The sequence below is a fragment of the Homo sapiens genome, chromosome 18, assembly GCF_000001405.40.
Source record: "Homo sapiens chromosome 18, GRCh38.p14 Primary Assembly".
In the NCBI taxonomy this organism is placed as follows: Eukaryota; Metazoa; Chordata; class Mammalia; order Primates; family Hominidae; genus Homo; species Homo sapiens.
In genome coordinates, this window is record NC_000018.10 from 75,368,241 (window position 1) to 75,512,419 (window position 144,179).

Genomic DNA, 144,179 nt, shown 5'->3' on the forward strand with positions numbered 1-144,179 from the left:
ACAGTTTTGTCTTCCTGGGTTGTTGAAACAGCCACACACCTCAGGTCAACAATATGCGGTGACTTAGCCCTGATCAGAAAGGTTTCTGTCATGAGTTGAATTGCGTCTCCCCCAAGTTTATATATGTTGATGTCCTAACCCCCACTACCTCAGAATGTGCCTTTATTTGGAGACATGATCTTTGTAGAGGTAATCAAGTTAAAATGAGGTCATCAGGGTGGGCCCTAATTTAATGTGACTGGTGTCCTTATAAAAAGGGGAAATTTGCAGACAGACAGAGACAGAGAGAATGCCAGGGGAAAATGAAGGCAGAGATCTGAGTGATGCTTGTATGAGCCAAGGAGTGCCAGCGACTACCAGCAATCACCAGCACCACTGCAGCCACCTTGATCTTAGACTTAGCCCCGTCTCCAGGACTGCGAACCAATCCATTTCTGCTGCTGAAGCCACCCAGTTGGTGGAACACTGTTATGGCAGTTCCAGGAGACTCACAACAGTTCTGTGGGGGCTTCAAAGAGGACATGCCAATGCCCTGTGTGGGAGGGGCTCCAACATCAGCTCAAGCCTGTGTGCCTGAGGCAGATCTTCTGTACAGACGATTCACTGAACCTTTGCTTAAATACCTCTTACAACAGGGAACGCTGCCTCACAAGTCAGCCCATTCCTTTCTCAGGCAGTCTAATGATTGGGAAGTTCTTTCTTCCTTTACCAAAATCTGCTTCCTGATGTCACGGTCCTGTCCCCGAAAAGCCCAGTAGGATCACTTCCTCTTCCCCTTGGCCACCCTTCGGACCTGGGAAATAGCAATCAGTCCCCTCCCATCTTCATCTGACCAAGCACCCAGAGTTCCAGAAATCAATACCATGCAGGGAAATCCACCGAACACTGGTTGTTGGCCATGTGGTGCCGTGCAGGCACCTCCACCGCCCTGCGTTCCCATCGCTGTTGTTGAGACCCGCGGTCATGACATCCAAGGGCGGCTCCCAGAGCCCAGGCACTGGCTGCTCTTCTGAGGCTTGTCAGGCGGGTGGTGCTAGCCTTGGTTGGTGGATCTACAGTGCACACCACGGCCTTGGTCTTCACCGAGGCAGATCTGGAAGAGGTCTTAGAGAGATGTTGGAGTCCCGGAAGGAAGCTTCCTCTCAGATAACAGACTTTCCCTGTGGGGAGCGTGGTTTTAGCTTCACTGGGCTAAACACTGGGAGTGGTAGAGAGCTGTCCTCTCCTGTTCCTAGGGGAACCTGCTTACACAGAGATGGCCATGAGCACTGTTTGTCCTGGACACCTTCAGACCAAAAAGCTGATGCAATGCTGCTCTTCATTCAAGCGTGTAAATACAGTTAGTTGCCACTCAGGATCAGAGCATCTTTCTCTTGCTATTTGCCGATATTGCTAAGGCTTTGTCCCCGTGCTGAATCACACTGAAGGTTAATTTGGCTTCATAGAAAATAAACTACATGGCCTGAGAAGGATTTATTGAGTGTCTGCAGCTGGGGAGCTGTTCTGGAAACTCACATGTCCTGAAAAGCGGGGCATTTGGTCTTGTCACTCCCTTCTCTCCCCCTGCTCTCTGTCCCTATCCCCCTCAAACTTCTCCAGACCCCAATCCTTTGATAGAAAGGTCTTGTTGAAAGACTCAGACAGAACCAGCCCACTTCCATGGGGACCAGCATCTCCGAGTCCCTGCCAATAAGCTAGTGGCACCTAGTTTCACTGAAGTTGTGGATGAGACTGTTTTGTGATGCTTTGCCCTGCGTGTGTGTGGCTGTCTTTCATGAAGTCCTGGTACGTTTTTTGTCCACTCTTGGCTATGGGTTCCAGACATCAGTTTTGTAGATAAGAATTTCTCTGGACAGCCAGTGACATCACATGTCCTGTCTTCCGACCACTCATGAAACAGGACTCTCATTCCTTATGGTCCATCCCATGAGAAGCTCAGACACACACACACCACTGGGGGAAATATCACTGGGAATGGTGCTTGTAGCCATAGGCGAAATAATTGGTAGAATTAGAACTACTACACATTTACAACTGCAAATGTCTGTCTGGGCAGACATAGCCAAAAGCAGTGCTCCCGACCAAACTTTTGTATGACGAAAACAATTCTCCTATATGAGGTCATGGATAGTCTTTTTTTTTTTTTTTTTTTTTTTTTTGAGACAGGGTCTGGCTCTGTTGCTCAGGCTGGAGTGCAGTGGCAAGGTCATGGCTCACTGTAGCCTCGACCTCCCAGGCTCAAGCAATCCTCCCACCTCAGCCTGCTGATAGCTGGGAGCACGGATGCACACCACCACGCCTGGTGACTTTTTGCATTTTTTTTTGTAGAGAGCGATCCACCCACCTGGGCCTCCCAAAGTGCTGGGATTATAGGCGCGAGCCATGGCACCTGGCCATGGGTAGTCTTAAAATTGATAAAATGATGTCTTCGATCAATGTCTTCTTGTGGCATCAGTGGCTTAACTCCTGTGGAGGCCCTGGAACGCGGCATCTGTAAGCCGCAGGGAGCTGGCAGCCGTCCTGAGTGCTCTTCCCGGTTGCCTCCATGGTGCATTTTCTCCTCTGGGCCCCTGCCCCTGCGAGTCTCACTCCCACTCACTGCACCATGCCTGGAGAGCCTCAGCAGCCATCAGGCGAGGCTCTCTGCTGTCCCCACTTCCTGCTCCAGTTCGTCCTATACATAGCTGGCAGGATAATCTTCCAAGAATGCTATTTTCATCAAGCTACTCCCCTGCGTGGAGCCCACAATAGCTCTGCATCATCCTTCTTCAGCCCACTTCCATTCTTCTTTGACCTTGCTTCCCCGACCCAGAAGCCCCCTCCTCTCTGACCTCCTGCAACCCTCTCCTGCCTCCTGCTGGGTCTTACCGGCTCCTGCCATTGCACCTCTGTGGAGGGAATGACCTCAACCCCAATTTTCCATTTGCCTTCTCTTCCTAGTTTGCAGTCTCGCCTCTAGCTAAGATTTCTAATTTCCAACAAGCCCAGCGGAGCCAATCCCATGACACACTGAGCTCCCTTTGACTCTGCGATCTGTGTTGTGATGCAGATGTGGTTTGCTTCCCAAATTCCAACATGAAAAACTCCATACTTTTCCTTTTTTTATTTGACAGAACGGCTGTGATGGGTACTTCAGCATAATGCTTGGGAATCTAGGCTGGAGTCTGACAGACCTGAGTTCAATATTGATTCTGCTATGTACTGCCTATGTGACCTTGAGCAGGTCACCTCATCTGTCTGAGCTTCGGTTTCCTCATCTGTGGGATGGGAATGGTAATAGTAATGAAGCCTGCTTCTTAGGTTGTTCCTGCAAGGGTCAAATGATATGATAGACATACAGCACCCAACAAGTGCTCAATAAAATGAGCTTTTCTGTTCTTGCAGTGTGTGCTCCAGGCACTCAATACATGCTCATTAGAACCTGGCACCTTCACGCATGCACTAGGAGACAGCAGGAAGGATGCCAGCATTTAATTCTCCATAATACTTCAAGTATTGCTTTCTTTAAGCTGGGCTCCCACGTGATGCCTTAGAAACTTCTTGTATATCCTGGTCTCTTGCTAAGGACATTTCCCCCACCTGGGCTCTGCCTCCATACTACTTTTTCCATGTTGAGTGTGGGCTTCCCACCTTGTCCAGGTTCCTCTATATTAAGACTGAGTGTTACAGCAGCTGCACTTTTTAAGGATGGAGAGTGTCTCACTCCTCTTCACAACTTCAGCACGAGCCACAGTGTCTGGTGTGCAATCCATGTTGATGGATAAATTTTGGATAAATTAGCATCACCCATAAATGAACACTGGAGTTGGTGACCTCATAGGTCACTGAGCTCCCGTCCTGGGAAGACTTAAGTAGAAGCTGTGTATCCAATGGCCACCTCTCAGGGAGGTTGTGAGACAGGCTTCCTGCAGAAGTGAGGTCATGGGTACCCATGGGGGAGGCCGCCACGTGTCTCCTGACGGCTGCTTTAAGGTGGGATGACTCTAAGATCCCACGAATAAAGCAGTCCATGTGACATGACTGTGGGGCGTCAGTTGCCTCAGTTTTCTCATTTTGAAAAATGAGGTATTTCCTTGTGGAGCTGCTTTGAGGGTAAATGGAAATGATACAAGTGAAGCAGCAAGCAAGTGTCTGGCAAGTAGAAATGCAAAGAAGGTTCACTGCACAAGAGCATGAATGTATCCCACCAGCTCTCCACTACATCATTTGACTTATGTATCTCATGGGTGCCCACACTCAACAACTTCACCAGGGGTTTATCACTCCCAAGCTCCGTTCTCCTCCCAATTTATTTATTGCAACCATCCCCACTTCATCTCCTTTGCTGTGCATGGGCCTAGATAAGGTCCCTTCTATTTCAATAAATTATTAAGGCTTCCCCACTTCCTATTGCTCCCTCTCACCCAAGTTCTGCCAGAGAGACCCTTCTAAAATGTGGTTAGATCACAAGATCAGTAGACATCCCTATTTTTATTCTGAAGTGGACAACTGCTACCACTTACTAGGGCTTGTTTTAGTTTATTTTTGATTTTTGATGGGTGATTTACATGCGTGCTCATTGGATTTAAAACAGCTCACTTCCCTTATTTTCTCCATAAGGAATATTCTGAACTGAGGGGTTCCATGATTCCATCTCACCAGTGGGCTATATCTATTGGAAATCTGCCTGCTGAAGAGGGTAACTTGGCGGTGTTGCCTGTGTATCAGTTAGCTGTGCTGCATAACAAACTATCCCTAAACTAGTGACTTTAAACAACAATATGTTGTTTAGCTCACGATTCTATGGGTCAGCAATGTGGGCTGTACTCAAGTGGGCAGATCCCCTGGTCTCAACTGTGCTCACTCAGGCATCTCCAGCAGGTGAGCCCAGGCCTGCTCAGGTGGTGGCTAGGCCACAGGTTCCAGAAGCGTGACGGCATTCCAGGCCTCAGGAGCTTGGGCCTTGAGCTGGCCTGCTGCCACCTCTGCTACATTCTATGGGTCAATCCAAGTCACTGGCCAGCCCAGATTCAAGGGGTGGGGAAAGACTTCACCTCATGATATGAAGAGCTTCAAAGTCACACTGCAAAGGAACATAGGAAATGGAAGGAAGACAATTTGCAAAGAATTTCCCATACCCTGATCCACTGCACACTCCCGCCCCCTCACGAGTGAGAAGCTCTTGTGGGAGATGAACGGGGAGGAGAAGACAACTTCTGCCCTTGAAGAAATGACAAACCACAGTTTCCAGCATGAGAAGGGCTATCAGTCTGGTGTGGAAGAGACCACCCTCTCATTGTGAGCTATCAGGGGTACGATTTGTTACCTACATATGTGTTTATCCATGTTCTTCTGTGTTAGGGCTTTTCTAACTTTTTTCAAAGGGTGGCATAGTAAATATTTCAGAGTCTTTGCTGCCTACCCACCTCCAGCATTGTGGCATGAAATGTGTCACCAAATGGACGTGTTCCAATAACACATTTTGCAAAAACAGCCGGTGGGCTGCACTGGCTCTCAGGTCATAGTTTTCTGACTCCCTGATCAATTTCAAATCTATGTCTATCTTTTAGTTTTCTTTCTAGAGGGGCTGTATGCTAGGGCTCTTATGGCAAAAAACTAGGTGTCAGTTGTTATTTTTCTTGTTGTTGAAGAGCCTCTTTCCTGGTGTTTCCAGACTCTGCAGTGATGAGGGAGCCACAGATCCACCTCTCTGAGCTCATGTGCATTTCAAGGCCTGCTTCCATGTCGTGAATGTGCATGACTCTTGAGGCCAACACTGCTGTCTGTCTCCTAAACACTGATGTGGCATCTCCTGAAAATGAGCTTTGGGCCACACTCGATTTCCTGAAATATCATCACAAAGATTATTACAAATAAAATAATTTGGGAGCATCATTATATTATATCATATTCTTGCTAAAATGTGAGATCGCCTTCCTGGGCTCCAGGCTGGAAGGAACAGTAGAGTATTATTAAAGAGTTAGCTATGACAAGTGGATAAAAAGCAAAACCGAATGCAGAAGTCTGCTATTTAATGTAGTGCGCGCCGGCGTTTACCCAGCTCTGTGTCTGTCATGCACGGCTCTTTTCTGAGAATGGCACAGACTGTTCTGCATTTGGTTTCTAGAATCAGCAAATTACATTGGCAGAACAAAGCTGTCATATTTGGTGGTATTTTGTTACATCCATTATTTCACTTAAGTTTAAACATCTCTTTGCAAAATCAGATCCTACTTTAAAAAATTGCCGTGTTTTGCAACATTAAACAAAATGACAAGCTAGAAAAAAAGTTGATTAGTAAGCAATGCATTGAGGAAAACTCTCCTTTAGGTTCAGAAATGCAGACTTAAGTCAACAAATGCAGTCACCTTTCTTATAAACAAGAATGTGGTTTGGAACTTGCAAAAATTTCCAATTAAGTTACGCTCAGTGAAACCACAGAGTCTGGACCACTGGCCCTTGGTAGCTGGGCAGAGGCTAAGTGGGGCTTGTTGCTACTGACACAAAGAAGCCTTGGCTCAGCCAGCACACTTAGCACCTTGTCAGCCCCGTCACCAGCACATGCCGATTGGTCTCGCCCATGGAGACCAAACCACCTGCCAATGGACTGAGTGCTCTCCTGTACCGTCCTCTTGTTTGGCTTCATGTAGACACAACTTATGTCTAAAGCCACCTTCTGATAAAGGAAAGATAATGCAGATATAGTCTATGTCTTAATCAGGGTTCTCCAGAGAAATAGAACCAATAGGATGAGATACACAGATAATGGGAATTTGCTCCAGTTGTTATGGAAGCTGAGAAGTCCCATAACCTGCCATCTGCAAGCTAGAGACCCAGAAAGCCTGGTGGTGTAATTCAGTTCAAGTATGAAGGCCTGAGAACCAGGAGTGCCGATGTCCGAGGGCAGGAAAAGAGGGAGGTCCCAGCTCAAGCAGAGAGAACACATTTTCTCTCCTTCCACCTCTTTGTTCTAAACAGACCCTCAATGCCCACCCACACTGGGGAGAGTGATCTCCACTCAGTCCACTGACACAAATGCCAATTTCTTCCCAAAACACCCTCACAGACACACCCAGAAATCATGTTTTACCAGTTATCTGGGCATATCTTAGCCCAGTCAAGTTGAAACTTAAAATTAACCATCACAGTCCAAATCTTTCTTTTCCCTATTTTTATAAACAAAGCATAGAGAGCAGAAGCACACTTTACAAATACATGTGCGACTGCCATGAAATTGCACAAATAGTCACAGCTCGTGGTTGCACCTGTCTGCATCTTGGGTGTCCTCTGGCTGCGGGGGAGAAAGTTTGTTTCCCACAAATGTCTGCGGTCCAGATCCTGCCTGTGCCATCCTCCAAGTATTCAGTGCTCTATTCTTGGATTCTACTTCTCCCTACATTCCTCCATGGTTCCCAGTCTTGGAGCCTGCTAATGGGGTCTGGCAAGTGTCTGCACACTTCACCTCACCGAGGCACCTGCATCTTCCGTCTCTCTTTACCAAGCCAGATGTCAGGTTGGGTGGATTTCTTTCCCACTTACCTTCTGACCTCTTCCTAAATAAGCACTTCCTGCTAGGCCTCATGCAGCCAGTTGGTACGGTGCTGAGCAAGACCCCAAGGCCCTGGAATGTGAAGCCCCTGTACCAGGGGAAACTCTCCTTTAGGTTCAGAAATAAAGACTTAAGTCCACACCTGGCACAGGCAGGTGTGGAGAAGGCACTGGCTTTACCTGGATGAGCCTGGGAAATCATGGTGGTGATGGAATTTCAAATGTGTTTAAAGAAGGGCAGAGACTGATGAATAATGTTTATTCATTCTCAAGGGAGCAGATGCATTTAGAGCCATCATTTAAAACAGGGATCATCGAGCTTATTCTATAAAGAGGCAGACAGTACATGTTTTAGGATTTTTGGACCACACAGTCTCTGTCACAATGACTCAGCTTTGCCATTGTAGCGTGCAAACAGCCACAAACCATATGCAAACAAAGAGGGTGTGGTTGTATGCCAATAAAACTTTATTTACAAAAGCAGGAGGACAGTGGAGTTGGCTTGCAGACAGTCATTTGCAGAGCCCTGATTTAAAGAGTAAAATGTCAGAAAGAAGGGATCTTTAAGGGATCTTTAAGTTGATGTGTTTGTGATTGGAGCAGAGTAGGCTTGTTGCGGGGGTAGGTGACAGGTAAGAGGCAAATGTGAATGTGAGATTTATGGACTTAATTATATAGAGATGGCAAGGCACTTGGAGTTCCTTGGAGGGGTTGGGATGGACAAATCACAGGCAGAGAAAACAATGTGTTACATTTTCTACTTTTAGGACATTGGTATATTATATTCTAAATTGTTAATTCCTTGGGGAGGAGGAAATAAAAGGAAACCTACAAGTGATTATTGGTTTTAACTGTGCTCCTAGTGAGGTGGACTTTGTCATCTCATTTTATACAAAAGAAAGTTAAGGGTCTGAGAGGTGGAATAAGTTGTCCATGGGGACTTTCCTAAATTCATATTCTCTCCTCTCAAGCACACGTCCCTGGTTGGTTCTTTTTGAATTCTTTGTGGCACCTGGCAGAGCTCTCACTTGTCCTGAGTGACAAATAACTGTTCTGGCCAATCTTCCCTCTCTCTGCTGCTGAATCTCATGGGGAGCCTGCTCACCCTCCCCTGCCCTCTGTGTGTTTGAAGGCTGCATCTCCTGGGCTGAGGGTTCGGTGGCCATTGGCTAGGTCTGGCCCTTTCGGGGCATGGGTGAGAGGCGGGGGAGTCAGAGGGAGAGGCCTGGGTGTGCTTTCCCCTTTGCCTGGGGAGCTGGGTCTTCTCTGGGTCTTCTCTGTGGGTGATCTTGTTCTGGCCTTCCTTTGTCCCTCCAGCCTCCAGCTGTTGTGACTTTCTGCTCTTACAAATGTACAGGCTGCCTTAATGTTCCCTATTTGGCTCTTAAGCAACTCCATTACCTACCTGGCTGCTTCTCTGCATTTAACTCCTGGTTGGACCATGCCTGATGCAGAGTCTGTTATTTTAAAGCTTCACTTATTTGTAAATATATTACTTCTTTCAGGTACTATTTTTTTTTTGTAGGCTAAAACTTTGAACCAAAGGAACAAATGTAACAGACCATGTCTGTTCTGTTTTCAGATAAGCCTATGGAGCAGATGTATTCCAGGAAAAACACCTCTCAGCCCTGGCCCCAGCAGCTTCATCCTGGTCATTTGGGTGCCCAAGTATTCCACTCATAAACCACACTGACCTTTCAAATACCACAGGACCGTGCACTTGGCATCTCACATGACAATTCACATGACCGTGAATTGACTGTGGTCTTCTTAGTGAATTAAAAGTATTTTTTAAAAAAGCCCAATTTCTTGCTAAGGATTAAAAACTCTAAGGCTATTGTTAAAAAAGAGACTACATAAATAATATTGTTTTGAAAAGTAATTATTCTGCTTCTGATTTTAGCTCTCATTTTGCCTATGTGCAGCAGGAGAGAAGTTTCTAGATCATCATTAAAACAACAAAACAGTATCTAGATCTTCTTTCCCTTGTTTTACCTTTTAATTTCCATAAATTGGAAAACAAAATTCCAATTTAAGAAGAAACGTGACTTAAAACGTCCAAAATGTGTAAAATAGTTCATTCTAGCCCTTCTGTAAATTCTTACAACTTGGAGTCCAAAGAGAAGCAGCGATACTATGGCCCTGTAATTATTGAGCCCGGGGGACAGCCTGTCCTTCCTTGCATTCGAGTTCACTTCAGCTGCAATAATACAGACAATGAATGTAGCCCTGGCCAACTCTTTCATTTTAATGAAATCCACACTTCTGGTATAAAAATGAAAAAGCAAGACTCAAAGATACTCAGAATCATCATATTTTTCCTAAAGGCAACTATGTCGCTGTGTCCTGCATGTGGACTTGTGCTGTGTGCACATGCTTATGTGGGCGTGCTAGCGCGTGCGCACTCGTGTGCAGCTGTGTGTGTGCCTGTTTATTCCTAATTGAATGGTGGGATGTTACCATTAGTTTGCTGTTTGCAGACAAAATAAAACCCAGCAGAGACCAGTTAAACTTTGAGATTCTTGCGGCTTACCAAACTCAGACTTGCAGCGAAGAGAATAAGAGACAGAGAGAGAAAAGGATGAAAGTGGGAGAAAGAAAAAAGCCTGGTGGTTGGGGGGAGGGATTGTGTTTTTTTCTTTTCCTGAGAAAGTGAATAATGTCATCGTTGATTTAATTAGCAAATTCTAGATGTGCTGACAAAGGAGATTTTCTTGGGCGATGCACTGGGTTGTGTCAGTGCTGTAAATGAATAGGCAGAGCCGAGTTCCTGGTAATCACAGATGAACAACACAACTCGCCAAACCTCAAACAGTGCATAAATCAATTTGCTGGGAATTAACCACTCGCTTCAAAATTAGGGGTTACTTGACAGGGTTTCAGTGATTAGGTTGTCAGGGACCTGTATTTCTAGCTGGGATTTATCTATCATTGATATGAGCGTATCTCCCCCTGAGCTGCAGACTGACTTGCATCGCCAGCTCGCAGGCCGAGCTCAGAGGGTGGGGGCCCTGCCTTCCGGGGAGCAGACGGCCCTCTGGAGGTCACCCGGGCAGAGAGGAGAGGGAAGATGTGCTGGCTCTTCACACTCCTCCTAATGCCTCTCATATTAGCCGGAGAATTGTGAATGAGGGAATGTGTCTTAGAATCCTTCTGACATCACATGACCCCTTTGATAGCATAAAGAGCTTAACAATTTGTTAAACGAGATGCCTAAAAGTGTACAATTGCCCAGAGAAATTAGTGAAAAGCAATAAGGCACCGCAAGGTCACTGAGCTCAGGGAGCTGGATCCACGGTGTCGTCAGGGTGCAGCGCTCTGGGCCTCTGACTTCAAGCTGGGACCAGCTGCCCCTGCTGAGGGCCTCAGCAAGGGGCCTTCCACTCTGGGGCAGGCGGAAGAGGAAAAGGCTGTGATGATCCACCTCCTCAGGCCAGACTGAACATGAATTGGGGAAGGGGCACGCCTTCGGGCCAGGTTTCTTATCTCACACGTTTCCTTTATTGGCCAGCCCTTCACTGACCATTACTAGGTGCACTCCTGCCCACTTAGAAGTGTACACTCCCGCTTGACAGCTCCTTGCTCCCTAAGAACAATCCAGGCGTTCTATTAAGTTTAACCTGTAAGGACCACAGTTTATTAGGCTGGGCCCAAGGACATTAACCCTGCAACACTGTCAAACAACATGGAAATACAGGTCCCCGGTCCCATCACCATAATTTGATAGCAGCAATGCCCAAATCATTAGCCACATTCCCAGAAATCTCTTACCATCCCTTCTCTTTTCCTCTATTTCTTTTCCCTAATTACCTTTTTCTTTCATTATTTCCCAAGTCGGCAAAGCTTAACTTGGGCTCCCTCTTCTTGTTTGGGATTTCTGGAAGGGGGTTTGCTTGCATCTACCCTTGTGATTCATGCATCCTCTTCTCACACTCACCCCTGGCACTCTTGGAAAGCAATGATGTGCCTTTCTCTTCATTTAGATGACCTTCAGCACCTCAAAATCACAGCATCTCCAAGCATCCCTACCCAATTCTTGGGTGCCCAATCCAAGAGTGTCAAGGTCAACTTAAATAGAATGGGTTTGCTTTACTGGGAGGTAAAATAAAATGTTCCTCTTTCAATTACTAGAAAATGCCATTGGATTCAACTGTAGCAGTTTTGGTGTTTCCTTCCTGTAACAGCTCTCCTGCTAATCATGTTTCTTTCTCATATCGCTTCCTGTTCGCTTACAGCCCATTAATTGATCATTAAAGTCCTCCTCAATTTCATTGAGTACCCAACTTCCCTATTTTGGTGTCCTCACAAGGCAAATGTTTACAAGATTGTTATTTTTCTTCTTCACTTAAAAAATGAAACTGACCCATCAATTTCTGTGAATCTTTCTGCCACCCTCCCTAAAATCCACTTTACTTTAGCCATGTCTATGGTCTACTAGGGCAAATATTCAAAAACCTCTAAGCTACTTAAAAACTAAAACCAACTTTATTGATGTACAATTTACATTCCATCAAATAGTTACCTGTTTTCACTGTACAGCCCAATGAATTATAGGAAATTTACATAATTGTGCGACCATCACCATAATCTAACTTTAGAACATTTCCATCAAACCCCACAAAGAAACTCCATGCTCATTAGTAGTCATTCCCCCCTTTGGCTACCCAGCCCTAGCCAACCACTGCTGTAATTCCTGTCTTAATTGGTTTGCCTATTCTGGACGTTTCAAGTAAACAGAATCAAATAATTTGTGGTTTTATGTGTCTGGCTTGTTTCACCTAACAATGTTTTTTGAGGTATATCTGCGTTGTAGCTTGTATCAGTACTTCATTCTTTTCCATGGCTGAATAGTATTCCATTGTATGGATATAGCACATTTTATTTATCCGTTACCAGTTGATGGCCTTTTAGGTTGTTTCCACTTTCAGCCCTAATTTTACCCAGGTGCCGGACTACTTGAATAAGTCCATTATTATAAATCCTTCTTTCTCTGTTACAGGCCATACAGCTTGTCTATTTCCAGGAAGCCCGGAGGTCCTCAAGCACATATGTATTTAAAACCTCCTCTTTCCGGTCCTCATTTCCTTCAGATCATCCTCCTAATGCCTCTCCAGCTTGTGGTCTGTAATTAATTAAGTCAACCAAATAATGTATTTTGTATAAAAAAGCCAGGAGATAAAACTGATTGCTTGATTTAAAATTGGTCAAAGAGATGAACAAAAATAATTAACGCAACCCATCCCTGGACAGCACAACCCTAAAATCACTTCTGCTCCCTGATTTGTACATCTTTGCTCACTGACCATCTGGACCTTTCTCTTAAATGCTGACTGCAAATGTCTCTCTAATATAGCAAGCTGCTGAAATCTTTAGCCAAGGATCTTCCCGCTAATTCTGAGCATGTGATGTTATTGAAGACTGGCCTCTGCTCTGCCTCTGACACCAAGTCCCCATCTGGGTTCCAAGGAAGGCTGCTCTGTTTGCTTGCATCTAGTTTGAGTTCATTAGGATCTGAATATTTTTGCACTAAAAGAAATAAAACATATTTTGGAGTAGTTAGAGCATCTTGGAGAGTTGAATTTTGGGAACATGTTTGTGCCTTCTCACTTCCCATAATCAGGAAGTTGCTGGAACCAACGATGTTAACGTGTAGCTTTGAGACATGAGTCCTGCCAAAACTCCTCCGTGTGAACTGCTGCCTTCCACGTCCAACCGACATGGCTTTCCTCTCTCCAGGTTTCCTTCTGGATCACCAGGTCACTCCCTGTCAATGTCCTCAAGAGCCAACCTAGAGGATTATCTGTCCTTCAGGAGGAAATCAGGCCAGGAGCAGTAACTGAAGATGGGAGCTTTGTTTGTTGTCTGTTTTCTGTGATTACACCAGGGTCACAAAAGTCACAATGGTGAACTCTGCACAAGAAGGGCTATGGTTTATCCCTGCCTCAGCTCTCGCTGGGCCTCTGCTCGAGAGCTCGCTGCCCCAAAGATCAGCCCCAAGATGGGGTCTGTTTCTTTCCATTGATGAATCTCTTCTCAATGTAGCCATTCATGACAAAAATGGCTACAGGAACAGAAATGGCTCCAAATGAAGCCATTCTCATGACAAAGACGGTAATGAGGACCAAAAAACGGCACAAAATCAATTTATTCTCATGACAACCTTAAGATTGTAATGAGGACAAGAAAAACAGTCTGAAATTTATCAATTCTTGTGACAACCTTGAGACAGTAACGAAAGCGGCAAATGGTATGAAATTGGCCCACTCTCTTGACAAACAGTGAAACAAAACCGGAAAATAGCACCACATTTACCTACCCTATAGACAGCCCAGCGACTGGAACAAGAAGAGAAAAGATTACAAGATTAACCCATTCCTGTCAAAAATAATCTTGAAAGGGTAGCCTCCCACATGTCCTTTAACAATGACCGCATCTAGGTAGAGTTACATGTTAACTCCAGACTTTGCTGTGAGATGGAATTCTTGTTCGCTTGGATTCCCAGTTGACAGTCACGTTTCTTTAGGATCTGTGAAAATTAACTTGTACTGATATTACGGGCTAGGCAATGCGACAGTCACTCTAGATCAGCTTTTATTTGATGGTCTTAAAGTGCTCTCTCAGTCTGGACTTATTAAAAGGATAACGCATAAGGCATATAAGCATTGCAACAGTGATATGGACAATCATTCTAGAAATACCCACGAAAGTGACAAGTGAAAGGGACGGGGAATGGAGGCAACTTTCCGAGTCAGTGGAACAGTTGCTGCTGCATATTCCATAGAAAAATGGAGTTTTGGGGTGTGTGTTACTGAACCAGTATCTGTTCCTCAACCTCAATTTAGCTTTCTCATGCATGTAGGAACTCACAGATATTCTCAAAGAAGACATTGGAGAAGAAGAGCTCCTCAGCAGAGTGAGCATTCACTACAACACAGCTTAATGATTTGGGATCACCTGGTTGCTAGTTAATAATCCAGATACGTGATTTAGTAGGTCTGGAAGTGGAGAATACCAGGAATATACACATTTAAAAAAGAAAATGTCATTTTTGAGCATGCTGAAGTTGGAGAAGCATCAATTTATTGTGTGCAAAGGTACTGGTTTGCAGAAGCTGGATTTATGATTCCTAATCAAAGACTTCACTCACTAATTCCTTCCTGCTAAAACTGCTAAGTTCCATCCTTGACATCACTGATGAGTAAGTAGCAGAGGGCCAAGTTTTAATGTCAATTCAAGTGCCAGTCAGCTTTTCCAGGGCTTATAATAATTATTGATGAGTGATTGAATGACAGAGATTGGAAGTAATGGCTTGCTTTGCTTGGCTGGCAAGTACAGAGATAATAAAGAGACGGAAGTCTCTCCTGTCTGACTGCTGGTTTTCATTACATGAAATGTGAAGTGGTCAAGTCTTTTTCTTTGTCTATCTGCCTATTTACTGTTCCAATTGATTTGGTAGGTGTTGAGTGATAAGGAAGGAGAATATTTTTTGTTCCCTGAGAGTAGATCAATTTCTTCATTATTGCATTCCTTAAACAATTGGATGCTAACTTGAGTTCTAACATTTTTTGTCTACTACAGTTTCTACATTTTCTCCCCTCTCTTTTGTTGGTGGTGGGCTTCTAGTGTTTTTTGCAGAGCTCAAGGGGTTGGATGTGAATTGTAAGGTTTTGGCAAAGGCTCTGTGTCCAGCGTCTCATCTTTCCTCTGTTTTGGAATGAGTCCGGTAATGACTGCACCAACGTGTCACTGTTGTTTCCCCAGGCACTCTCTCTGGAGACCTCTCTCAGTGGGATCAGTGGCCTTGATGATCTGAATATTTTCGGTCAAGTTCAAGGTCAGGACATTGAACGGATAAAGAGGAATATATGAGGATTGCTTGCAGGTTAACGTGAATTTTGTCATATGACAAGTTTGTACAATTCTGTATTTTATTTTAACAATTCTAGGTGGCCCAAGAGCCAGGAAATTGGATACAATGTTGGGGATTTTCAGATCAATGTCAGTAGACGTGCAAGTTGCTAAAGTGTGTTTAAGGTGGTAGAGGAGGCAGCTTTCAAGTAGGTAACCTCAATTTAGGTTCCAACAAAGTCATGAGGCTAATAGTCTGGTTGAGCTGGGAGGGGTTGAGTGATAGGTAAGGACAGAGTTTCTTCTTGTTGGTCAATGCTGGGCAGGGGGGAGAGAGAGAGAGAGAGAGAGAGAGAGAGAGAGAGAGAGAGAGAGAGAGAGAGAGGCAGGGCGTGAAAGAAAAAGAGAGGAAAGAGAGAGCGACACAGAAATATCATAAATTGAAGACGATAATTAAGTCACTTTTTGTTGTTCTCTTTTTTAGTCTAAATTATCTCAAGTGTCTTTTAACCTTTGTTCAAGGAATCTAACTTCTTCTTCATCATTTTTGTCACTCTTTTCTGCATTCTCTCCAGGTTTCCCCATAAGTTCAGAAGTGTTATCTCATTTCTTTCCACAGCATACCCATGAGGTAACTAGGGTCATTGCTAAGCTCAAATTTACAGATTGGATGAAAGTAAGGCTCATGGTGAGTAGATGATTTACTCAAGGTCAAACTGCATGGAGGTGTCAGGGCCAGAATTAGACTGAGTCCCCAGGTTCTGCTCCGTGGACCACGTCTCTCCTGGTCCTTTCTCTTGAGACGCATAACAATTACTCAACTTCAAAACTCCTTCTAAAGGACTTCCCGTTTGTTTCATTCAGAATTTTACTTCTAGAAAATAAATACAAATGTAAAAAGTGCTTTAGTGTGGCTGCATGCTTCTGTTTCTTTTTCACACACTTATTTAGGCTGTACTTACACACAGCCTCACTTTTACACATGCACAAATGCTTTGTAACTCATGTCAGTCAAACAAATGATTAATTATAAAATTAGTAAATACTTCCTGATGAGTTTTGACGGCCATGCAATTTTTTTCACATTGGTTTGTGGGTGTTTAGGAAGTTCTAGAAAAGATACCAAGCCGGAGGTGGTGAGAGATTATGTCCAGTTTTAGACCTGAACCCAGTCCAGGCTAGGAGAAGGTGCTGTTTCATTTCCATATTGGATTGTACCTCCCTCCAAAATTCTTCCTTAAAGACTGCCAATCCAGGAGAAGTGTCAATGCAGACAATAACCAGAAAATTGTCCAGATTTTTTTCCTGTAATGAGATGTTGCTGTCTTGGAAACTGCATGGCAGGTAGCGAATTGTCATGTCTGCCTCCCATGGGATTTACAGCAGTGATATGTTGTCAAAATGGGCTTTGCTAAAGCTAAGTGCCCATGTCCAATATAATCCCTTCTACACAGGTGATACTCAATGAACTGTTAAGAAATCTTTAGTTTACATTCGTCTATTGTATTGGAATGGGCAGAAGCCACACACTTTGTAGGTGTTTGAGTGATTCTTTGCCTGTTCTTTCTTTGACTAGTTAATGAATTCACTCGGAGAAGGGAGTCCTCCTGTTTCACCCATCATCACATCCCTGTGCTCAGTATCATGCACTGAACATAGTAGAGTCTCAATTAATATTTGCTCAATGGGTTAAATGAGTGAAACATTGAATGAGCCTACTCTCATCTTTTCCAGATTTTGAGAGTAAGGAAAACCTGATCTTGTCACATCTCTGCCTAAAATTCTTCAAAGAGGAGAAGAGGAAAAGAGTTGCTACCCTGCATCAGGTCATGCTCTACAAGATGGGCCACCATAACTGAGTGACACCTGGGTAAGGATGTAATGATGCAGTGAGAGGAGAAGAGGAGGGTTCAGTCAAAGGCTCACAACAGTGATGTTGCAGCAGGATATTGCAGTGAACCTTGAAGGCTGATGGGGCAGAGGAGCTCCAAGTATATTTTGAGATGAGACAACCTTGTTGAAACATGCCCATATGCCTACTTGGAAGGAAGCAATGGTCACTTAGTGGTATGGTTCTTGATATCTTTTTGGAAGAATTATGACATATTCAAAACAACTTATGACTTTTTTTAAAGGAATAGAATTGGGGAACATTACCAATTCCAGCTGCATAAATAATAAATAAACAAAGATCCCAATGTCAAATTTCAGAAGCCCACACTTTGTGAATGCAACGATAAATTTTCAGAACCTCCTGCAATAAACAATCGCATTTATTCACCAGGGATTGAATGTTAAGTTGTCCCCTTCACTTGGTGACAAATGAGATTCCTGAGTGTGTGGGGCCACGTTGCATTTACCCAAGTGAAATAAAAGAAGGATGAGCAAGATAAGAAAATCATTTTACAGTCTCCTGTTATTAAAGTCAGCATTTCCCAGCCTGGGTGATCCAGCCTTTGAAAAAGTGTTCATGCTTAACCTCAGTACCACAGGGTCATGTGGAAGACCCCAGCTGGCTCACAAAAACCCCTGGAGGAAGAGAGTGGCTGCAGGTGGAGGGGTGGAGGCATGTGCCCCCATCTCCCAGGATAGGGCTTTTCTCTCCTCTCTCCTGCTCCTCTTTCTAGGAATGAATGATGCCAGAAAACTCCATTATTCCTTAAGCAAAAACTCTCTCCAGCACTAAGAGTAGAGAAACAAAGGTGTAACATTTAGACTTTGCATAGATTCCTGTGTTTGTTTTGAATGGCAGTTCCTGGGTCCATGGGTCAGGGTACGGTATTTATCCCCTTGTCTCAATTTCTGTGATTGAAAATGGGATTGATAAATTTCCTTCTTAGCTCAAAGGGGACATTATACACATTAATGAGTAGAACAGGCTTAAATCTTCTTTATGTTCTATGGACAACTATGCAAATAAACAGAGTTTTTCTTTTTGTTTTTTTTTTCCTTTGGATTTCAGCCATATTTCTTCTTAAGGAAAATAAAAATCCATTGTTAAAATCACCGTTGCTCTAGATGCCTACTGCTAATGTGCTTCTGGAGGAACAGTTTTCAAATGAGAAGTAACAGGAGCCGCTCTGATTGAAACAAACTGGTGTTGATTGCAGATCAGCCATCTGTAAAGGAGGCCACCTCGGGAAGGGTGTGAACTAATGAAAAGATGGGCCTGATTTGGGAGCGTGATGGGCTTTGTGCCACCGGCCTCTGTGAGTGGCATGAGATTATAGCAGTGCGAGGAGAGGTAGATTGAGAATAAGTAACTTGTGTCTTAAAGATTAAATGGCAAATTTGCTATTAAATGTGAAAGACATAAAATGGAATTATTGCTTTGAGGACGTTAGCTGTGGCCATACCCACTCGCAGAGAGCGTGACGACCTGTCCTCCTGTCAACAACGCACCCATCCCAGCATGCCGATTACAGGCCTGGAGAACAGAGTGGTGAACCCTGGGAGTGGCCCACACAGCACCTTCTTCGCAAGGCACTTCCTATGGCCTCCCTTCCTCCAGTGACCTTCCAGACTGGTGAATGTTATTGATGAAGTCATTACGTAGCCCAGAAAGCCAGTCGATAATTCCCAGGGATGTTGGTGATCAGAGGGTGGCCTGGGAGAGGACAATGAGAGGCTTCCACTGACTGCTGACCTGGAGAAGTGGTCCTGGAGTTCCAGGAGCCCAGGCTTGTGTGATTATAACAAAGGCAGAACCAGAGGTGAATTTTAACAATGCACCCAATTGCCAGGGCATTTGGAGTCAGTGAAGCAGGATCCCAGAAACTGACCGGCACAGTGGAAGGCGTTCACGCTGCACCTCAGTGCCTGGGAGTAGGCACCCCACAAATACTCCTTGAAAAAATAAAACTTCGATATGTGGTCAAATGTAGGGTCTGTATTGCCCTGCCTGGCTCTAGATACAACTTCTTCTTCTTACGTAGTCTGTTTGCATGCACCAGCTATAAATAAACATTTTCCTTGGTCCCCATGCCCTGTATTTGAGACTGTGAATGTTTGAACTTTTTGTCTGACTTATGTTTCTGATATCTGGTAATTTTCTCTGAAGTTAGAAAACCTAAAGAACAAAATTCTAAATTCTCTATTTCTCTGGTTCTACTTTCAGCTCGATCCAGATGTAAACTCTAGTTGTTGGCTTGTGCTACATTGCTCATTGCCATAAGTCAAAGGATGGCTTATGCCATGGCCATGGGGTTCCCCACAGATTGTCAAAAAGTCCCAAGGCTTTTTGGGGTGAGACTTGGACAGCCTGGTTTCTCTGTCTACCCTTCCAGCCACGATGGGGTTTGCATCCTTCCCTTCTGGTGTAATTGCTGCCTGCAGCCCACCTTGCTCAGACCTCACTGTCTTTATGGGGCTGTTGGAAGCTTAGCCTATTTGCACTGATTCCAGCCCACAGGAAACTCCTGCTTAGCATATTGGAGTTCTGTTGGTTTACTAGGAAATATTGATGAATGGGTGAATGAATGAATGAATATGAGAACCAGTAGCAGTCCCTTACGACCTGTCCTGGATCAGTCTTAAATCCCTCTTGGCACCAGAATTCTGCACTCAGGAAAGCTGTATGTGACTGCAGGGAATGGGGAAGGAGCTGCTAGATCTTTCAATCATCCCCGTGCTTGCGTGAGCACGTTGACCAGCAGACAGGCGATGGGCTATGCGGTGTGGCACTTTATTGTGTAAAGGCTTATGTTCTGCTATATTGCATCATTTTATATGCTTATGTGACTTAAGATTATAGGGCACAATGAATGAAATGAAACACAAGTAGTGAAATAAAGTAGACAACACTATCTTTTAGATTGGATATGCGCCATTAATTCCATTCCTTTTTTTTTCTTTAAAATTGGCCTGTGTGAATTTACTACACATGAACTCAGAGGGCTAAAGCCACTGGCTTGTGGCACTTGTGTAGTGTGCTGGCTGCTTCCTCGAAATTCCCTTCCCTGCTAAAGCATGGCCTGGATCTGCCACCATGCCCTGCAGCATTGGGTTGGAGAGTCTCTTGACATGGCCTGGTGGCAATGCCAAATAATATGATAGTTTTGTGATGATGATAATGTCAACAGGGATCAGAGTGAGAGAACCAAGCTCATTTTCACTTTTGACCCAAGAAGGACTCATTCCCAGATTTTCAAATGTGAAAAGCTCATGCACTAATTAGCACTGTCTCTTGCCCTCAGCATCAATTTTGAAAGTCACCAGTTCAAACTGAACACCAGAAACTTGGCAATATAATCCAAAGGATATCCAAACAGATTTTAAATTAATCAGCTTATGAATCTAATTTGCTAGCTATAATAAGACTTTATATTTACATGGCACTTTTTTTCTGTTATTATTCTTACAGCTAATAATGCTGGAATAAATATTGATTAAATACAGTTCAGCATACAATGGACTTGCTATCTTACTAATCCTCAAAACGTTTCTTTTAGAAGGCCACTACGTGTGCTTGGGCTCACACCTTCTCTATCCACCAGTGCCCCTTGCACCACGTGAGAAAACTCTTACCTTCCAAAGACTAGATCTGCTGCCATATCCCCAAGTTTCCTCCTTTGGGTGTTGGTCTGGAGCTGCTCTGAAGATCCTCTTTTACATCACTCTTTTTTGGGTTCCACGATGTCTTTGCTGCCCTATCCCATCACAGGCCTTTATGAGTCACCACGTTTATGTGTGTCCCATGCTGTCTTTGCCATACACCCTGACTTCTGTCTTGACTTTGTCCCGGGTCCCGATGGCATCCCACCTTTTTGCTGGGATGCCAGTCCAGTTTGGAGTCTACCTCCAGGATTTCCGTCTGTCCTGTAGTTGCAGGTGCTGAGACCTTGGATAAGGTGCTCATCATCTATGGCCCCTGGAGAGTCTGGTGGCCCCTCTCTCTTAATCCATGGCCCAAAGGGAGCCAAACGCTGGACTAATGATCCTCCTTCTACTCGGAGTGTTTTTTTGCGGTGGCAATTCTTACAGAGTGATTTGTGGTGGTTGGTGAGAGATAAGTCCCCTCTCTACATCTTGCATTATCTGGCACATGGTAGACACTCAATACATATTTGCTAAGTGATGAATTCGCCAGTAACTGAAGGGGAAATGGTGCATATTAAATATTGCATTCATTCATTCATCATTCTTTCAGCATGTTTATTGAGTATCTACTACATCTTAACCACTGTTCTAGGCAATGATCCCTGCTCTGAAGGCGACTACCTTCAAGGGAGGGGAAACAGACACTGTAAACAGAGTAACTCAGTGTATTAAGCACATAGGAGAAGGTGATAAATATAATGAAAAAGCAAAGGTGAACAGGGTCAGGTGAATGGGCTGTGCCAGGAAGAGTAGAGGGCTTGTTGCCATGTTGTAAAGAATGTCTCGGTGGGGAAGTGGCCTTTGACCAACACAGGAAGGAGGAGTGCTGAGGAGACACCTGAGGAAAGGACTGTCCAGGCAGGGCAGGTAGACAAGAGCCCCGGAGGTGGCTTACCTGAGCTCCTGGGCCAGGGTGTGGAAAGGTAATGGAGCTGGAGGGGAGGCTGGGGAGGTGATGAGGCTGCATCATGGGAAATGAAGGACCCCGTGAGCTGCCACAAGGACTCCAGCTCTCCTTCTCAGTGAGGCCCAGAGTCTCTGAAGGTTTGGGCAGAACAGTGATGTGACTTGACTGTAGGGGCCGAGTGGGTGCTGGGAGAGCTGGTGGAGGCCTCTGTGACAATGCAGGGGAGGGAGGAGACAGGCTGCAGCCAGGCTGGCAGTCATGGAGTACAGGTTAAAGGCTCTGAGAAGTTCTGCAATAAAGAGTCCTGCTTAACCTTATCTCAATGCTTTCCACTCATTTGGGCACAAATCCCTGTGTTTTGCATAATGCCCTCTGATGCCCCATGGCTCTTGTGTTCTGCGGAACACAGTTTGGGAAACGCTGCTCTAGAGATATGTGTGTGCCACGTGCTGGGGGTCATCCACAGCCTCCTCTGTCTCTGGAAATAGGTGTCAGGCTCCATGTCTGTTCCTGAGGCCTGCTGTTGGCTTGAGAGATGCTCTCTTGTGGAAAGGCCCTAGGTCTGAGCAGAACTGGGTTTGAACCTTAAGCAAGTAGCTTCTGCTCTCAAGGCTCCTGCTACCCAACTTTCTAACGATTACAAGAACAGCAACAACAATGGTAAAGTCTGCTTAGACCACTGTTGGGAGTGTATTTAAAGCACTTTGCCTTCGTCTGGTGGATAGGAAGACCTCAGATGCTATCATAGTTACTGCCATTGTTTCAGATGCCATTCTGCCTGCTGAAATCTCAGAACCCTGCTCTCTGTGGGATTCCTTATCAACGTGCCCTGCTCACAGTCCAGGGACCCTGTTCTTGGGTGTGGGCCCTTCTGGCCTGCTCCATAGCAGAGAGTGACTGTGTCTTCATTGCCCAGTTATTGGTGGTCCCACCCTCTGCAAGCAGCATGCACCTTCACCCCCACAGCTGGGATGGCACCCTGGGTACCTGCTCCAGACCCACAGGGGAGCCCAGTTCTGAGTGGACCCCATCCCCTGACCTGGCCTGCGCTCAGCTAAGTGCCCAAACATGACAGAAATAATGTTGTATGTCAACTAAATCAAGTATGACTTACAAGTGACCTTTGCATTGAGAACGCCAGACTCCCAGCCACTCCTCCTTCCTCGGGGGCATGGAGTCCAGCTTCCTTCCACAGCACTCACTTTCTTCTCTGGCTAAGTTGGGGGCTTAGAAGCACACAGGGTCTTAGTTTTCACTGGGGTTATTGATGGACCGGAATACTTTCCTGAGCACATAATTTAGTGTGATTTGAGTTTCGTGCTGGATTTCCTGGACGTCACTGCAGCTACCGTGCCAAGAGCCCTCCCTTCCTGTGGCAAAATCACCATAGACAAGGCCCGCAATGTTCCTACCCGGGGCCGCAAAGGGGGCTGTTGCAAGAGGATGAGGAAGAAGGAAAAATGTCTTCTGCAGCTGGGTGGCTCACGGAATTGCCCATCCTCTCTGATTCCAATTGTAGAGCTGTTTGGGGTCGCTTTGAAAGCGAAGCTCTTGAATCACGGCTTGTGTACACCTCTCAGGTAGGGTGTTGCATTTATGCGTTCAGCTGTTTGTCTTCTGGGACTCTGCTTGTTATTCCATAAAACCCATTGTCAGTCAACAGCCATCAATCACACAAACTTCACGCACACCACGGATCTGTCAGGAAATCAAAAGGCTGTTAGGGTTGTTGTGATTACCCATTCATGAGCCATTTTGACTGGAAATTTCACAGACCTTCCCTCTTGCTACAAAGAAGGGGGAAGTTTAAATCAATCATTTAAACAATTTGCCAGTGAGGTCTATTTTTGCCACTGAAAACCCCTTTCCCATCCTGTTGCCTGCCCTTTGGCTTCAGCAGTTTTTTGCCTTTTGTGCAGACAGGCTGCATCCGGTTACCACCGGGTTTGTTTCCAGAGGTGGAGGATCCACAGCGATGCCTTCATGTCATTTAGTGTCGTGAGTGTGAGGACAGGACCTCCTCCCATTCACCCTGGGTCCTCCTGTTCCTGCTCTGGATTCACATCTCAGAGAAAGAGGGAGGAAGGCGTTCGGAGGGGAAGCAGGAGAGCAGGGCAGCCTGGGATGATTCCTGTTCCTGAAAGGGAAAAGTCCCTGGCTTTCCAGGTTGGCATTTGCTGGTGGCTCCAGCTCTTTCATGGCGGTATGCCTTGGAGTTTGCCTCTGAACAGGAGGGTCGCTGTGGGCTGGGCTCCCTCGCAGTGCGGGCAGGCGTCTTTCCTTCATCTGTCTCCCTGCTTGTCCCCACGTGCCTTGCCATCACTGATAAATGAACTGTGGTCCAGCTGATAACCACTTTGTGTGTCGTTCTTTCTTGTCTTTGCAGCAAGCATGCTCACAGAAATCCTGGGACTGCCACATCGAGCCTTCTGCGTTCAGGCTGACAAACGTCCCTGGGTTGGAGGAGCTGACTGGCTGGCGCTGCCTTGTGACCATGTGCCATGCTGCCATACCCAAGGGGGCACAGGCGAGGCAGCCAGGTGCACAAGAGTTGTGATGCCATGTCAGACACTAAAAACGCAACCATTTCCCAACCATGAGACTTCCTGGCAACTTGTCCAGCTCACCTTGGCCTGGATCTTCTCCTCACAGAGGAGATCATGTAGAGAGAAAGAACATCTAAATAAATGCAAGCCCATTAGCCAACCAACTGACCGATGGGCCCGGCTTTCCAAACAACCATGGGCAACAATAAGATTAGAAAACAAAATATTGTTAGATCAAATGAGCTCAGAAAGAACTGAGGGTCTGACTGCATGAGATAGTTAAGAACTTTGGGAGGCCCCTGTGTCAACCACTGGCTTCCAATAACTCCACATGAATGTAAGACTCCCAGCGTCAAGGGAGGGATGCTCCCCCTGTGCAGCTGTATCCTAGCAATGCTCTCCCTCTCATGGCTGCACGGATATTGATGATAATGAAGCATGCTGCACACAGGTGTGCTGTGCTCGTATCTGCTGCCCCTGGACAGCTGCTGTGGTTACGTGATATCTCAACCAGTGTGGCAGGTGAAGGCACGCACCCTTCCCTGGAGTGACAATGGCACCCTCCTTGCCCTTCCCCCAGCGTGGTCCCCCCTAGACCTCCCCTGACTACTGCAGCCGTTCCTGCTGAGCGCCGAGCATGCCTGCAGCTCTGCAGTGGCCATGTGTCCACCGGGGGCTCCGGCCTGCCATCCCATCCAACAATGACTCTCCAGGTGGGGGGAGAGGGCACCAAGGGCACTGCCGCAAATCCTGCGTCCTTGATATCATCTTGACCTACTGAGATGCTACTGCTGTTAGCCAGCTCCAGGATGCAACCCCTAGATACTTGCATGTATTTTAAACCAGAAAAAAAAATCAGTTGGAAGGTGACAGCTTCCAGAATCTGGATCTTATGCAGTCACACCTGGAAGGAAGGAGGTCTGAGGCCCATTGGACTGCATTTGCCTGCAATCTGTGGCTAGTACTTAAAGGAAGGGGCCAGAACTAGGGTTGGAATGTGGAACATTTGAGGTCGCTCTTCACCCTGGTGATCTTTGCCAATCAACAGAGGCTTTGAGTAAGCAATCAGCCCAAAAGCAATTCAGAAGGGAGGCAACTTAAACAAATAAAATAAATAAATTCAAAAGGCAAAGCAGCTAAATATGAGAAGAAAACAGCGTCGGCTAATGGTGGGGATTTATGAGCATGAGCTGTGGTTTGAATCTTATACGGGGTTATAAATAAAGATGCTGATGAAAAGCAGAAGTCCTTCCCTATGTCCACATCCGTGGTGTTCCTAAATACTTATCTCTGGAATCTGCTGGAATGTCTAAAGCTGCTAGTCACATGGACCTGGCTCAAAGTCATGATTAGCAGATGTCCCGTGAGCCACCTTTGCTAGTGTGAGGACAAGTTCAAATAGCACCAGGGCCTTCTCTCTCTCTCTCTCTCTCTCTCTCTCATTCTCTCTCTCTCTCTCTCTCTCTCAGAAATATTTGGACTAGAAATGGTTTGGGTCTTGGTGCTATTAACTGCATAATGCAATGTAACACAGGCTCTAATTGCTCACATCTGATATTCCATTTAGATACAACAATAGAAATGTCAAGTTTACCTGTGATAAAGAAACAGAAATGTCATTAGTAGATTTCCAAATAATTTGTCCCTGTGATTTTTAGCAATAAATAACACAGACCTCTCTGTTGCAAAAACTGGCATCCTGCTTACCTGTTTTCTTCTCTTTTGTCAATTGTTTTATTTGGGCATTCTCGTCCAGTGAATAAATTCATCAGCCACTATTTTTGGGCTTCTGTATTGAAAAGCTCATTATTTCAGAGGAAGTGCATTGTGAATTAAAAAAAAAACTCAGTTATTATAATTAAATAGCTGGTGGTGAGAGGCCCTCTTAATGTGCGTGAGAAATTTGTAGGAAGGAAAGATAAATACTCTCTCCTTCCCTGCATCAAAATAGGAAGATGTTACTTAAAGAATCACGCTGAAGATTAATTTTCAGAGTGGATTGTGGGTAAAGCAGGTAGTGTCACATATAAAGATTGTTGCAGTGTGACCAAGGTGATTGTGTACTAATGGTTTCATGTAGAGATTCTTTGAGGAAGTCAACTACTGAGCAAACCTGAACTGGGGTGTGAGAGTGAGTTGGCACCTGTTGATTGCTTGGGTCAATTTGGCCAACCTGACTGCACGGGGAGCTTCCCTTCCCTGACTTTCCACATGAGTGTTAGCTGGCTCTTCTGAAGAACAGCATCTTCTACAGGAAAGGAGCAGAGGTGCGCTGGGGGCCAAACCCTCTCGAATATTTGAGCAGGTTCTCAAAATCCATTTGTGGAAGCAGTAAGAATGATCAAGGAGTTTAATGAATCTTTAATCGGTCCAAGAGAATTTGTGATGGGGCAAGATGAGATTTCCTGCCCTTCTAAATTGTGTTCAATCATCCTGGGAAGAACCTTCTAAATCATGTATAGATCACAAACTTTTCTTATTTAAAAATGAGTGGAGCAAAACCCCTCTCACTCAGGAGACAGCAATGCCTCTCAAACTTTCACGTGCTCATCAATTACATGACTAGTGGGTCCGGGGTTTCGTGTTTCAACCAACTCCCAGGCGATGCTACTGGTGCTGATCTGCAGACCACCTCTGAGTAGCAAGGTCTTAGAGGAAATGCAGGTTTGTTACCTTGGACAGCACACCTTGAAGGAGGCTGCTGCCACGTGACCTGGGGAGCCTTGCCCTTGCAGAGCTGAGATTTCACAAAGAATTCATTTGCTTGCTTTCCCTAAAGCAAAATTTCAGAATTTGCTGCCTGAAAAGTCAATACTTCTGAATGCTTAAAATAGTCGAAAAAAAAAAATCTTAATTGGCCGGGCACTGAGGCTCATGCCTGTAATCCCAGCACTTTGGGAGGCTGAGGCAGGCAGATCACTTGAGGTCAGGAGTTCTAGACCAGCCTGGGCAACATGGCAACTGTCTCTACTAAAAATGCAAAAATTAGCCAGATGTGGTGGCGTGCGCCTGTAATCTCAGCTACTCAGGAGGCTGAGGCAGGAGTCCCTTGAACCTGGGAGGCGGAGGCTGCAGTGAGTGGAGAGTGCGCCATTGCACTCCAGCCTGGGTGACAGAGCGAGACTCCATCTTGGAAAAAAAAAATCTTAATTAGCGAAACCCCCTTTAAATAAGTCCTACTTACGCTGTTTATTTAGATAGAAAATCCATTTTGCATAGATAATGCCAATGTAAACTCTATCCCAACCCAAAACAAACCTTTTAAAAAATCTGTGTTTTTAAAAGATACCATCTGCCATAGAGTGAAGTTTAAGATCACACTTGAGTATTCTGTGTTCCTGTCACCGATCTTTAGTTCCTGAAAGAGCAAACCCTTTCAGAGAGGACACATCCACCTCAGCAGTAATTGCCCTGGAGGGGCCTGAGGATAAGACATTTCTCAACCAACGCAGAAGGCTCTCCCCTCTACTCATGCAAGTCGTAAAGTGCAGGAGAAGAGGAATGTATTCTACTTGCACAGTAAAAGGAATGTTTTTCTTCTTGGGTGAGTAGGTTCTGTATTTCCAAGGTTGTTTTAACTGAAATGTCTCATGGTACTCTATTGGCATTTTCAAATACTGTATTTATTTTTGAATAAAAAAGGGGGAAAAACTAAAATTATTTCTTTGGATGACTTTATCCCTCCATCAGCTACCAAAATACTTGTAAACACACTTCGAGTCAGTTATTCTTGGACTACTCTGTCTTCATTGTACATTACGTATTGGTGTATTGAACTGAAACCAGTGAAGGTATTCTAGTGAGGAAAGATGTGATCAGTGATTCAGGTTGGACAAAAGGCCAAGTTCACTTCTCTTAACTCCCTCTTCCTTTGTTACTAGTAGGAAGTCTGGAAAGTACACAGAAATAACTACATTAGAGTATATGGGAATGAAAACTTTTCTCAATATTTTGTGCTCCATAAACATTAAAACCAGTGATGGATGCTACTAATCATCTGACCACCTATTTGTCTACTCAAGTGAAAAGTTCATCTAAGTAGTTTGTGCGACCCTCACTCAGCGCATGTGTGTGTGTCAAAAAATCTCCCTCTGTTTCAAAAGTAAACAATTTCTTGAGCATTTGACCAAGGTAGATTTATTTGGAAGCTGTTAGATATGAAAAGATGCCTTCAGCAGTAATTTAAGTATCTACTATATCTTGAGAATGATATTGGGTGTTTCTTAGGATATAGTAGATACTCAATAAATTCCTACTGAATATATCTTTTCATATCTAATAAGAGGACATGGGCCCATGAAATCATTTCCTAAATAACAAATCCTTCAGGGCATGAAATCTAGTGAGTGGGACAGACAAGTAAACAACTAGCTATATGAAAGGAAAGAATCAAGAAGATGCTGTAATAGAAATGGAGGCAATGTGCTGGGGGTGAGAGGAAGAGACGGAATGCCAATAGTAATAATAACAATACTGGAGAAAGCTTTGAAGAAGGAACCAGGGGACAAGAATTTTGTAAAAACATACTGTATATAAATTGTGAGCAGATTGCTAGCAGGAGTTGGACCTATAATGGAAGATCAAGGGCCTCAAATTCTGGGTTAGACAGTCTGGACTTTATTCTATAGGCAAATGGGAGCCATTGATGTTGGTTGAGAAGGAGAGTGCCTTCCTTTGTGTCCCATGACAAATGGGAAGTCAGCAGCAAAGCAAAAATTACATACTTATTGTCAGCCTCAAACTGCTATTTCAGCTACTTTTTGTCAGTAAAAGGAAGAAGTGTTGGCCTAGATATTAGTGCATCAATTCCAAGTACACTTCGTTATATTTTCTTTCACAGCAAAATACTTGTGGGAAATCATTACAGCAGAACGAAGCTCATTGGGAATGGACACAGATATTGGGACAATTCTTGCTGCACTAGTCTCTTCCTAGATTCTTCAGCCAGTGTGGCAGGAATTGTTCATTATTATTTTTTTAAACAATTTAAACTTACAGAAAAGTTGCAGGAATAGTATGAACAACATCCCTGGACCCATTTCTCAGAAACTCCTTCCAAATTTACCAACTGTCTCACTGATGTCCAATGGACCCAGGCCAGGGTCCCAGGCTGCACCCAGCCATCCTGTCTCTCTAGTTTCTTGCAATCTGTAATGGTTTCCTCAACATTCATGACTTTGATACTTTGGAAGGGGATAGGCCAACTATTTTTGTAGATTGTCCGTCAGTTTGGATGTGTCTGATGTTTCCGTAGAAGCAGCCCCAGGCTGTGCACCTTTGGCCGGAATGTCAGGGAAGGGGGTGCTCTGTCCTTCTCAGTGCATCCTCTCAGGTGGACAGGCTGCAGCCTTGTCCCACTGCTGGTGAAGTCACCTTTGCCAAGTTCCTCCACTGAAAAGTCACTTTGTCTTCCTCAAAAAATTGTCAAGTGTTTTGTGGGGAGATGCTTTGAGAGCATGTGAAAGCTTTTCTTTGACCAACTTCCACATTCCGGTTTTAGCATCCATAATGGTTCTCACCTGAATTAATTATCATTGCGATGGCTGCCAAATGGCAATTTAAAAATTACATCATTATTACTACATTTATTAGTTGGTTTTTCATTACTAGGAAGAGATTTACCTTCTCCCCATTTATGCATTCATGTATTTATATCCTTATGAACACCATGATTACTATTTAATCCACTGGGTTACAGTCTGCTTACTACTGTTATTTATTTTGGCTCTCAAATCGTCCCAGACTTGGCCAAGTAGTAACACCTTCAGGCTTACTGCTACGTCTTTTTGACATGTCCTTATCATTCTTTGGGCAATTTATTTCCTTCTTCGACAAAAATCGATTCTAAGCTCATCTTATGTTTTCCTACTCTGGTTTGATATTAGCCATTGCTTCAAGGAATCTTTGTTGTTTTAGTGGAAAGTCAAATTTAGAAACCAAGAACTGGGTGGCAGATGTACTCATTGGTACTTGTAGTATTGCTGCTCAGACCTTTAAGGCTAGAAAATGTCTGTCTATAAGTATGAATAAATATGCATATGTACAATATAGATGTATACATACATTTATATTTCTTCTTATATCTACCTATCCATCCATCCACCTGCCCCCTTCCTTCCTCTCTCTCTCTCTTCATCCACCATTGGTCTGTCTATCTATCTATCTATCTATCTATCTATCTATCTATCTATCTATCTATCATCTTCCTATCTATCATGAATGTACATCAATAACTCTAATTTGAATCTCACAACACAGGTCTCTTACAGCTTTCTCCCTTTTCACGTCTGTACCTTCTTTCTCCAACAGTCAGAACACAGGCTCCTATGATGTTTACACACACATGAAACGTTGACATCTGTACTTATTCTCCTGCATGGGGCCAGACTCCCACCCTGTCTACTGCTTCTTCACCCACCTGCCATTCTCCCAGGGGGCATCCACTGCTGCTGGCCACTGCCTTCCACCTCCTGAGCCAGAAAGGCTCTTGTCTGAAAGTAAAGGAAGAGAGAGGTGAGAGTAGACAGAGAGAGAGAAGAAAAGAAGAAAGTCAAGGAGGTAGGTGTCCTGAGAAGTTTTAATCTCAATAGCCCCCATTTTCCAAATTAGTAATCAAGGTAAGTGAAAATAGCCTCTTTTATGCTACTGTTATTTCTCTCTACTGTGGAAGAATCACCTGTCTTATGACAGGTGCTGAAATATTTAATTTCTAAAAGAAGGTTCTTAATAGAAAGGTAGCCAGTGCTAAGCATAGTTGGTTTATTTGCGTCTGTGCCTGCGAGTGCCTGTGTGTGCCTTGAAAAATGGAAGCAGTAGGTGTTTAGACACCACAGCATCACTCTTCATGGTACATACTTCTTTAAATCCAGATTAAATATACAATTTGAAGCCTGACCTTTCTGAGTAATTAAAGATTTCTACTTTATGGTTTTTATAGACATGGTACAGTAGAGGCAAGATGAAGCCCTTTCATGATTAAGGTAGAGAATGCGTGGAGCTTTCTTGCTGCCTGGATTTTAAAGGGGCAAACCCTGGGTAGAATTCCATTCCATCCCTTTTGCTGCTGCTGCTGCTGCAGTGATGGTTTTGGTGTCCATGGTCAGAGTGGACCCAGTACTCTCTCCTGCTTACAGGAAGGAGACCACAGAAAGGAGCCCTGAGCAGTGGCTGGATTATAGAGTAAGTGGGAAATAAAGATGATTTGAGGCTCATGCATGGCATCTTGTAATGCACATGAGGATGGAGCAAGGTGCCAGGAGGGGTGGGGGTAAGATGGAGTCGTCCTTTCCTGGTGGGCACGCTACTGCCCTGACGTGCTTTCCAAAGCTCACTGCCTCCTTGTCTCAGGATAAGTACGATAGGAGATGGCCTTCTCACTTTACCTTTTGGAAAATGCCTGGGACTCAAGGCATAGCAACCTCACTGGGGAGAGGACACACGTCGAATGCTGCCTACAGAGCTAGACTGGGTAAGTGTGGGTGAACGTGGCCCCAGCCACCTGTATTTCTTGCTCTGTAGCTTAGTTTCTGCATCAGTAAAATCCAAAGGTTGGATGAGACCATTGTGAGGGCCTGCCTAGCTTTGACATTCTAGGATTTTAGGTGCTGATGTGGATTCATGCTAATCAGTAGATTCCATCCAGGAGGAGGACTTTGAAAGGGGAGAGATGCAGGTTTACCTCTAAGGTGGAGAGGGAGACGTTGGGAGTGAGCCAGCAGTGATTGTGTGTGTTGAGGTTGCACAAGCATCGACAGCCCCAATTCCTTCAACCCAGTTCTGTTCATCACAAGCCCACCTGCCCTTGTCAGACACAGGCCACAATGATTTTCCTAGAAATATGGTGCTGTGCCTGTGCTTCCTGCCTGGGAAACCTGCCATGGTTGCTGCTACCCCCCTTTGGCAGCAACTCCTCAATGCAGAGCCACCAGGGTGCCCTCCACCTGCCACAGCTGTCCTGACAGCTGTCACTCTGGAGGAGGGGCAGCGAGGATATCCCAGCTGCACAAAGCAGCATTTGAGCAGGTCAAGGTCTGCTCTTGGTGTACCACTTTGGGCTTCTTTTGCTCTTGCCCTATCGGGGGCTGCTCTTCTCCTCCCCCATGTAGTGTTCAAATGTTTCTTCACCTCTTCCGCACCAAACGAACACAACTCTCTTAGGCCTAGAAATCAGTGGGTTGTCCAATAGTGTGAGGCGGGGGTCGATGTGTTCCCTCCAGTGTATGTATCTCCCTTTCACATCTGGCTGTGGAGTGCAAGGTGAAGCAGTTTTTAAGGAACTAATATCACTGCCTGTACACTTACAAGGAATCCTTATGCTGACAGGAGGCATCTTTTAGGGACAGGGTGGCCCTGGCGGTCTTTGGAGAGACATGGGGACTATGTACCTAACTTTATTCCAGGGTCAGTGGAGGTTTGTAGGGCGCAATGTCCAGGATGCTCTAAAGAAACCACCAAGGCCTCAGTGGTTGAAACTCCCAAGGGCCCCTATGACTCAGGTGGCCACGTGATTCTAGAATTCCTTTAACTGGGGATATCTTCCTCTTGGTGTTCGTGAAAGGAGGACATCATATTCGAGGACCTCAGGTACCAAAGCTGGGGCATAAGGCGGATGATTTAAAGCTGGCATCTGTCAGATCAAAACCTATGATTGCAGTATTTATAATGACAAGGGCCACACTTGGAAAGGAAGCTGTGCACATGCTGGGGGAGACAAGCTCCACCACACTCAGCAACTCACAAAGTGCACCCAAGCCTAATGAACCCATGAGCTCAGACTATGATCTTCATTTTGTATTTCGAATGGCTCTGTTTGAAGGTGAAGCTTAGTAACTCATCTTTCACAAACTACTGTTCTTCATAAGCTCAGCATTTCTTTGATGTGAGGATGAATGTACACTTTATCTTGATATTGCCTCCAAATCTCTTTTCTAGAACAGTCATTTAGGAAACAAGATTTGGTATCTAATAGAAAAATACAGGTTGTAAATGAAGTAAATAAGAGATAGATAATTTAGGACATAGTTGATCTGCATATAAACTGAAAGAAAAATGCTGAATCAAATGGCAGTTTGTCATAGTTTTGTTTTAAATTAAAATCATGTTCTCGAAAAGAGAGATGGTCAAGACTCCTGGGGTCCCATCTTGGGCTAAGTTGAGTTTCTACAGTTTCTCAAACTCCATTGTAGCATCTCAAGAACTTTTCACACTGCAAGGGATTGCCCTCAAGTCTCTCATGCTTGAATACATTGATCCCTTTTCTGTTGGTGACCCTATTTGGTAGCATATTATTTTAAATATCTATTGCTATTAACATCAACTAATAGTTAATTACAAGAGAATTCCTATGGAAGTGCATAAGAGAGTCGTATGAATGCCAAATGAGTACATTAATAATTGGTGTTATCACAATGAATACAAAATGATTTCATAATGACTGGGAAGGTAACATCTAATAAAAAAGGACTGCTTTTACTTTTATTCACTTGTCTCGATTTAAAACTCATTCTTGGCCTCCATTCAGAAACCTGAGAGCTTTTCCCTGAAGGTTTCTCAGGAATCTATATGTCCTCAATCAAAGCCTAAACAGTGTTACTCATCATCAAGTTAAACTTGAGGGTAAATGTCACTTGATTTCTCTTTACAAAGGGCCCTAGAAACACTAGCTTATTGTCTTTGGTGAATTCAGTTTGTTTATTTATTCATCCAATCAGCCTGTAAATATTCATTGAACATCTATGATGCCCCTGGCATTGTGCTAGGTACAAGGACTGCAAAGAGAATAAGAGAGAACTCTTGTCATTGAGAAAAGTCAAATGGAAGGTGATATGCAAAAATATAATTACAATGATATGTTTCATGTGCTATAATAAAGAGAAAGGGTGAAGTGTTGGGAGAGGAGAGAAGTAGCTATTACACTGTCAGGGGTTTTGTGGGAGGTATCACAGAGAAGGAGACCTCTGAACTGGTCTTTAGTGCCCGGGTAGGATATTGGTAAGTTGATAATGGGTTGAGAGACAGGTCATTTCTAGTAGAAATCTCAGCAGAAGCAGAAATAGAGAGGCATGAAATTATACAGCCACGCAACAGCCAAAGTCCTGAAACGTAAAGGTAATGGGGAAATGTGGAAAGCATCCAGAGAAAAATGAGGTGTTACATACTGGGGAACAATGATCCGAATGGCAGCTGACTGTTCATTAGAAGCAAGGAGACTAGAAGACAATAGAATGACTTCTTAACATGTGTAGAAAAAAAATCTGTTAACCAGAATGGTATATCTAGCAAAGGTACCTGTCAAGATGAAGTTGAAATGAAGATATTTCAGATAAACGAAAACTAAGAGAATTTGCTATCAACAGATTTGCATTACAAGGAAGATCATTCTTTATGCTGAAGTAAATGACACCAGATGAGAACTCAGATTTTCAGGAAGGAAGGAAGAGTGTAAGAAATGGTAAGTGTGGGTAAAAATATATGGAATGCATATTTAAGATATGTACATGTACATATATGTAAACATATATGCTATATATACACATTTCTTAATTTCTGTACGGCATATGGTATTTAAAGCAAAAATTCTACCATTATATTGTGGTACTTATAATACGGACAGATGGATATTTGTGGAAACAATAGCACAAAGGATGAATACGGCAATAAATGTAATTATATTGCTGTGAGCTTCCAATGTTTTACTTGCAGCAATACAATATTACCTATAATTAGATGGTGATAAGTTAAAGGTGCACTTGTAATCCCTACAGCAACCTCTAAAAAATAATGCAAGAAGTATAGCTAAAATGCCCATGGAAAGATTAAAGTGCAATACTAAAAATATTTTATTAACCCGACACAAAGCAGAGAAGGAAGAGCAGAGGCACCAAAGAGATGGACAATAGAAATAATAAGACGGGCAAAATGGTGCCTCTATGCTTAACCGTATGAATGGGGTGGTGAGTCTTCTCACTGTTACTATTTCTGAATTGCTTCATTATCCCCTAAATGTCTTCCCAGTCCTTTACTCACCTTTGTAACCAATTCCTTGCATTAAATTTCCTGTGTTTTAAATAGTAGAGAGGTTTAATTTTTTTCTGTTTTGATCCTCACTGATATATATCAAATGCTAAGGGATTGTTTAACTGAATAATGCTGTGATTAGAAAATGGTACCTCATGCAGCCAGTAAAACTGACGTAGGACAATATAAAATGATCTGAAAAAGCATCCTGGGAACACTATAGCTAACAAAACTGTATGCTTGTTTGACAGTAACTTCTAGTATTTACCTACATATTAATATTAGTTAATTCTGAAGATTATGAGAAATTTTTGCTCTCATCTTTGCAATTTCTATGTATTGTTTTTTTTGTTGAAAATGAATTATGTTTGCAGTTAGAAAAATGAAATAAAAAGAAGAAATGGTATGGATTGTCATCTAAGGCAATTGTAGTAGGGGTGAAAGAGAAAAGGTGAGGGTTGTGAGACATTTCCAAAGTAGAATTAAGGTGACTTGTGATCAACTGATCACAAAGACAGAGCACCATGGAATTAAGGGAAATTCAAAGCCTGGAAACAGGATGACACATTCTCAGAGAGGAGGAGGAACAGGTGCCCGAAAAGCAATGTCAAGTTTTGGTTCACGCTAGCTCCAAACTCAGTGCAGGACTCCAGAGGCAGCCAGACCTAAGGTTCTGCCACTTTGAAATGATGTCGGAACCAGAGACACAGATTTCAAAGTTATTAACATCTCAAAATAGTAATTAAAGCCAAAAGAATTAATGTGTTAACACAGGGAAAGGATGTGGCTTCAGAACAAAAGACCAGAAGAACCCCTTTATTTCATGGTAAAACGTCAAGATTTGAGGAGTGGGTGGAGGAGGAGAATCCATCCCCAAGAGATCGAAGTGAAATATTCAGAAAAACTGGAAGAAAGTCAGGAGATACTGATATCCTGGAAGCTAAGGGAAAAATGTTTCAAGAAGTAAGGGATTGTTAGCAATATCAAATGCTATAAAGAGATTGTTTAGTGTGCATATCCTTGGATTTGGCAACTAGGGAATTACTGATTATTTAGTAGAGAGCTATCTCAGCAGTGGTGTGAGCAGAAATTGATTTGTGATAGGGGCAAATGGGTTTCCATTTCTTTGCATACAGTTTTCTCTCTACAAGTGAGAGATAAAGATGGTCCTTATCCTGAGAGAGAGTTGGAGAAGAGAAGTCGTTTTATGATTTGGGGCACTTATGTTTTATTTTTAAGAAGAGTTTTGAGCATGTTTACAGATGGGAGAGAAGAAGACAAATTAAACGGAAAGATTAAAGATATATGTGTGTGTCTATGTATGTGCATGTGTGGGGAAAGGTTGTGGGGAGAGAGACTGAAAGAGTCAAAAGTAGCCTGGTCAGATTTGGAGAAGTACAGGAGTATCTTTTTCTCTAACAGAAGTGCAAAGATAGACTGGGTGGGCATAGATAAATTCTAGAAACTCATTATCTGATAGTCTGTATTACTTTGTGGAAAGTGGGTAGCTTCTACTAAGAATGATAGGTAGTGTGAGGTAGGATTTAGAAAGTGTCTTTGAAGGGCCATCAAATTTGGAGCTTATAAAAGGGAGATGATCCCAATTAGCCAAGTTTTGTGGCTTTTCTCAAATCATCAGGATCATAGCTAGATGCTTCCAGTATTACCTTTTTTTTTTTTTTTTTTTTTTTTTTTAGCGTCATAAACTGTCAGGACCTTAACAGGAAGGCGTGTGCCCTTGTATTCTCTTTAGTTGTCTCAGTTTTGCCTTCCTGGTGGGTGATTCAGAGTCACACACGGTAGGTAAGGTGTAGAGGTGGAGGGTTGGGGGTAAAGGAGGAGTGACAGCTTGTGAGGGGAATGATCTTGGTTGGGCCAGCTATTGGTCATACTAGCCTTGGAAATTCCACCCTTTTTACTCACCCACTTGTTATTTCTTCATCTACTCACCAAATATTTGTTGAGAACCTTGGTTTTAGGCACTAGAAATAAAATTCTGAGCATAAGTGGCAAAGTCGCTATTCTTGTGAAGTTTAAAATCTCATGGGGGAAGACAGACAAGCATCAAATAACCTCCAAGTACAGACCAACAGCGACATCAGCTACCTGCTGTGAAGGGGAAGGCCAGGTGCTATGTGGGTGGCACACGGCCTGTTTTGAGCCTTCAAAAAGAAGTGCTCGGATGTTGCCCAGGGCACAGCATCTTTTGGAGTTGCCCGGCTGTGTGTGGATGAAGGAAGGCCTCTGAGGACCTTAGTGGAGGCCCCCATGGCCCCCGGTGATTTTCAGATGACAAGTCTTTCATGTGTTAGGGCACATCCCCAAATCTGCAGAGCATTGAGCCCTTCTGCTCATTCGGCTGCTGGGAAGGCCAGCCTGAACCCTGCATGGTTGATTTTTTTTTTTTGAACACTGGGCAGCTGATTTATACTTTCACCCTTTGGCTGTTTCTGTGAAGGAGGAGTTTTAAACATATCCCCAGAATGGCCTCGTGGGCACACCATGGTTTCCTCCAAGAACACTCAGAGGGGTAGGAAAGGCAGAGGTGGGAAACGTACGCAGGCCGTGAACAGAAAAGGCAGAATATTCATTCCCAAGTTCGGTCTAAAGCCCATGGTTGACAACTTTCAAGAGATCTCACACTGTATGTTGTGCTGTTTTTGAAATGGGACTGAGAAGACTGAAAAGCAATCCTACAAAATGTTACCCGTGTTTATCTCAAGGGTGGGATCATCAGGTAGTTTCAGTTTCGTTGTTCTTCTTAATTTCTTGCAAATACTCTATTTTCGTGTACTACTGTGGCAAATAGAAGATAAACAGCAAACGTGATCTTTTCCAAGTGGCGTCTGTTTGGGAGCAGACATACCCTGAGGAGATGTTTCCCTGCCGGTAGCTTCTTTGAGGCGAGTTACTGTGAATCTCAACCGCGAAGCCCAGCTCAGGGTGTGGCGACAGCAGCCTCCCTCGGTGAGAGCAGCGGGCGGCAGGGATGGAGAAGGCGCCTGTGTCAAGAGATCCGAGGGGCTTCAGGGAACATTCGAGGGAGAAGGTCGTGAGGCTCAGCCCTGCACACTCTGAAGCCTCCACGTGTGTCAGGTGGGGGCGTGGGGTGGGGCAGGCCTTCCAAAATGACACTTTTGTTTTCAATTAAACATTATCTGCACTGTCCATGGGGCAGAGCTGTGATGTCCAGTGTGTGGATGGGGCTTGACTGTGAGGGCCTCAGACACCAAGCCCGCAGATTCCTGAAAAAGCTCCGGTTCAAAATTACCAAAGCCTTCCGGGTCAGGCTGTGGAAGTCAGTCAGGCTCCGGAAGCCAAGTTCCGGAAGTCAGTAAGGCCTCGGAAGTCAAGTCCTGGAAGTTGGGCTTGCAATCATTAGGTGGAGATATTGTTTGTTCTGTGCTCAGGTTTGTCATCCTCCTTAAATTCAAAGGAGATAGAAGCTGCAAATACTTGTCAGAGTTTAGGTGTGATCGGAAAGGAATTTTAAGAAACGTTTATTATGTTTCAGACAGCAGCAGCCTCCCTCATGATGCGGGAAGGCAATGTGGGAGGGAAACCCTCTGGGGGCCTGATTCAGCTTGGCAAGTGTAAGAGAGCACCCGATGAACTTCCCGTAGGTATCCAGAAAAGAGCAGACCCAAATCCAGACAGAATCTTCTTTTCATGTTGGTGGATGGGGGTGGGGAGGAGTAGGCACATGCGTCCAGTCATAGGCATTCCAGAGATTAAAAATGCAGGAGCAGAGGAGGAAAATTGGAGAGATTTTAAACATCAGGAAATGTCTGCATGGGCTATTATATAGTCTTTGGAGGAGGTGGAGAGAGTCCCCGCGCGACCCCTTCGCTGCTACAAGCCAGCCTCATCGTAAAGGGACTTGAGAGCAGCCAAGGGGAGGAGTATTTACAGGTCCCGCATTGGTTCAGAGGCGGAGGCGAGCAGGATGCGGCTTTCTTTCTGGGCTTTGCGTTTCACAGTGAGGATTTTAACACTAATCCTGGTAAAGCCTGCATATCAGCGGGGAGTCAGGGTAAAACAATCGAAAATGTGGTCCTTCCCATTGAATAACCTGTGACCTTACAGCAATTGAACTATTGGCTGCCATCACTGCAAGTTAATAACCTATTTTATAGAACGGAGCCTACAGACTGTTTGAAATGGCTGTTTTTTTTTTCTTTCTTTCTTTCTTTTTTTTTTTTTTTGAACAACATTCCTGCAGAATTCCCTGGAGTGAGACTCAGGACAATATTAAATCCAATGAATCACGCAGCTTTCAGGAGGGCAGGGCAGCACGCTGCAGAGCAGCACTGAATGATGGCTTGGCCTGGCGTCCCTGGTGGCAGCAGTGGCCGCACCAGGCACCGTGTTCTCATTCAACAAAGACTCAGGTTAGTGAGCGAGATGCCTGTACCAAATCTCCCTTCCCTCTTTTTCAAGTTTCTGGATGTTGTGTAATTCTTTTTTGCAGCATTCAGTTCTGCAAGGAGCCTAGTGAATGCTTCCATCAGTGGACTATGAAAGGCATCTGGACAAGCAGTTGCCTCATGGTCTGTACACAATTCATTAATTTGAAAATTACTCCCGGTGACTGTACCTTGCTCTCAGGTCAGACTCAACTAACTCCAGGGAGTCTCATGGTCGGGGCAGGGTACACAGGCCTGGATGGGTTTACTTTGACTGTGCTGTGCTTGCCTGGGCCTGATCAACACCTACCCTCCAGCCCCTGGGGAATTCTGCTCTGCTCCTTACCACTTATTGGCTTGCTCGTGTGAGGGCCTTAAAGGCCATGCTCCCAAAAGTGGGCCTTGAAGACTGGGCTGGCCAAGGGGCCTGGTGCTCCAGAAATTTACCAGAGCACTCAGTTCCATCTACCTCCTTTGGAGTGGTAAGTTGCTCATAGGACTTATGATTGTGCTCATAGGATGTAGTTAGAATGTCTAGTATGTCTGCCCAACTGGATAAGGACCCTGGGGGAAGGAACAGAAGATTTGAGGCCGTGATGCTCCCAGGATAGTTCAAACACAGGCAAGTCCAGCGGCATTGTCGCGGATTTGTTAGAATTGCACAATCTCTGGCCTCACCCAGACCTATGAATCAGAATCTGCATTTAACTAGGTCTGAGAAGTGCTGCTTTTTAAAACTCATCTAAAGTTGGGCAGAGTTAAGCATCCCTGCCCCTGATTTGTAGTGTGTGGCTGCAGTGGGAGCATCCTTGCCTCGCCCTAGTTTGCCGACTTCCTATGGAGGGGATACGGCCTACACAGCCCATTTCTCAAATGCCCATTTCTCCAAACACTCTCCCAGCTGTGACTCATTTGTGTGTCAGGTCTTCGAGTGATGACTCAATACTGAGAAACCCCTTCATGAAGTGTGTCCTTGTGGTCTGATGATGCCACATGCAGTGCTGATGGGACTGATTCATCAGTGATGTGGGGAGATTAATCCCACTCAACCCTTTGTGGGAAGCACTCAAGCTGGCTTCACAGAGCTTTATGTTGACAGAGCTGAGTCTCTCCTCTCCAAATGCCTGTTGGGAAGTACAGGTAGTGCAGATGCAGCCTGGGCGTGTCCTCTGAGTGGGACTAGATCCTTCATGGGAGGACTGAGGGATGTGAACCTGGGGCCTCGATTGTCATCACTGTCACTGCTTCTGAGTGCTTCCTTTTCAGTGTACCCAGGATTCATCTCCTAGTCTGGCAGTGAAGGAGCCTGCCATGTTTTGGTTTGATGCCTTGCCACCCCTGCATGTGTGAAGAGAAGAACACTATAGTGACAAATGAGATGAAAAATGGCTTCCAAGAACTTAATTCAAAGAATTGTAACAGGTCCCCTTCCATAAGCTGGTTTCTTTGTGAACACCATCCATTCATTGTTGACCTCACTGGGTTCACGTGTGATGCAGCGCAATGGGATCTGGACATGAATGTGGGAGATGAAAGACAAAGACAGACTGTTCCATCGGTGACAAGAACTCTGTGTGTGTGTGTGTGTGTGTATGTGTGTAAGAATAGTCTCCATTATAGTATTTTTCTCTGCGACACACAGATGGAGGCTGTGGTGTAAGAGTTACACCTCTGTCATTCCTCCACTTTGTTCCGGGGAGCCCAGCCATCTGCACTCAGGTCCTCAGGTGGATTTGCCCTTTGGTCGTCAGGCTGCACTGTGAGTTCTGAATCCCTGGCTCCCCAGCCGGACTCTTCAGTGCACAGCTGCCACAGGCAACCTGGACGAATCCAGCCAGGCGGATAGAGCAGGGCTCACCTCGTCAAGGACTTTGCAGCCGCCTTAACTTTGAGTCTCCTTGCTTCTGTCAGGAGGTGCCACAACCTTAGACGTAGCTCTTGTTGGTGTTAATTATTTCCTTTTCATTTCCAGCTGGCACAGAGCTTTAGCACCTTAAGTTGCTCAATTTGATCTCTGCACTCAGGAACAAGGTAATTAAGTCAGCCACAATATAAGAAAACTCATCTGCCTCGACTTGTTGCCCGTCTTCAGACAGTGCTCCATCCTAAATCATTTGATAATGTAAGAGGCTTGGTGCAGTTTTCTACTTGACTGAGGGTTAGTTCATTAGGTCACAATCAGTAATTGATTCTCAGTGTGTCTCTGCTGGTTTTATTACAGTAATGAGGACTGTCGGTTTTTTCATCTCCTCTAATATGTTACCCAAACCATCAGCTTCTCAGTTTGGTGTCAGGATGACTTTGACAGGTTGTTAGCAACTATATGATATACAGAACATCACAGAAATATCTCAAACTGTGTTGCTGTATACCACACAGAGCCTTAGGTGGTCCCGAAATAAGTGAAAGCACTTGCAAGGAAAAAGTTACAGCAGCAATTGAAAATATGACTACAGGCTTGATGTCCTAATGAAGAAGTTCTTTGCACTGCTGGATCTGTTTCGACACGCAGGGCAGATTTCGCAGGGTTGGGTGGCATCTGCAGCTCTCCTCCGGAATATTCCTGAACAGAAAAAGGAAGAGTGCCCCTCAAGAACAAAGCAGACATTATCATTGCAAAAAGTTACACGTTCTTCATTCTCTCTGTGGAGCTCCTTTTAAAAAGTGAGCAATAATCTGCTATCTCTAAGCAATCTGATTTCCTCTTAATTTCTTTTCATCTTGAGCAGGGGAAATCCATGGTATGAAGGCCATGAGAGAGAAACGTAGTGTCATTTATTCTGCTTCTGCTGTGTTCCTGGATGACTTCAAACGTAGAAAGCTGCAAGAGACAAAAGGGGGAAAAAGCATTTTATTTTTTTGATAGATATAATCAAAATATTACAATAAAATTGACCATTTGTTTTTATCTAATGAACACATTTTAAAATTTAATTTTTCCCCCCAAGATTTTGGAGTGTTTTGAGGCTGAGGATTATACTCACCGGAGCAAGTACTGTTTGATGGTAACAGGAATTTTGAGTTCAGAATAGCTAGGAACCCTGGAATAATTCTCTGAGAATGAAACACCAAAGGCCACAAAGACAGTAATGTAGGATGCACTGGCTTCTCAAAGCCCTTACTAGCCTTGTATAAAGGATGATAGATAGAAGTCGAGTATATGCGAACTCTGAAATAAACTCTCTTTCTGAACCTTTTCAAAAAGAAGCAGCACCAAAATAGTAGACCAGTCATAATGTTCCCCTAAAAACCAGAAGCCATGAGACCATTGGGCAAAGAACAAAGAGCTCAGGGGTTTGGCCTGACGGCCTCAAGAATGTGTTTTGTTACATGGTGGACACGGCTAACCGTTTTGCTGTCTAACTCACGAATGATGATCCTTGGAAGATGAGACTGTGAGATGTGTCCAAAGTTAGATTCACATGCATTGAGAAAAACATTTCTCCTACCCTGAGATTGCAGAGGAGGGACAGAGGCCTGGAGACAGCTCAGGGGTGGCTTTGCCTCACTGACATTGTGGGTGACATCGTTAGCCAGCTCCAGCACGCTGGCATGGCATCCAGAACTGCCACTTTAGCCCATGTTTGCAGCCTGATATTATGAAAATCTTTCATCAACACTAAAAATAATATTTAGCAAGCCTCATCGATCCTTCTTTAAATAAAGCACCTATTTTAGGTGGAGGTTAGCAATTTTATTCATAGGATTAATTTCATCCTACAAACTGCTGTGCAATGTCTGACAAAAGATCTTTTTATAAATTCAACGTTGGAAAATAAGTCATAATCCCATCTGCTCCCTTCATTTCTCCCTGCTCTATAGAAGGCATGCAGCAATACAAGGTCTCCTGCAGGCCGAGACAGGTAGAACAGATATTAATAAATCACCAGCAAATATATAGATGAAGGTGACAGTGGCTATAAGAAATCAAATCATTACACTTGTTCTGCTGCTACACACTGAGGGACTAGTTCTTGGCATAGAACATGGACCCCAGAATATCTAAACTTCCAAATGTCCCCCAAGGCTTCCTGAGCTTCCAGGATCAACACTGTTCTGACCTCTGGCCTTCAACAGATGAAGCCCAAATTCTCCAAGAGAGGGCAAGTACATGTGAAAACAAACAAGGTTTAGATTCTCAATCTCTGTATTCTGAGTTTTCACAATAGTTGAGTGTGGGCAACTTTGTTAAAAATAAAGAAAGAAGGAAAGAAAGGAACGAAGAAAATACGGTGAATTTAAAGCAGACGCTTAAATAAAACAATCAATTGCTATATAAAACCTGAGTTGAGCAAGATTTCTATTTGCCAGTCCTTAATTAGGTTTTGAAAGAAAGGGAATCCCTCCACCAAGTACTAAGAATATTTTGCTGCCTGCTGCTTTTTCTGGCAGAATCTTCCTGGTTTGTGGAAAGAGTGCTATTCTGACATTGGATGCTGCTGAGAATCGGGCAACAGTCTTAGTGAGGTGACCATCATCTGAGGAGGTATGAGGTTTGGAAGCATCACGGGGCCCTGGGCACATAGGCTCCCATGTTGCTCTGACATGAAACATTGACCAAATGTCTTGGCCTCCCTGTGCCTTGAGTCACAGTAAAGCTAGTCTCCTGACGATAGTGATGAGTATTGTATGTGGGTACCAGAGGCCAGGCTCTGAGTGCTGAGTCTCAGGAAGACTCCCTATAGGTTTACAGAACCCCCACTCCTAGTAAAATACTTGATCGAACACACTTGCTGGATTTCTGTGATCAGTATCCGTTTTTCTTTCTCCTTCCTCCTCCCCCAGTCTCATTGCTGTTCGTTGTACCTTGAATTTCCCCTTGCCTGTATTTTCATTCAAATCCGAACTCTTATTTGAATCCAATGCAGTCTCACCTTTGGGTCTATATATAGCCTCTTGTCTATGAACTTTTGGTACAAATGCATCGTCTCCTCTTCTTGGACTTCCTGTGTTCTGATTATGAGACACTCAAAAACATGCTGGCAGTCGCTGAGGTCCAGGCTCCAGGCCTCCACGCTGATGCTCCTGGGCCCCCCTACCTGAGTGTTCCTTGGGCATCCTAAGGATGCTTCCTGAAGAAAGTCTAAGGTGGAATCCAACAGTCCCTCTCCCAGAGATTCTTTCTTTACTCCCCATTTGAGCCTCCAGAGCCCTAGCCCATGCCAGATGTTCAGCTGCCAAGCTTTCTGTCTCCGCACTAAACCCAGTCCATCTCCAGGCTTTACTATTGTGAATTCTAAATGTCTTTGATTTTGTCTGCTTTTATTTTCTCCTGATCACCCCCTGTGAAATTACCTACCTGAACCAGTGGTCTCTGGCTTGTATCTGGAGAAGACACGTAACTATCATCCTGCCTCTAATCTTGCCTCCTTCGGTAACCTCCCATTTTGCTGCTGAACTCTTCTTTCCAGAGCAGAGATCCAATGTCTGTACTTAAACCCTTTAATGATTCCCATTGCTCTTAGGATATTAGTATAAAACAGGACACATAAGGCCATTCGTGGTCTGGTATGATCTGCTTCCCTCCAAATCAATTTCTCAGCATCCCCTGCCTCTCTTCTCCACTTCCCCCACCTTGCAATTTTCATTCCAGCCAGACCGAACAGGTTCTATGACCCAGTCTCTAGAATATGACTGGTCCCTCTTGTCTCAGAATCTCTGTATAAGGGCCATCCTTGCTTGACTTAGGATGTCTTCCTTCTTGTAAGTCTCATGAGTGCAAACACCTTGTCTACTTCAACACGTGATCTGCATTGCTTAGAACAGGGATGAATAAATTGTAGACACCTCAAATATGTTTAATAAATTAATCAAATAAATGACATATAGGCATTCAAATGAGTGCTGTGCCCTTCATAGTATTTATCTTAGAAAACAATAGCAAAAACAAAAGAAACAAAGAACAACTATTTATTTTGCAAAGAAACAAACTCCTGATTTGTACTTGCTTAGGATGATGATGCCTAGGAGTCTCTCTCTCTCTGTCTCACACACACACACACACACACATACACACACACACACACACACACATACACACACACACACACACAGTCATTATCTAGCATGGCTATCCATGTTGTTTCCCAAGATGAGTTCCAAGTTACTATTGATTGTAGACATAAAATTTATTATCAAAGGATAAAAATAAATTTTTTTTGTCCCCAAGGAAATGTAAAGAATGTGGCTTGGTTGCAAAAAGTGTTTTCATGTAAATGCAAAGTTACTCCTCTATTTATTGTGCACTTACTACATGCCAAGTACTGTGCTAGGGACTGGAATTGCACTAAAGAATAAAAAATAACTCCTGCTCCATTGACTGCTGAAAAGATGCCTCGACATGCCTGCCGGCTTCCTACTTAAGAGGAACCCACTCCACATATCAGAGGAGGAAGGAAGAGGGAGGAGCACTGGGGGAAGGGAAAGATGGGTCAAGGAGAAGAGAGCCCTGCATTACCTCTGGGGCCCAGGGGCTTTCTGGAGAACTACAGTGGCTAAGGAGAATGTATTCAGTTGCCTTCGCTGTGGTAGGAATGGAAAATCTCCTCCAGCTCATCCGCATCATCCAAACCCTCAGCTGTCACTAAGAATGGAGGATGTTTCTTATTGTTGTTTTGTGTCTGTTTTTGAAGAGAGAATAAGAGGATCCGGGAGAGTGGGCATTTGGCAAACACAAACCTGGTGGTCTGATGCTTCACCCTGGGTGGTTTTGGACCCTTTGAACGTACCACATAATTGGCTTTGGTATTTTGCGTACCCCGCTCAGGGATGAGTGACACCAGCAAAAAAGAGGGGGAAAGTTCATCTTGGTTTTTGAATTCTGAGAGCATAGAATTCAGAGAACACAAAATATTCAGTTTATAAAATGTGTTTGTAAGAATGGCTGACAATTAACAGTCATGCACCCAATCCTGACAAGATCAAGATTCCCTGGGACTTTCAGATAGGGAAAGAGGAGTGCACAAATACTCCCTCTTCTGTTAGTGGGTCCCTAATGGAAGAGACACTGAGCTCTGTCATCCTTCTGCTGCACCATGAACACCTCATACAGAGCTAACAAAAACACCAGAAAGGATTGGAGAATCTGGGCATACTTTCCCAGGTAAGTCTCCATGGAAGCACCAAGCGCCCACAGTGACAGTGGATATAGGGATCTCAAGGCAGAGGGGACTTAACAGCTGCCCAGAGCTTCCCATAGCCAAGCGGTGATCAGCAGTGGCAGAACAATTCTCTGTGTTCTCTGTATGGAGATGGGTGAGAGCTTGCAGAGCAGGAGTGGGGCTGAAGGGTCCCTGCTCCAGCGACTGGCTCCCCAGCCAGAGGGAGAGGTCTCTGCTGCTGGGAGTCTCTGCTGATGTCAGAATGGATGACCCCGACGTGTGACAACATCTGCGGTCCTGGGGAAGATGAGCATTCTGACTTGCCTGGGAGTGTGCTCCCATCACCAGGCGGAACTAGCATGTGAGATGATAGTGAAGCTCTTAGCTGCACACAAAACAAACGTCCTTACTCAGAGATCACCACCACTAACAACTCTGAGGGTCCTTTTCTTCCATGGACACACACAGACTCAACTAAAGTTATATAGGATGTATCTAATCATCCATCAATCATCTGCTTATTCATCTATAGTATCTATCATTTGTCTACAACTTTATTCACTTGAGGTAGCAAAGACATCTTTTCATCTATGTACAGCTCTGTCTCATTCACTTTAGTAGCTACATAATATTCAGCTTAATGGTGGCATTACAATTTATTTAACCATTCCCCTATTGATGGAAATTTGGTTGTTTACAGATTTTAATGAGAGGATGGCATTCCATTTTATGAACTTATCATAATTCATGAAAGCATCTCTTACTGGCAGATATTACGCTGCAGGCAATGTTTACTGTTACAGTACTCAGTCAAAATCCCTGTACATATACCTTTATAATGTTTTTATTTTATTTTTTGTTAGATCCGTAAAAGTGAAATGGCATGGCCAAAGGGTATGCAAATATATTTTATTAGATAATTCCAAATTGCCCCCAAAATGTTTGTAGCAGTTGGTTGTTCCTGCCAACAATTATGAAGCTGCCTAGTTTTTCACAGCCTCGACAGCAATCAATGTTAACAATATATGACATGTTGACAATCAGATTTGGCAAAAACTATTTTGTTGTTATTCACTTCCTTATTCCTTTAATCAATACCGTGGTTGAGCATCTTTTCACAGATTTATTTGCCGTGTGTACTTCTTTTTTGCCTATAAGTATTCTTTATCCCTTTAGGGTATTGTCTGTCATTTTCTTCCAATGAGTTGGATTTCTCTGAATATGGGATATTAATAGTCAGTTGTAAATGTTTTCCCTCCCTTGTTTGTCACTTACGTTTTAATTTTGTTTAGTCTGGTTTTTATTGGGAAAAAGTTTATAAAATTTGGTAAGTCCCTTCTTTCCTTTTGTTTACTCTCACTGCAAGGCTACAGAAATGTTCCTCCATCTTTTCTTCCAGTATTCTTTGGATTTTATTTTTACATTTAGGTCTTTGATTCAACATACATGTATTTTTGTTGATAATATAAGGTAGGGATCTTCATCTTACTTTTTCCAAATGCATAGTCAGTTGTTCTCATTCAACATATTTAAAAAACCATACTTTTTGCTAATTTTAAATGCTGATTTTATCATAGATTAGAGACCCTTGTGTACTTAACTTGGTGTCTGGTGTCTGTGCTGCTTTTTTTGTTCCATTGGTGGATTTGTCTGGTGCCGAACTCTTACTTATATTTTCATCATCCTTGCTGTAAGTTGGGAGGCTTTTCAACCCCTGGAGTTCCTGGGAGGTAGAAACGACATGTTGGTTCTTCTGTTCCACAGAGGACAGAGCACACTGCTGAACACAGAGCTTCCTTTAGGAGAAAATTTGGATTTTCGCACATTCAGGAAGAAATTATTAAACTAAGTAGCTAAAACCCAAGGTAATAAAATCCCTGTTAATGGGCAGGAAGGCCTCCCCAGAACTTAAATTCTTCCTGGTGCTCCTCGTGTGCATTTGCATGCGGACAGCATCCTCCCCGGGCAGGAGAAGCACCTCTGGGAGAGCCTCAGTTTACCTTCCAGCTTCCAGGGTGCATGGCCTTTCCAGTTGCCATCTCAAGCAAGGGAGCACCTGCCTCAGGAAGGGCAGCTCCCGCTAAATCTTCAGATGTTAAAGGGCAGTGGGAGACGTCACATTCTCCCAGCAAGAGAGTAGAGAGAACGGGTAGGTGTAAATCTCAGGCAGCTGACTGTTGGAATCCATAAGGCCTACCTTGTAAATAATTCACTTCGGTGCAGAAAATCTGCATATGAGCATGAAATGTCATTTATAACTCATGGGATATTGGCTTGGCTGGGAACAACTTTCCAGCCAACTCATTAAGTGCTGCTAAGGAAGAGAGAATATAGCTGATGTAGAATAAACTCCCTATAGTAAGCCTGTGACTGTACAGACTAGTTAGCAGTATTCAAACTGAAAATAAAACTCAAGACTATGCCTGCGTAATCACTCAACCCTCCGTAAGCTCAACGGCTCTCTAGGGTTAGCTTGGCTCTACCTCATTTCCCAAGGTGCTTCCAGGCCTGCCCTTCACTGAAACCCAGAGCAGACCAGGAGAAATGTTGGCCGCAGTGCTTTCTCGTGAAGTGATGCGTACTTACTGGCTGCAAAGAGAATATATAATGTTCCAATTAAGAACTTATCGCCCTGAAATTCTGGAATCTCACATAGATGACTTGTGGAGAAACAAGATGGTCTTTGTAATGAGCTCCTTTTCTCTCTTTATTAAATATTGATTGACTATGGAAGAAATTCAATTTCCAAATAGAGTTTAAGTCTTATTCCTAGGGTATTTGGTAGTAAGCTTTTTATTTTTTTGTTTGCTTGTTTCAGTTTTGATGTGAGGACTGTGAACATCTCCAGAACAGGAGACATTTGGAAGAGCTTGTGCCCACTGGTATCTGAAACTTGGCTGCTCATGTGAGTGGGTGCTTTATTTTTATTTTTATTTTTCCGAGTGAGGCTGGGTATGTTGAAAACACAAAAAGCCTACAGTGGGAGAAAGAAGGAGTTTTTTACCTGTTGAAGGAAAAATAAAATTAATATGCCTTCCAGTTTAAATATAAGCCTCTGAAAACGTTTCCAGCCAATTGTACACTTATCTGTTGGTACACAGAGACCTTAACTAAGCACAACTGGAATCACTCTAGAAATAAACTCAAAGAAGGGCTGAGATTTCTTGGCCTTCTTCCCAAGAGAGTTATTTACTAAAAGACCAGGAGGGATTCATTATGAAATGGTTTACCTATTAGAAGGTCCCATGTCACTGGCTCTCAGAGGCGATTAGAGATTTGCAGGCTCTCACTGACGAAATGCTCATCCTGTCTCAAGGAGCGACCTCAGATAGAAGGAGGTCGCTGCAGTATACATGGCTCACTCTGTCTATCTATGTGGCCCCGTGCTCTATCACGGATGGATATTAATTTCATCTGGCCTAATTTCCTTTTTACAAAGTAATTTGATAGCTACCCAGCATGTGCACTCTCCTAGGTGGCTACAGATTGATTGCTTGATGAATGTTCTAGTTTTTTTTTAACTGCTAAGGTTATCGTTTACTCACTTTCAAAATATGTAGTATTTTTTTTTAACTGCTAAGGTTATCGTTTACCTACTTTCGAAATATGCTGTTGGCCCTTTTCCAGTCTTCAGAAACCCCTTGTATCCTGCTATGATTCCTCAGCAACACCATCACATGGAAAAGAACCAACAATGTGAAGAAACGAATATGGTGTTCATTTTCAAACTGAAAAAGGAAATAATTACAGTTACTATTTACAGTGTCTGGCTTTTCAAGCTTCATGCTACAAGCAGCTAACTCTTTGTCAAACAATTAATTTTGTTTAAAATAAATAAGTTTATATATTTAAGGTCGTGTTTCAGAAGTAAAACCAGAACTGTGGTTTTTATTGAGTTATAAAATTAGTTGGGGAAAAGATAATGCATGTAAAACAACTCTTGAGATCTGCCGTGTAGAATTTTAAGTATCAGTGTAAATTAAAAGCAGATTCACAGAGAGTTCTATGAAACCGAGTTCCCTATTAAGTTGAGGGTGCCAGACTGGATCATTTCTCAGGTTTCTCACGGCTTTTAAATACAATAAGTAAAAGCCCAGTGAGTTATCAAACAGATCTGTGACCAGTATGACTTTAGTGTTCCAGTGTGATTTGAGCATATACATCACTGACTGATTTTTTTTTTAGTGGTCAAAAATACAATTGACAATGTGCCAACAAAATTTTTCTCAAATCATGCCATATATCATTGGTTTAGCAGAGGTTACAATTCATAGCAATAAGTTTTGTGCCTTTTATTCTGAATTTCACAGTCTTTTAAGAAAGCATCTTGACTGATAATTGGCTGAAAGACCATAAACAAAATCAATGAAAATTAACATCAATGAAAATAAATCTAGTCAAGGTGGTGGCCATTGGAATAACAGGAGCCCTGAAGTTAAGTTTTATTTAGCATTCTTCTTCTTTCTCAGAAAGAAAAACAATAAACACATAGCAAATTAAATATGTGATCCCAAAACCAACTATATCCAAAAATTCTTGGCTAAAAACTTGTAGATATACTTTCAAGAAGTGGAAAAATGGAAGAAAATGATTTCCTTAAGCTAACAAATGAGAAAATTGTTAATATGGGGCCTTATCCTTTCTGTGGCTGGTGGCTCTCTCTGGTTGCAGATTGTGTGCACAGGGAAGGACAATGCCTCTTTCGTGTTATGAGGGGGCATGAGCCACCGTGGGAAGGAGAGAACTCAGTATTACCTGCTGTTAACTAGATGAAGCAAAAGTTGTTTTAATTAGGTTGGTTCTCCCAGCTCCCTTCCCCCAATCCCAGCATCCATCTACTGGTAAAATAGGGCTAGGCACCATTGAAGAATGTAGGATGGAGCTTCCCATAAGCTGAAAGTAGTTAAGCTTAGGGTCAGGGATCCACTGATGATGGGAGAAACTGGACTCGCCTTGCTGCTGGAGTATTGCAGTGAGAGAGAGCAGGTACTTAGCCACCCTTCTGTTTCAAAGCTGGAGCTACTTGGGTTGTATCATGTTTGAATTTTAATAGTTTACCAGCTAATAGGCCTCTAGCCTTGAAGAATTCAAGAAGGAAAAGGAGAAAGGTGGGACTTCTTAATGCTGCTAAAGTCTCTATTCCAGTTATAAAGAGGTGGAATTGGTGGATTTAATTATTGTTGAAATATATGTCGTTGCATCTTCACTACAAAATCAGGGTCTCTGTCTCTCTTTTTTTAAATTTAAAGTGGTCTTCAACATGCAACAATCATTAGAGAGCTACTCTGTGCATCATTTGGAGACAGTAAGGATTTTTAAATAATTAGGTTTGAATAAAATATACTTAGATCTGTACTGCTTGATTAAATGATGTTTTAATGTTGCAAAAGGGCCATCAGGAGGCATTTGCTTGAGTGGAAACCTGGGTGCTTCCTCACTGGGCTGAGGAGTAAGTGATTAAAGAAAGTCACTGGAGCATTGGGTCTCAATTCTTCCTTTACTGCTATGCTTGTCCTACGTTTGAAGCCAAGGAGTTGCTTGGGTATGTTATCTGGGCATTAACACAATAAAACCAAGTTGGAGATGATGGAGCAGAAAGAAATATTGGGAGCTTTCCTGGGCCCTTTTTCCAGGATCCTCCAGTTTTAGGATCCTCGGGCCCTGTCTGGAGATCCACTGACCTGGGGATCCACAGGTATTTGTGATATTCCACAAATGCCACCACTGCCAGTAGTGAGAGAGTAGTACTTCCACAGGAAAACTAGAAGCCAATGAGCCATTCTTAACGGGAATCCTAAGAGCATGAACAATATTCTTCTCCTAATTAGGATTTCATAACGTGTGAAGTGCATGGAGGCACCTGGACTTCTCTAGAGTCTGAATTTGGACATTATTTTGTTCTATTTGGGTTGATCGCGAAGCAGTTTTCCTGTAAATGTGACTAACTTAAGTAAAACAAATACAAAACAAAAACCAGCTTTAGGTCCCATGAGGAACTTCCAGAAATATCTAAAGTCTGTAGTCACTAAAGAACAAGTATAATTCCTAATGGCAATGCTTCCTACAGCATTCTGTGTAAACGTTGAACCCCAAGATATTAACAGGTTATTTTTAAGAAAGGAGGTTTTATTAATTTGGGAAACACTTGATAAAACAAAGTGCACAGGGACAGTATTTTGGGGGCAGTGAAACAAAATCCATTCCCCTCTATGATTCTGAGCTGCAGGCTCTCCTGTGGCTCCCACCGTGAGATATGGGTCTGGCTGGCAGGACCTCTGCTGTGGCCACAAGTCGGGAGTGGAGGGAGCTGAGGAGGTGGTGTGTGCAAGGTCTCTGTGGTCAGGGAGGGTCAGAAAAAATGGAAGATCTCATCCTAGTGTTTCTCTCACGTGGAGCTCTGTGGGGTCAGGGTGGGGAACATGACAGGAATATCAAAATAGTGTAAGATACCCAAGAACTTTGGGACTAGATGCCCAACTTCCATGTGTAGCTTGGGGAAGGCTGCAGGCCTGTAGGAGAAGCCTTTGTTCAGCTCAGCTCCATGTCCAGAAGAAAGTAAAATTGTGAGAGGAGTGGAACTGTTTCACATTTTTACAAACCTCTGTAATGCCCAGCTTAATAGAAGGCAACTGGGTTTTCTTATCTGCTTCTGCACTGAGTCTTTCGAAATACCTAACCTCATTCAGGCTCTGGAAAACCCCATTGCACATAATACTAATGTCTTAGTATTATCATGCAAGTAATTTTGAGCTTTTGGATCCCTGAAAACACCTCAGGGACTCCCGGACTACACTTTGAGAACCAATATGACGTGATTGGGGTTGAGACAAAGAGACAACATAGCCTTCACAAGTGGACAGCCAGAGTTCGGACTCCTTGGGGAACCGGCTTGACCCCCAGTAGTCCAGCCAAAGCCGCCCACCCAGCAGGGCCACTGGCCCAGAATTCAGCATAAAAACTGTGTAAGAGAGGCCAGTGGGCATTCACAGGATGCTGTGGGAGGCTGCGACCCCTTATTCCTGAGACAGGGGCGCACCATGGAGAGGGATATGGGGAAGCAGGGATATAGGAATTTGACTCAATGGGCACCTCAAAGATTGTGTCATCTGAGTCACTGAACGTCTTTCGCAGGGCTTTGCATCAACTGAACATTTAACCCCCAGTTTTTTTTTTTAATCAAAAGAAACTGAGCTGGCACACTTTAAAAAACAGACTGACTGTTCTTCAAAATATTAAATAGGGTTATCATACAACATAGCAGTTCTGGTCATAGAGATATACCCAAGAGAAGTAAAAACATATGTCCACACAAAAACTTGTATGCAAGTGTTCAGAGCAGCATGACTCATAATAGTCAAAATGTGGAAATGATCCAAATGTTCATCAAGTGATGAATGGATATACTAAATTTGATAAATCCGTAGAGTGGAATATTAGTCAGCCACAAAAAGGAGTGAAGGTAGACACATGCTGCAACAAAGATGAACTGGAAAACATTATACTTAGTGAGAGCCAGTCACAAAAGACCACATGTTGGATGATTCAATTTATCTGAAATGTCCAGAATAGGTAAAGCCATAGAAACAGGATGTGGTTGTCAGGGTCTCTAAGAATGGGGAGGAAGGAGTGACTGCTGATGGTCATGAGATTTCTTTATGGGGTTATAAAAATATTCTAAAATTAGTTATGGTAAAAGTTTCACAATTCTGTGAGTATATTAAAAACCACTGAATTGGACACTTAAGGCTACATTTTATAGTAAGTAAATTATATCTCTACATGTTATTTAGAAACACTTTGTCCTTAATTTATCATAATAGGACTTGAGAATTCAGTAAAAGACTTGAGTTCTCACTAATTGAGCTCAATAAGTTTCACTGTGAGATCAGATCAGTTATGAAAATTAAAATTCTGTATTAAAAATAATTCTACACTTTTCTTGCAAATCCCCTGCCCCAAATTCATCAATCTTTTTTCCTACAGGACTTCCCAGAGGTTTTACACATATGTCATTATGTCTGGTGAGGGTTCAAGGTTGAAGTGTTTCCCAAAACAGCTGCTCCTTGCACCTCTGCAATCTCAGAGCATTTTGTGTGGCTCTCTTAGTGTCCTAGAGAAATCAGTTAGAGAGGTTGTCCTTTTAACTTTAAGAGTAAAAAGAGGCTTTACTGATTTATATGGAAGGAGAAAAACCTTGGAAACAGAGTTAGGAGATAAATGTGTTTCTATAGAACAGAAACATTTAATTTAAAGGGACCTGAAGAGGAAGGCAGCCCCAGTGACCCTTCCTGGGGTGAGAGCTGTGCCAGGTGTGATCACACCACACCCCTCATCTTTCCAGCCAGGCCGTGAGGCCAGCGGGATGTCCCATGTAGCACAAAGAGATTTGGAGAAGTCACTTTGCTTATGGGAAAACAGCGAGAAGGTGATGGGATGGGGCTCTGGCCTCAGGGATGTCTCATGGTTCCCGTGCCCTTTTCTTTAAACTTCACAATCAGAAAATATGGAGCCAATAGCACTGACTCAAGCCCATTTCAGGAAAGAGCAGTGAATTAATAAATTACTTGTGCTGTGTCCACCTCTGTTTTGATTGGCTGGAGTATTTCTACTGTGATAAGTGAAATTTACCCATCACCTGTAAATTTCAAGTGTACAAGAGACATAAAAGTCCAAATTTTTTTTTTACTAATGGCCTTAATGAGCAAAGACACGGTCATTTTAGTGACACGTTTTTGGAATGGAGGCAGAACACAGTCAGTTTGTTAGTTGTTGTCTATAACTGTTTTATCCTTTAGTTTTCAAATCTACCACTCAGATTGAACTGTTCGTTGCAATGCATTGCTTCAAGAATGTTTGACCATTTTGTCTCTTCTTCATTCAACAATACAAAGAAGAAGACCACCCATAGTTGTAATCTGACACTTCTAGCTATTCAGTTATGACTTCTCTGAATGTACAGATATCATTTCTGCTCAACCAAGATAAGCCATGTTACAGTATTGATCCACTGACACTTAAAAATAAGTAGCAAATACAATCAACAAGATTCTTATTTAGTGACTACATTTTATTACGGGTGTCCACGTCAGGACGAAAAATGGAATATTTACTTTTCCTTCCTTGACCTGAAACTTTATGAATCATTTTATGATTGCACATACAAGTAGAAGCAATATTATATAGAAATCTGATGAATAATATATAGTTTATGTAATTAACTCAGAGGAGGGAGGATTTCTTTCCATTATTAAGGGGGTATGTTTAGGATACAGCACTTGGGAGTTTCACACTAATAATGTCCTTGCATGGGGTGGAGGATCACTCTTCCTTCAATTGATAGGACTGTTGAAATCCCTGAAAACTTTGGAAGCATCCCAGTGCACTTGCTATCCTGTCTGCCTGATGCCTGTATCACTCCAAGTCCTGTGCATAGTAATGGATTTTTAAAATCATTGTGACAAGGGATGAAGTGCATGTCCCTTGTCCTAGAGCCCATATCACATTGTAGTAGATGTCTCATAGTGACAACACCCCTGCCTCCCCAATCTCAGCAGTTTGTAACAATGAACACTTCTTTCTTATTTAAAATGTCTCACTAATGTGACACTGTGTGTCTTCTCATTCCCAGACTCAGGCTAAGGAGCAGAGATCTGGGAGAACAGGCCCTTTTCATGGAAGATGAGAAGTACAAGGGGAAGAACCAAAGCACACAATTGCTTTTAAAGCTTCTGCTCAGATGTGCTGCACATCACACTCCTCACGCTGTTGTGGGCAAAGCAAGCCACAGGCCAAGCCTGGTAGTGGATCAGCTCCCTCAAGTCTCATGGCGATGGGCGAGTGTATCTGCTGTTACTGAGAAAAGAGAGGGGTAAATAGTTGTGACAGATGATACAAATGTGCACACCTCAGCTGACACAACTCCAGTGGAACAGGCTGTCTGTTGTACTGGAACCAATGTGAGCTTTTGGATTTTCGTCGTCTGTGCATGAGAGAGATTCCACTGGACACCAAGCTTATCCACAGCCTCCATCCAGAGATATCTGGATTTAATGAACACCCAGTCACTGCCTGCAAACAGGAGATACTGAGTTTCCAGTACATAAGAACTCCTAGATGCATGAATACCTAAGAAGAAATTAAATGTGAAGATCTGATCAGAAACATAGTGGAACCAGTGAACACTGGCCAAAAGAAAAAAAAAGTCCCATTCCACTGCCTGGACAATAGCAGGAAGGAATTCCTTATAGTTTCATGCCCTGTATTGGCTTTAGAGTCATTAATGAACAGTATCTATGTCGTATGATCCATGAAGTAGTGAGAATTGTTCACACCTGAAACCATTTTCCTACTGGCTACAGAAACGTTACCATCATATGATTTATTATTAAGTGTTGTTTTCCTTGTCAACATTTTGTGGTTTAACAGCCCACCTAAGTGTGAATCAGTTATCAACTGGCTTTCTTATTGAAAAGACAGACGAGGCTGCATGAAAATGCTTAGCACATGGGTAGGAAGCAGTGGATGAAAATAGCAGAAGTGGGACCCAGAAGATGAACTCTTTTACATTTGATTATTCAGATTATATGTAAGTTCCCATCCTGCTGAAATCTCTTCAGCAGCAAGTTAACCTCCAACCTAAGAAAGATGGAAGAAATCAAGAGTTGAAGATGGAGGGGACAGGGACAGTCTCTGTATCTGTGTGCTCCCTGAGGTGGGGGCCCCTGCCTCTCCCATCTTTGCACTCCTCATGCCTACTGTGTACCTGGTGCAGACCAGCTGCCCTGAAATGTTTGAGGTGCTGTGTTACCATTGCCTCTTTTGATTGCCCACCGAGTGCCTCCTGAGTCATGCACCCCATCACAGCCCTCACGCAAGGCCTGGAGACAAACCCAGCACACACCGGCCTAGTATTAATTCATAACCATCATCATGTACCTAAGATTCTACCTACCTGGATGTTGATTGATGAAATTTATAAAGTATTAGAAGGACTTCAAATCGACTTACAACTATCACATATGAAATGCACAAAACCAGCTTTTAAAGCCTTCTATAATTTGTTTAAGACTGAAGAACTTTAAGACCATTACTTTTATTTATTTATTTGTTTGTTTGTTTGTTTGTTTGTTTGTTTTTTGAGGGACAGAGTCTCGCTCTGTCACCCAGCCTGGAGTGCAGTGGCACAATCTCGGCTCACTGCAAGCTCTGCCTCCCGGGTTCACACCATTCTCCTGCCTCAGCCTCCCAAGTAGCTGGGACTACAAGTGCCCGCCACCACGACTGGCTAATTTTTTGTATTTCTAGTAGAGATGGGGTTTCACTGTGTTAGCCAGGATAGTATCAATCTCCTGACCTTGTGATCTCCTCGCCTCGGCCTCCCAAAGTGCTGAGATTACAGGCATGAGCCACTGCACCCGGCCCTAGACCATTACTTTTAAAATGTAAAAAAAAAAAAAAAAAAAAAAAAAAAAAAAAAAAAAAAATGGAAAAAGGAAAAGGAAATAAAGAAGCAGCAGTGGGGATCAAGACAGAGGAAGGAGATGCTACCTGCCTGCTCCCATCCATCTCCTCTTCACAGTCAGAAACACTAAGAGGAACCCTGTGCTACAGGAGAAGACATTCCAGAAATTTTGTCTTAGGACTTTAACCTTTCCGATATATGACTGGGTCATAAACTTCCTTTTCAGAAGCTATTGATCACCCCATCACCTCTGCAAATGGGGTGTCTATAAATGCCATCTGTTGCCTGCACATTGGCTACTGGTTCATGAATGGTTAAATTTGTTGCAACTTTTGCTTCTGTCCTGTAATGAAGGAAAAGAAACTTTCTTCTAGGAGTGCAGTATCAAATTTGTCTGGGTAGGTTGAGTTTGTAGGTGTTGCAGGTGCACCTAGGCTTAAAGCATTTGGAGGTATCCTTGCATCTGTGTTAAGAGGCTCTCTCTGTAGGGGAGAGATCATTGACTCATTGGCCTGTATACTGATGTAATGTCAAGGGGAGGGCCCAGTACCTTTTCTGAAAGGGGCAGCTCTTCCTCAGATTGGGAATTGGAATTGGGAGGTTGTCTTGGCCAGAACTGAGAAAGAAAGAGCTCTGGATTGACGTCTCATCTTAAACTTCGTAGAATCTGGATTTGAGAGACAGAGCACTCACAGGAGATTGGGGCAAAAGAGTGCTTTGTAGGACCATACCTGTGCAGTGATACGTCTCTCTCATAACCCAAAGTTAAAGACCCATAAACTCACTGTGGTAAGTGCTTTCTTCTGCAGCAAATTCCCCTTGAATATCCGTCCCATTCCTGCAGAGTCTTGTTTAAATGTTCCCAGCTGTGCTATAGGGAATCGGGGAGGAGCTGTGGACACATACTGGTCCATGTGGGGGCTGCGGCGGTGACCAGTGAGAGGTCTCCTTGATGACAGCGACTCTGAGGACACAGAGCTGGTGCTATAAGACCTGGTAACTAAGTTCCCAAGGAGCTTTTCTCTTCTTTGCCAACCTTGAAGATCTGGGTATTATTTTATGAAGCTGGATGGAATCTTCCCACATGTAGAGTTCTCAGGTCCAGGTATTATTTTATGAAGTCGGATGGAATCTTCCCGCACATGGAGTTCTGAGGTTTCTCAGGTTGCTCTCTGGCTCAGTGATGCTGTGTGAGAATGTTCAACCATATCTCCACAGCACAAGCTTTGGATCTGATGTCAAGAAGCTTTTGTGAATATTAAAAATGAACCGCATCTCCCTGAATCAAAATAAATACTACTATATGCACTTCAATGGAAATAAAATCTGGGATTCTTTTTGGGCCCTAAGCAAAATGTAGAAATTCATTTTCCCATCAGACTTTTCAGTAACTTTCTTTTAACCTAATGAGACACTCCACAGGAGACTAACATTTCTTTCGCTGAATTCCAAGTGTAGGTTTCCTGGGTTGTCCATTTAATTGTTAAAGTGAGAGAGATTCTGCTGGAAGACAAGCACCATGGAACAGCAGGAGGAAAGCTGAATGGAGGTTACTTGGGAGCTACCCCAGGAAGAAGCGCTGTGCAGACCATCATCGCAGGGTGGAGAGTAGCCATGAGACGTGTGTGGTGGCCTCTGGATGCTGCTGTGCTGCCTCATGGGAATTTTCACAGATCTTCCACTGTTTGTAAATGGTGCCCAATGAGCGGAAAATTAAGTGGTACTTAACACACACACGTTCACCAAATACTTGCAGCGTTATCCCCATAGTGTGGATGGCTTTTGACAAGGTGCCTGATGAAGAGAGATGCACATAGTTGTGAGTCCCAGCCTACAGAAGCTCATGATGGGTGCTCCACAGTGTTGGTGTTGAGTAAAAATGCCCAGGACAGTATGCACTGTGCTTGACGCACAGTATGACTAAGAAAATACCTGTTATTATGTGAACAGTGACCATATGCACAGCATACAAATCAGTAGCCCAGTGCTGTTCTGATGGTCTTGTCCTGAGTGGTTTTTCCCATCTAGTTGGAGACAAGACTCATTCTCTAGAAAGAAGAGCAAAAAATGGTGGGTCCCACCAAGGCCATGGACAAGGGAAAGGCAGAAACGTGCAGAGGGAGCAGAGACAGAGGAGGCTTGAGACCTGTGTGGAGGGACAGGAAGGGAGCTCGGAAGCCCGTTTTGTAGCAGATCCCAAATTGTGAAAGTTGATAGTTGTGGAGCACACATATGCAGAGTAACATCTAGAATTCTCAGAGTTGGTGATTTAAAGAAAAGAGAAAAAAAAAACACTGACTAAAAATTAATCTTCAATTTCCCACAGGCCTTAAACTTCCAGCTGCTAAAAGACAGTGGGGTGTAGGGGGTGGAAAGAGACCTCATCTAGGAGGGACAGCTTGGTCTATGACAGTTGAGACAGGTGCCAAGGAGGGACGAAGTTGCTCTCTGCCAACTAGACTTAGGGGAAAAAACAACCATAATCATGTTTATTTTCATGATAAGCATATGCAAATCAGGCCACTACAATCTGTAAACATGGTAATTCCTCTTTATGGATAAGTTCAACTTAAAAGTTGTGAACAAGAGCAAAAGGATATAGTTTTCTAGTTTTCTAATGAGCTCAGAGTTTATGCCCAGTTATAGTTGAGCTCTGGAATGGTTTTTCTAGCTCTTCCTGTCCTTCTGTAGTTCTGGTAGAGAACCTATGAGGACCAGAAACAGAGCAAAGGCGGTTTAAATCCTGGCTGAACCGATTGCCCTCCACATGACCTAGGACAATTGACCCAACCTTTGTAGGCCTCAGTTTCCTTTCCTACAAAATAGGCAGGATAACCAGGAGGTCAAAGTGAAGTGACAAGATGTGAACCTGCTCTGTAAGATAATAAGCACTATTTGCTGGGAAGGGATTGCGGCTTCTTAGCTGTCCTTTAAGTGTGGTTGTCTGTGGATTAAGGAAGGAAAACTGGGTGTTAATTCTAAACAGCCCTCTGAATCAACTGGGGCTGAAGACCTGGGTGAGGGTAATCTATAGTCTGTGGATGTTAGGTGGTTAACTTCAAATAATTAGGAACAACACTGAAATATTTGACCATATCTAGTGCATCTGCTGAAAATTCTTTTTGAAAACTTAAACCCTGTAGTAGATTAAACCAGCCTTGGGCTACAGCCTGAAGCATGTGCCAATGAACCGTAGGCCTGCTAAGACCAGGAGAAGTACCAGGTGATAGAAAACAAAATGAATTTGGTGAATCTTACCTTCCCCACCCCTCCCTCCTTTTCCTCCCTTCCCTCATTTGAGGTTTAGATGTCCTGTTTCCTATAAACTCTCACATGCCCTGGTTTTTGACTAACGCATTTGTGATTAGACGAGGACATGGATAACTAATGAGAAGCCTCGTCACCCACGCAGCAGAGGAGCAGTGGAGAGATCACTCCTGAGTGTGCGTGCTGTGCTTAGCATAGCAGTGCGGCTCATAACCGTATGGGGGTGTTTAACAATGCCACTTGGTGATTTTTATGATGTCATGCCACAGTCTTCTTATGTCAGTTGGGCTCCTCCCACACCTATTATGAGGCATGAGAATGAAAGATCCCGCAGTTTATGGGCTGAGTCACAGTAGATGATTTGTAGGATTAAGATTAATCAGTGGCCTCTGATTAGAGTCTTAGTTAAATGAATCTGCTCCCTCCATGGGTCTTCGGTATTTAGAGACTTGGTCCAGGTTATCCTGTTAACCCGCTTTATTAGAGAATCTTATTGCTTTTTTTATGGGATTGTGAGAGCCCAAAGGTTTTTACTTTCAGCTGCTGCTGCTATTTTGCCCCTAAAAATAGAGAGTAAGCCATATTTTTTTTCTTTGGAAGAAAATGTTTTCTTTAAACTGTCATAGAAAAGGAGACTTTTCAAGCACATAGAAGTTATCTCAACTTTGGACTTGTGAAGAGAGCTGTCTGCATACACCGCATCTGGAATGAATAGGCACGATTCCTTCCCTCTGAGGGGTCTGCGGTGTCCCAGTCAGTGCAGAGGAGTTCAGGACACCGGTTCGATGCCTCTGAAGGAACAGCCATCATCATCCCTGGAAACATAGATTGTTGGTTGGTAGAGCTTATTGCTAAATTTGAAGAGTGTGCATCAGACACTAAAGCTGGTCCTTTCGTGAAGTGGGGTTTGGAGGCTGCACATTGCCAGAAAGAACCTGGCTTGCATCCCTTCCCTCTTCGTCACTCCCTGGCTTTTGGAGCCTCTTCATTAGGCTTGCTTGTGAAGTGTGTCCCTGTGCTCGGGTTCTCTTTCTGGATCTCAGTCCCCCTCAGATTGTCTGGTCCTTACTGTGATCTTCACACCTGACTCCGTTTTCTGAGTCCTGCTACCTAGTTCCAGCTCCAAGTCTCAAGTTCCCATGCAGGCCTCAGGCACACACAGACACATGTTCACTTTTGGGAAGATTCCACCCTGCCTCTGTGGCAGCTGTGCTGTGAGGCCGTTGAGAAGCCATGCACTATGTCAGCAGCGTTCTTTTCCCCCAGACTCTCAGACCCTGTGTGCCCCTCTCTGCACCGTGACCCTGTTTGTGGGACCCCGCTTTGGCTGTTTTGTCTCTTTGTTCTCTTCTCTTCCTCTTGAAAAGTGGACTCCCCTGGAGCTGTTCTTGACTGTTGTGTGATGTTGTCTACATTCCCTTTTGTGTTTTATTCACTAACTTCAAATTCCTGATCATCTGCCTGCAGACCACGCATAGAGCTTCTCCTAGTCAGCCTCACTGGCATCCCCAAACACTCCATTTGCCTGGCCAACCTCCAGCTCCACCTTTCTGTGATTTCCCTGCTCCTGTGAATGGTATCACCAGCCATCTAGTTAGCCGCTGCCATTGTCAGCCATCCCCTTCCTCCCACCCCTGGTGGTTCTGGCTTCACGTACCCTTCCCACCCCTCTTTAATATCTCAGAGTTCTGCGCTAATCTGGACCCTCATGCTGCTGGAGGGTACGCATGGCTGCACTGGTCACTCAGCGGCCCAGCTATCTCCATAGAATGGCCTAATGCCCATGTCTAAATCATGTTACTCTCATGCTCAGCCAATCCTCAGACCTTCAAGGGGTGCTCACAGGTTGCAAAAGGAAGCCCAAACATTTCAAAGTATTGGCCATGCCCCATATTCCCCGTCCTAATCTACTTGTAGCTGCACCAAACCCTTCACCTTATACAGCCTCCCTCTGGTCCTGGGGACTGTCTCTTAATGTTGCCCCTTTTGTGTCCTTTGCTTGTGTGAGTTCTTCTCTCTGGGACACTCAACTCTTCTGACCAAATCCCAGTTCAAACACAGTCTCCTTCAGGAAGCCTTTCTTGGTCTCTGAAGAGATCCTTCTTTCCCTGGGCTTCCCCAGCCCACCCGCTAAGTTGAGTATCCTAGAGGCACTTGCCCCGGCCTCTAGCTGCCCAGGAGTGATTTGTGTTCTTAGAAGCCTCATCTTCCTTTCAACTCTAAGTCCATTGAGTCAAGAACCTTGTCTTCTTAATGTATGTATCTTTCATTTACTGTATGAACTTGCTTTACTATGGTAAGCCCTGACAAATGATTGATTTCATCTTGTTGGAAGAAAGACGGCCTGGCTTCCATGAGGGGAGTTTTATATGTCTTACGTACTCTGCAAAAATCCTTATTGAGAGTTTTCTCCTATTTTAAATCAGACTCCAATTTGTGGATTAAAATTAGGTGACATGAAAGAATTTACAAAACATGATTCTTCTTTGGTCGTAATTTTTTGAGTGATATTTTTTCTTAATTCCATGTATATCTATCTCTTTTGTTGTTTTAAGACCTTGAACTGGGGCAAGCCCTTGATAGTTTCTTTAAGGAAGAAAAGAGAAACACATAAATTTGAAAATTCTAGTAGCTAAAATACTTCAAAAGTTAAGCTAATAGAATTAGCTCAAGAGAAATTATAATAACCTATATAATAACCTATATAGTCTCCAGTTAAGCATAATTTGCATAATCCCAGAATGGAATATGTCTGAACTTTCAGGAAAAAACTAATAAGATCAGCATTTATTGTTTTATTTTTTATTGCTTCTGAAAAATTGTATTGGTATTGCTTTGTGTGAATAGGTCTCCAGGAGTAAATTATGATCAAAATTCAAAGCCATCATAAATTAAATGTGTTTTTTTTCCTGCTTTGGTATACAAGACTTTCCATTAAGCTAGACTCATATAATATACCTTGGATATGTTCAAGAAAGCCCTGTAAATTATGGTAAGTATTTAAAATGGTAAGTAGACATTGGAAAAGGCCACATTAGGATTAATGAATGAAGGGGTTGATACTGAAAATGCACTTGTAAATAAATAACATAAAAAGTAAAGATGACACATTGTTAGGTGAGAGTTACAAGTAGAGTATGACACTAAATTGCAGGGTGGCAACAGCATGTTCATGGAACTTCAGTTTCTTTGTAGGAGCGTTTCTAATTTCTGTCTAGCAAAATCTTCCCAGTTTCATCCAGTCTGAGTTCCATCCTGCGGCTCTTCCTGTGCCTTCCTTTCAGATATGAGAAGTGCCTGAGATTTCCTTCCTTAGCAGTCAATCCCCTTCCTGCCAGCATTTGGAGGACTATTCACCCAACAGTAGGGGACCGATAGAAGGTGGAGCTGGCTTTGTCATAGAGATTGCATTTTCTCTCAGCAGCCCAGGACTAAATGATCTGGGGAAGGAGGAGGACACGGGAATCATGTTACTTGTGACAAAATGGAAGCACTAAGCAAGAAATGCACACACAGGCCGGGGTGCACTTTAAATACATGCGCTCATCTGCCTCCAGGAAGGTGTGGGGCAGTGAACCGCGCTTTGAGGAAAACATAAAAAGAGGACAGTGCATATTTGGACTGTTATTTAAAAATTTGTGTGGCTTTGACAGAATAGAGTGGAGACACTTGGAAAAGTATCTCGGGTATATTTAAAGTTTTGGCACAAAGTTCAGTTAACACTCTCCTTAGGCATATAGACTTGCAGCTATATAAACTCAGCTTTCCTAAATTATCTATACATATATATGAATATGCATATGTTATATGATGAGAGAGATTTCCTTCTGAGATGTTCATTTTTTCTAACACCCAAGTTTGCATAGCCCCAATTATGTGATTTGCAATACCTGTTAGATTTCCCATTTGCTAAAGAAGATGACTTCAGCTTGAACCACTAGAAATATGCTTTTAGAATTTATGCAGAGATGCTTCACTCAGGTAAGTGGTAAGAAGAAATTCAAGAATAAAGGCTGGATTCTATATCATAGAAAGAATAATAATGTGGATGGAAAGTTTACAGTGTCATGTAAAATACTGACAGGAAGCCTGAAGCCCTAAGAAACCATGAGAATTTCTAGATTTAAAAAGATGATTAGAGAGGCTCTGCTTCTGATAATAGTGGAGAAGCTTGCCCCAGAATAACCTTCCCGCAGATAACAATTACAAAGTCTGGACAAGATGTAAAAAACAACTGTTCAAAAGCATTGGAGAATGGTGAAAGGCAGGCAGCAACCGGGGAGGCAACCCTCAAAAGATGGGGATTCACTGGGTACCATTTGCATTTCTTCTCCTTTTTTTTTTGCTTGCCTTAAGGTACTCCCAAAACTTCTTGGGTTCTGCCCCTGCACAGCAGGGGCAGAACCCAAGAAGAACTTTGTACCCTTATCTGCTTGAGAAGTCACCAGGCATAGTCTGAAGCTCATGGCAGCTAGAAAGTGGAGGGGGAATTCCAGAAATCAGGGGTACACAAAGGATAGCAACAAAATCTGTGCATGCGCTTTTTCCTGCCCCTGGGTAACCACTGGACTGCATGTGCATGGGGAAGCCCCCACATTTCCCTGCGAAAAGCAACAGCTGCAAGGCTAAAGACTCAGCAGTGTCCCCTCCTGCCGACTGCAAGGAGGACAGTTTGGAGTTTTGCCGTAAAGTTAAGTGGCTGCTAGAGCAAAAACTAATGTGCATTAGAAGAACATAGCAGAATCCAAAGTCTCTAGACTATGCATCCACAGTGTGTAGTCTAATAAGAAATGATTACCCATGCACAGGAACCAGAAGATTTTACCCACAGCCAAGAGAAATGGACATTGATTTGATCTAGATGTTGGATTTAGCAGTCAAGGACTTTTAAAACAACATTTATAAGTATGTTCAAGGACTTAAGGGAAAATGTGGTTATTATAAGTGGACAGACTAGGAATCTCAGCAGAGAAATAGAAGTTATAAAAATAGAAGGAAATTCTAAAATGGAAAAGTGCAGTGTTGAAATACAAATGATTTCTGGATGGATCAAAGCAGTGATGGAATGAGAAAGTCAGCAATAGATCCTAAAAGCAGTGGGTGAAAGTTAAACGAGGAATAGGTCTCAGGTTATGTCCCTGTAAATTACTTGTTAATTACAAATGGAAAAGTAGAACCTCACAGTTCAGAAACCTGGTGAATTTCATTTTAAATAAGTGATCGAAGCTAACATCACTAATATTGGGACAGTGACATCCTGGGCTTCTCATTTGCTGCAATGAGAAAGATGCATTTCTGCGTAATTCCTGCCATAGTGCAGAACCGGAATCTAGTCACAGGGAAACCTCAGCAACCCCCAGTGAGGAGACATCTACAGAGTAAGTGGCCTGTACTTTTCACAATGTTAAGATGAAGAAAGACAGAGGCTGAGCAACAGTTCCAGATGCAAAGAGACGAAGTAGACATGATAAGCAGATGCATGTGGGATCTGGCCCGTTGCTGGGCTGGAGGGGGCAGTTTTAAGGACACCATTGGGGCAGTTGACACAATTTGCATCTAGGCTGTGGATTAGATAATCGTATTGTTTCTATGTGAAAATGTTCTGCTTTGGATAATTGTAACTGGGCCATATAAGAGAAAGCCCTTGTTCTTATTGAATGCACACTCAGGTATTTAGGGGTAAAGGAACCCAAGGTTGCCAAATTACTTTCATTTCCATTTCTTTCCCTTTCTGTCTCTGTCTCTGTCTCTCTCTCCCTGTCTCTTTCTTTCAACTGATAAAGCAAATGTATAGCAAAATATAAACTGGTGAATCTGGGTAAATAACAATGAATGGGCCCGGGGTGGTTCACGCCTATAATCCCAGCACTTTGGGAGGCCAGCGCAGATGGATCACGAGGTCAGGAGTTCAAGACCAGCCGGCCAATATGGTGAAACCCCGTCTCTACTAAAAATACAAAAATTAGCTGGGTGTGGTGGTATGTGCCTGTAGTCCCAGCTACTCAGGAGGCTGAGGCAGGAGAATCACTTGAACGTGGGAGGTGGAGTTTGCAGTGAGCTGAGATTGTGCCACTGCACTCCAGCCTGGGTGACGGAGAAAGACTCCGTCTAAAATAAATAAATAAAAAAAACATTGAATGTTTCTTGTGTTGCTGCAAATTTTCTATAAAAATGTTTCTTGTGTTGTTGCAAATTTTCTATAAATTTGCATTCATATTAAAATTCAAATGTTATAAATAGGCATAAATCAATAATTGATAGTTTTGAGCTCCTTCATTCCTAAAACCAATGACTTCCAAGTTTGTCTTCTTCTCACCCGCTATTTTGACACAATGAAGTCCTTTCTTGACAATTTATCTGACTTCGGCTTAGGAATCACCTTGTCTTTCAAAATTGTTCTCACATTATTTGAAAAAATATTTTTTATTCTTTTGTCTTGTGGATCCTCTCTTAGTCCCCTCCCATCTACTTAATTTAGGAAATTAACTAGAATTACCTTAAAAAATTGTGAATGAATGAATTTTGAAGTACTTGAAAATCACAGTTTGCTCTGAACCATTCAAAATAAAAATATTTACATACTAAATTTTTAAAAAGTGAGATATAGGTCTCCATACTATGAATGCTAAATTCTTTCTCTTTGCACTTCATCTTCCTCCATTTCTCCCCTTCTATACTCAATTGGCATGTGACTATCTCACTTCTACCAACTGCATCAGGTATTAAGGGGCATTAATTTATTTGAAGCGTGTAAAGTCATTCTGCTAATAAGTAACAAGTACCTCTAGTAGTTGGCACAAAAGGCACCAGTAATGAAAATTAACAGTTTGCATCAAAGCTATTCGCAGACCTTCCTTGACACCGGTGAGCACCTGAGGCTCTGCTGTCCTTTTCTGGATGCTCCTCTGGCCCTGGATCATCGATGCCACAAGATAAAATGTACTCACACAGTGAATATGCATTCTGTGTCTTCTTACACATGCTAGGCTTCAGGGATTCAGCAGACAACGGAAAAATATCTTCATCCTTATGGAATTTCTATTTAATGAGAGAGCGAAACAATAAAAAAATAAAGAATAGGTTAGGTGGTCCACCATGGGGAACAGTTTGGAGATTCTTTGAAAAACTAAAAATAGAGCTACCATATGATCCAGCGATCCCGCTGCTAGGGATCCACCCAAAAGAAAGGAAATCAGTATATTGAAGAGATATCTGCACTCCCATGTTTATTGCAGCACTATTCACAAAAGCCAAGATTTGGAAGTAACCTAAGTGTCCATCAACAGATGAATAAATAAAAAAAAAGGGGTACATATACACAATGGAGTACTATTCAGCCATGACAAAGAATGAGATTCAGTCATTTGCAACAGCTTGGATAGAACTGGATGTCATTATGTTAAGTGAAATCAGCCAGGCACAGAAAGACATGCATCACATGTTCTCACTTATTTGTGGGAGCTAAAAATCAGAACAATTGAATTCAAGGAGATAGAGACTAGAAGGATGGTTACCAGAGGCTGGAAAGGGTAATGGGGGAGGGGAAGGGGAGAGGTGGGGATGGTTAATGGGCACAAAAAAAATTAGAAAGAATGAGTAAGACATGCTATTCAATAGCACAACAGGGTGACTATAGTCAACAATAATGTAATAGTACACTTAAAAATAATTTAAAAACTATAATTGGATTGTCTGTAACACAAAGGATAAATGCATTGCATGCCAGTATCAGAACATCTCATGTGCTCCATAAATATATACACCTAGTATGTACCCACAAAAATTAAACGTTGACTAGGTTAGAGAGTGATAGGTACTCAGGAGAAAAACAAGACAGGAAAGGAGCATAAAAAACACTGGTAAGGAAGTGGGTACATTTGAGAGTGGTCAGGGAGTGTGACCTTGAAGTTAAAGTATGAAGGCGAAGAGAAAGGAGCCACATGGAAGGCCAGGTAAGAAACAGCAAGAGCAGAGGTTCCTGAGTAGGAGGCTGCCTGACTTGGTCAAAACCAGCCAGGAGGTGAGTGTGGGGAGGGGTGGAGATGTGAGTGGAGCAGTGAGACCTTGGGGATCATAGAGGTACTCAATATTTTCTTTGGATGAGATGGGAAGCCAGCGGAGGTTCTGCAGCAGAGGAATGGCATGATCTGACACAGGAGAGTAAACGAGGGAGATTTGTGGGAGGAAGCAGGGAGAATGTCACAAAGCCACTGCCAGGATCTGGACCACAATGTTGGTGGCTTGGACCAGGGTAGGAGAGATGCAAGTGGTGAGAAGTGGTTGGGCTCTGTGTGTATTTTTAAGGAAGGGTAAACAAGATCTGTGGATTGACTCAATGCACATTGGGAGTGAAAGAGAGGAGCCAAGGAGGATAGTAAGGTGCTTGGCCTGAGTAACTGCAAGAATGAAGTTGCCATTTGCTGCGATAGGGAAGGCTGTGAGGGAGGATACCAGGAGCTCAGCTGGGGAAATGTGAAGCTTGAGAGCCTATTAAATATCCCCATGAGATGTCAAGGTCATAGTTTGATTTTTAAGTCTGGAGTTTAGAGTAGGGAATCAGGCTGAAGATACACGTTTGGGAGACATCAGCATATAAACACTATTTAAAGATATGAGACTGTAGGAGATGGTTGAGTGGGCAGGTCTCACTAGAAAGGAGAAGACTCAGAGATTGAGGTCTGAGCATGACCACCATTGGGTGGTCATGCTGCCCACTTACCAGCAGTGTTCATGGGGACATCTAGGCCAAGAAGTGGGGAGAGCCACTGGGAAAAGGGAGCAAACTTGAATCACTGCCTCTGGCTGAGACAGACTCCATCCTAATTGCAGGCACCTGGAGTTGACTTTTCAAGACTGCTCCTATCACAAGGACTGGAGTCAAAAAACACTGGAGTCAAAAATATTAAGCTGATCCCTGGGCACCACTCTTGTATTTCTAGATAGAGGTGCCCCCCGAGCAGGTGAAAGCATTAGAGAGAGATGGGAGGGCATTTGAGTTGTCAACAGGGAAATCCCCTAATCGTCTGCAGTTCCCAAATAGAGCCTCTCTGGGGGTCGCCCAGGCAAACACCAGCTGCCAGAGGTGATCCCCTTAGTCATTGAGCAACCCAGTTCAGGGTCCTGCTAAGGGCTCACCCACATTGAGAATAATTCTAGAGTCTGCCAGTTTTCCCACATTCTTTTCTTGGGAGTCTGGATGTTGGCTCACAATTTTGGCATGTGAATGTCTGCCTGCAGATGTTCATCTGTCTCCCTTAACCTTCACAGTGAAGCAAATATACACAGATGAAAGATGCAATGTGAAGTACTGAACAGGTTAAGTTAAAAATGTTCCCTGACACTCTGGAGGCACAGACACTAACCGTGTTTTTTCATCTAAGCAGATATCTGTGCTGAATTGCTGGGACAAATGCACCGAACATTGCCTTCACCTTCAGCGTCGCCTTCATTCTGCCCCTGTTGAACTAGGCTAGCATTAGTCTCACCAGGGAACTGGGAAAATAAGTAACTGGGCAAGAAGGGAAAGTGAAATTCAGGGTTGAACATCCTTGTTTTATTGATGGCATGCATCCCCAAGTGTCCTATTATCCCCTGAGCAGCCTTGCGTACATGCTAAACAGAAGTGGCTGTCCTGGGGGTAATGGATGGTCCCCTGGGACTTTCTCCAGAAGAAAACTGCCCTTATATGGGCATCAACTGCTCTCAAGAGGGATGGAACTTTATTCATGTTCTTCCATCATAAACCTGGGCTCAAATGAGAACCCAGCTACCCATCCCGGAAAAAAAAATCACTGTTTTTTTTTGCTTTGCATTTTAGGAATCTCTCCTTGAGCAAAGACCTTGATCAATTCAGAGGCTGGTGAGTTTCCTTGGTTCTTGCTGATGAGGCTAACTGCATTCAATTCCAAGGCCAGTTAGCTTGGGTCTGTTCTAAGGATGCTGTCAACATTCTTATCCTGTGCGAACACTTTGAACCTTGTGGGTTGTTGGTCACGAATGGTGACAACCATTCTTTATACCGCTTCATGTCGCAGGGGAAAATGTGTGTGTCTTGGACTCCAAGGGCGGCAGCATCCCCCCCACCCAAAGAAAGCAGCCCATTTGTTTTGATGAATGCTCTTCAGGACTTCCAGGAAAGTGTTCTGCTGGAGGAGTAATGGGAATGGTGGCACTGCGAACATTGACACAGGTCTCATGCCAGGGTGGTTTTTAAGGAGCTTACTCACTCTTTCAGATAGGTTATTGCAGATTTGTCTGTTGTGAAACCTTTCTACATATTCCTTCTATTTATCCTGAAGATTTATCCACCCAAGAGGCACGCCCCTCCACAATTCTGTGCCTTTTTAGTGATTCAAATATCAGCCTTGGTAAGCGATTTAGTTTGAAATCACCATTCCCCAGAACCTTTAGGGGATCTCAAGGTAGGATGAGCCAATGAGTGATAGAACTGATTAGGTAAAAACTGGACTGCCATGGCTCATTACACGCAAGGAAATGATTCGATATAGGGTGGGAGGCTGGCAGGGTGGGGTCCTGCTGAATCCTAGAAGGCTCCTATCGCTTTCAGCAATCAACTTTTCTCATTTGTTTGTGTCTAATCTCAGGATGTGTTCTGGTCTCTGGCTTCTTCATAACCATTGGTCTAAATTCCTTAAAATACAATCTTTTCTCTTCCTTTGGTGTTCAAAAGTGTGAAGCAGATAACTCTAAAGGAATTCAAGTCGCCACCATAAATCTTGAGTGATTTTAGAAAGATATATAATACTCCTAAATGATGACATATTTCCAGAAGATCAGTAAAACGTTTCTGAGTGATAAATGGTTGGACAGTTGTGTCTCTGCAGCGAACCTAAGGGGCAACATCAAGCAAACACAGTATTTTATGAGTAATATTGGTCATATCTTTTGTTTTTAATCTGCCAAAAATGCAACTAAAGAGGCTGGCCACACAGAAAATTGGTCTACTTTATACCACGTCTGGCTGGGAAAAGCTCTGGGATTTTTGATTTGCCATCAGAACAAAAGGTTGGTGTGGGACCAGGGTGGGAGGTGTGGTGAGGGAGGGATGGAGGGTTGCAGCGGGGAGTTCAGTGTCTGGAGAGTAGATGACAGCCTTGGTTCCAGCATTTAAAAGCAATTACAGAGCTGTGTGTGTGTGTGTGTGTGTGTGTGTGTGTGTGTGTGTGTGTGTGTAGATTTATTCACAAAGTCTGTGCTGTACATTAACTAAATTTGTAGTTTTAATCACTGATAGGAAAAACAAAACGTACACACACAGAGCCATGAAATACCCAAAGCGGCAGGTCATTTTCTGTCAATCCCCAGAGACCTTCGTCTGTGAGTGCTGGTGTGGGGAGGAGGCGGCAGGAGACTGCTGCAGCTGTTAACAAAAGTCAGCAACGATGGAAACACCATTCTGATAGGTGAGCTGGGAAATGCAATTATAGCTAGTTAGAATTATGCATTTATTTGGCTTCCTGGGCAAAGTATCGCAATGCTAGGATAGGAGGATGGAACTGAGAAGGAAGGAAGGTTTTCTCCCTCCACTGGGATCAAATGGGACGCGCGTGGCTCACTCTCAGCCGGAGGGGAGGCTGCACCAGTGCATAGCGCATCTGGCAGAGCTACTGTGAGGCATGTGATGCTACTTTCAGCCTTATGTGGACCTTTGGTAACAGCATTCTGAAAACGAGGAGCATTGTAGCTGACTTACACGCTGTTGAAAGGTCCTGAGGAGTTGCAGAAGCCTCCAGAATTAAGAATTGTGTCTGTAAAACCACATTTGTGTGGAATGTTCCTACATTTCCTTGCAGTGAGTTATCTGCTTTTGCAATTTGGTCACCAGCTCTCCCACTGCCACGATGGCCTCTGCACAAACAAGCCTCACCCTATGAAAAAGTGATCAAAAATAAACCCACAGGGAAGTTGTTGGAAGTAGAACCATATTATACCAAAAATGGAAAAATGATTTTCCTTGAAAACCACATAGGAAAAGCTTCATAAATCATAAAGGACTAGCAATACACCTCCTGGATTTAAATATCAGTGCAATTACATTTTGTTATATGCAACTTTGCTACTCAGTTATTATTTTACACACTCCAACAGAATAATTTCCCGTGGAGAAAACTGAGTCATTGAAATGTTCTGCTTTCCCAGAGTGCCAAGGAACACATCCGTGCATGTTTTCAGACATATTCCACAGGAGCCAGTTGGGGGAGCTTCATGTTGGACCCAGCAGCAGGGCAAGCAATGTGTGGCATGTGTCTTGGTGCACGCAGTGGGTGGGGATGGGCCCAGGAGGCCGGCAAGGACGAGTTCTTGAGGATACACATTTAAAATGTCTCAGGAGTCCTAATTTAATATTGTTCAGTAACAAATGACCTATTAAGATCTTCCCTGTGAATTTGGAATAACCAACCACCAGGATTTTTCCGCCACTTCACTCCCATGACTGGTCTCCCACATTTTCCAGTGCCAACTTCAAGTCATCATCTGGCCACTTCAAGACCCAGAGACCAGCAGAGTTCTGGTCATGCGGGTTCTGTTTTGAACTAGCTCCTACTTTCCCAAAGTTAATTTACTTTAATGAGATATTAATAATAATCGAACAGGCACTGTCCCTTTCATGGGAATCAAGGTAACTGGTTTCAAGGTGGAGCTTTTTCTCCAGTGTCCAGTTTCAAGGAATCTACGTCCAGCATGGCGAAGTTTGCTGGATTTATTAAGGAGAATTGTCCTATGCCTGCTTGGGCTGGCTGAGCTGTTATATTGTCTGTTTGAGGTCAAGGGCTGATTTGCCATCTAATGTGAATTATGCATTTGCTCTCGATTTCAAAGGTGTAGGAAGAAGGAAGGTCATCCTACATTCCATATCCTACCATTCAGTGAACTGCAGGAATAGCTCTTACTGTGGAAATCAATAATTGTAGAATTAAACGTGGTTCCCAGGAAAACTAAACCCCACATGCATCAAAGGTTCCGAGAAGTTTTCCTGCAATTTAGTCCAACAGCATACAGGTTTTCTGAATCTCCATTCAGCTGTTTTGAAATGCTGGCTTTAAAGGTCCCCTGAGTCCTATATCGCACCCGTGATTATAAAAATATTTAAAGCCACCGAAAGAATATATAGCTGTTCAGACACATGTGCTGATTTATTGTATACCATGGTTTGATACAAACTGGAAGGCAAGCTTTCAGGCTGACAAGAGCATCAGAGTAGCAGGATTCAATCCATATATTACGGTACCAGCCCCAGAACAGGAGCAGCCTAGAGCAAGCCTGTAATATAGGGTTTCTGAAACCTCCTCCATATAACCAGGAGACAACATAAAAAGTTACACGACTATTTATGTGACATGGAGTCGTATTAGTAGTGACGTGCCCACATAAATAGCACTGTGAATTTTTGGAATATGGAAATTAAAGAAAAATATTTCAAACCTAAGCTGTGTATTATGAAAAATAACAAATCTTCCCAAATGCCATAAAAAAATAGAGGTGGAAGGAAAGACAAAGGGCTAGAAGTCTATGAGTATTCTTTCTTGATAAAAATTTAATTTTCTAAAAAATCTCATAATTGTACAAATAGTAAATAAACATTTATGAAAGGAAGATATCTGGGTTTCTTTTTGTTTTTTATGAATGTCACCCACAATTTTTGTGGTCTTATTGAAATGTTAAACTACAAAGTCTGCATGCTTATTTCTTAAAGCATTTCCCCACTGCTTTCCTGTGTGGAATCTCGGTCTGTAAAGCCCTCCATGTTCCTGTAGTGTCTGTTTCTTCAGCTCACCTCATGCCCCTCTGCCTTTGCTCCCAGTTCTTTGGGAGGCTAAAGTGGGCAGATTGCTAGAGCCCAGGAGTTTGAGACCAGCCTGGGCAACATAATGAAACCTTGTCTTTACAAAATATATAAAAGTTAGCCAGGCATGGTGGCAGGCACTTGTAGTCCCAGACACTCTGGAGGCTGAGGTGGGAGGATCGCTTGAGCCCAGGGAGGTCGAGGCTGCATGTCTAGCCTGGGATTTTTTCTGCTGAAACTTGTCAAGCCTGTTGCAGCTGTGGTCTTTGTGCTTCCTGTCTCTGTCTGGATGTTCTGACCTCAGATTTCCTCATGTCTTTCTTCTTTTGTCCTCCAAGCAGCCTCCCCACCCTAGTGCAGTACCCCAGCCCTTTCCTATTTCACCTCTGGACTTTCCTCATATTAAGAGGTAACCAGCAGCTTCCTTCTCCCACATGAACCCGATATAATGCCAGTTGCCTTTTGCAAATGAGTTTCCTCTCAATAGGAAGATGCTGAAGTACACAAGGACAGAGAGAAGGAATGGAGAATTCCTATGGTATTTGAATTACTGTAACAATAACCCAAAGAACAGTGCCAGATACATAGAAAATATATGGTCCATTCATGGATTATGAGTTAATAAATGAATGACATTATACAGTAAATGAATAAACACGTCTACTGCTAGGGAATACAAGGCTGTATTATGACGAGTCCCTAGAAGCTTATTCTAATAATAAGTTTAATAAAAATCAATCATAAATAGCTACAATCAAATATGTAGAGGAGAAAATAATTATTTCATAAACAATATAACTGTATATACGAATGTTCCTGTCATTGTATGTGAAACCTTCAGAAAGCTTGAATTTGTTGACAGTGATCAGAAATTGATGTTAAATATATTTATGGGAAGTGTTCAAGTGTAGCAGTTTAATTACTGACACATTATACAGAGTTGGATATTTTCATCAGTAGTATGGTACCTGCTTGGGCAGGAGTGAGAGCAGTATGAAATGAATCCATTGTTAACTACTTATGAATTGGTACACTTAAATATTTCAATGTCTGGCTACTTTATATAAAGCCTGAGAAGTGATTTTAAAAGATTACAAATAAGTTTCTGGCTGGGTGTGGTGGCTCACAACTGTAATCCCAGCACTTTGGGAGACCAAGGTGAGTGGATCTCTTGAGCCCAGGAGTTTGAGAAAAGCCTGGGCAACATGGTGAAAGCCCATCTACAAAAATTATCCAGGTGTGGTGGCACATGCTTGTAATCCCAGCCACTCTGGAGGCTGACGTGGGAGGATCACTTGAGCCCAGGCAGGTCGAGGCTGCAGTGAGCCATGACTGCACTGTAGCTTGCATGACAGAGTAAGACCCTGTCTAAACAAACAAAACAAAACACACAAACAAACAAAAAAAACAAAAAGAAAAAGAAAAACAAGTTTCTATTTCAAAAACCCGTCAGCAGATTGTTTTTGGAGATGAGGTTATAAATTGTCCAAGTATATTTAAACCAGTTTATGCCAGTTATCCTTTTTACTATAATTAGGTTATATAATAAAATACCATATGAATCAAATAAATTTATTGTTTTTATGAAAAGTAAGTTGAATTCTTTGAAAAGACTTAATAAAGTTAAGTTGATAAATTGCTGATGACTTAATTATGAACAAGAAAGCAGTAACGTTTGGGGCAAAAGCCTGAAAAATCTAGGATTCTGCACTTAAATTGCTTCCCAATTCCTTTCCTCCTCTTTCTGCTTTAAAAGAATATATAGAAGAAAACACAGTCGATGAACTAGGGATGTGGTTTATGCAAAAAAAAAAAAAAAAAAAGGAAATCATTGACAGATCCAGCCTCAAAAAGGAAGCGTTCGTCTTCATTGGTTAAAGAGTATGAGTATATATTCATAAGTTTTGATTAAACTTCTAAGCTTTAAAGATGTTTAGGTTACGTAGTATTGTAATAGTTTTCCTCTTTACCCAACTTTCTCTAATGCCCTCATTGTATCTGATAACAAGATTTTGACTGTGTTTTGATAGAGGAACAGACTTGATTAAAAAAAAAAATTGAGCATGTCTTTTGAGTAAAAGTATTCTGTTAACTAGAGCAAAAAAAAAGCCAGATTATTTATGTTTTATGCCATTTAGTTATTAAGGCTAATCATTTAAGTTGGCTTGCTTTGACAAGGCCTCCAATGGCAAAGAATAAAATATAATGAATTGGAACAAGTTTTTCGGGTTATTTTGGAAAAAAAAACACTCAAATTGAGGTATAATTTCCTAATTAGCATGACTGGATACTAAGTGCTGAGGACAATATCTTCAAAATTGTGAGGAAAGAAAATTTGAACTTAAAATATCATACAAGTAAAAGCAGTAATTAAGAATGAGAGTAAAAAACACTTTCCAATTATAAAAGACTCAAAAAGTTTACTTTGTCTTTAAAAATTACTCCAATAATATTCCCCCAAAAATTGAAAGTGGAGGGGAGAGAGGACAGGTGGAAGCTAGGTGAATACATTGAATTCCTCATCTTTCATTACAGGAGTAACTTGATAAACTCTAAAATGGACAAATCAGCATTTTATACCCTCTTGTATTATTAGGTACTGCAACCACACCTATGCATTATTGCTATAATGAAATTTAATATGATAAGGAACACGTTTTAAAGTACAGCAATATCTTAAAGTTATATGGTGATCTATGGTTTAGAAAGAAATTATACCTACATTATAAAATTTATTTCCAGCTTTTTCTAACCCATCATTCCAAAAGCTGAATAAAGCAGAAAAGAGAATAAGATTGCTCACAAAAGAACTGAAAACTGTAGAATCTGATTTTAAGATGTTTCCTTTTGTAAATGTTAATATTGGAAAGTGTATCTAATAAGATGTTTTTAACAGTTCTTCAAATTTATCTTTCAGCTTACTAACAATTTTAAAGCCAACTTTAAGAAAAAATTCACAAAATTATGAAAGTTTAGGCACCAAATGTGAATCTTTATTTAGAAAGAATAGAAATCACAAAAATTACAACTTTATAAGATTTGTGAGACTTGAGGATTATAATTTTGAGTCTCATTTTAAGGCAAAGGAAATACATTTATGGATACAAAATTAAGTAAAAGACCTAGAAAGGGACTCATGAAAATGAAAATGATGGCCTCAAAACTTACGCTTCACGAACTTCATGGTTCATGGACCTTGCTCTCATATCCAGGTCATAATTATGGGTGCTGGGCCTGCATCAACAGAGGCAAGTAATGTATCCCTAAAAGCCATTGGACATTGAGAGAGTTAGTAGTAACTTACACTTGGAAGTGACTGTGAACTACATAAATATATTCCATTAATCCTAAACTAAATGGACCCTCAATTCAAATTCCCTGTGGTCAGATTTCCAAAATGCCTATGACCACTCAATCACCTGATAAGCTTGCCATCTGATATGAGGAGAATGTGTCAGAGTTCAATATACTTAATGTTTATTCACCATTCCCCAACCCAATAATTCATGTGTTGAAATCCTAACAGCCAAGGTGGTGTTTTAGGAGGTGGAGCCTTTGGGACGTGCTTAGATCATGAAGGTGGGGCCCTCATGAATGGGATTAGTGCCTATGTTAGGATTCTCCAGAGAAACAGAGCCAATAGGATATATATAGGATCTATATCTATGTAGAAAGATGAGAGCAGGTTTATTAGGGCAATTGTCTCATGTGATTATGGAGCTTGAGAAGTCCCATGATAGGCTGTCTACACACTCGAGAGTCAGGGAAGCCTATGGTCTGGCTCAGTCCAAGTACTGAAGCCTGAAAACTGGGGGAGCAGACGGTGTAACTCTCAGTCTGCAACTAAAGTCCTGAGAACCTGGGGGCTGCTGGTGTAATTTCCAGAGTCCAAAGACCAGAAAACCTGGAGTTCTGATGTTTAAGGGTGGAAGAAGAAGGGTATCTTAGCTCCAAAAGAGATAGACAGAATTTGCCTTCGTAGACATACCTGGAAATAATGCTTTACCAGTGATCCAGGTATTCTTTAATCTAGTCAAGTTGACACCTAAAATTAACCTTACAGGTACCCTTATAAAAGATATCCCAGAGAGATATTTCCACCCTTTCACCATTTGAGGTAAGAAGATAGCTACCTGTGAGGAAGCAAGCCCTCAGTAGACACCAAATCTGCTAGAGCCTTGATCTTGGACTTTGCAGCCTCCAGAACTGAGAAATAAATGTGTGTGTGTGTGTGTGTGTGTGTGTGTGTGTGTGTATTTAATGGCATTTTTGTTATAGGAACTAAGATGGACTAAGACAGAGATAAAATAAAAATCGAAAGAAAAAACAGTCTTAACTGACTGTACTTGGAACAAATCTGTTTTTGGTTATTGTTGCAAGTTTTGCAAATGTGACCTTCAGTGCACATGTGTAGGGCTCCTTCCAAGTCTTAGAAAGATTTGTGCAAGTGAGGCACCCAGAAACTTGTGTCATTAATTTAACAATAAATCTGCTTTCATTTACAAATTATTTTAAGGGTCTATTTTTATTGTCTATTTTTTCTTGGTTCTGTTTCTAGTATGTCTACTAAATTTTGATTGAATGTTAGACATTACGTAAAAAAAATTATCAAGGCTGTGGATAATGTCATTTTCCTTCAGAGAGCATTCACTCTGTCCTTTTTGGCGGGTAGAGAGTTGGGGAAGTTTATCTTAATCTAATCAGGAACTGAATCAACTGGTGGCAGAAATACCTCCAGAGATAGGAATGGAAATCTTGGGATTTTTACTAGGGATGTTACTTCCTGGCAGGCTCTGAATTTCAATTGCTATCTTCTCAGAATCATGAAACTGCTCCACATCCCCCTTTTCCATTCAGCATTTTTCTGCTTAGCTTCTTAGATCTTTGCCTTATGAAGTTTAAGAATTCAGCAAATGATTAGAAATGGAGAGAAAGTTGCTTGTCTCTAGATGTATATTTTTGCATAGTTTTGACTCTTAGAACCATAGTAATGTTTTACATATTCCCCAAATAAATGAGTAAGTGAACATATAAAATTAATCGGAATATAGGGGGAACTCAAAATAGAATACAAATAGTAACATATGAACCCAACTGTACTGTAAATGAGTAAGTAAACAACACTGAAATTAATGGTGAAGAAAATAACTAACATTAATAACTTTGGAAATTACTATTTTTCCTTTATTATATAAAGCTAAAGATAAAAAACTTTACAAAAATACCATTGTTAGTAAATCTTTTTTTCCCCCACAGGGTATAGGTTAGAAATTCTGTAACTACTTTATGTGCATATTAGGTTTGAACAAATAAGTATATATATTGTAGATGGTGAGAACCAGGCTTATCACAGTGAGGGGAAATAGATACAATAAAGAAATGGGGAAGACTAAAATAAAATGTGTGGTTTTTGATTATGAACTTATGATTTTAAATATTTATACAGGTAGATAAAATGTAGATATATATATATTACATCTACATATATGTGTACATATATAATATGTATACATATATTTCATAGCTCTGTCTGCTAAGAGGAGAAGAAATTACAACTCAATAGCACTGAGCACACAGAGTCTAGATCTTGCTTTCTAAACACCATTTCCAATAAAAAGTACCATGGCTTCTTGGAAAAGTGATTGATTTCAGAAGTGAAGCAGAGACATCATGTGAGCCTGGAACACCTTACAGAACAAGAAAATAAGGAAGAGCTTGAAAAATGGTGGAAACAAAAGGGGCACAGAACTCATCTGACAAAGCTCTCAATGGCTAACACTGGAATAATCTGAGCAACAAAATAATAAAAAATGACATATTAAATTACAATCCACAAAATAAAATAAATATTAATGAGTCTATGCTGAATAAAAATGAACAAATTAATAAGTTGGAGAGAAGTGACAACTCTTCCTTATAGAAGAATTAAAATTAATATAGGTAGAAGAAATTAGGGAAATAAAAAGTACCCTTAGGCAAACCTCAAAGTAATAATTAATGCAGGGAATAACCATTGATGGATACTGAACACTTGGGCAAAAGTTGGAAGAGAAACAGAATATTTGCATATACTCAAAGATTCTTTCCCAAGATATTTATCAACTACCAAGAGATAAATTATAATTTTGCAGTGGAGAAATATGGTAGACAACACTTTAACCAAGTGATCAAATCAACACTACCAGTAATAAGAGATATTGACACTAGGGCTGGGTATGGTGGCTCAAGCCTGTAATCCCAGCACTTTGGGAGGCGGTAGTGGAGGGACTGCTTGAGCTTGGGAGTTTGAGGTCAGCCTGGGCAACATGGTGAAACCCCATATCAACAAAAAATACAAAAATTAGTCAGACATGGTGGTGCACATCTGTATTCCCAGGTACTTGGGAGGCTGAGGTTGTAGGATGGCTTGAGCATGGGAGGCAGAGGTTGCAGTGAGCAGAGACTGCACCACTGCACTCCAGCCTAAGTGACACAGTGAGACCCCATCTCAAAAGGAAAAAAAAAGAGAGAGAGAGAGAGAAATTGACATTATATATCTCCTGATACAGCACACTGGAAAGAGCACACCACTTCTGTTGAATTCTTGCCAAAAATGTATAACCCCAATCTAATCATAAGCAAACTTTAGATGAATAAAATAAGGAGAGATTCAACAAATTAACTGACTGGGTCTCATCAAATAACTCAAGGTCATGAAAGATGAGGAAAGACTGAGGAACCATCACAGAGTGGCGCTGTTTAGGGAGTCACAACTCAGTGCAGTGTGAATTCCTGGGTGGGTCCAGGAGCAGAAAATGGACATGAGGGGAAATTTGTATAAGGTCAGCATTTTAGTTAATTATATTATACCAATGCTAATGTCCTGGTTTTAATAAGTGCACTATGTTCATACAAGTTGTTAATGTTAGGGCAATGGTGTTCAACCAAGAGTGATTTTGCCTTCCAGGGGACATTTGGCAATGAGTGCAGACATTCTGATCTTCATGACTGGGGAGGGTGCTACTAACATCTAGGAAATAGAAGCCAGAGATGCTGCTGGGGGAAGCTAAGTGAAGGGTATATGTGAACTATCTGCACTATTTTTGAAACTTTTTGTGAGTCTAAATTATTTCAAAATTAAAAGTTAATATATAAAAATAGAGTTCAGCAAATGCCTTGAGTGGGAATCCTCTGCATTTTGAGCCTTTTTCTGAGCTTTTATTATTTCAATATCTTGACCTTTTGAGATCCACTTGTGTTAGACGTTCCAAAGTCAAGTTTTTCTCTCCAGCATTGTGAAGTGACAACCAAATTCTCAGCTGAATTATACAAATCTCAGCTGCAGCCTTCTGCTTGGATTCTCAGCCTCTTGCTTGGCATCAAGAATTGGCAAATGCAGCCTTCACTTCTTTCACTGAGTTTCTCTTCTCCCCAAGGTCATGGCCCCTCGAGTCCTGGCAAGTCCAACAAGCATTTTTTAAAAATTAATCCACATTTCCTATTTGTGTGCAGTGAGACCACTGATCTTCCACAAACTATGCAATCACGGCTGAAAGTAGAGTCTTGTTGCCATTTTATATAACAGCTTTATTGGTGCATAATTTACATAACATAAAGTTAGCTTGTTTAAGTATACAATTCAATAATTTTTAGTACATTTACCATATTATGCAACCATAACTATGATCCAGTTTTAGAACATTTTCTTCACCCCCATGCATTTTAATGCCCTTTTACAGTTAATCTTCATTTCTATCATAGCCTCACACAACCACTTATTTATTAATACTTTCTGTCTCTACAGATTTGCCCTTTCTAGACTTTTCATATAAATGCAGTCATACCATATGTGGTCTGTTGTGACTGGGTTCTTTCACTTAATACACTTTTGAGGTTCATCTATTTAATAGTATGTGTCAATACTTTGTTTCTTTTTATTGCCAAATAGTCATTATCGTATGGATATACAATATTTTGTTTATGTATTCATCAATTGATAGATATTTGGATTGCTTCCTCGTTTTGGATATGAATAACGCTGCTATGAACATTGGTGTACAAGTAAGTATTTGTGTGAACGTATCTTTTTATTTTCCTTGAGTGGATACCTAGGAGTAGAATTGCTGAATCATAAGATAAATCTATATTTAACTTTTTCAGAAAATGCTAAACTGTTTTTCAAAGTGGCTGAACCATGTTACATTCCCACCAGCAATATGCAAAAGTACTGATTTCTCCATATTCTCACCCAAACATGGTATTATCTGACTTTTCAATCATTGTGATCTCAGAAGGCATGAAGTGGTACCTCACTATAGTTTTAATTTATATTGACCTAATGATTAATAATACTGAGCATCTCTTCATGTGTTTATTGGCCACTTTGTTATCTCTTTGGGGGTAAATTTCTATTTGAATCTTCTGGCTTTGTTTTTTTTTTTTTTTTTTTTTTTTTGACAGGATCTCACTTTATGGCCCAGGCTGGAGTGCAGTGGTGCAATCACAGCTCACTGCAGGCTTGATCTCCTGGGCTCAAGAGATCCTCCCACCCCAGCCTCCAGACTAGCTGAGACTACAAGCAGGCAGTAGCATGCTTGGCTAATTTTTAAAATTTTTTGTAGAGACAAAATCTCACTCTGTTGCCTGGCCTCATCTAGGACTCCTGGGATCAAGCAACCCTTCTGCCTCGACCTCTTAAAGTCTAGGATTAGAAGGCATGAGCCTCTGTGCCTGGCCTTTTTACCTAATTTTAATTGGGCTATTTATCTTCTTAGTATTAAGTTATGAGATTTTTATATGCTCTTAGATACTCTGGATACAAATCTTTTTTAGAGTATATGATTTGCAAATATTTTCTCCCAGTCTGTGGCTTGTCTTTTTGCTCTGTTAATGGTATACATTTGGAAGTGAAAAGATTTTAATTTTGACTAAGTTCAATTTATCAACTTTTTCCTTTATCACTTGTGCTTTTGTTGTTTATCTAATAAATCTTTGCTTAAATAAGGTCACAAAGATTTATTCTTACGTTTCTTTAAGGAGTTTTACAGCCTTAGCTCTTACATTTTGAATTAATTTTAGTGTGTGGTGTGAGGCAAGGGTCTACCAAGGTCCACCATTTTCCATGTAGATATCCAATTGTTTGAGCATCATTTGCTGAAAATCTTTCCCAACTGGATTGCCCCTGCTTGATTTTTTAAGTAGGATTTTCACTTCCATTTTATTTTCTAATTTGTTGTCCTGGCATAAAGCAGACACCTACTGATATATTATTTTAAGTTGTATTTAATCACTTTACTAAACCATCTTAACTTGATTTTTTTATATAGTAAAAATAATCTCCAACTAATGATAATTTCATATATTCCTTTCCAATAATTGTATACTGCATATATTGTTATCTTATTTCATTGATTTGGAATTCCAGAGTGATACTGGAAAAAAACAAACAGATTAATTTGGTCATTCTATCTTATTCCTGACTTCACTGGAGTATCTTTAGTATTTCATCATTTAGCATAAAATATTTGCTGTGAGTTTTGGAAGATATTCCCCGGACTGTTTAGGACATTTCTTACGAGCCTAATTTACTATATATTATTAAAAACAGGAAACGTTATTAAATTATATTTAGTGCTCTTCTTTTTTTGCATCTGATGAAATTCTTGTGTGACTTTTCTCTTTTTAACGCCCAATATAATCATGTTAACAGACATCCTAGATATAATTTATTTAGTGTGGAAAAAACTCACTTTTTCAGAGTATTTTCCTTTTTTTACTTTGTCAGATTCAATATGTTAATAGTTAGAACTTCTTTAACCTATGTTAATAAGTGAGGTAAAACTATACTTTTCAGTTTTTCCTATATTTATCCGGCTTTGTTTTTAGTACTATGTTTGCTTCATACATTTATTTGGAAGGTTTTCCATATTTTTCATGCTATAAGAGTTTAAATGACAGAAGAAACTATGTATTTTTTTAAGTTGATAAATAATCTGGGCCTGAAGGCTTTTTGTGATAGATATTTGATACGCTTTTAAATTTCCTCTAAAATGATTGATATAATAGGTTTTTTACTGTCTCCGGCTTTTTGGAGATAAGTTTGGTAAGATGTTTCCTAAAAATATTTTATTTCATTTGGTTTGTATGTTCAAATGATTGGCATGATGCTATGCATGTTATTTGTCATGAGTCTAAAATTTTTATGGTTACCTGTTTATTATCCTATTTTCCCATTTTGTTGTTGGTAAAGTATAGTTATATTCTTTCTCTCAGATTAGTTTATTGTCTATTTTATTAGTTATTCCGAGGAACTTCTGTTTTGCTGTTCATTAATTTCTGGTGCTTATTAACTTTTACATCTTCATATTGCTACTCTTTAGCACCTAACACTTGCTCAAAAGAAGTTTGTTGAATGAATGAATGAAATCAAAACACAGTTTCCTCGGGGAATATAGGAACTCAAGAAAGCATGTTTTTAAAATGGAGAAAATGGTAGAAGCAGAGAAGCAGAAAAAGTGATGTGTAAGCAATTCTAAATCTCCAGACATCAACCCCCAACTTATTTTCATATCTAAACTTTTAATAAACATTAAAATCTTTCCTTTTGCAGAGTGGTGCGCATTTTTACCATATAAGAATCAAATGTTGCATGTATTTCGATGTTTACATTGCTCTTGTTTTGAAAAATACCCAATCAAATCATCATTTATAAGTAGAGTTACTTGAAAAGCATTCAAACTTTTGGAGAAACTCCCAAGGACCTTGGAATTTGAAAACACAATAAATATTCTGCCGCGGGTAAGGCACATTTGAAATGGAATCAAGCATGATAATGCAACGAAGCTGCGAAGGAAGGCCCGTGCTTGTTTCTCTGCCAAGTCAAAACTTCATCGCTCATGATTCAGTGGCCTCACACTTTTCAGCTCCCTTTCAGCCTCTGGAAAAATGGCATTTGCAGCTGTCTCCCTGACCTCAGGGCGAGGAGAGGAAGAAGGACCCGGAACCCTCGCCTGCCCAGGAACAGGGGGAGGCTGCCACGTTCTGTGCCCTTATTGCTAACTCCCGGCTGCCCACTATGCACCCTGACAAAGCCTCTGCTGGCTCATGTTTCCCGTTTTTGGAGCTACCAAGAAATCTCCCTTTGCTTTGTCTCCATTTCCAGAGTCCGTCTTCAACTTCCCCGAGACGCTTTCAGGGCCAGGGCAGGGGTCAGGAACCAGGCAGCCTCGGTGGGTGCTTCAGCCCTGACCCAGGCCTCAGAGCCGTCAGGGCACCAGCAGCTCCCCTCTGTAAACCTCTCCATGGGGAATTTTAACCTAAAATAATTTTCTCTCTTTCTCTCTTTACAACTGAAGAAAAGTACTTCTTAGAGCGAGCTTAACTACCTACCTTTAATGTTTTACAGTCAGGGAAAGCAGTACAAAGCAACGTGTTCAAGTAGTTCCTTTACTAGCGTTGATAGAATCCTAAAATCTCAAGGGCCTCTGGTGAGGAATGAAATCGTATCTCTGCTAAGGCTCGTGTGTTTTACCAGTTGATGGGTCCAGGCAATGCCATGGTCAGCACCACGGGGCACCCTGCAGGGCCGGGGGAGTGGGGATGAGGGGCGCAGTGAGGAACGAATGGGGAGCCGCCCGGGCCGAGGCCAGGTGCCCTTCCGGTCAGTCCTCCAGGAGCTGGTTGACTTCTCAGCATCCTGATTCTTTGGAAAGACAGTTTAAAAAGTTGTTTAGTTTCCTAGGACATTCTCGCTGCGACTGTTGAAAGTCGGACAGCACCCGCCTTGTGCTCACCCCGCCGGGATACACGGGGACGGTTCCTTTCCAAGGAGGCCCGGGGCCGCCTCTGCGCCGGGACAGCCTGGGAAGCCGCGCAGGCCTGGCCGACTTCCCCTTCCCAGCCCCGCTGCGCCCTGCGGGGCCCTGTCGGCGGTGGGGGCTGCGGACCCGGGAGCGCGCGGCCGCGCTGCACGTGCAGGGACCGGTAGGCGCCGGGGTCAGCGCCAGCGTTTGATGTGCGGCGGGGAGCGGGCCGAGCCCCGGGAGGCCGCTTCGCACCTCCCAGTGTGTCCGGGTTGAGCGCGAGGTCAGGAGGGGACGCAGAGTTCACGGCGAAGACGGATCGCGGGGGCTCGTCCCGCCCGGGTTGCGCGCAGCGGGGGCCGCGTGATGGATGGGCCGGGCCGGGCACCCGGGAACCCGCGAGCGCGGGGCTGGGCTCTGGGCTGCGTCCGGGGGCCCCGACTTGGTTATTGATCGGCCCAAGCGCAGGAGAACTGACTCTATAATGCATCGCCTGACCAGGAAAAGTGTTTGCTTTTGTGGGAGCAAAAGACAACTTTCTGCCCCGCCAGAGCGTTGCTAAGTGAGCGGTAATGACCACGCTAGAAATTTCATAGGGAGAGGCTAATGGCAGGCTGACTCTAAAAGTGCTTTTAAGTGCAACTTCTGTCTAATCCCTTGAGGGGGAAGAAAACATCGGCGACTAAGAAAGTTCAAGTTGTACAGGACCCGGGTTTTTGGGGTCGGGGTCACTTCTGCTCTGCGTGACTTTGAAGAGGAAGACCTGCGGTTTTTTCCAGTGGATTTTCACACGTGTTTTAAAGAGAACTCCCGGCTCCTGAAATGAAAGGCCCGCCTGTAGGGTTTTGCTGCCTCCCCTCTGCCCACGCCCCACCCCCACAGCCTGGATCAAAGCGATCAGACAAATTATTCAGAAGTAACACAGCCCTGAAATGTTCCTAAACGTGACTATTTGAGGCGATGAATCAAGCGTGTTCCCTCCGCCCCCAACCCACCCCCAGACCGAAAATGTGACTCTGGAAACGGACTTGCAGAGCTGGCTTCGGTTTATATGCGGTTCTGACCCCTGTTGACTTTAGGACAAGCCTTCCTGTTTCCAGTACTGCAGCATCGCCAGACAGCCTCGCCATGCAATCGGCTTTCCAGATACGATTTCACTCCTCACCAAAGACACTTCTTTAGGGCGATTTTAGGATTCTATCAACGCTAGTAAAGGAACTACTTAAACACGTTGATTTGTATCGCCTTCCCTGACTATGAAACATTGAAGGTAGGTAGTTAAAGCGTGCTCTAAGGAGTACTTTTCTTCAGTTGTAAAGAGAGAAAGAGAGAAAATTATTTTAGGTTAAAAATTTCCACAGAGAGGTTTACAGAGGGGAGCTGCTGGTGCCCTGACGACTTTGGGGCCTGGGTCAGGGCTGAAGCTTTGAAGCTGCCTGGCTCCTGACCCCTTTCCTGCCCCTGAAAGCATCTCCTGGGAAGTTGAAGAGGGACTCTCAGGGCTGCTGTGGTCAGGCCTGAGGCTGCCCTCTGAGTCTCCTGGGCAGAAGGGCTTTTTGCCAAGAGCACGTCTAGGCGAGCATGGTGCTAGGCACTGTTGCCAGGGCAGAGCCTGAGGGGCTGCAGAGCCTCAGAACGCCCACGTACTCCATAGGAGGACTCTCGTAGGAGAGCTTACAACTTCTAGGAAATGAAATTTCTGCATAAAAATAAAACCATCACACCAAAGCTACTAGTGCAGCATGATTGATATATGCATTGGTGTATACTAATCACTGACAGGCTGCCTTAAACCACTGCTAACATGTGGATTCTAGAGTCATTTCATAATTTAGTTTCCATAAATGTGAGCATATTTCAGTCCCCTTAAGGTCTCAACTTATGATAATATTATAAGTTACATTATACTCTATTTGCTCTGTTATAACCATTGTGAATGTAGGTATATTGGGGACATAATTAGTCTTTAGTGCTTTCTAGCTCAGTATTTATAATTAAATAGTTTGACATAGGTATAAAATATAGCTTCATATTTTTCTATCCACGTGTTGCATTCCAGTTCAAATTTACGAAAGAACAAAATATAAACTTCATTAATTTGATTATTGTTGTTTAAAAAATTATTCGTTTTGAGTCATTGGTGGCTAGCAATATAGTATTTTAAATACATAAATATATTTGAATTTCACAATCTTCCTAGAATAGATTGAACCTCACAGTCTTCCTAGATCTAAATTGAAAAAGGATAGGCTCTTCCTTAAGCTTAAACTATCTGTGCTTTAAAATGAAAACATAAACAAGATCCTGCTTTAGGATTTTACTTGTGGTTCTATCTTAGGCATAGAAGGATTTATTAAAAGGCGAAGAAATCCTCATATAGGCTAAAGTGAAAAAGACCAACAGTGTCAAATGTTGGTGGGAATATGGAGCAACTGGAACTCTCATACCTGACTGGTGGGAGTGTGAAATTGTGCATTCACTTGATGAAACTGCTGCAGTTTCTTAACAAGTTAACCATACTTATGTTTTATACCTTATGGCCCAGCAATTCCACTTGTAGGTATTTATCCAAGAGCAATAAAAACGTATGTCCACAAAAGGCCTTATATCAAAATGTTCACAGCAGCTTTATGCATAATAACAGAAAATGGAATCAAACCAGCTATCTAAAAACAGGAGAAAAGATAATCCAATTTTGTTTATCCATCCAGTGGAATACTACTCATCAATAAAAAAAATATAAACTCCTGATACACCTCATGGATGGATGCATAGATGGATGGATGGATCTGAAAAACATCGTGCTGAATAAAAGAAGCCAGACATGAAAGAGTACGTACAATATGATTTCTTTTATCTGAAGTTCTGGAACAGGTAAAATTAATCTATGGTAACTTAAGTCAGAACTGGGAGTACTTCTGGTGGGAGGATTTAGTGGGAAGGGGCATAAAAGATCTTCCTGTGTCTTGATAGAAGTGTGGGTTTTACAAGTGTATGCATTTGTAAAACTCATTGAACTGCATGCTTAATATTCGTGCATTTCACTGTATGTAAGCCATTCTTCAGTAAGATACATGAAAAAAGAAAGTCATATAAAAGTCATAATATAACAGAAGAGGAATTCTGGAGTTCTTGTGGAATATGCTATGTCAGAAAACTGCTAAAGAATAAGTGGAGTGATTTTTTAAAGACAAGGAATCAGATAAATGTAAGAATTTCAAAATCAAAGAATGTGTTTAGTGGCAGAATTGCAATATTAATTATTCCTTAGAGTTACATTCCCCACAATGTGTTGTTTGGCATATTAAAAGGCATTCTATTCAAAACGATTCTATAGTCATAAATTTGGGAAGCTGTAGGTTAAACGGAGTTATATAGGATTTCTTCCCTAGTACTTCTCAGACTCTTTAAAATGCGCATCCTTAGTGTGGGCCTTGTTATGGGTTGAATTCTACCTCCCCAAAAAGGTAGGTTGAAGTCCTCATACCTGTTGATATGATTTTAATTGGATATAAGGGTTTTGCAGATGTAATTAATTAAGGTCATACTGGATTTACGGTGGGCCCTTCATCCTATATGACTGGTGTCCTTGTAAGAGTAGGACAGAGACAGAGAGAGGGGGCGGGGGAGAGAGAGAGAGAGAGGGAGAGACCAGGGAGAGGATGCCCATGTGATGATGGAGGCAGAGATGGGAGTGATGCATCTATAAGCCAAGGAGGGCCAAGAACAGCTGGCAAACACCAGAGGCTGAAAGAGACGAGGAAGGATTCCTCTATAGGTTTCTATATCAGTTCCTTCTCATGCTACTAATGAAAGACATACCTGAGACTGGGAAATTTATAAGGGAAAGAGGTTTAATTGACTCACAGTTCAGGAAACTTACAATCATGGTGGACGGGGAAGCAAGCATGTCCTTCTTTACATGATGGCAGGAAGGAGAAGTGCAGAGAGAAGGGGGGAAAGCCCCTTATAAAACCATCAGATCTCATGAGAACACACTCACTATCACCAGAAAAGCATGAAGGCAATCACCCCCATGATTCAATTACCTCTCATTGGGTCCCTCCCACCACAGGTAGGAATTATGTGAATTACACTTCAGTATGAGATTTGGGTGGGGACAGCCAAACAAACCACATCAGCTTCAGATGGAGCTGGGCTCTGTTGACATCTTGACCTCTGATCTCAGACTTCTAGCCTGCAGAACTGTGAGAGAATAAATTTCTATTGTTTCAAGCCGCCTGTCTGTGGTACTTTGTTAGAGCAGACACAGGAACCATACAAACCTCTAGGAAAAAGATGTGATGATCTCACGTTTCCCAGATTGGTCTGATCATACAATCTTCTGCACTTTCCATGGCATGTCTGGAGAGTGTTTGGCCCGCCCAGTGTGGTAATCCCTGCCTGCTGGGACGGCCTTTCCTTCAACTATTCATGTTATTCTTGCTTACCTTAAGAGCAGTGTGGTATGCAGAATGATGGCCCCCAAAGATGTCCACATCCTAGTCCTGGAATGTGGGAATATGTGAGTTACATGGCAAAGAGGAATTAAGGGAGCACATGGAGTTAAGCTTGCTAATCAGTGGACTTTAAAATACGGAGGCTATCCAGTTGGGTCTAGTGTAATCATGAGAGTTCTTAAAAGTAGAAGAGGGTAGTTAAAGAGATTGACAGGGTACTTAAATCAGAAGACAGGATTGCAGATGGAGGAAGGGGCTGCCAACCAAAGATGGTGGGTGACCTCTAGAAGCTGGAAAAGGAAGGAATGGATTCTCCTCTCCAGCAAACAAAGAAACACACCCTGCCTACAGCTGGATCTTAGCTCAGGGAGACCCGTGTTTGATTTCTGACCCACGGTACAGCAAGATGATAACTCTGTGCTGTTTCAAGTCTGTAGGTTTGTGGTAATTTGTTGTAGTAGTAATAGAAAGCCAACATAAGCACTAAGTGAAATAATTCTTTCTTCATTTTTTAGAACATTTGACTTTTGATGTCAAAAACTAGAATTTTACATTTTTTAGAATTTTGTTCCAGAATGTTGTCCATATTGCATAAAGTTGTGTCATTTCCTACTCAAACAAAGACTATCTACCTGAATGCTTGCAACACGACAAGAATAATAACAGGTAAAACCATATTTCCCCTGGTGGCTTTTTTTCTTTTCCTGGAAAATATTTCATATATCTGTGGTATGGTTGTAATCTTCCTGTTTTAGATCAACACTTGTGTTCATGCTGCTATTTTCAGAAGCTTGAGATCATCTAAATCATTTAATGTTATTGGAAGTGTAGTGATGTAGACATGGTGTTGCCTCCCTCTAACTCATCCTGAATTTGCAGCATGATCGTGTTAGAGCTCTTGCTCCGCTAGTCTCCCTTTTCCACCCTCCCCTCCCTCTGCTCCAGGTTCCTTATGATTTGAGCTCCTGGGTTTCCTGGTCTATACAAACTTCAGCATCTCTGTCTACCAGTCGTAGGATATAATGACCCCTGTCTTAGTCCATTTGGGCTGCTATAACAAAAGGCCATAGGTTGTGTGGCTTATAACCTACAGAAATTTATTTCTTACAATTCTGGAGGCTGGGTACAGTGCCTGGTGAGGCCCTGCTTCCTCACTGTGTCTTCACATGGCAAAAGGGGTGAAGGGGCTCTCTGGTGTCTTTTTATAAGGACAGGAATTCCAATTATGAGGGCTTCACCCTCATGACCTAATCACCTCGCAAAGGTCCCGCCTCCTAATAAGATCACATTAGGGTTAGGATTTCAACATATGAATTTTGGGGGGACACATTCAGCCCATTATAGGGATTTGATAGTCCCCATGGTTAGTATCTTACCTAATCAATCTTACCTAATTACCCCTAGATGCAAGATACCAAGGCATTTAAATATGTCTCACAGAGTTGGGTTTGACAGTCAAATAAAACCATTAGATTTGTAAGTTAAGTGTTAGAAAATTATAACAACTATTCCCCACCTTCCTTCATGAAGGTAGTGGAAAACAGAAGCAAGTCCAAGTCACCTTGTCCTAAATGCAAATGAATTTCTCAGAAAATTGAAGAGGATGAGAATAATGCTGTGAACTGAGATGCTTCTCAACCTTCCCTCCCTCCCTCCCTCCCTCCCTCCCTCCTTTCTTCCTACCCTCCTCATGGCAAAGGAGAGAGTAATTGCCCAGCATATGCAAGCAAAGCCCATGGCAGCCCGGAAAATGAAGATTTTTTTTTTTTGGCACAAAATTCATAGCGATTTGACATCAGGATTCCAACATGTCTAGCTGTATTTTAACAAAAAAATAAAGATTCAAGTAACTCATTAGCTAACTGGCCTGACCTCCTAGCCCTTCATCATGTTATCTGTGTGGCTTGGTTTTCCAGCCTGCAGGTGAGGCTCACCACGTGGCAGCTCCTCTTAGATAAACTATCAGCCAGGCACCCAATAAGCATGCAATTGAGGTCATTGAGAAAGTAGGGAACATGGACACATGGACACATATGCAACCATCCACACATGCACACATATGCAACAACCTACACATGTACACGATACACAGGCAATGCAAAGTGGCCTATGCATGCACACATAGATGCCCTTGGCTCCACTGGTTGGAGGAGTAGCTACACTGTGAAAGGCAAAAGAAAAACATTTAGTTGCCCTCAGGCAGGGAAGCAGAGTTAACTTGATTGGAGCTCCCCTCTACCTGAGACTCTGGGGAAGGTCAGATACACACACCCATGTTTACTGTGCAGATCCACCGTCACTTTTCCCATTGAGGGTGATGCCAGTGGGCCAGTGTTGTTGTTCTTCATTGTTTTTCCATGCTTCGGTGGTAGATGGGGTGGAGCCACCCCTCTGGGGAAGCCCAGTGTGCTTAGACATGGCGGGAGCAATCTCTTCCTGGGCAAGAGGGCGCTGTTACTACGGGATTAGCCTGTCTATTATTTTTGGGTGTGCACAGGGTGACAAATTAGGAAGGGTGTGCTCAAAGGTTATTCAAATATTTCAAATAAAGCATATTTGAGCACGGAAAGGCCAGGGAACATTAATCAAATGTCAGCACCAAGACACTTTGTAGGCTATTTCTGGTATGTGTTTGCTGAGCGGCAGTCTGGCTTAGGCTCTGTGGGACATGTGATCACCCCAGTGTGAAGAAACGTGGAGCATTATGCATGGGAGGCCCTGGAAGCACTGGGAATTTGCAGATGGAGTGCAGTGGACAGGATGTGTTCCGAAACAGCCCGGAGTCATTCCTCTGAAGCAGATACAAAGGGATGTAGGATTGTGTTGACTGACAAGGCCAGAGTCTATTTCCATTCCTGCCCCTCTTGGGAAGTTAGATTAAAGGGGGAAATATTTTGCATAAAAGTGATTTTAACAGAGTAATGACTGAAATGATAATATGCCGGCGATGGGCATCCATCACAGTAATGAAATAGCCTCCTATAGGAGTCCTGCAACTGGCCGTTTCCCCCCAGAAGCAGTGTTCCCTCTCCACATCACCCTCTTGGATCCTTTCTGATCTGCCTCACTGAGGCTTCCTTCTTCAGAAAGCCAAGCGAGCAAGCAATATTGCCTTTCTCTCCTTCAGCTCCTATCAAAACAGTGCAGCAGCCCCAGTCACAAACTCAAGAGTCTTTTGACAGCAGCAATTAAGCAACTTAATTAATGAGTGAATAAAAACGATAATATTTACTGAATGGGAGCATCCTGTTTTGCATTTTTATTCAAACTCTGCACCTGAAGAACACCACTAAGGAAAGCTCCCCATCCCCCTGTTGTAGAGACAACCCCCTCTCTGTCTCTCTCTCTCTCTCTCTCTCTCTCTCTCTCTCTCTCTTCCTTTGCTCTGTCTCTCTCTCTCTTGCTTCCTTTGGTTCTGGCCTCATAAACACCCCAAGGGTAAAACACACACAGTGTAAGATTCACACAAGGCTAATCCCTGTCCTCTTTCCGGGGGAATGCACTTCTATCTTTGTCATGGTCTTTGTTCACCCCTAAAAATCCTCATTCATACATGAAGGACAATTTCATGATACTTTTCTGAGGCTGAACTTTACATCAAAGTGGGTGATTAATTACTGATAAGGGTATAATAAAACATTAATGCATTTTGTAATTAACCAGCTTAGGAATGACATCTCCCATCGCTTCATGAGTGACATGTTCACACACACACACATACACACACAGAACTTTTTTTAAAAAATTCTTTATTTGGCTATTAATCTCAGCAGTGCCCTCAATACATTACATTCTTTTTAAAAGCCACATATATTTTCCTCAATGAAATATCTAATCCATCTTGAGTGTAAGGAAAGCCCATACATAATTATTCCGTCGTGACAGACAGTGAGCTTTCTCGCTATTATTTTTGATGGTGCTGTCATGGATGCCAAATGTATGTTGTGGTGGGAGCCAGCCAGAGTCGGGAACCCACCTGGAGAGCGGCTCCTTTCTTCTCTCAGGAAAGGTTCCCCACGCCTGACAGCCCCACCATTCTGGTTAAGCTTAATTAGTCAAGAGAGAAAAAGAACTGACTTCGGAGTGTTGTGTTACGTTTGGGGCTCCCCCCTTTTTTTCCCCTTTCCACTCAAAATTTGACATTCTTTGGAGAAGATGAAGTTCCAAGTGGGATCTGTGTTGGCACTTCCCACCCTCTCGTCATCCTCACGTGGGACCCGCTTCTCACGGCCCATCTTTTGTCTACCAGGGGCCTCGCAGGACTCTGCACAGCCCGCACAAAGGACGTAGGATTCTGCACTGGCAGAACTGGATGTAATGTTGCCCTGAGAAACATTCATTTATTTCAGAGTGAAACCCGTTAAAATGGAAGTGTGTAGGATTTGGGTTGGCTGGATGCAAGCTTCCCTCTGCAGCGGGATGAGGTACGCTGGGTCCCCGACATTCACAGCCTCCCACTTTCATGCCCCTTGGCTTCTCAGGCCTGTGCCTTCCCGCATGCACACTGGCCTTGGGCAAGCGACTTGTCCTGGCCAAGGGGACGGGAGTCACATCCATACTTGCCGGCTTTAAAAATGTGCTTTTGTGTTTCCGCTTGCTGTCCTGGAGGCTGCCACTACCAGGAGCACGCTGGCCTGCCGGCGGGAGGAACAGATGCCAGAGGAGACCTGACTGTGTCCTCAAGGCCATGCCCCATCAGCCATCCCAGCAGAGCCCACAGCCACCCACAGAGGAATGAGGATCCCCATCCAGGATCACCGGAACTGCACAACTGACTCACAAACGTGTGAAGAGTAATGGGTAACGTGTTGAACTGTGAGCCTTTGAGCCTGGGGAGGTTTGTGATGCAGCAGTAGCTCCCAGACCCTTGAGGCTCTTCGGCACGAAGGTGCTGAGCCATGCACCTATGCAAAGCCAAACTCTGCACTAGGCCTACTGGGGTGTGCAGAGAGAGAGGGCTGAACAAACTGCGGTTCCACCCAGAAGACCCAGAAGAACATTTACGGAGGAGTCAGTGCAAGAGGCGAGAGAGCATGCGTGAAGAGGCTCGTTCTTGTGGTGTAGAAAAGGAGGCCAGAGTCTCCCAGACCACGATTCTTTTCCTTTAGGTGTTTCTTGGGCATTTTCAATCTTAAATCTCTTCCCATGTTATTGAGATTTCTGATTGAATGTCCCCATTTTCCCTCAGACAGCAGGCCGTGTGTGAGTCACCACCTCCATCTTTCTATGTCCTGGGTGTGGGCCCAGTGAAGGACAGTTATGGAAATTTAGAGAGAAGAGGTCGCAGGTGTGGTGGGGGTGGTGAAGCTTCAGAAGAGAAAAGAAGCATGGTGGAGAGGGTGGACTCTGGAGGCTACTGCAGAGCTCTCCCCCAGGCTATGAGGGGGCATGATGGTCCCAATAGCCTGAGTCTGTGTTCATTTCAACTGGCTACCTTGTGACGAGGAAGATGGCCCAGGTTCCCAGTGGGAAATCTATGGTTATCATTAAGAACGCAGGGCCTGAGATGAAACCTGGCAGGTGAAAGGCACCTGGTTTTATGCAACCTGGTTTTGCAGAAGCCTGTGGGAGGGGGCCCAGGGGGGAAGGGAGCAGAGGGCAGTGTTGGCTCTGGTTCCCCCACCAGGCAGGTGGGCTAGCACCTGGGTAAGGGGCTTTGCATCTGGAGCTGGTCATGCCTCAGTCCAGATCCTGCCTTTATCAGTTGATGGGCTGTTACCTGCCAGTGGTTATGGTGAGGACTAAATTACGGAAAGTCATCAAGGATCTTCATTCATTGCCCACCACAGAGCAGGCACTCAATGGAGAACACTCACCACCATCTATGTTGTTAATGTTGCATCTGCAGCCCTTGGTTTCCTGGAAAGACTCTACAGTACAGGGGCAGGTTAGGGGCCACAACCAGGAAACAAGACACATCTGAGAGAATGCATGGGAGCTTATGGAAGGATGTACAAGGCTGGGTGTGGGAATCCCGGCACTTCGGGAGGCTAAGGTGGAAGGATCACTTGCATCCAGGATTCAAGCCTAGCCTGGCCACGTAGTGAGACCCCAGCTCTACAAAAAATCAAAAATCAACTGGGCATGGTGGCATGTGCCTCTAATCCAAGCTACTCAGGAAGCAGAGATGGGAGGATCGCTTGAGCCCAGGAGGTTGAGGCTGCAGTGAGCTGAGATCATACCACTGCACTCATTCTGGGCAACAGAGTGAAACCCTGTCTCAAAAATATAAATAAATAAATAAATAAATAAATAAATAAAGAAAGAAAGAAAGAAAGAAAGAATTTACAAGAGGGGAGTTTTAGTGGTTGAAAAATCATTCACTCATTCCAGGAGCAAGAGCCTTGTGGGTTTTCTTCCTGTTCTTGCCTGGGTTATCTCTACTGAACCAAAGAATCCTTGTTAGGAATGCTCTGGTGGTGTCAATCAATGCGTTTATAAATCATTTGCTTTTACCATGGAAAAAGATATCACAAAACAACACAGCTGTAGTGCAGGTGCAGATGACCATGGAACGGCAGCCTGGCGTTTTCAGTAGAGCACTGGGCAGCAGAGTCCCTGGGCCTCGGAACCCCGGCCTGTTACCACCCAACACCATCCCTGGGCAAAATGCGAAACTCCCATCAGATCCATGAATGGAAAATGGGCGTAATTATAATTGCACCCCACTCTCTACCTCTCAGCTAAGGTGAGAAATGAATATGAGGATGCTCAGTGAAAATGCTTTGAAGTCTGTGAAATGCGAAGCAAATGTGAAGCGAGAGGAATAATAAGGTTCTAAGGACCCACACTTGGGCGTTTGCTCTGAGCTGGCCCCTGTCCTCCACACTGAACCTACAGCCTCTCCTCTCACCTAATCTGCACAAAAATCTTACGAAGCAGACACACTTACCATGCTGGCCTTTCCGTGAAATTTCAGGTCTTAGTGTCGCCCATTACTGGTGGCATTTCATGCCACAAGTTGGGCCATCTGCACCTCCAAGCACAGGGTCACAGAAGACTTTATCCCGTCCCTTGGGCTGACTGAATGGTTGGTTTGTGTCAACCCCTGTTGTCCCTTTGAGCAACTCGGGGGCAATGGTTATGGGTAGGGCTTAAAAAACCGTCTGGCTGCAAACCCAGTGCTGATACGAACAAGGCCTAGTCAGGCACTAAGTGTTTTGTGTTCCCCAAAGAGATCTTAATGAAATCCCAGCATGCCACTCACTCCTACACTTAAAATACCTTTTAAGTGTAGGAAAGAAAGTGCTTTCAACCCCACCCCAGCCATTTGGATTCGGAGACTCCATTTAAGATGCACAGCTTTCCTCCAGCACAGGGGCTGGGTATCCAAACGCAGAGCCTCCCCCAGACTCTCTCTAGGCTTAGCCTGGCTTGGTGGGCTCAGGAGGGATTCAAGATTATTTCATCCTTTATGTCCATTCGATGACAGTTTATCATCATTGCCACCTCATACTCTATTGTAGCCAAACATCATAACCAGCACCATGTGAACTACGTCACTGACGCCACATTCTTTTTCTCGGCTGTCACTAGGCTCAGGTCAGGACAGCCCTCCCGGCTGACTTCCGCGATACTTTCTGTATCTCCTTTTCAGTCTGCCCTAAAATGACAGCTGGACTTCCGACAGTGGTTTCTTATGTGGGACACATGGCTCTTATACTCTGGGTGGCACGGATTCCTTTATTGCCAGTGGCTTAATTTTCCCAGATCTATTTCCATGCAGACAGTGTGAGGTTGGACTTCATGCCTCATGCTCCTGATTGGGGCTCGGAAGTCTAACCCAGCTTCCTGCAGTGCCGCCCCCAGCTTATTCAATGCCCAACCTGCAGGTCCTAAGTTGAACCCGCACACTGCACGCTCACCTGGTCTGTGCTGCCAGCTGCATTGGAAATGGAAGCATTAAACACCGTTCTCCACTGTCAGCCACCTGCTAGCTAATGAGTGACATCATTTAACACTGTTTTGAAAAGAGAGATTTAAAGTTGTTTTGAAAACTGAAGGAAAAATACAAATGTTTGAGTGTTAAACATTTTGCCCAAATACTAAAATGTGAATGTCTTTTTATTGTGACAGTTCACAGGAAAGCGGGCTATAGCATGCCTGTGCTTGTCAATGAAAATCTTAGCACTGAGTTTGGTAAACATTCTGGCAGTCGGGAAGCCACTTAAAAATAAAGTTTAAAGAAAAGAAAGAGAAGTGTTCACTTTCCTTCTAATTTTCCCAGATACGCTCAATATTCTGCTTTATTTTTTAGTATTTTAACTAAAATAAGAAAACTCGGATTCTACCTCTATGTGTCCTATGATTGTTGTTGTTTTCTCTGATTATAAAATACAGGTTTGCAGCAGAAAACTTGGCAAAACAGAGATATGAAGAATAAAATAAAAATCACCTGTAGTTCTAAGCCATGAGAATAATCATATATATATTCCCTAGGTATTCTGAAGCATATGTATTACAGTCCAAATATTTAAAAACAAAATTTGGGTAATACTTTAGATAGAGAGTTGTATTCTGATTTTTTCTATTAATATTATAACTTTGAAACGAGGGACTTCACCATTGCTTTTATTTTTCTTTGCTATGTAAGTACTTATGTTCTTTATGAGGAAAATAAAAACTATAGAAAAGAAAGATAAGAAAATAAAATCAGTAATAATCCCCTCACTTACAAATGACTGCTGTTAACATTTTAGTTTTTTGGTTTCTATCTATTTATGTGAAATTTGAATGAAAATAGTATAATTTCGCTGTCTCTATATTGCTTGGTAACATAATGATTTAACTGTATAATAAATAGTATATTACATGAATATTTTGAGTAATAGTCTGTGTGATAATTTTTATTCGGTGTGTGGTGTTCCACTACATAAATGTATTATAGTTTATTTCACAAATAAACTCTTATCAGAAACTTATGTTGTCGTTAATCTGTGATTTATAATGAAGCTATAAACATAACTTTTAGCTAAATATTTATGGATACCCTTCATTATTTATTTCCTAAATAGTAGAAGTAGAATTTTATGGTCAAATGATAAAGACATGATTTTCTTACATTCAGGAGATATTCTATTATATGGCTCTACCATAATTTATTTATTTATTTTTTATTTTTTTTTTAGTTGAGACAGAGTATTGCTCTGTCACCCAGGCTGGAGTGCAGTGGTGTGATCTCAGCTCACTGCAACCTCCACCCACCAGGTTCAAGCAATTCTCCTGCCTCAGTCTCCCGAGTAGCTGGGACTACAAGCACATGCCACCACACCCAGCTAATTTTTGTATTTTTAGTAGAGATGGGGTTTCTCCATGTTGGCCAGGCTGGTCTGGAACTCCTGACCTCAAGTGATCCACCTGCCTCAGCCTCCCAAAATGCAGGCATGAGCCACCATGCTTGGCCTTACCATAATTTATTTAACCATCTTTTCATCTTCTGACATTTAATATATTGCAATGAACATCCTTGTACCAAATTTTGGTACTGATTATAGATTGTAAGTGTAGTTTTCTTGAAGGGAATTATAGGGCCAAAGAAGAAGAAATGAAAGGTTAAAGTGGAAATTGCCAGGTTGCCTCCCTGTAGAATGGGAGTAATCATACAACTTATGGTAGCATTGCTGTCCAGACGAGGGCCTGGCACACAGTGTGTTCTTGTAAATGCTGTACTCGGGTTCTCATCCTCACAGCTGCACCTAGAGCCCTGCTTCATGCAGTGCCAAGTTGCTGTTTTACTGGGACTTGGAAGCGCCAAGAGAATAAATGAAAGAAAATAGCTGGTATCTCAAAACGAAATCAGACTATGCACAGAAGTCGGGCTTGCAATGTGGAGCCATCAGAGTTTTGAATCACAGTCCCAGAGCTGCCACTCCTCAGCTCACTAGCCATTTTTTCCCCTTCTATAAAATAAAGGGCTTGTGATAAAGAATTTGAGGTGCCCTTTGGCTCAGGAATTCTACCTTCCCATGAGTTGTGAATGCTTTTTAAAGACCTCCTGGGTGTCCAGGCGTCTCAGTAAATAGAGTGATCATCTGGGTCTGATGAAATAAAAATAAGTTATTTCAGTATTTTTACCTTTTTTTCTGTTTTAGTGAGAAGTACTAGCTATCAAAGATGCCATCCTACTGATTGTATGAAATAGAATGAATGGCTTGGAGAGTACCTGATTAAACAATAGGTGGGTGGGCTGGTGATGAAGATCAACAGAAGGGAGAAGAGAAATAAAAAAGGGTGTTCCATGGAGAAAGGTGAGGTGATAAAAGAAACTGCTTGACACAAAGAGTCTTCTTTTGTTACCATGGTCATCAGTCTTCATTTGAGCCCCAGTGTTAGTGAGTTGTACTCACAGCACTTTTAGGTCACATTCTCATCAGAACCACACACAAGTTGACTTGTGGAATTTAAAGTAAACATTTAGGTGCAAAAGAAGCAGAAGCAAAGTGAAAGTTGCTGCACTGACACAGAGCGTCCACATCATCAATGCTGCGGCTCAGGCATCTTATGACCTCCTTCACCCAGGCCATCCAATTCTGTGGCCTGCTGGGGACTGGGAACCTGGGAATTTAACGGAATGCTCTGGGGACTTTGCAGGACAGTGATGCTATCAATGATGAGAGTTTGGCATCTTCACAAAAGAAAAGGTCTCACAAGAAGTCATAAGGTACTGAAAAACCATGCCAATAAACACCAGGGTGTGGCATGTTCTGGCTCTTTGGCATTCCTCTTCCTCAGATGTAGCTTCCTCAGCACAGCTTAACCAAGTGCAAGAACGGGTTGTGTGGCAGGCTCTGCTGTCAGACGCTGGCCAGGTTTTAAGACAGACAGAGAACTGTGACCTCAAGAAGCTCCATGCTTAGTAGGGAGGTAGACACGTCAACTGATAATTGCACGATCACATTTCATCTAGTGGATGCGTATAGATAGGATGATAGCTAATCTTTTGACTTGATCCTCTCATGGTAACTTCGATGCTTGAAAACACGATCTGCAAGGCCAAACAATGACAGCTCTCTGGAGGATTTGGAATTTGCCAAAGTCCCTTCTGTGGGTTTTCTCTGAAGGATGATGTTTTCTCCCTGGATCTCTGTGGTGGGCTTCTAACATGCCTTTCAGGAGAAGGTCTGAGAGTTTTAAAACTCTGCAAAGGAAAGAGCAGACACTGTCCCACCTTTCCTTTCTCCATGGTGTAGGCTGGGTGGGGCTGGGTGGGGCTGTGGGCTGGGGACAAAGGCAAAGGAATCCCGTCCTTTGCGTAGGTCGCTTCACTCTGGCAGAAACATCACATCCTGCCCTTGTCACCAGACGTCTCTGTCCACAATTACTCATCATCTGTGGATAGACAGCCCTGGAGGAGATCATCAATTGCCAATGCAATTCAGCAGATACACTTCATAAATTTTAATTACATTCCCACTGAAAATGAATGGTCAGAAAATATAAAACATCTGCCATCCAGATCATTTACATTTTTCATACAATAAATCATCAACAACATCCAAAACCATGGCTTAAATCATGTGAGTGTGGTAGGTCATGAAGAAGGAGCGCCATCCATCGTGCGATAACTATTTGGATCTCAGCCCTTCCTCGGATGTGGGAAGCGGGGCAAGGAGGGGGAGACCCAACGACTTATTGATGAGGGGGGAGAGAATTTTAGCCTAGCTCTGAAAAATATAAGTCCCCAGGTCTTATCTCAAACCTGCTAATTGATCTATTTACTATTATTTTGGCCATAGTAAAATAGGGGCCAAAATAAGTAAAAGAATATTTGGCCAATTATAACTGCGAAGAGCAGGCATTTATCACCCATGTGGCTTATTTATCTAACCTGCAAGTAGTATAAGAAAGATGCTTCGTTTTCAAAAATCAATTTTTATTAACATTATATTCATAGAATTCCCATTTGGCTCTAAGCATCTTCCGCGTCCTAAAGCATGGTGTGGGCATTCACATGCTGCTGGCCTCCCTCGAATTCCTTGGGAAGACAGGCATCTGTGCTAAGGACAGAGGGGCCTCTGAGGGACCTAGCAGCCCAGCCAAGGGGGCCTGAATCACACAGGTTGTGGACAGGACACACCGGCAGTGGAACCCCGTGCAAGCGGCCTCGGTGTCCTGAGTGGGGGCCTGTACAGCCGCCTCAGGAGTCATTCAGGGCTTTTCTCCATGCATTGTTGAGTTTTCCTTTCTCTGTCTCTTTTCTAAACACTTCCACCTCTATCGACTGAGAAGTGTGATTGGGAGCCCTCACTCTCCTCCCTAAGGCTCTTTTGCTGGAGTCTGGAGAAAGCCTTCTCACATGCAGTCAGGGACGTGCTGTGCAACTAGAGAAAGTGCGTGGTGAGCAGGGGCTCAGCAGCTGAGTCCGAGGAGTGAGTGCAGATGAAGGCCGCTGGCTTTCTGGGATTCTTGATATGAAATTCCACAAGAATAACGAAGACGATGACCTTTTTAAGGTCAAAGAGATATTAATTCAATGTTTTCATTTTACTGTTGAAGACACTGGGACCCACAGAGGTGAAGTGACCTGCCCACAATCCTGCTGCAGTCACCAGCACTCTGTGGTCAGAAGCTGTCCCTGGCGGCTGGGGGACGCACCTGCTCTTACTCTCCTTCTGCACTGGTCCAGCTGCCATCGGTTCTTCTGGCTAAACTGTGTCTTAACCACAAAGCGTTCATGTCTGTGTGGTGCAGAGTTGAACTGAGAAATATAGGAAAGTGATGTAAGATATGGTCCACCTGTCAGTAAAACAACCAGAACTGTCTGTGGAATGGTGCACCATGGAAACCAGAGAACGAAAAACAGAATCCTACCGTGAGTGCTATTTAGAGGTGCCAGGCGCTGGGCTGGCAGCACGAGGGGCTGCATATCCACCCTGTGGACTCCTCCTCACCCTGCCACAGTGCCCTCTGGTCTTCTACAGAAGGACGCCACAGACGTGCATCTCCCCACTGTCCCTTTGACTGTTTGGGACCATGCTGTCCAAAATTTAACACACAATTGAGCTCTTTTCCTGTCTCCTCAAATTCTGACTCTGCATCCTAGATCTGGCCAGCGTTTCTCTCCCCTGCAGGGTACATCTCCTTTGGGCGTGGCCTCAGGATCCCCACACAGGAGGACTGACCTTGCCAAAGGCCTGGCAAGGTGTGTTCCTGGGTCTCTGCCCAGAGGCATGTTAGACCCAGCCCCTTCCTCCAGGTCCACTCAGAGGTCAGGTCGTCGATCTAGACACGCCTTTCACAAGCTACTTCTGCCTCTCCCTCTAAATATAAGCTGAGATGCCTAGTGGTTTCAAACAATAGAGATGATTTCATACACATGAAAACTTGATAAAATCATTAGAAGATGTCATTCAAAGTTAATGGGCAATTTTTCTCTCTAGGGTAGGTAATTATTTTGGTAGGCATTTTTTGAAAAATAAAATCTTAAGGTTTACTGACCAATTTTTTTGTTGTTGTTATATTCTATTTCCAGTAAGGATGCTCTGGCTGACTAACGTTCTCTTTTCGGATTCAATTGGACATGGTTCTCCAGTGCTTCTTGGCTCTAATTACGGCGGAATGTGCCTGTGAGTTGTCCAACAGCTGCCACATCCTTGTTAAGGTTAGCTGCTTTTGAAAGTTAGTCCAAAGTTATATATCTTCAGAAAAAGTGAGCAGGAAGTTGCCATATTTGTCTAGATAATTAAGAATGAGATGTGGTAAAAGTGGGTCTGAATTTCAGATAGAGATTTCCTTTCCTGCTTGAATGGAATTGAAAAGAATGCAATTGATTTGGCATTAACATATTTTTGCTTCCTGGAAAAAAAAAGTTTTCCACTGTAACCGTTTCTGACAGTTCTTGAATTCTCTAGAAGACCAAGAGTCCTATATGCCTAACAGACAAATATATTCAACATACACGTAGAATGTAATATTGAGGGTTAATATTTTCACTCCTATTCAATTTAATAGATGTTTCTGGCATGATGGAATTGTGAAACTTTATTTCTCTCTCAATGTTTTCTAAAAACAAAGAAAAGAAAAGAAAAATAAATGAAAGTAAATGAATTCTTAGGAAAAATATTTCCATATTTTCCATCTTCTCCCAAAACTTCATTTTTGGAAAATTCTAAAACAAATCTATTTAATTTTATTACACTTCAAAGCTAAATTTTAAAAACTCTACAAGAAATTAAGATACATTTTGGTTAAGTGAAAAAATTAACTGTTAAAACTTTTCCTGGTTTAGACATTAATGAGAGAAGATCTTGTGAGAATTGAAGGAAAATAGAAAAAAAATATTGCAGTTGCAAGAGAAGAATGATGCCTGCTCCGTGGGAATAGTCAAGCCATGAAAAACCAGCCACCTCATTTCTTCCCCAGAAGACCATAAGCACATGGCATCTCACTTTGAGGGGCAAATTCTGAGTTTGGCACTTTATTTATATTTTATTAATGTAAACAATAACAAAACACGTTCAATCACAAGCACTCTACTCAGCCAGCTTTATGTCTACCTCTGAATCGAGGCACTTCTGAGATGCTTCTCAGTGTTAGGGAATGCTGGCCTGGAAGGCTTAGGAGCCAACTGGCAAGCTCATTAGAGGACCAAGAATTGCATCATAAAACAGTGGGACCAAATGTGTGGGCAGTTATTTTAAAACATTATAAAAACCCACCACTGTGTATTTTTCTATGAATTGTTGACAAATGTGCTTAGTAATAGGATAAGTGAAGAAAAATGAATGAATTAGTTGAGATTTACTTACATTTTAACATTAATAATAAAATACATGATGTTAGATGAATAAAATAATCAATATAGACACCTTTATATAGACATCCTTATCCCAGAACTCTTTGTAAAGGACATGTAATGATCATAACCATAACAGCAGCAGCAACTCAACAACAAGAGTGGCCCCACAGGTTCATGGAGAACGTGGGCCACACAGACACTATGCTTGACCCATGAACGCGATTGCATTCAACCTCTCCTTAGGAGAGACTTGGCTACCAGATCACGGAACTGTTAAAGATGTAGAGGCCCCCTGGATGGGGTCAACTGGATGTGTCATTTTTCTGTTTAATTTCTAGGATGGAGTCCTAATGCCTTTGAAATAAGACGTAATTATGTGAACATCATATAAGAAATTTATACCTATGATGACGTCTTACTCTATGTGTCTAAGACAAAAAAATTATGTCTGCTCTTATTCTTCCTACCACATAGCTCTGTGTTTATTGCTTCCTGAAAATTAATGTTTTTATTGATCACTCTTAAAAAAAAAAAAACAGGGTGAGAGGAAACTACTAAGTTGATTAAACTGGTAACCAGTTCTGCGATTTCTTCACCAGCCTGCTTTATCATGATGATAAGACTTTGGTCTTATTTTCCAAATATCTGTAATGCCTCAAAATGAACCAATGATGTTTTAACCCAATAACTCAGCTTTTTTTTTCTTAAAGAATCTTGCTGAGTCACTTTCCTAATACCATTCTCCAGTCATGGAAGTCAGCCAGCTTTGTAATACTGTCTTACAGATGCTCTTCAACTTTTATTGGTCACGATTTGTTTCCCTAAGATTTGTATGCCTTTCAAATCTTCAAAGTTAGTGAAGCTTTCTTCAGCCAGGATTCATCTGTTTATAGAGCAGAGTGGGTGGCTTTTGGAAAATACTTGACATGTTATAATATTGGGCTGAGGAGTCACACGCCACTATCCAAGTTGTCATTGAATGTGCATTTCCTCTTGGGAATGGAGTCCTTAAAACTTTGAGTCCTTTACCAATAGCAAAAATTAGCATCCCTTAACATTTTCACCTGCCTTAACATTGTGGCCTCTGTTCTGCAGACTTCAGCTATTAAGTCAGTTTATTTTTCCCCGACATTATAAGCTACACGCTTCCCACTCACTTCTATCCTGTCTAGCAAACACACTAGTCTTTTCGGTTACTACTTTAAATCACAATGAAAACTATGGTTGTGTATTCACATGCAACTATGGCGTGTGAGTTGATCCCATCCTCTGAGCCCAATCTGTGTGAAGGAAAATGTTTCTCATTAGGAAACCACTTCGTTGTGATCCTTTGGAACCATTTCTAGCTTGTACAAATTATTCAAAATAGACATCTTTCCTTTCCCTGGACTCCACCCCGGCCTTGTCTAGCTTTCTGGTGCTTCCAGAAGTTAAACAAGCAGATGTTATAAACAAAAACAAACAAACAAACAAAAAGCAAAACAAACAAAAAAATAAAAAATAAAAAACATGAAAGACAAAAACAAAAAGAAAACCACTACCATGAATAAATTTCATCTTCTGTGCATTTCTGTTAAAATTTATAAATTTTATATTCTCCATTAAATCTGTGAAGATAATACCCAACTATGTAAACACATTGATATTCGTGGATTTTAAAGAAAATTCTAACAGTACTGACTACTTAAAGTACAGACTTAAAACTGTAAAATTATCCTGACACTTGAGGCTAAAGAACATCTTAGTAAGTGATTTGCTGTGTCTGTTAACATTTTGTGAAAATTTGTAGATGTGTACACTATGTTTGGGTTTGAAGCACTTTCTCACCTCTAACTTTTTTCCTTCTTCACCCCCTTAATCACAGACACAGGAATGCAGCTGCCCTGTGTGTGTCTCCTTCATCCTGCTGGGGACAGGCACGGGCAAGGAGAGCTCAGGGGTAACACACGGGCATAATTGGGGTCTGATGAAATAGGCTAATCATGGATCCACTAAGCAAATATTAATTTTCATTGGAAGCCCTGCCATTTTGTGAACTTATAAGAAATAAACAGAAGTATTGTTAGCCTCAGGATGTATCTCTTTTCTTTAAGAAAAAAGAAACCCATTGATAAATGTCTCTGAAAGGCTAACTCTCACCACTTCATGCTCTTCTAATGCTTCTGCACTGTCCTATGTGAGGCTTGAGTGATGTGGGTGTGCCACTGAAGGGCCGTGGGTAGGAGCGGTGTGTTTTCTGAACACCTGTTACACCTTTATTACCCAGTTCTATGAAAACATGTATAACATAGAAGCAAAGCACTCATGCTAAAGATCGCTTCTGCTGATCCTTGCTGCCAAGATCTCCCTTACGGTCCTCAGCGTCTCTTCCCTTGACCAGGTTCTTCCTGTCTTCTTGGGCTGCTTTCTCTGTATTATTTTTCTCTTCTTCTTCCAGCTTATGGAAACCATTCCTACCACAATTTTCTCTTCTAAATTTGGTTTGATAAAACCAAATACTTTTCATTGTTTCACCTGCAGTGATCTTTTTCTTAGACTTTTGCATTTTGCATTCTTTTAGTTTTAGTATCTGTACTGGCATTTCTTATATAGAGGTCCTGTTCACACCATGCCCACATTCTACAGTGGATTATACACTTTGAATATCAAGCTCCAGCTATATGAGGTAGTTTGGGATTATTGAAAGGACACCAAGAGGCAGAATGGCCATGTAAGTTATTGTTCAAGTCAGGATACTTTTGAGAGTTAAAAAAGGCAAGTTAACAACATCACACCACGGATGTAACTGGGACAATTCCAGCCAAGAACTGAGATGGTCCTTTCTTTCCTCCTCTCCCACCCCATTCTCCTCCTTGTCCTCCTTCTTCTTCCTCCTCTTCCCCATCCTCCTCTACTGCCTGTTCATAGGGGAAATATACGTCTGTCTGTCTGTCTATCTATCTATCTATCTATCTTTCTATCTATTATCTATCCATCTCCCAAATGCAAACACTGAATCACTAGTCAATAAGTCTCATTATAAATGTTTGATGCTAGCCCAATGCTGGGCTCACTTTCTAAACTCCTAGGTAATTCCACAACAGAAAGAAATAAGATTTCAGGTATTATTTTATGTTTCTTATAATATTATCAGTATAGGATACTAGTTAAACTGTGGAGACACAGAGACAAATGGAGACTAGTCTGAATAACCTGGAGACAGTCCTCTCTCACAGCAAAGTAAAATCTGGTTTGGTGGTTCTGCTTTGCAAAGTTATGACGGGCTCAAGCTCTTCCTACCTTTTTGCCTCACTCTCCTGACCTGTTGTCCTCTCCACATAGCCCCAGATGACTCACCATCATATCCACATTCTAGCCAGTGGGAAGGGGAAATGGAGTTGGTAAAAGCATGTTCCTCTTTCTCTTGTGCACTGCAACTCTGCACAGTCCATCTGTTCTTACCCCATTGGCCAGAATGCAGTCACCTTGCTTCTACTGGCTGCAAGGAAGGATGGGGATTGTAGTTTTTCCCATGAGAACTCATATACCCAGACTAAAATTGGTAACTGTATTATCAAGAGAGAGTGGGAGCAACTTGGGGACATTGACAGTTTCTGTCACACTTAGCAATATGATGTACTCATAGAGGGATACACAATTCTTGCTGTTGTTGCCTATTGATAACTTCACTGTGTATTTTCTGGTCTTCAGTTTACCATATTGTGATATATACTGTGTACATGTATAGGGACTTCATTACTTTCACTCAAAAGCTCCAATAAAGAATCATGCAGTCTAGGTGCAGTGGCTCACACTTGTAATCCCAACACTTTGGGAGGTCAAGGCAGGAGGATCGCTTGAGGCCAGGAGTTTGAGACCAGCCTGGGCAACATAGGGAGACCCAATCTTTACAGAAAATAATAATAAAAAGAATCATGCAAATCTCTAATTGTGGAAGTGTTATTTTAGCAAACTACATGAAAAGCTTACGGGTTATACCATTCATTTCCTTACCATGACATTTTATTTAATTTAACTACAAAATCTCAAAGAGTCTAATACTTTCTGATGCTCTTTTCATTTTGTGCCTTTCACATTATAATTTATAGCTTAAAGCCACCTTTCTCAAAGTCTAAAAATCTGTTAGTCAATTTTTCCCTTTTTATAACCTTTCCATATATTCTGTCATATTAAAGAGATGATGAAGCCCATTATGGCCATTAGAATTCTGATGCAATTAAGTTTTATTCCACTATAAGTGACAGGTACTTGATTCCTTCTTGGAATGGGATAATTTTCTACAGGCCTGCAACTCTTACACCCTCGTTAATTTGCAAGGCTGTTTTAGAAAATATGTTGTCAGTGCTGAATGAGGTACATCTCTAACTTTGAACAAATCATTGTCTTAATGTTCTTCAGGTTATAACATCCATTTAAAGAAAAACCTCACCATTGTCCCCAGGAGAGTCAATAAAAATGCTTCTGTGCTTTGTTTGTGGACACTTAAATAATAGGAGAGCTCCCCCTACTGATTGACGTTAGGGAATTATGGAGGAGGGGCTAATCTCAGGCCTTTCGCTCTTGTTAATTTCTCTAATGCTCATGCACAGACCAAGATGAAAATCAAAAGCAAGCCTGTTTGACACTGGCTTTTGAAATGCTTAAAAACATCAGCATTTGTCAAGTGGAAAGATTTTCATTTCAAAGTTCTAACAGGTTATTATTATTCCAAGCAATGGAGAGTTAAAAAAGGTTGAACAACTATAATAATGGTGGCATCTAAGTGTGGGGAGTGATCAGGTGTTATTGTTTGTTTGCATAAAATGATATCACCTAGCTTTGTGTTGGGTTTGTTTAAGAAATGTAGGCTAATTAGGCCATACAAGTAACTTTGTTTTCTGAAAATTAATTAAGCTTTTGTGGCCTTACCAGGTTACAGGGCCAGGCTCACCTCCCACACAGTTGCTCTGGAGCTATGTAGGAGGCAAGCCTGTCTCACGCTGAACTGCCAGGTGATGCCGTCACGGGAAGAATGGAGTTTAGTAATGCTGCATTTGAAGTCTTGTTCAAGTCGTAAAATGTTGGATTCTATTTTTATTAAATCGCTTAAACTTTCAACATAGTGAAAAAGATTTATTTAACATACATTTCACAGGCCTTTTTGAATGCATATTTTTTGGGAAAAAATACAGCAGAGGACATTTCTATAACTAAAGCTACTGTCCTGAAGGGACAAAACAAGCGCGTTAACTATTGAGGTCCTATTGTTTCATCAGGCCATCGGCAGAAACATTGAAAATGTTGTATTTGTAGGGTTATGAGGGAGCTCTACCCATCTCCTTCAAGTAAGACAGACATAAATCCTCTTTATGATTCGAGAATATCGTATAGAATCTACATAAAGTCTTAGAGGCTGTAGAGAAATAGGTTTTATTGTAAGAACCCCCAAGTAGAGAAACCAAACCAAGCATCTGGAGAAGCATATGATGTAGTGAGCTTGACAAAAAAATGCCTCATCTATAGGAAGAAGGACTGTTTTTAGCAACCTCCTTTTTGTATCTGAACACTTTTTTAAAACAGCTCTATTGAGATGTAATTTACATACCATAAAATTCTCCCATTTAAATTATACAGTTCAATGCTTTTAATATATTTACAGAGTTGTGTAACAATCATGATCTGATTTTGGAACATTTTTCATCACCTCCAAAAGAAACCCCATGTCTATGAGGTGTCACTTCTTATCACCCCCTCAATCTTCAACCCCGTACCCATTAAAAGTCACTCCCTATCACCCCCCTCAATCTTCAACCCCAGCCTCTGAAAGTCACTTATCTGCTTTTGCCTCCATGAATTTACCTCTTCTGGACATTTAATATAAATGGAATAATAATATTTGATCTTTTGTGATTGGCTTTGTTTCATGGCATAATATTTGAGGTTTATCCTTGTTTTAGCATGTATAAGTAATTCATCTTTTTTTGCCAAATAGTATTCCATTGTATGGGCATACCACATTTTGTTTATCCATTTATCAGCTGAAGGACATTTGGGTTGTTTACACTTTTTGGCTGTTACGAGCAGTAGCTGCCCTCGGTCTTCATCCAGAAGTCTTTGCAGGGACATATGTTCTCATTTTCCTTGGGTAGTTACTTAGGAGTGGAATTTCTGGGACATATGGTGACTCTATATTTAACATATTGAGGAACTGCCCAAATGTTCTCCAGTGTTTCTGCACCTTTTTACATTCCCACCAGTAAGGTGGGTTCCAATTTCATCACATCCTTACCAACCTTTATTATTGGCTTTTTGATTATAGCTATTCTATTGGATGTGCAGTGGAATCTTATTGTAGTTTTGATTTGCATTTCCCTAATGAGTAAGGACATTGAATATCTTTTCATGTGCTTTTTCGCCATTTGTATATCTTCTTTGGAGAAATGTCTGTTCAAATCATTTGCCTGTTTTATGACTGGGTTATTCTTATCATTATTGTGTTATGTGAAGTTGCTTTTATATACTTTGGATACAGGTCTTTTATCAGATATATAATATTTTCTCTAATTTTATGGGCTGATATTCCAATTACTTGATGATGTTGTTTGACTCATAAAAGTTTTTAATTTTGATGAAGTCTAATTCATCAATTTTGCCTTTTATTGTTTCTGCTTTTGGTGTCACATTTAAGCAATCACTGCCTAACCTAAAGTTCCAACAGGTCACAGAGATTTACTTCTAAGTCTTTTTACAAGACATAGAAATTGGTTTAGTTTTTACAGTTAGGTCTATGATCCATTTTGAGTTTAGTTTGTATATGGCATAAGGGAGGGGGCTAAATAAAGCCTTATGCATGTGGATATTCAGTAATCTCAGCACATTTATTGAGGGGACTGTTTACCCCCATTGGCATCTTTATGGAAAATTAATTGACTATAAGTGTAAGTTTTTCTTTCTGGACTTTTAACTTTATTCCATTCATCAATGTGTCTATCTTCATGCCAGTACCACACTGCTTTAATTATTATAGCTTTGTAATAGGTTTTAAAATGGGAGAATGTGAGTCTTCTTTGTCTTTTTTTTTTTTTTTTTTTTTTAGCATTGATTTAGCTATTCTTGGTCCTTTGCATTTCTATAGGAATTTTAAGGTCAACGTATCAATTTCTGCAAAAAGAAAAATGGCCCCTTTTATTGATATTCCCTCTGTAGGGGTTTGGTATACCTCTCAGAGTCATATGCAATTTCCCCACCTCTGTCTCCTGCTAACTCAGCCCACTAAACTTATGCTGTAAGAACCCTCTGGTACATGGGGGACACCAGGGTTAGAATACCTTTTACCACCTTGTGTGTCCCTGTGAAATCATCTGAACTTTTCAGCCTCAGTTTCCTCATTCATAATATGAGAATGAGAATGCTTAATTCATGGGATGATTGTGAGAATAGAAAGTGATTCTGGATCTTCTGGATTCTGGCTTGGCATATGAGGAGCTTGAAAGTCGTCACTCCATTCTAACAATAAGTAAGAAGCTGAACAAATGGCACAGTCAATGATTCATTAGATCTGTTGGAAAAGTGAGGTAACTGAGCAAACAGCCTGCCTCCAAAGTAGAGAGACAGACAGGTAAATACAGAGAATCATGTGAGTAAAGCAGAAACCCATCAGCAGAAACCTCCATGGGAACCAGAGCCCAGGAAGGGAAACTTAACCTGCAATTGAAAAAGTGTTGGAGGCTCAATGTGGACAAGGCTGAGAGTTAAAAACTCCAGGGGGACCCAGTAATAAAGAATGCCCCTTCTCCTGATACTTGTGAGGTTTACCTCCAGGAACTTGATTGGGCTTTCACAGAAAAATCCTTTTGTGCTCCCGGCAGGGGGAGAAGAAAAGTAACCGTTTTGAAATATGTCAGAACATTCTGTTCTTAACAAGGACTGCCCTCAAGAGAGACAATTTTACAAGAGCCTAAACTACTGTGGTTTTTCTTTTTTTCATCTTTTTTGTTTTTGATTTTTTAGACCTTAGCCACTCTTGGGGAAAAAAAAATGCCCAACTCTATCTCCCATTAGCCTTCCATGTGAAGAAGAAAAATACCCAACGAACTCACTCACCATCCTGTCTCACATGGCCAGGAGGTGGGGGGCTACTAAGAAACACTTGTGAAGTTTACAGTCTAGAGACCTAAGCTGGCTAAAAGACTGAGACTTAATCATAGGACTATAGAATACTTCACCTCCCCCCCACACCTTACCACCACATTACTAAAGGCTTATTTATTTACCATAGATCCTTTTAATTAGAACATCATGTCTGGCTATCAAGAAAAAAAATTACAAGGCATACTAAAAGGCAGAAAAATACAGTTTGAAGAGACAAAGCAAGCATCAGAGCCCAATTCAGATAAGGCAGGGATGTTGGAATTATTAAAGCAGGCATTTAAAACAACTATGACTAATATGATAAGGGATGTGATAGATAAAGCAGACAGCATGCAAGAGCAGATGGGAAATGTAAACAGAGAGACAGAAATTCTAAAAATGAAATACCAGAGGTCAAAAAACACTATAACAGAAATGAAGAATGCTTTTGATGGGCTCATTAGTAGACTGAACATGGCTGAAGGAAACAATGTTTGAGCTTGAAAATGTCAACAGAAACTTCCAAAATGAGAGAGTGAGAGAGGAGGCAGTTAGAAGCCAGCTAGGTGGATATAGAGGGAGGGTCTCTGGAGAGGAAAAACACTCACAGGACCACATCTGCACCTCCCCTGCAGCTAGAAGAAAGAAATGTGGTAAAGAGCTTCCCCTAACGCCAGGATGTTTGCTCAGAAGGGACGGTCTCAACCCAGGTGCGGGTGCAATAAATCAACTTAAATATCCTTAACCTAGCTCATTATAATATCATTAACAAGAAATTAGCATTGTAGTTTTAGCCCTGCTGCGGGTTTCACTTAGGCACTCATGGGTAGTAACCAAGACAGAGTAGCTACGACCAACCCCAGGCATGTGCAGAGGCAACTTTACCCCTCCCCTTAGGGTAGAACCCACAGGAGCCTTCCTTGTCTTTGCCACATAAAAGATCGAGAACTTGCCTCATTTCTGGCAACCCTCTTCAGGTCTCCTCTCATTGCTGAGAGCTTTTCTGTTGCTTAATAAAACCCTGCTCTGCCTTAGCCACTCTCCAGTGTCTGTGTGCCTTATTCTTCTTGGTCGTGGGACAAGAACTCACACTTAGCTGAACTAAGGAACAAGAAAACTGCAACAGTAGCAAAGAGAAAAAAAGACTGGGAAAGAATTAGAGCACAATGTCCGGGAACTGTGTGGGCAACTACAGAAGAAGTAGCATGTGTGTAATGGAAATACCAGAAGCAGAAGAAAGAGAGAAAGAAACAGAAGAAATACTTGAAGAAATTCAACGCAGAATCTTCCTAAATTAATGTCAGAGAGGAAACCACAGATTCAGAAAGTTCAGAGAAGACAAAGCAGGCTAAATGCTCCCAAAAACTACACCTAAATATACCATATTCAAACTGCAGAAAATCAAAAGTGAATAACAAATCTTGTAAGAAGCTGGAGGAAAAAGGCACCTTAGTAAAGATAAGAAATACTTTCAGCAGTACCCTAATACCAAAAGCAGACAAAGACATTATAAGAAAATAAAACAGACATTATAAGAAAAGACATTATAAGAAAATAAAACAGACCAATATATGTTCTGAACATAGATACAAAAATCCTCAGTAAAATATTTGCAAAGCAAATCCAACAATATATAGAAAGAATTACACACCACAACCAAGTGGGGTTTATCCCAGGTAGAAAGGCTTGTTCAGCATTTGAAAATCAACCAATTTAATCCGTCACATCAATAGGCTATAAAAGCAAAATCACATGATCATATTAGTAGATGCCAAAAAGCTATTTGACAAAATCCAACACTCATGATAAAAAAGAAAGAAACCTCTCAGCAAACTAGAAATAGAAGGAAACTTTCTCACCTTGATAAAGAACATCTACAGAAAACCTACAGAGAACATACTTAATGGTGAGAAACGTACTTAACGGTGAGAAAATTTCACACTAAGATCAGGAACAAGGCAAGGATGTTCCCTCTCACTACTTTTTTCTTTTTCTTTTTTTTTTTTTTAAAGATGGAGTCTTGCTCTTGTTGCCCAGGCTGGAGTGCAATGGCGTGATTTTAGCTCACTGTAACCTCCAGCTCCTGGGTTCAAGCGATTCTCTTGCCTCAGCCTCCCAAGTAGCTGAGATTACAGGTGCCCGCCACCATGCCCAACTAATTTTTGTATTTTTAGTAGAGACGAGGTTTCACTATGTTGGCCAGGCTGGTCTCAAACTCCTGACCTCAGGTGATCCACCCGCCTCAGCTTCCAAAAGTTCTGGGATTACAGGCATAAGCCACGGCACCCAGCCGTCTTTTTAAGTATCATTCTGAGAGTTGTAGCTAATGCAAAAAGACAAAAATAAAAAAGGAAATAAAAGTTCTACTGATTGGGAAGAAAGAAAGAAGAACTATCTTGTTTGCAAACAACATGATTATCTATGCAGAAAATCCAAAGGAATCAACAACAACAACAAAACTCTTGGAACTAATAAGCAATTATACAGCAAGTTTGTAGGATACAAGGTTAACAAGAAAGTTGATCACTCTCCTATATGTCAGCAATGAACAACTGGAATTTGAAATTAAAAACATGGTACCATTTACATCACCACCCCTCAAAATAAAATGCTTATGTATAAACCTAATGAACTATGTGCTAGATCTTTATGAAGAAAACTACAAAACTCTGATGAAAGAAATCAAAGAAGAACTAAATAAATGGAGAGATATTTCATGTTATTGGATAGGAATACTCAATAATGTCAAAATGTCAGTTCTTCCTAATTTGATCTTTAGATTCAATGTAATCCGAATCAAAATTCTGCAAGTTATTTTGTGAATGTTGACACAAACTGATTCTGAAATTTTTATGGTTACTGTATGTCGTATCATAATTTGAAGTCAGGTAACATGATGCCTCCAGCTTTGTTATTCATGCTTAGTATTGCCTTGGCTATTGGAGCTTTGAGCTCTTTTTTTGGTTCTATATGTATTTTAAAATAGTTTTTTTTTCTAATTTTGTGAAGAATTTCATTGTTAGTTTGATAGGAATAGTACTGAATATTTAAATTGCTTTGGGCAGGATCACCATGATAGCAATATTGATTCTTCCTGTTTATGAGCATGGATATCCATTTGTTTGTGTCATCTCCAATTTCTTTGAGCAGTGTTTGTAATTTTTTTTTTTTTTTTTTTGGTAAAGATCTTTCACCTCCCTGGTTAGCTGTATTCCTAGGTATTTTATTCTTTCTGTGGATTGTGAATGGGATTGCATTCTTGATTTGGCTCTCAGCTTGGAGGTTGTTGGTGTGTAGAAATGCCATTGATTTTTGTACATTAATTTTGTATCCTGAAAATTTGTTGAAGTTGTTTATCAGACCGAGGAGCTTTTGGACAGAGGTTGTGGGTTTTCTAGGTATAGAATCATATTGCCTGCAAAAAGAGATAATTTGACTTCCTCTCTTCCTGTTTGGATGCCTTTTATTTTTTTCTCTTGCCTGATTGCTCTGGCTAGGACTTCCAGTACTATGGTGAATAGGAGTGGTGAGAGGGGGCATCCTTGTCTTGTTCCGGTTTTCGAGGATGATACTTCTGGCTTCTGTCCCTTCAGCATGATGTTGGCTGTTGGCTGTCATAGATGGCTCTTATTATTTTGAGGTATGTTCCTTCAATGCCTAGTTTGTTGAGGGTTTTTAACATGAAGGGATGCTGAATTTTATTGAAAGCCTTTCCTATATCTGTTGAATGATCATGTGTTTTTGTTTTTAGTTCTGTTTATATAATGAATCATATTTATTGATTTGTGTATGTTGAACCAACTTTGCACCCCAGAGATAAAGCCTACTTGATCATGGTGTATTAGCTTTTTGATGTGCTACTGGATTCAGTTTGCTGTATTTTGTTGAGGATTTCTGCATCTATGTTTATCAAATACATTGGCTTGAAGTCTTCTTTTATTTCTATGTCCTACCAGGTTTTGGTATCAAGATGATGCTGGCCTCATAGAATGAGTTAGGAAGGAGTCCCTCCTCCTCAATTTTGGAAGAATATTCCATACTTATCGATAGGAGAAACCAATATTTTTTAAATGGCCATACTGTTTAAAAGAAATGTACAGATTCAATGCGATTCCTATCAAACTAACAATGACATTCTTCACAAAATTAGAAAAAAAGCTAGTTTAAAATACATATGGAATCAAAAAAGAACTTGAATAGCCAAGGCAGTCCTAAGAATAAAAAATAAAGCTGGAGGCATCATGTTGCCCAACTTCAAACCATACTACAAGGCTACAGTAACCATAAAAAATTTAGAATCATTTGTCCAACCCCATAGAACGTATAAGAGTGAACTCTAATGTAAACCATGGACTTTGCATGACAATGATGTGTCAATGTACATTCATTGACTATGACAAATATACCGCTCCAGTTTGGGATGCTGACTAGGGGCAGCCTATGTATATGCAGGAGGAGTGGGTATACACAAAATCTCTCTACATTCTGTTCAATGTTCAGTGTTGCTGTGGTAGCATGTGGTGATGTCCCATATGTGAATCTCCCTTCAGAATCCTGATGAAGTCGGAAGTTGATTCCACTCCTGCTGGGGGTCCATTTCTCCCATAACCTGAACAAAGAGAGCTTGAGCAAGGAATTAAGCTGAAACACCTGGGCTTGTAGCAATGAACCTATTCTTCCTTTATTTCTTCTATACATCCTTTCTCGTAATACATCCACTTAGATGTATTTTTTTTCGGTTATCTCTTCTATTTAGTCAGCCATTTCCCTGACTTCAGCCCACTGGAAATCATTCCTATACAATTAATGACGATATATTTTAGCCATATAAATGAAATCACATTTTTGTTTTGTTTTTCTTTTTGTCTGGGGATATTAAAATATCCCCAGTCGACTATTCAATAGTCGACTGAAGCATCAGAAATCAATTTGCATTAGTCAGGATACTGTGAGAGTGTTTGGGTATAGCTGTTGACAAAATTTATGTCAAATAGCAAGATAGGAATTATGATACCTGCATTTATTTCTGTTCCAGTCATTATTGAATAGTGATATGACAAATATGCTGCCGAACTTTTCCTACAACTGATAATAACCCAAGTAGCTAATGATATCAAAAGTGCCCACTAGCATTCATAGCTTATAGACGTGGGGTTCCAGGCTCATTCTCTTCTGATAATGGGATAGGTAAAGAATAGATCAAGAGGCCAAGTTAGATAATTTTAAGGAGCATTTGGTTTACATGTGGTTGAAGTACACAACCAGGTTAAAATCCTGATAACAACAACAATAGTAACATCCAGAACAATAATGGATGTAACAAAAAAAATTATGACCTGAGCCAGACATTCCTTTCCCTGTGGTACATCATGTAATTCTCACATTCTCAAAGGTCTGTGTCTAGGCAGGAACCAATGTGGCTGGGCTCCATTCATTCCCAGTAACGCAGACACCCCTGCAGGGAGTGGGACCTCGCACAGTGATAGATCCTGGGGTGCTGGGTGATGGATCTATTACTTTGGTACAATCTAAGTGATTGATTTTAAGTTAGATTGATTTAGATTGATTCCCACGGTCTTCACCCCCACCCCGCCCCCCAACAAGCTTTTTTTTTTCTTGTCACTGTTGGGTTTCATTATTACTATTTGATATTTTAATGTTTGAAGTCATCATGGAACCTACAGTCTTGTGGGGCAAGAGTGACCAGTATGTAAACAAATGCATAAGACAAGGTTAATGACAAGAGTGACACTGAAGCCGGACACATTTCTCCACAGCCTACTCTTGCTCTCCCAACAGCTACTTCTGTGTTTGGATCAAGGCAAACAAGAGAAGTATCTTTGAAGACTTTTCTTTAATGTAGTATGGGCTGTAACTCTCTTTGCCTCTGCCTTCTCTGTCTTTTTTTTTGTTAGTTTTGTGATAACATTTATTGTGTGTGACTTTGATGCTGTCTCCAGAAAAATGTGCCAAAATTTATGGCTTGCTAGTGATGTCTCTGTTCTCTATCTTGTTTTGAATTTGGTGGGATATTGGGCGAAAAGGGTAAAAAATGAGTGCACTTACTCTGCTATTTTGATCCAGATGGGGTACATCCATCTTTGCATTCTTATCAATTTTTCCCCCTTAGGATCAATTACTAAAAATGGAATTTCCAGGTCAAAGGGATGAGCTCTCTAAAAGTGTTTGATACATATTGCTAAAATGTTCTCCATAAAGGTTATATCAATTTATTTTCTCGAGGTATGATGTGGTATGAAGTATGATTTCTTACACTTCTGCATCAACGCCGTGTGTTCTCTTAAAAAGGGTTTTCACCAAACTCTTACGTAAATATCTCGTTATTATCTGCATTTATTTCATTGTTTGTGAAATTGATCACATGTAACATATTTTAAAATCATTTATAAATGTCCTTTTCATATTATTTGCACATTAAAAAATTATGGCTTAGTGGACTAAAATAAAAATTGTATTGTCACAAAATGTTTTTCTGGGTTTGAAGTTCACTCTTAAAGTTTCTTTGGATGGATTATTTTGTCATTCATTTATTTAAAAGTACTTATTGGTCTCCTTCTGAATGGAAGCAGAATGCTAAGATGCCCCCAGCATCCCCACCCTCTAGACAGGTTCTGGATAATCGTCTCCCCTGGAGTGTGGGTGGAGCTTGTCACCCTCACATAATTTTGCTCCCGTAAATATTTTATGGCAAAGTGAAGGGCTTTTGCAGATGTATTTAAGGTTCTTAATTAGTTGACTCAGTCTGGGTTGGCCTGACATAATCAGGTAAATCCTTTAAAAGAGAGCTCAGGCCTTCCCTGAAGAGAGATTCTAAGTAATAGATTCTCCTGCGGCCTTGAAGAAGCAAACAGCCGTGTTTGAATTGTCTGCAGAGAGGGACACGTAGTGAGGACCTGAGAGAGACTCCTGGGAAGCGAGGGGTTCCTAGATGACAGCTGGTAAGAAAATGGGGGCCTTGGCTAGACGACAGGGATGTGAATTCTGCCAACCATCTGCGGGAACTTAGAAGTGGGTCTTTTTTCTAGTGCAGCTTCAGGATGAGGATCAGCCAGGCAACACCAAGATTTCAGCCTGGGGAAATGCTGAGCGGAGGCCCTAAGTGGAATGCATCAAATTCATGACTCACAAAAATCGTGAGATAGTAAATTTTTGTTCTTTTAAGGCATTCAGTCTGTGGTAATGTGTTACTCAGCAGTGGAAAATGAACACACCCTGTATGACAAGCACCAGTGGTACTCCCCGACTTGAAAGAGATGCGTCTCATCGGAGCCATGGCCTTTACGGCTTTGGCTTTGATGTCATGTTTGAAGACACTTTGTCCTCACTCCAAACTTTTGTAATTATTTACCCCATAATTTATTATTATTTTTATAGTTTCACTTTTACATGAATATCTTAAAATTCAACTGGAACTTATTTTCCTTGAAGGTATAAGACATCTAACGTTTTTTTTCCCTTTGCAATTAGTCTGTTGTCTGAAGAACATTTTTTGAATAAACCACCTACTCCTCATTGATTTGGCAAGTATCTTGGTTTAGAAGTACAGTCACTTATTTCTAGTAAGATATTATTTATGAAATACCAATTTGGGCCATGGGTTAAGAACGGTTTAGTGCTGATTACTTCATTATTATAAATTATGACCCAAGAGACAATGCAAGGAGCATAAAGATATAGTCATATTATCCCTTGCATTTGACATCTTGCTTTTTTTGTCCAGGTAACCATATATTTGAAATGGTTTTGTATGAACCAACTAACTAAAATAAAACACTTTTAACCATTGGCTAAAGTGATTTCAATTGTATAGGTTGCTTACATTTTCTAAAAAAGACGTTTTCCTTCAAATCAACAGCAAGAATGATTAAAACCTGGTGTATATTTTTAATAATGTGTGACTAGACTATAAATTCTTTGAGGACAAGGACTATGTCTGAATCATGCATTTGTTTCTAGTATCTAGTACAACCATGTTTAATAGTATTAGCTTAATAATTTCTAAATGACTGAATTATTTTAGCTATACTAATGCTGCTATGAATTTTATAGTGCTGGTGTATGCATTATTTTCTGTTAATCAGTGATGGTAAGAATGCAACCAAGTAAAACAGTCAATTTGGACTTTAATCATTAAAAATAAATACATTTGTTTAAAATTAAATTTAAGCATTCTTGTACAAAATAATTCTTAGAGCTCTTTAAGATAGTCTTTGATACTTTTTGTTTTGTCAATGAGTAGATCTCACCGTTGTCTAGCATATCAAACTCACCTTCCTTACCTTACGTGGCTCTAATTCTTTCCTACATTGCTTATCATTATCTCTATCCCCTTTCTTTGTCTCTGTCTGTCTTTAATCAATCTAGTCTTCAGTATTGTCTTGGTGGGAAAATTCTCCGAAATATTATCCTGAAAACTTTTAGAATCAAGAGATTTTACAATGTACACTCTGTAAACAAAAACAGTATGATGAATTATATATTCTGAATACCAATGGGCTGACATTTCCAAAACAAATATTAAAATATTAATGGAGCTGTGTTTTGTGTCTTCCTCTATATCAAATGCAATTGTGTTTTTGTTGGACACTACTCTTTATTTTCCTGCGCAAGTCATCTTTTATCTTTGCAGGGCTGAATATGAGTCTAAAGGTGTCCACTTGCTTATTAATGAGGAAAATGTACTGAGAAAGAGGAAGAAGCATTCAAAATTTTGGGAATGTTTTGTGGTTTGTGGTGGGGCATGATGCTGGTGAGGAGGAGCGACCAAAGGAATGAGCATTCGTTGAAGATGCCTTCAGATGGCTTATGATTTTACTTTCTTTTTTATCTGTGCCAAATAAATACGTGTATTATTTATGGGGAAAAGTGGGAAAATGGGGACAGGTTCAAAAATATGTTCGATTACTTACTTTGCTTTTTTTTGTAAGCACAAAAGTCATTAAGTAGGCTGGCATTGGTTGTTGTGGAATATTGGCCCTACAAGTAAGTGGGATGGTTTAGAATACACATTAGTAATAAACCTAGGTTTGTTACAGTCAGCATTTCTCAAGCCTGTTTGACCACAGACCATATATTTTTCAACACATCTGTTAGTATTCTCTGGGTCCAGTGTTCCAGGATATATAACTTCCTGGAATGCAGGTATACAGCAGACCTGCACCAAACTCAGAGTCCATCCCTGATAATGCAGTTTCCCTTGTGTGTGCACAGCGTATACAGACATGTACACACCTCTCACGAGGAGAGTTTGGAGTCCTGTTTTAAATACTTCTTAGTAAATAATTTTCTCTGGCTTTTATTTTTGAAATATTTCCACAAATGTCCTTATATTTGCAAAATTGTCCTCGACAGACATCCTCACTCTATTTGATCACCCCTTTTTCACCCTGTTGTGGGAGAAAGGATCCCCCACTCTAAACAGTAGGAGATGGCTGGACACATGACACCCAAGACCCGATGGGGAAAATTAAACAGAAGTTTATTAATTAAACCTACTCAGGGCCCCAGGAGAAGACATTGCACACAACACAGGGCCACGCAGGGACTGCACTCAACAGCAGAGACTCCAGCAGAACAAGCAGGGGCTTTGTAGTAACAAGAGGTGGGGTGCCCCCTGGTTTCCGTGGGGAGGTGGGATTGTGTGCAGAACTCTGTGCACTGGCAGGGAAGTGAAACCTGTTAGTTCAGTGGGGGGACCAGTGGGGTGGGGCTCTTTCAGTTGACAGGGGAATTAGTTGGATGGGGTCTTTCTCATTGTGTGGGGGCCTTTCTGGCCAGAGCAGGGATGCTCATGGTTAAGCTTCTGGGGCCCCAGGAGGCTTAGAGATGCCAGGGCAGCACATGAATTCTAGGCCTTCCAACGCCACCTCCTGCAAGTGCCTCAAGGTCTGTGTTTGGTGTGTTCTGGGTGCGGCTGGGCAGCTCGCCTCTCCTTATCCATGGCAGATGCCTCTGACCCATGGCGTCAGCTTCTCTCCGTATCAGATCTCAGTGTCGATTCACTTGGTATTCAAAGCCAGATTGATTTTTATCCAACATAGCATTCTGGTACTCCCCTGGTGTGGCTCCTTGCTATTGCAATTGATGGTGGCTATTATACTTGATTCATTACATGCCATTGATCTTCGAAATTTTGATTAATGACAGGGAAACCTAAAAAGTTCAGAGTTTGGCTTTGGTTCAAATGAGCACCCGGAAGTTCAAATGCTTAATTCAAACTAAGACTCTTGGATAAGTAAATGTGGTTATGCAAAATTAGTCTGAAAAATCTCCTGGAAACAGTCCCTCTCTTGGAAATTTCTGGTATTTCCTTCTACTTAGGCCATGGACCATAAATACTATGAAGACTTTTTCTTTCTTTTGTTCTGCTCACTTACTGCTGGCCATAGCCCAGGTTCTTAGGTTTTTGGGAATAGGTAGCAAATCATGGGGAGAGTTCAGGGTGGCATTGTTAGATCACCAGCAGTGCATGCATTTCCCATGCACCTGGGCATACAGAGACACAAGCCCATCAGGTCCCAGGGTTCAGAGTAGAGATACCTGTTTTTCCCTGGAAAACTGACTTCTTTTTCAGATCCATGAGAGCATGCTAATACCATGTGAATAAACAAGTGTCACCTAGACAAAGCAACGAGTTGACAAATGACAGTGGGAGAAATTCCCTCCAAAACGTACAGTTAACTCTTCTCAGCTCTCCTTGCTTAATTCAGCCAGGCAGCCCTGAGTAACAGAGGGTCTGAGGGCTGCACTAAAGGCCGGTGGAGATGCTAGCTCTCAGGTCCACAGGGAAAGACTCTCCAGAGAAAGGGCTCTTGAATGAGGACATTCGAGGACCTTACCTACTCCAACCTTACCTCCCAATACAGTCCCTCTAAATTCAGTCTGAGGGTTCACTTGGCATGCTGACAGTTTTGGGAGGTACCAGGCTAGATATGGCAGAATACAGTTCCATGAGGCTCATCCGGAACTGATGCCAATCTATGGTTTGTTTCTAGTCAGTGACTCATTTCAATTTCTTTGAGAACACAATGTATAAAACAATGTGTTCATTATAATGAGAGATTCTATTTGGATTTGGATTATCCTGAGAATATTTAGAAAAACCAAATTAAAACTTCTGACATTGGATGTGTGCATGTGTTTTAGGTAAGTTGCAGATCCCAGGAAACATTAAAATAAGCACTGAGCATCAACTCTGCAGCTCAGAATTCTGGGAGAGATTTCGCTCAGGTCTTCACTCTGGGCGGACAGCTCATCTGGATGTTAATGATGGCTTGTTCACACCTGGACATAGCATAAGAGACCTGCTAATTATTCATGCTGTCCCAAATTACAAAACTATTGTAAGTAAAACAAAACCCAAAGCCTCCAGTGTCTGAAGAGTGAAAAAGGAGACCCCATTCGAACAGCACACATTATTATGGTATTTATAATATTGTTACATAATAACCAAGTTAGGGTTCAAATTTTTAATTAAACAATAAAACATAGTAACTTTGGATTTTAGTTACATGTTCTTTTAGTAGAAAAGACACAAATGTATTACTCCACTATCAATTCGTAAATTGATTGACTAGAGAGTTATTATGAAAGACCAGTAGAAAATTTTGTTACATTGACTTTATTTAATAACTTAGTTTTAATAGTTTTGAATTTAAAAGTTAATGTTTAAAAGCCATATATTTCTAGTTTATTATTTTTATAAGCATAACGATTTAGAATTTTCTTTCTCAATATATATTATATGTTTATTTTGTATGAAAGTATAATAATTTTTAAGTATAAGGGCTTCGGAAGTTAACACACGGGCAAGCACCTAAATAGAGATTTCCATGCTACTTATTCGGTGGGTTCTGTTCAATTATGTTGATATCATTTTGATTAATTTATTAGACTTTTCCTTTTTCTTAGGTCTTTCCATGGTAGAATTTATTTCAGTAAGTGGATTCTTACTAGATTGACATGTAGCCATTTTTTACACAAAATTCTGCCCTATCAGGTGCTAATATGGAACGTGGATAGTAAATATTAATGTTTTCTAAAACTCTCATCTCTGTCTCTCTACATCTGAACCTTTAAGATGCATTGGTGTCAGTGGAGGAATTGTGTGACCTTACTTGCTTTCGTTTAGAACGCTTGTTTCCCTACCTAACACGACTCACAGTGGCCTTGTGATTAGCACTTGCATGTGTATCTGCAGTGAGTTCAGGCAGGTCCCCTGGTGCTCAGGAAAGCTTGCTTTGCCTTGCACCCATGCAGGGGTCTCGCTTCAGCCAATTGCCCTTTGGCCCTGCCTTTCTTGCTGACTTTTCCGGGTACTGACCTGGCAAGCAGTGGACGTCCAGGCAGGAAAGAAGCTGCGAGAAAAACACACAGGAAGGAGCCCTCTGGGTGGAGGCAATGTCACCAAATACGAGTAGCCCCTTTAAAATGGAAAATGTGGTTTCTCCAATGTAACTTTCAGAGTAAAATTTAAACGTGAAGAAATAGATGGCTTAGATAGCAACTACATCCTTGTTTCCAAGCTATTCCCTGGAAGTACCGATGGCTTTTAAAAAAGTATATTTTTATTTTTGCCTCTGAAAAGCCACTTCTTATTCCGGCAGTGCATAAAAGTCACAGATTACATTTGGAAAAGAAAAATGAAATTTGAAAAAGAGGTTTTTTTTAAGCTGTCACAGCCAAATAGAGGCCACATGCGTTTACACAAGGGAGTGAATCATTTTATTTTCACAAACACAATTACTATTTTTGTTTGTTTGAGATGGAGTCTTACTCTGTTACCCAGGCTGGAGTGCAGTGGCACAATCTCGGCTCACTGCAACCTCCACCTCCTGGGTTCAAGCGATTCTCCTGCCTCAGCCTCCTGAGTAGCTGGGATTACAGGCGCCCGTGACCACGCCTGACTAATTTTTGTATTTTGAGTAGAGACAGGGTTTCACCATGTCGGCCAGGCTGGTCTCAAACTCCTGACTTCAGATGATCTGCCTGCCTTGGCCTCCCTAAGTGCTGGGATTACAGGCATGAGCCACCACACCCGGCCCACAATTACTATTTTGAAAACAGCATCGTGTAGACCACCATTGCACTAAATCAAGTGACACTCCTGAAATACATGATGGGTGAGTCTGTAGCAGCTTTGTTTGTGCAATGCTGCGTTAAAAGAGCTGTAGCTCACACAGTGAGCTTTTTATATTCTCCTGGAGGGTCTCTAAAGAGAGGAAAAATAGAATTGATCAAGAATTTGGTGTCTAAATATTTTAACTCTTTGTAGAAGCCAACGTAGTATGAATATTCTTAACTTTGGTAATTCGGTAAAAACATTTGGTAATAGTTTCCAGGAAACTTAAAGTGTTTTCAGAAAACGTAGATGCCAGTAATGGGGAATTGATTAGATAGCTGAGGAGCCACACTCAAGAAATGGTTCTAGGTGCCACGAAAGCCATAATTTTACAGATGATTTACAGCCTAAGAAGCAGGAAGATGGTATACCGGATGACTTCAGCTCCTTTCAACCATGACTGTGGGAGGGAATTCAGCAGAAAAGGCTTCCAGGGGCAGAAAGCAGGCATGGAAAGGCTGAGCCTCTCCCTCCTCCCAGCTCTCCTTTCCTCTCCACCCCTTCGACGCCCCACCTCCCACCTGATGCACCGTTGAAATGTACGTCTGTTTTGACACTTCTGGAGTCATTGCTACAACTTTAACCCTGACTGTCATTCCAAAGCTCAAAAAATGTGTTTATCCACTGATTCTGGGTTGAGACTGTGAGTTTGGATTAACAGCAATAGGAGATGAATGAGCGACATCTCTAAACCTCACAGCACCCTAAGGCGCTCCATGTATTCATATTTCTAATGACCAGTGTATATGTGGTTTTGTCTAATAAAATACTTACCTATATCTTTCCATAAACAGCTGTTTTGCTTCTAAAAAGGTGTGGTAGAAATGAAAAACCCAGCTCCCCTTGACGGGATGGCTGGCCTAGTGTAAAGCAGTCCCTGGCTAGCTTAGTCTCTGAGCAATGGGTCTCCATTAGTGTTTTCTGTGATTCTAAGGATTTGGCTCATGCTGTGTGTTTCTTAACTGACATTAGTCACATCTACCCTTACACAGTGAGTCTGTTTTATGTAATTTCACATTAAAAATTCAGGGTGCTAGAAGGAATTGTCTTGGTTTGGTTTCCTGATCATCATGGATTCTCCCAGAATTTCTCCTCTCCCTTTCAACTACTATATAAAAGTTTCTTTTTCCAGCATCAGTGTGACAGTGAACTCTGCCACAGAATGATTTGCATAGGAATTATTACACTCAAACCTTGAAACAAAGCTGAGGGAGCTTAAAATATCACTTCCAGTACCTGCTATCACATGTATATAATTAAAAACCAAACATTTCTTTTTTTCATATCACTGATAGAACAAAACAACATAGTGTAGATCCAGTTTGTTAGAAACCGCAGAAGATGGTCACACACCATTGCATTAAGCCTTTGTCCTGCTAAGAAAACTTTATATATAATAAATATAAAGTATAAAAGACAACCTGGGTTAAAGAAACAAATCCAGGAGCTGTTTTCCAAAGTCATCTGGGCCATATTCCTGCAGACAGGAGGGTCTCCCTCTCAAGCTGGTATTTCTGTCTCCAAGGAAGAAATGCCCCTCCACATATTTGAGAGTGCATTTAGGTGCAATAACCTGGACTAGATAGCCCTTGGATGAAGGATAATGGAATTGTTTTGTATGATCTGAATTTAGAAAAAGGACCACATACCTCATCTTTAATAAGAAGAAAAGCAACGATAGGTTTAGTTTTGTACTACAACGTAACAGAAAGATCTTCTAACAATGTCCTGCGGCTTTCTGGTTTCTCCAAGCAGGAAGTGTTGTCTGGGAATGAGAGCTACTCTGGACATTGCATTTGACTCATTTAGGCTGCTACCCACTTAAAGCATCTTTCTAATCAAAGCAGAGTCTGGGATTAAAGGGACTAAAAAAGCCATCAGTCCACCTGACTCAGTGTCTGAATCCACAGAAAAATTTGCCAAGTTTAGATACTAGAGCAGAGATTGTTTATACATTACAAGTTGTCTGAATTGATAAGTTATAAAGGAATTAGTAAGATGTAAACAACTTCACTCAGGTTCCCCCTCCCACCTCACTGAATACGTAGTGAAGATTGAATCGTCGTAAGTTGTCTCAAGAATAGATTTCATTACAATGTGAATTTGAATGGTGTGACTGATTTATGGTACTGCTGATTTAGAGCTTTTTTATATTGCTCGGGTGGTCCGTCTGGCTAGCTTTCAAATTCAAAGTTTTATCTTTACTTTGGTTTGTGTGAGCTACTTTATTCCTGGAACATCAAAGGTAACATTTTAATCAAAAATAAAGGAAAACAGTATCATGTGATTTCTATACAAATAAAAAAAAGAAAGAAAGGCATATTCATCAACATAAAAGTCAATACTAAGAGAAAACTGGAACTTCCTAGCATTCACGCATTTTAAGAGAAAAAGAGAAGACTTTTAGAAAGAAAAGCTTTATGAAATAAACATACTTGAGAATATTAAAGAAACAAAGCTTTACCAATGAGCTAGGAAAAATTTAAGATTATAAATAAAATATATTTTGTGAAACTGAGATTAAGAAAGTAGAATGTGACTTTATTCACTTTTCTAGGTCTTTCAAATACTAAGCAAATTTTATTTCTATATTCATTCATATAAGGTCAATATTAAATTATATTCTATTTTCAATTCATTTATGAGTGTGTGAGTGTGTTTCGTGGGTAAAATGTGGTATTGCCAATATTGAACTCATGTAATTCCTTTAGTGGTTTTGGAAGTTTGGGACGGATAAAGTAATTGCTACTTTAAAATTGAATTTAAAACTTAAATTTGCTTGAATTTAAAATTGCTTGGTGCAGTGTCTTCCTTTAGAAATGGCTTTCTAACTAGAGTTGTTGTCATCCAAAAAAGAAGGTGCGCAATGCCATATTCGAGTGTTTGAGGCTGCAGAAATTCACAAAATATTGGCCTGAGGTTTGAATTAATAAGACCAGTGAACACATTTTTAATCACATTATTTGCCTGACCTTGGGTAACAGATTCCTAAAAACATAGCCTTAATGTTAAGTTTGTTTCTACTTGGGGGAATAGAAAAAAAAAGTTAGCATTTACACTTTTTATGAAAAATCCAATGTAAATCATTTTGAAACAAAAAGTGGGATAAAGACTTACAGTTAAATGAGGCGATGCTTGCATAACATTTCATAAATGTCACGTCTTTATTCTCATGAATGACCTTCTAATCAATAGGTTTACAGTTCTGACCAGTTTATAGATTCCACATTTTTCTGCTGGGGAGCTTCATGAATTGATGATGGGTGACCTAGTTTTTTATAAGAAGATCCAGGGGGCTCCCTTTGTGCTCCCATCCAGAGGCTGTGAGCCTCTGAGCCACTCAAGTACTCATACCAGTACGGTCAGCTGCAAATTGTAATTGGTAATTTACACACTGATATCTCCAGAAAAAGTACTGACAAGAGGTTTTAAATCCAAAATATTAATACTTCCTTGCTGATAAAAGCACTAAGAGGAAGAGGAGAAGAAGATGATGAAGAAACAAGAGGAGGATGAAGAGGATGAGGAGGAGGAGGTGGAGGAGGAGGAGAGGATGAAGCAGAAGAAAGAGGAGGAGGAAGAGAGGGAAGATGAAGGAGTAGGAGAAGGAGAAGGGAGACGATGTAAACCTTTCTGAATGTCATGTAAGATTCTACTTGGCTTTCAGTGAAAAACATTGTATGTTAATTTTGCTAGGTGAATAAACATAGCTTTGCTTACATGTGTCTTTTCATCTAGTTATAGAGTGTCACTTCTTGAAGGAGGTGAAGAGATGAATAAGGAACTTCACACAATTGAGGTCCTAGAACCAAATAACACCATTAAACTGTGCAATTGCAAAAGCTGCTTATAATGCTTTCTGTAAGTTATGCTTCTAAAAATATATTTTGCAGATGTCTCCAGGTATTGTATTCTTTATAATAGCAGTCATAACTCTTTTCTTCTATATCTAAATCATTACATCAAGGATGTAGTTACCATTGAGCTTTGGGGAGCACTGAGGGGTCCAATGCTTTGCTACTCAAAGAGTGGTCATTGGACCAGCAGCAGCAGCAGCAGCAGCAGCATCCAGGAGCTTGTTAAAAACAGAGACTGTTAGGCCCTTCCTTTCTCTGTGGAAACAGAATATGTGTTTTAACAGGGTTCCTTTTGGGTGATTCATGAGCTCATCAATGTTTCAGAAACACTGATTTTACTTTCTTCTGTATCTTCCCAAGCAGGAATATATCCATGCATAGATAGGCATTAATAATGAGAGTTTAAATGAAGAAACCAAGCCATCTTATTGGAGTGTTTAAGATGCACATGCTCTGTTTCCAAGTCATGAGGTTGTTTTGTTATTTATGTGGAGCCATAAAACACAATAGGATTTTAAAGTCTATTTATATGCATAAAGCTGGCATACATAGTCTCAAATCAATGCATTTATTTTCATTATCCTTGCATAATAGCCAATAACCCATAAATTATCAATCCTGTCATCACAACTTTTGCAAATCCTAAAATTGAGCATAATAAACTTTTTGGATGATTAAAATGTTACCCTAATTATTTATAACAATTAATTTTATCTCCAGCTCTTGGATTCTATTTGATCTGCCTTTACACATAGTTGTTAAGAAAATCATGCCAGTATGTTTGCACATGAACATCTGAATCAGAATATATCCAAATCCACTGGATTATTTCAACTCTTGACAATAAATCCCAGTTTCTGTGTGTGTTACATAGCAATTCCTATGACTCAGAAAGGCGATTTGACTAGATCTGCTGTTACAGCAGAGACCTAGCAAGAAGACGAGAAAGCTCAGTGGTGGAAATGTAAACACATTGTTGATGAGGTTACATTAGGCTATTTAAAACATTATTTAAGTACAGAGAAGAGATATCTGCCATACTGCAAGACAACTGAAAATTCTTATTGATGGATGACTTGAAAGAAAGCATGGACTGAAACCAGGGATCAGAAAGTCAAAGCTATAAGGATCCACTTAAGTTAAAACAACTGCATATTTACAACAGTCCTTCTCTCTCCTCATATATGCAAGAGCACTAATGGGATCTGAGACCTTTTTTTTCATGGCCAATTGTCTTTCAGAATTGCCAGATTTTTAATTCTCTGAGATAGTTTAGACATAAGCCTACATTAAATAAAAAATGGCAATCCAATTAAAATATGTAAACTATTTGTAAATGTTTATTTCTTTTTGCTAAATTTAATCAATGTACTACCAAAATAACTGGTCATTGATGTATTGCAAAGTAGAGAAAGAATAAGGCATTGGGTGTGTATTTATTTTTGCTGTTGTTCAAAGGGTGGCTCTTTAAGAAGCTAAGATTGTAAGAGCAGGTAGAAAAAAGGTGAACAATGTTTAATTGTCTTCTTGTTTTCTTTTTAGAATTGAGCAAATAGCTGGCATTCAATCATTAGCTATTAATTGGACTACACCTCTTAGCCTAGTTCCTACTGTTGCTAAATAGCCACAGAAGTCCACTGGACAGGGAAGGCAATGCAGCTTAATGCCTAATTATGCAGGTCATTTTTGTCCAAATGCTAGCTTCTGTGCTGTGGGAATAGGAAACAGCTTCTTGCATTCTGTAAGCCATATTTTTTCTCTCATCTGTAAGATGGGCTTACACCTACGTCAAAGGGTTATTTTATTTTAAGAATTAAAAATTACGTGTAAGAGTACTGAATATGATGCCTGGGATGCAGAAGGCCTCAATATACAACAATGCTTTTATTATTGCCGAGGTTGCAATGGAAAACTACCAGTACTATCTTTCCCTTCTCAGTGCTCAAGGTGCTGGGAGTAGCAAAGACAGATAGATGGTGGAGAGGGGAAGCTGCATGGATAAAGGTACCATAACTGTTGCTCCAGAAGTAAACCCTTGCCTTTATTATTTGTTCACATGCTCCCAGCATGTATGGGTCAGCAAGGGAAACTGCATGTAAACATGTTGCTGTCTCTTTGTAACCCCAGGAGCCACATCATATGCCACCTTCCATTAAGGTTTACTTTCAATAGCTAAATTCTGGCATCCTCTAGCTACATTAAGAGTAAATAGGGTCCTTGAGGTTCATCCATATTGTTGCAAATGTCAGGATTTCCTTTCTTTGATAAGGTTGAGTAGTATTCCGTTGTATGTATACACCATGTCTTGTTTATCCATTCATCTGTTGGGCATTTAGGTGGATTCCATATTCAGGCTGTTGTAAATAGCGCTGCAGTAACATGGGAGTACAGATATCTCTTCAACATACTGATTTCATTTCCTTTGGGTTTATACACAGCAGTGGGATTGCTGGATCATATGGTAGTTCTATTTTTAATTTTTCGAGGAACCTCCATACTGTTTTCCATAATGGTTGCACTAATTTATGTTTCAACCAACCCTGTAAAGGTTCTCTTTATTTCTACAGCTTCACCAACGTTTGTTTTCTTTTGTCTTTTTGATAACAGCCATAGTAACTGGAGTGAGGTGATATCTCATTGTGGTTTTGATTTGCATGCTTCTGGTGACTAATGACGTTGAGTATTTTTTGATATACTTGTTGGCCATTTCTGTGTCTTCTTTTGAGAAATGTCTGTTTAGGTCTTTTGCCCATTTTTTTAAATCATGTTAAGTGAAATAAGCCAGACACGGAAAGATAAATACCACATGATCTCACCCATATGTGGAATCTTAAAAAAAAAACTGATATAATAGAAACAGAGTAGTACAGTGGTTATCAGAGTATGGGGAAGGAAGGGAGGAGCGAAGGATGGGGAAAGGTTGGTCAATGGCTACAAAGTTACAGTTCGATAAGAGGAACAAGTTCTGATGTTCTATTGCACAGTAGGGTGACAATGGTGAACAGTAAGGTACTGTACGTTACAAAATAGCTAGAAGAGAGGCTTGTGAATGCTCTAACCACAAAGAAATGATAAACACATGAGGTGATGGATATATTAACTACCCTGACTGGGTCATTATACAACATATATGTATCAAAACCCCAAACTGTACCCTCATTCACATGTATGATCACAATGTGTCAATTTGAATGGATGCATGAAAAGAGTAAACAGTGTCATCACAAGGTACCTGAATATTAAGCAAATCCCAAGGATGTGCCCAGCCCCTGCTCCAAGTTCAGTTCCATTTTCTGGAATGTTCAAGAAAACCACTCTGACTAATGTTCAAGTCCTTTGGTTTCCTCAGTTGAGTAAAATAAAGAATGATTTCACAGAAAATACTTGGATGAATTTTTTAAAAAGCTGAAGGTTTGAGTGAAAAGAGGGAAAGGAAGGAGAATGTGTTTACTGCTGTTGGAAGAGCACATGACCTTTGCTTTATCACCCTGAAAAGTGGAACCCATCTATCAACTATCGAAAATGTCATTCAGTGACACACTTCTGCTTTCTTCTTTATTTTAGGTGATGGCCCTGTGAGGTGCAATTATCTGTAGTTTAAACCTCAGGGAATTACATTTAAGACTCTCAAAATGGTACATTTGGCAAATCATGAAACTTTTACATTGTATTACCCCATCATTGACCTGTTTTGAATTGTGAAGATAATTTTAGCTCGTTTCTGTCAGCCATATTTAAGACACCATGCATATACTTGTGTGAAGCTTGTAGAATGAAAATAAAGCTGCTTGGGATGATTATGTTGACATATGAATGTTAGCATGTGGCTCTGTTCTCCTGCACCCTTACATCGTCATCTGGTAGCATTCCAGCAAAATCATTCCAATTCATCATGTATTGTCTTTTTCCTCTTACTATTTCATGATGAAAGTTTTCAATACTAATGCTGCAAAGTGGGTATTATGTTGATCTATGCTAATCAGTTTCATGGATGCTGTCATATTACATTGTTAAGCAATGACACTGGTGAAATATTCTTGCATCTACTGTTATTGTGCAGACAGGCCAGTAGTGCCAAAGTGAAACATTCAGGCACCTGCCACCTTTGCTTTTTGATGGTTTCTGTCCGGCATGGATTTGCTAAGAATAGTGAGAAGGGAGGCAGAGAGGGTTTTGTCTGTGCTGTTATATGTCATCTTAAAGAAAGAAACACTGTAGAAAAAGGGTTTTTTTTTTTGTACACATACAATGTATTGTGTGTGCATGTGAGTGCCTGTGAATTTATAGTGACTTCATTGGCACGTATTATTTTCATGGCAGTACTTCTGTAAATGGTGTGTTAGTATCTCCTAGAGGAGCTGCTGGCTTTAGGATTTTACCACTAGCTCATAAAACAGTGAAGCTCTACTGTTAAAGCTAAAGCTTCGGGAGGCAGTTTTCAGAGATAAGTTTATTTTAAAAGAAAAGTCTACAAGGGGAGATTGATTTGGCGGTTTTAAATGCTGCTTCTGCAAACCTTTTTGAGCTGTGTTTTCGCCTCTGAACATCTGAAGCCACTTTATAGGGAACTAGAGAATTGCATGGACAGAGGTATTCTTCCCAGTAATAAAGATATACTGCCAATAGAGTCAGCTCATGAGGAGCTGTTGGGTCGGCAAGGTTTGTCTTTATTGCCCCTCTGCCTGTGGGCAGAGCCTGCCCCACTTCCGGAGTCTTGGGAAGTCCCCAGGGTCCTGGGCCCGCTGTTCTGGAACTCTTCACACAGGCCACTCTCCCTACTCATTGTACCTGTGCCATCCACTTGGGATGCACTTGAGTGTTGGCTATTGAATCGAGTAAGGTAATTCAAAAGAAGTATTTTGATTGTCAACAGTTTTATGTGCTGCCACTCAAAGATGTCATGTGCCTTTCGACTGCATTCCAACGTCCTTAGAAGTGTGGTAAGATCTGGGAGAGCAAAACGATTGTACTGCCTTCTTAAGTTCCCCAACACTGCTCACGTGTTCTGTAGGTGACCTGCTGTCTCATCTGTACCTAAAAGTCCTCCCTTCCTGTCCAGGTGAACATTATCACGCCGGGACGGTGGCTGATTACCCACAATGTGCAAAGCATTGTTGCAGGAACTGTGAATTCAAGAAGAAATGAGAAACAGTCCTGGTCTCTGAGGCACTGACACCCAGAAGGTTATTGAATGTTATTGTAATTGTTGAATAACGTTTGTGTACATGTGTGTGTGTGTCTGTGTGTGAATGCCTCTGTGTGTGTGCATGCCTGTGTGTGTGTGTGTGTGCCTGCAGGATTGAACTGTGTTTTATTTTTCTCCGTATCACAGGAGCCTCTATCCAAAGCTTTTGGCAAAATAGATACTTTATGTGAGTTAATTAAGAACTGATAATGGTGTAAAGAAAACTGTAATTACTGTGAAACATAAGTACTGGTGAGCTTCTTGCAGATCCACAAAACATGTGTAAATACCTAAAGGAGGGACCTGTGTTCTTTTACAACAATGGCTGAACAGATGCCAAAGGGTAGCACATAACATGATTTCATGGGAAAGTCTGGTCCATGATCTTTAAAAACTAATCACCAAGAAGGAGCTCCTCTTGGGGTCTTGTCTTCCACTTCAATATTTAGCAATCATTTTCACACAGATCTGTTAAAGCAGAAGAGTCCTGCTTTGGCCTTCCCACCTGTTGTGAAGTGTCACCTCAAAGCCTAGATTTTAGCTCAGCTATTTCTCAACGAAAGCAACTGGAGATTAATTATACACACGAAGCTTGCTCCTGAGCTCTCTTTTTGATCACTATGTTAATTTAACAGGAGAGCTTCTATCTAAAGCAAAAGGAACACTAGTCCCCTGGAAGTGGAGCATGCAATAAAGGCTGTGAAATGCTACCTCTGGGGAGGAAGTGTGGCCTGAAGACGCAGCCAGATACCCAGGTCCCTCCACACCTGCCCTGCTACAGAGAAAGAAGGAAGCACTAGGCCACTCCACTTCTGACAACGTTATTTAAAAAGTGAGCTGGGTTTAACCAAAGGAATTCATTGATCATTTAATAGCGAGGACTTAGCCTTGGAAAAATAAATGTCACGTCACTGACAGTAATCCACTAGGAAAAAATAAATGACAAACAGTGTGAGGGCACCCTTTCCACTCGGATTCCTTCCTTCTGCTATGCTATTTGCCCCTAGCTCGTGTTTAGACTCTAAGTTAGAATAATCACGATGCCAAGTACCAACTAGAAATTATCACACTACTTTTCTTTTGACATTCATGATTTATTTTCCTAAAGAGTGTCTATATGTGTGGTTTGTAGGGCTTGGGGGTGTGGGGAGATGGAGAAGGAGATCTGGTATTTACCTCACGAGGAGTGTTATTCAAAGACCAGGAAAGAAACCCGATGTTTGCTGCAGCTAAATGACAGTATTTATTATGTACTCACAAAAGGGTAAAAAACGCTCCTGTTGATTATTTTGACATTAAATTGCTTGCAATACATGAGGGATTAATTATGACATGGCACACTTCATTCTGCAACCTGAATTAGCTGGAGTTTTAAAGAAGGGTCCACGTTCGCAGTCTCATTTGTCACACGGTAAGAATATGGGTTTCTCTGTGCTCTATTCTTTACGAGGAGGTTTGATCATAAACTCAGTGGCCTCATTGAATGCACGCATTTCTTACTCAGATCAAACAAAGGTATACAGCCAGTCTTTATGTATCATCCTCTTTCATGCAGCCAGGCTTTTATTGACTTGACTTTTAACTGAGGTGTATGTTGAGAAGGTTCCATCTTGTCATCTGCCTGGAAGGTGGTTACAAAGCCTTGCAGCCAGCCAGTCTCCCCAGATACATATGTGGACATATAGAATATGACCTCCTGCTGGTTCTCAAATAGACGACTGTTGAGTTCTGTGGGTAGAAGGGATGAGGTCCAGTCATGCATGTGTACCTACAGGAACGGAGGTTGAGAGGAAAGTGTACCAGATAACAGCAGATGATGACATGGGAAGACCCTTTATGCCCTATGTTGTTGGATGACCAGGACAACTCTTGCCTCATCTTGCTGAATGAACAGGGAAGGAGATTTTCTAGTCCAAAGCCACTGGAACGGAATGCAGCTCTTCGACGCAAGTGCAGATCGCTCTGTCGTGCTTATTACTCCTAGTTCCCAGGCTAGAAGTAGAAAACCCCAGGCCTGGCAGAAGACTGCAGTCATCCCTGAGAGAGGAAGGAACTGCCATGTGGAATGGAGAGAACAGGGCTGGTGCTTCCCTTTCTGTGCCAGAATCTGCATCACCTGCAGGCATGGAAATGAAAACGCCCAGGCAGCTGTAGGGAGAAGTGTGGTTGAGGGAGCGGGGAGGAGGGCAGCCCAGGAGCTTCCTTTGTTATCATGAGGGCCTGATGGTTTCTGACCACTAGTTTTATGGGCTATTCTATATGGAATCCCAGTGAATACATCCCTAGGTAATTAAGAGAGCCCAGTTATTGAAACAAACACAAAACCCTCCTAAACTGCTGAACTGTAAAGAATAAATGTGATGAGGGGCTTGGCTGGTAGTGGTGGCTTGAAATTTTCATCCGTGGCTTTTAGAGCACTTTTATATTTGAAAAATATTTTTCAATCATTCTGAGCAGTTTTTGCTTGTGATGATTCAGCAAGGTCACCTGAGATTGCCTGAGTGATAGATGACAACACCTGGGTGAGGTGATTTTCAAGGTCATAGAACAGGTGCCTAGACAGATGCAGGACCAGGCTCACAGACTGCCGGACCCCAAATGTGCCACGCCCCATGGAATCCAAGGTCCCTTCTAAGGAGGCCCAGGATGAGGAGCTGGGAAAAGCAGGCCCCGGCTCTTTCCACCCACCACACGCTCCTGTTTGTAGCCAACTGGAAGACATCCCTGTGTGTCAGGAGTTTGTGTATTCTGATCTCAGAAGCCAATGAGTGAGATACATGGGGAGAATCCAGCTCAGATAAGGGACTTGGAGCTACAGGATCAGAGAAGTCATAGGATTCTGCTGAGGGCAAAATTCCTTCACAAGAAAGAACTTGAGCCTACAGGTCACGCTGGGGGATCTCTGTGGTTTGTTCATTCCACCCACAGGAACTTTAGGTCTTGTGAAAAATGTACGCGTCATAACTGTGCAATATAATTTATTTAGCCAGAAAAATGATCTTTTATTTACAAACTTGTACTGCTTTGACAGAAATGCCAGAGTCTCTTACCTTGAGATCCACAACAACTGTGATTCTTGAAGGAATTTTCTCGTCCCACTCTGTTTGTCTGTCCTATTTCTATATCTAACATAAAAGAAAAATCCAATAGCATTGAAGTTAAATAATACATTTTCCCCTCCTAGAACCAATAAATCTGTTTAAAGATGCATTACTACTTTTCTGGAGGGATAATTTAGACTATGTATCAAAAAGGAAAATCAATAGTTTTCTTCTATTACAAATAATTGCCTGTTTGACTCTTTTCCACTTTTTCTTTTTTATTTATTTTGGCTTCAGAATATTTCTACTGAGAACATCTCATGCTTTAAGCCTAAACTAATAAGGGTTCTTACAAGACAATGTCTTCCATCAGAGGAGCCCCTCTTCTCCTGAATTTGTAGAGCTTCCCATATTCCATAAGAGGGGAAATCAGAATAGGCCAGGCTCTCATGGGAACAGTTTGAGCTGTAACCGTAAACTAACAGACCTTGCCCACAGCAGGCAAAGCTGCAGTGAGTGGGAATAGCTCCCAAGAGCAGGCAGAAAAGAATGCCCACTGTCTGGCTGATGCCAGGGTAGAGGGCTCAAGGCAGATCTGCTGGCCCCAAGAGCATGAGTGAGAGTTATCTTTCCTACCTAGGTTTAAGCTAGTTAATTACAAAACTTCTTGTATAAACTGTGGCCTGGAAGCCTCCATCCAAGGCCCCTCTTTAAGCAGTTAGACTGTGATCAGATAGCTATCTGAGACTTCTCTGTCCAAAGAATATCTGGTGGGAAATACCTAATAAGGATGATAAGAAGATGGCAGATAGGAGACAACATTAACTGCAGCTCCCATTTGGATGGACAGAACAGTGTTTGGAGATTCACATCACAAACTCTTGCTCCAAGAACCATGGCAGGAAAACCGAGAGAATTCACAGATCCCTTGAAAGAAGTGGCATAGCACTGCAAATTCCATGAGACAGGTGGAAAACTGTGAGTCCCCACCCAAACTGTGAGAGGGGAAAACATGCCTCCGAACACACATCGCCACTGGGGAATCTGAACATCCAGATCAAGGGAGAAGGATTTAACCTTACCTGGAGGTGAAATGGATTTAGAGAGCTGTGCAAAATATAAAAGTAGCAGCAGCAGCAGCAGCGGGCAGAGCCTTATAGGCTCTCCCAGTCTCCGCTTGAGCCCAGAGAAGCCATCCCTGGCTATACCTCACAGGGGCCTTCAGAAAAGGCACCAAGCAGAATTGGGGAAGGGTCACTGGCTGTAAGAAGCTTGCAACTGAATTTTGCATTAATTCTGACTGGACATTAACTTTTTGTAGCAGAATCTGGGGGTGATTGGGATCTGCTGCAGATAGGAGATAGGAGGGCAGGAGCCGCAGCCGACATAGTAGGCAGATAGGGAGGACTTACTTGCTTAGTGGAGTAGCTTATGGCCTGGGGCAAGGTCTGAGTGTCCCCCCCGCTAACAACCCCCCAACACACAGGCTGCCTGGAGATAAACTCAGTGCTGTTAGTTGGGAATGGTGGGAGCGAGGCTGGCCTTGCCAACTGTGTGGGAGGTGGGAGAAGCCTTTCAATGCTGACTTTCCTCACTTCCCTGGTGAACCATACTGCTAAGCAGAGGTAGCTATGCTCCCCTCTGGAACATAACCCCACTGGCCTGAGAACCACCCCCACATCCCCAACACTGACTGCGACAATTCCCTCCCAAGGAGACTCTGAGCCCAGACCCACCAAACCCTGCCCCCATCTGACGGTTTTTCTCTACCTGTCCTGGTAGCTGAACACAAAAGACAAACACTCTTGGGAGCTTTATGACCCCAACCATTACCTGAATAACCAGAATACTCACCCTGGCCAACTTAGCACAAGCTTATATCCCCCTTCTATTACTGCAGTTGGTGCTCTCTTGCAAGTGCCACCTCCTGGCTAGAGGCCAAACACCTCAGGCCATTACAGTAACTCATGACAGAGTAACCCTGCTCCAAGGAAGGAGAAAACAACAGTTAATCCCACCGCCTGCAACATTCTGGCTAACCAGAGGCCCTGAGTCTGATCACATGGCAACTTCACTAATTTTATTACCAGCATTTAAGAAAGCCAGCACACAAAAACATATCTACAACCAGGGCCTCTCCTCTGCCACCTCCATCAGAGCAGGTGCTGGTATCCATGGCTGGGAGACCAGAACATGGACCACATCACGGGATGCTTTGCAGACCCCCCCCCAGCACTAGCCTGGAGCTTGGTAGCCCTTCTGGGTGGCTAGATCCAGAAGAGCAATAACAACCACTGCAGCCTGGCTCTTAGGAAGCCCCATCCCTAGGGGAAGGAGGAGAGCACCTCATCAAGCACCACATCTGTAAGACAAAAGAATCTGAACAGCAGTACTTGAGTTCCAGATCTTTCTGCTGGGGTGTAGTTTCTCACAGCAGAGACACAATTGCAGTGCTTGATGCTATAGGGAAAGTCTGCACCTATACCCCAACAGACAGGCAGCCTCTGTGATCATGAAGGGACTTGGAGAAGGTGTCCTTGTTCCCCTCTGGTACTCTCGTGAAGATATAGCTGGGGCTTCTCCCACAGGAATGCAGCATGGAGGCACCTATAGACAGGCTTTCTGGAACAGTCCAAATTGAGTGCAGTCCTACAGGAGGACCATGCTCCAGATTCAGGCCTGCACGAGAGGCAGAGTCACAATTCCTCCCTACTTGGAGCATCAACATTCCTATAGATGAAAAGAGGTGCCTATCTGATCTGAATAGCTAAAACACCAGGACAGGAGCAAGGCTGTTAGGTGAATAGCTTTGCTGCTGACCTGGGAGGGGAACTGAGGTAGGTCTCACTCTTCACCATGATAAAACCTCAGCATATCTGGTTGAGTGCTTCTCCAGCCACCCTCATCAAGGCTGGGGCCTCGGCCTACTGCTGGCTGTTACATCTACCCACCTGCCTTAGCGACAATGGGTGCCTACCCAGGGTTACCTCCTTGATCGGCCTGAAGCCTGAATCATCAATACAGTAAATAAAACACCAGGAAAAAACTAAGTATATAGATAAAGTATACACCATGAGAGAATGGGATAAGTTTCAAGAGATCCCTGCCATTCCAGCTCCATTGGAGACAGTGAACTCACCCACACATCAAGAATGTAACTACTACAAAGAGCATCAGGGAAAACCAGTGCACAAAAACTCCGTAACTAAGGATCTCATACAGAGTCTTTACCCCTGCAATCACCAAGAATCAAATTCGGATAAAATAAACATTAAAGTCTGATCCTTGAGAGGGAAAAAAGAAAGAAAACAAAAACAAAAAAACACAGTCCAATGAGAAATAAATTCAAGAACAATTTTAAGAAATAGTCTACTCAAACGACAAGGAACCAGAGAAGTAATTCTGGTAATATGATGAAACGGGGTTCTATAACACCCTCGAAAGATCACACTAGCTTCCCAGCAGTGGATCAAAACCAAGAAGCAATCTCTGAATTACCAGATAAAGAATTCAGAGGGTTGATTATTAAGCTACTCAAGGAGATGCCAAAGAAAGGTGAAAACCAACTTAACAAAATTTAAAAAACAGAATATGGATGAAAAATTCTCCAGAGAAATAAATATCATAAAGAAAAAAACAATAACAACTTCTGGAAATGAAACACAACTAAAGAAATACAAAATGCGGTGGAAAGTTTCAACAAGACTAGAACAAGTAGAAGAAAGAACTTAAGAGCTCAAAGACAAAGCTTTTGAATTAACCCAATCAGACACAGACAAAGAAAAAAGCATAAAAAAATGAACAAAGTCTCCAAGAAATTTGGGATTATGCTAACTGGCCAAACTTAAGAATAACTGGTGGCCGGGCGCGGTGGCTCACGCCTGTAATCCCAGCACTTTGGGAGGCCGAGGCGGGTGGATCATGAGGTCAGGAGATCGAGACCATCCTGGCTAACAAGGTGAAACCCCGTCTCTACTAAAAATACAAAAAATTAGCCGGGCGCGGTGGTGGGCGCCTGTAGTCCCAGCTACTCGAGAGGCTGAGGCAGGAGAATGGCGTGAACCTGGGAAGCGGAGCTTGCAGTGAGCCGAGATTGCACCACTGCAGTCCGCAGTCCTGCCTGGGTGACAGAGCGAGACTCTGTCTCAAAAAAAAAAAAAAAAAAAAAAAAAAGAATAACTGGTGTTCCTGAGGAAGAAGGGAAATATAAAAGTTTGGAAAACTTATTTGAGGGAATAATTGGGGAAAACTTCCTTCTCTGGCCTTGCTACAAGAAGCTCAAAGAACTTCTGGGAAATTCATCACAAAACATCATCACCCAGGTACATAGTCATCAGGTTATCTAAAGTCCAAACGAAGGAATCTTAAGAGCTGTGAGACAAAAGCATC

At 41.9% G+C, this 144,179-nt stretch overlaps 1 protein-coding gene and 5 long non-coding RNA genes across 12 annotated transcripts, besides 5 other annotated features; 3 read left to right on the forward strand and 3 right to left on the reverse strand.

The window, feature by feature from the left end:
* Positions 10,219 to 10,719: an enhancer, noted in NCBI's record as "H3K4me1 hESC enhancer chr18:73090414-73090914 (GRCh37/hg19 assembly coordinates)". NCBI's record gives its function as "activates a minimal SCP1, AML or CMV promoter by ChIP-STARR-seq in naive H9 embryonic stem cells {active_cell/tissue: H9 hESC(naive)}" and the evidence as "EXISTENCE:reporter gene assay evidence [ECO:0000049][PMID:30033119]".
* On the forward strand, positions 37,206 to 58,421 carry LOC105372200 (uncharacterized). 4 transcript variants are annotated; one of them, XR_007066471.1, is made up of 5 exons: positions 37,206 to 38,852; positions 39,665 to 39,833; positions 44,241 to 44,334; positions 49,767 to 49,853; positions 56,577 to 58,078. It is a non-coding gene; the product is annotated as an uncharacterized LOC105372200 (long non-coding RNA). The 4 variants fall into 4 exon arrangements; XR_935635.4 differs by lacking the exon at positions 56,577 to 58,078 and adding an exon at positions 50,576 to 50,800; XR_935636.3 differs by lacking the exon at positions 44,241 to 44,334 and having other exon boundaries at positions 56,577 to 58,421.
* Positions 40,220 to 41,419: an enhancer, noted in NCBI's record as "P300/CBP strongly-dependent group 1 enhancer chr18:73120415-73121614 (GRCh37/hg19 assembly coordinates)". NCBI's record gives its function as "activates an origin of replication core promoter dependent on BRD2, BRD4, P300/CBP, MED14 and CDK7 cofactors, with strong dependence on P300/CBP, by STARR-seq in HCT116 cells {active_cell/tissue: HCT116}" and the evidence as "EXISTENCE:reporter gene assay evidence [ECO:0000049][PMID:35650434]".
* On the reverse strand, positions 41,236 to 59,463 carry SMIM21 (small integral membrane protein 21). Of its 2 annotated transcripts, none has more exons than NM_001037331.3 (3): positions 59,195 to 59,463; positions 50,546 to 50,676; positions 41,236 to 42,669 (listed from the first exon to the last, which is right to left on the reverse strand). In NM_001037331.3, the coding sequence occupies exons 1-3, from the start codon at positions 59,321 to 59,323 to the stop codon at positions 42,624 to 42,626; spliced, it is 306 nt and encodes a 101-aa protein (NP_001032408.1). In that variant the 5' UTR covers positions 59,324 to 59,463; the 3' UTR covers positions 41,236 to 42,623. The 2 variants fall into 2 exon arrangements, with proteins under 2 accessions (NP_001032408.1, NP_001290411.1); NM_001303482.2 differs by lacking the exon at positions 41,236 to 42,669 and adding an exon at positions 47,777 to 49,952.
* Positions 61,556 to 62,755: an enhancer, noted in NCBI's record as "BRD4-independent group 4 enhancer chr18:73141751-73142950 (GRCh37/hg19 assembly coordinates)". NCBI's record gives its function as "activates an origin of replication core promoter dependent on BRD2, P300/CBP, MED14 and CDK7 cofactors, and independent of BRD4, by STARR-seq in HCT116 cells {active_cell/tissue: HCT116}" and the evidence as "EXISTENCE:reporter gene assay evidence [ECO:0000049][PMID:35650434]".
* LOC124900405 (uncharacterized) lies at positions 64,463 to 87,413 on the reverse strand. Its single transcript, XR_007066472.1, has 3 exons — positions 86,848 to 87,413; positions 68,624 to 68,714; positions 64,463 to 65,116 (listed from the first exon to the last, which is right to left on the reverse strand). It is a non-coding gene; the product is annotated as an uncharacterized LOC124900405 (long non-coding RNA).
* On the forward strand, positions 87,363 to 100,641 carry LOC107985177 (uncharacterized). Its single transcript, XR_001753505.2, has 3 exons — positions 87,363 to 88,530; positions 89,972 to 90,092; positions 96,329 to 100,641. It is a non-coding gene; the product is annotated as an uncharacterized LOC107985177 (long non-coding RNA).
* A 3,912-nt stretch (positions 100,642 to 104,553) lies between these two features.
* On the forward strand, positions 104,554 to 110,306 carry LOC105372201 (uncharacterized). 3 transcript variants are annotated; one of them, XR_935637.3, is made up of 3 exons: positions 104,554 to 104,861; positions 105,192 to 105,320; positions 105,948 to 110,306. It is a non-coding gene; the product is annotated as an uncharacterized LOC105372201 (long non-coding RNA). The 3 variants fall into 3 exon arrangements; XR_935638.2 differs by having other exon boundaries at positions 104,563 to 104,791; XR_935639.2 differs by lacking the exon at positions 104,554 to 104,861 and adding an exon at positions 104,876 to 105,100.
* Positions 121,175 to 122,374: an enhancer, noted in NCBI's record as "P300/CBP strongly-dependent group 1 enhancer chr18:73201370-73202569 (GRCh37/hg19 assembly coordinates)". NCBI's record gives its function as "activates an origin of replication core promoter dependent on BRD2, BRD4, P300/CBP, MED14 and CDK7 cofactors, with strong dependence on P300/CBP, by STARR-seq in HCT116 cells {active_cell/tissue: HCT116}" and the evidence as "EXISTENCE:reporter gene assay evidence [ECO:0000049][PMID:35650434]".
* On the reverse strand, positions 137,969 to 141,765 carry LOC105372202 (uncharacterized). The gene is made up of 3 exons (XR_935640.3): positions 141,645 to 141,765; positions 139,800 to 139,874; positions 137,969 to 138,865 (listed from the first exon to the last, which is right to left on the reverse strand). It is a non-coding gene; the product is annotated as an uncharacterized LOC105372202 (long non-coding RNA).
* Positions 141,896 to 142,541: an enhancer, noted in NCBI's record as "OCT4-NANOG hESC enhancer chr18:73222091-73222736 (GRCh37/hg19 assembly coordinates)". NCBI's record gives its function as "activates a minimal SCP1, AML or CMV promoter by ChIP-STARR-seq in naive H9 embryonic stem cells {active_cell/tissue: H9 hESC(naive)}" and the evidence as "EXISTENCE:reporter gene assay evidence [ECO:0000049][PMID:30033119]".

Excerpts from the sequence above, each read along its gene's own strand:
- SMIM21 (NM_001037331.3), bottom strand. The coding sequence starts at position 59,323 with ATGGACCAGTATGTGTCCACAGCTCCTCCCCGATTCCCTATAGCACAG. Across the intron at positions 50,677-59,194 it reads AGAAGAAAGCACTTACCACA|TTTGAAAATGAACACCATAT; the intron begins GTGAGTTTATGG and ends TTCCTTTTTCAG. Across the intron at positions 42,670-50,545 it reads GCCAACAGCATATTTCGAAA|CTTTCTACGTTTGAAGTCAT; the intron begins GTAGGTAAACGA and ends TGTCTCTTGCAG.